A 144,179-nucleotide genomic window follows, 5' to 3' on the forward strand; every position below is an offset into this window, starting at 1 on the left:
CTACATTGAAGGCTGGACAATAAGCATGTAAACCTTTCAGCTGTGTAACATCCTAATGTGGACTGATGGGTTTGGCTTTTCCAGTCGTCTGTCAGCCTGTGTCATGTTTGAAGTTTTTTTTTTACAGATTCTCCGCACTGATTGTGTGATGACTCCTGCCCAGTTTATTTCTCCGATAGTATTATTATTTATTTATTTGATTGGTGTTTTACGCCGAACTCAAGAATATTTCACTTATACGACGGCGGCCAGCATTATGATGGGAGGAAACCGGGCAGAGCCCGGGGGAACCCACGACCATCCGAAGGTTGCTGGCAGACCTTCCCACGTACGGTCGGAGAGGAAGCCAGCATGAGCTGGATTTGAATTCACAGCGACCGCATTGGCGAGATGATCCTGGGTCATTATGCTACGCTAGCGCGCTAACCAACTAAGCCACGGAGGCCCCTATTTCTCTGCTGGACGCATGTTTTGGGTGCCTTTTTTTTCAGATGCACCATTCTACTCGATCATGTGCTGAATCTCAGACAACGACCTAGCAAAGAGCTGCTTTCCTCAACCATTAAACTGTACAGATCTTCCACATCCAACATTGTGGGAAATCCATTACTTTCCTTCCATAATTATTCTAATACTGAGACAAAAAGAAGGCTTGTGTACACATTGTGGTTCTGCACATGTTAGCAGAAATCGAGAGCCCATATTTACCATGCACTGTAGGAGGATACTTGACGATTAGGTTTAAAACCACACAATTTGATGGTTTGCTTGCGTTTATGTATAACATGACTGATATTAATATATTAATGCAGTATACAGTAATGTTGCATGTTCTCGTGTTGCCAAATAAGCGCTTTATACTTCAATTAATCATTTATTTCTTTATCTGATTGGTGTTTCACACCGTACTTAAGAATGTTTCACTTATACAACGGCGGGCGGACAGAATTATGATGGGAGGAAACCGGGCAGAGTGGGGGTGGGTGTGGGCGGGGGGGTTGGGAAACAGATGAGCATCCTCAGGTTGCTGGAAAACCTTCCCACGTACGGCCGGAGAGGAAGACAGTATGAGATGGACTTGGTCCTCACTTTATGTGAAAGAGAAAAGATATTTAAGCTCTAAATGAGCTGGTAATTAAAGATAATACGCTCTGATCACCTCTGTCTGAATGACCTTGGTTCCGTTTAAAAATGTTACTGCTGAGGTTCCGTTGCGCGTTTCTTACTCAGATTCACAATCGAGGAGGCGCCTTCTGACTTGTTCAGCGTTTCGTCTTGACTTCATGTGAAATGTGCCTTTGGCTGTTCCCATCAGTTTATATCTTAAATACTCAGGTAGCATGAGCCTGAGGGTTAGGTGGACAAAGCCAGTAACTATAGCCACAGTGTGGAGCATGTTGCACTTCAGGATTAGCGGCATAGCACTGTTGGTGCTGGTGGAAGGCAGAATTAAATTAGAGCTGTGTCAAGTCCCAGCGGAGCTGCAATCTATCAAAGCATCGAGTTTGTCAGGAGATCCTTGGTAAGGAATATTGGGTACGGGTCAGCTGGGTGTTTATTGTCAAATGAGACAAGATTAGGAGGCCAGACCTACCAAAGTAGGGGATGATCCAGTGAGGTGGGCAGCCGCCATCAATTACATTTCCTTGCTACTCTTGAGTTAATTATAGCCATGGTTTTGTCTAGAGAAGTGTCTAATGGGCCTAAAATGACCCCAGGAGCTAAACAGCTGAGAGACCCTCACTTGTCTACAGAGCATTATACTCTAATCTAGGAATCTTCAGTTCACATTTGCGAGTGTCCGGATTGCGATCGGTGGAGGGTAATTGATTTAAGGTTACAGTTACATTTACTACACGTGTCCGATGTTAAAATAGTAGTAGTTTTCAGCAGATAAAGAGTTTTTACTTTTTAACGTAACCGGTGACATTCAAATTTTGTTATCGGCTGTACAGTGAGCCAGTTAACTGTAGGTCAGCACTATTTTGATTTCATTCTCTCTTGTACTTATGATTAGTACGCGGTTTGTATTGCTTTACTGGTGACACGTCTGCTGTCGGGATGGTCCACACAGCAAGGTGGGCGGTATCTAGATCTACATAAATCATTGAATCCGAAGATCTTCACAGCCGCTGTGATAGATGTAAATTCGGCTTTATTCTGGACAACAGCTAATCTAAGTTCTATATGGTAATTTGTCATTGAACACGCAGATGAACATGGATCGGATGTTCTGGTTATTTAAGTAGCCCGAGATAATCATCCTTTTCTTGTCGCTTTTAGATTTTCAGACGAGATGATCTTATATTCCAATCTCAAGAAGGTATAGTCATTAACTAGAAGATTCTAGACAAAATGATGATAATGGATGTGAAGGCATGTTTTCCTCAGAGATGACTAACACTGTAAGCGCCCTTTGGACTATTTCTTTGCCACTGACGTCTAAAACAAACGACACGTGGGTCATAACCGAGATTGTAACTATATCTTCTTATAACTCCTGTCAACTGGAGGCGTTGTTTGATGTTAATTTCAAATGGTCCGGTCATTCACGGGCATGTGTCTGCATTGAATGGTCAAGTAAAAAAACCTTCACAAAGTGGAAATGACAAACTGCCAGATGTTAATGTTTCTGTGCAACGTTAATGATATCTTTATGCTAAGCAGAATCCAGAAGAGTTGGGCCGAGGTTAAAGTACGCTCGATGGATTCATTGAAAATCCTGTGAAGCATTAAGACGGTGGACCCGGGGAAAACTGGAAACGAACTCCGGAAATTCTTGCCTGCTGACCAAAGGTTGTGTACATGAAGGAATATGCATTGATTTATTTGACCTCCACCCTCATAGAATGAGACGACCTTTCCAAAACTAATTCAAGGATCAAGCCGCCTTCAAACTACAGGAAGCTGACTCTACTATGCATAATTTACATAGACTAATAGTTTGTCTCAGCATTGAGAGGTCCATGAGCCGGGAAAATAACCGTACACCGTGAAAACATCACACTTCTCAGCTTCTGAGAGGTTAACAGACTCATCTCCCGTGGGCAATGTTGTGTGTCTACACTTACGAAATGTTCACGTCTTCCTCTTTCTCCCCAACATAAAAAAATGTGACCTAAGCAGAAAACACTTCCTGACCTCCTACGCATGGATTTCATTAGGCAGCTGAATACCGACTTGATACTTCGAATCAAATTAAGGATATATTTTATCAGGAATTTACTTACACAATGTCAGGTGAGCTGCAGATACAGACGTCACACACTAGCCTTAGGCGGATATGTTCAAGTATCTTTCTTTACAGATGGACCTCACAACGTCTACAACCTTTTCTCCATTTGATTAAATCGATACATTTTGTACATGGCCCGTCTGGCCTATCCTATCCCTATACCAGGTGTAATTGAAATGAGCCGGGATAGGACGGATCACTATTGCAAGCTCCTCGGCTCATTCTTCTTGTCGTGGGAGAAGAATTTTTCTTGACATCTCAAAAAATAACATGACAGTAATGACAGATACTAGTTGGGTTTTATGACGACGTATCATTTCCTCACCAAAGATAAGAGAGTCTACTCCTGCTCTAATGCAAATCGATTTATATGAGTTCTGACATGAAAAGGTTCACATCCCATCAACACTTATTACAACTGCAATAATTACCGTTATATATTGAAATGAACTAAGTGGACAGAGTATTTCTCAATACCTCTTCTACACAGAAGTTGTATTATCGTTAATACGTTCAATTGTAAAGACCCATTCGATGGGTAAAATACATATTGATGTCTATGAAGGTTTAAGGTCTGACTTTAATCTCAACACATGAACAAAAGTTTCATACAAAAGTCGTCTATGAGATGTTTTGTGTGTGAATAATTCTTATTTACATTTTATTGTCATTTTGTTACCGTACTTAATATTTGTTTTTTTAAAGAGCAATTACATCTTTACCACACACACATACACTATAAAAGCCGCGCAGCGTACAACCTAGTGCTAGATGGCTGCTCATAATCTGAAATTTGTTTATGGACGACACACTGAAGCAAAAAATTCGAATTGTACAAACTTTCATTACGCTATCTCTGAAACACCAACCCAGGCTAATGCACCAGCGACAGATTTAAAAAGCTACCTGGGCTGTCAAAACAATATTTGCGAATCGACCGGAATTAGTAGAAGAGCAACTTATGAGCCAGTGTAACATGGAGTAACGACGTATTCCGAAACGCAACGGAAGAGGTGGATGGAGAATGGAAGAGCTACTAAATAAAACAAAATGGAAAGATTTGGAGCGACTCAGAAAGATGCAGCATCGAGACTAAACTAGAACCTTAGCTGAAAAAGGTAATCTTAAAGGAAAAGACTTCTCATAATCGAAGTAGGCATCACTAAAAAGACCACTTAAAATTTATGCATAAATATAATTTCCTGTTATTTTTTTTCATAGATTTTTTGTGAAAACAGTTAAAGGTGCACAAACATTTGAATTCTAAGGTGGGCTTTATGTACCATGCTATCAGAGGTTAACAGCTCTGACGTCACAGGAAGTTTATCCAATTCTAATTACGACACTGTGTGTTGGAATAACTCTTTTTACCTATGACTGAAAGATTGCTGAAATAATGTTCCCAAAAATTCCATCCTGCTGGTGAACATCATTAAAAAAGGTGGAGTTCCTAGATACCGTCACTATGGCTCATAAAGCCCACCATACTTTTCAAATATTTTAATGCCTTTCAACGCTCTAAAGAAATCTGAAAAAATAAATGAATTATTTTACACTTAGTTTTTAGTTGTCTGTATGATGAACCTTACTTTATATTTTAGCTTTCTTTTACTTTAACGAAGTTTTAACAGTTACGAAGAATTTCAAAGAATTGTGAAAAAGAATGAATGAATGATTATGGCTTAACGACACGTCAGCAATATTTCAGCCATATCGTGGCGTATCTCATTCGTGACACACGCCAGCGTTCAAGGCCTCATGTATGAGATATCCGTCCACGATTCTTGCCCCATGTTGAATCGATGGTAGGCCTACTTACGCAAAGTCTAGGCCTCATGCCTAAGATACATCCCCAGTTCTCGTCATATGTTTAGCAGGTAATGTATGCACCAGGTACCAGGCCTCCAGAATAGATCCATCTCCAATTCTCGTGATATGTTTAGCCGGTTATATATTCACCAGCTGCTGGGCCTCCCGAATGAGAGCCGTCTCCAGTTCTCGTCATATGTTTAACTGGTGGTATATACACCAGTTTTCAGACTTCATGCATGAGATCCGTCTCCGATTCTCGTCATATGTTTAGCCGGTGACATATACACCAGCTGACAGATCTCCTGAATGAGATCCGTCTCCGATTCTCGTCATATGTTTAGCCGGTGACATATACATCAGCTGACAGACCTCCTGAATGAGATCCATCTCCGATTCTCGTCATATGTTTAGCCGGTGACATATACACCAGCTGACAGATCTCCTGAATAAGATCCATCTCCGATTCTCGTCATATGTTTAGTCGGTTGTATATACACTAGTATCCAGACTTCACGCATGAGATCCTTCTCCAATTCTCGTTATATTTTTAGCCGGTTTTATATACATCAGTATCTAAACTCCATGTCTGAGGTCCATTTGGGATATATTTAGTTGGCGGTTTCAATCACCAGCTCATCTCAAAGCCAAGGTTTGTTATCTTGGACTTTCAATTATTGATGTCAAATCATAGCTTTGTTTTCCAGCAGGATTATGAAAGCATTACAGTTCGCTAGATGAAAAGAAAAACATGAAATCGATAAGTGGTGGGGCTTCTTTAAAGTTCCCCCGCCCCTCATCCCCACCGCTATATTTCAATTAAATATATTGCTATAACTAGTAAACTAAGAGACAGTATATTACATCTTAGCAGTGCACGTGGCTAGATAGTAGAGCAGCATGAGGAAACACAACTCACAGCGATATGGTACATGATAAGAGAGTGCACGCTACATGGCAACACAGCACGCAGACAGCACTCTGTTGTACAGCTATACAGCACACTTTTATACGTCAGATTGTGCAAATTATGTGTGGATTTATTTTAGTATAATCATTTTCTCACTTCTTCGTCCAGCTGGAAAGGAGAAATCAAATGCGACAGGGCCCATTAAAAGGATATTATCTCCAACACATGCATGCTGTCAAATAACACCGAAAGTAAAATCTGGTAGTCCATCACAGCTAGAAATGAAATCCATTGATTTTGTCACATGTGACAGTGGAAGTAGTACAATTTGTAGAACTGAACTAAGACACCTGCAAGGAATAAATCAGGTTGAATTATCAGCTAACTCTTAATTATAAATGAATATTGCCGAATCCTTCGATGCTTAGAATGATTTCTGTTAGAGCCTTGAATCCAGCTGGTCCAGAAATCATCCAAATGGTTATACCATCGAGGCGTCCCAGTTGAGATAACAGATGGAGTGTGTTCACTTTTTGCTTCCTGCCTGTGCTAGTCGGTGAGGTCGTTCATCAATACAGGAGGTGCTCAAAGCGAGTAGTTCATTCTCATAAGGCAGTGTATAACGGACGCTTTTGCTGCCTGCTTTAGCACAACAGATATCACTCCAGACCCGTTGAACTGGCCACGTCTTAGTGATTAAACGTAGGCGACTATTATTTTCTTGAGGTAGAGAACAGTACCGTTATTTTAACGTGTCCATTTGTTTCATTCTTGTTTTGCGCCGTGGAAACCTATGACCAGGTGGCTGGCAGACCTTGAATATGATTTGTCGACCAGTGTTACGGGTGGAAGAAATTTGTAGTGCTAGGGTTAAACAGCCGACCTTTGGCAACTTACTAACAAACTTTCCCACGCTTGAAGTACAGGCTTGCATGCCATAATGGTATCAGATAACGTGGTCTTTAACGTGCATAAGACTACATGCTGAAACAGCCACCGATCGTCCTCGCTAGCTTATTGTCACGAAGGCCCGAGGAACAGTGAGAGTGGGCTATTAGAGTAATCCGGTGCCTCATGTGTCCTTGTGAATTCATTTTGTCCTGAGATACACCATGTATTCATCATATTATAGCTCAGACTAAGTGCCATCTGAAAAAGAATTAATCAAATCTATCTGATAACGTGTCAGTGTGTCTCCATTCCATCTGTTGACATACCGTTCTATACCAGCGCACAAACCCATCATGAGGGTGATGTTAGCTTAGTAAATATATAGATTATCCTTCAATTATTTGCAGAAAATAGACGCTTGACAGACTACGTTACTGAACTAAAGACTTCAAAACATTCTGTGAAGCATTTCTACTGCAAAATGTGGATTATTATGTCTTTGAGTGATATGTGCTTTAAGGGTGGAAGTGCACTAAGCATGAGGCAATTAACACCGTCAACGTGATCGTATGTTGCACGTAGGCGACACAGGAATGTGTCAGCTTTCAGTTGACGCAGATGTTCAGTACAGAAATTGCTGCTACAAGTTTCTTTAGAGTCATCTGATATTGGGTGCTAGCAAAATGAGCCCTCAGTTTCTATTTATGGCTGGTCAGTTTAAATACCTTGCCCCACGCGATACATGTGCACACACCATATTCCCTTGACCACCACATATGGTTAACACGTCATATACCTTTGTCCACAGCCAAGGTACACACGTCATATACCTTTGCCCACACACAAGGTACACACGCCATATACTCAGGACAACACACAAGGTAGACACATCATATACCATCGTCCACACCCATGATACACACATAGGGTAAACGTCATATACTAGTCACCACACACAAGGTACACATGTTATATACCCTTACCAACACACAAGGTACACACATCATATACCCGTGACCACACACAAGATACACACGTCATATATCCGTGACCACACACAAGGTACACATGTTATATACCCTTACCAACACACAAGGTACACACGTCATATACCCGTGACCACACACAAGATACACACGTCATATACCCGTGACCACACACAAGGTACACACGTCATATATCTGTGACCACACACAAGGTACACTCGTCATATACCCTTGCCCACACACAAGGTACACATGTCATACATGAGTGACCACCCACACACAAGGTACACCAGTCATATATCCGTGATCAAACACAAGGTACACACGTCATATACCCTTGCCCACTCACAAGATACACACGTCATATACCCGTGACCACACACAAGGCACACACGTCATATACCCTGGCATCATATTCAACTGCAAATCGGGCTACATTGCAACTGCCGTTTACACCATTTTGTTCGCATCCCCTATGAGTACTCCATTGCGTAAAACTTGATGTTTGAGTTTTTCGGTCAGAATCCGTCCGCTTTGTTAATTTTTTTTTAATTTACTTTGAATATTTTTGAATCTTGAACCTTTCCAGAAACCGAATTTGTTTATGTTGTCATCATACTTCAAAGCCTTAAACGTTAACGCTATTTAAGATTCCAGACCAACACATTTATATGACGATGATGAACAGCTTTCTAAATCGACTTTTACACCTCCTAATAAAAGTTCCATTCCTGAATAATTTATACCAGGTTAGATTTTCTTCCGATATCAGTTATGACATTCCACTATACTCCGTAGTTTCTACATTGCAATACACTTGTAGTATCAGCAGGTATATCCGTAACAAAGCGACTGTTTTGTCCACAATTGATAAATATGGTTGTGACACCGGTCATACGAAGGGGGGCTTTTTTAAATGACCTCTCCATATAGGGTATTGGGTAATGGTTAATGCATACACATATTATTCCTCATATCCCAGGCTTATAAAGTAGCTTATAAAAAGGTTCCACACCATCGTTCAAAAAAAAATCGTACGACCTCGGCAAAAGTTAAACCATAGGTTTGCTTTCAATAATCTTGCAGCCTTTACATGAAAAAAACAGTTTAATGTATATTTTATTAATATCTGTCAGTGCACCTTACAAACGTCATTAAATGCTATTTTGCTATATTCCTGGGCAATTGCATTCAGATCAGTGATGTGTTGCAAGAAAAGACATATAATGATGTAGCCTGGAACCCATACTGTGGTGGAGAGCAACGGCCAATCAGCCAGCGAAGAGTATATACAAAGACAAAGGCTTGTACGGCCTCCTGTCTGACCGGCGTGATGAACCCTCGCCGATAAAGATTTGAAGCCTATCATACATATCTCCTGAATAGGCTGGTTCCGTTAATGTAGTAGAAGCCCTTAAACTGATACAGACAATCCAGATCAGTCGAAACGTTTGTCTCTCTCTAAAGATAATTGAATGCATGGAATTTAGTTAGACAGAACGTGCGAGCTTTTGTTGGTCCGCCGATAAGAGAGTTGCGATCTCTACGCTCTGCAGGAGAGATATGCCATTCTCAAGTCTAATTCTGGATAACATTGTTAATATCGTTGGATATAGTAAAAGGGTGTTGGATACAAACATTTATTCGAGTTTAATGCTAGACAACGAGCCCAAACGATCAGGAGATACACAGACTTTCCAGTCCAATTAAATCGTGCGCAGGAATCCTTTATTCACTGAATACATGTATATCTAAATGACATTTATTTATTTAATAGGTTTATTGACTCATATTGACTCATATTGACTCATATCATAGGTCGACTATGATATGAGGCAATATCAGTTGTCGAAATGATATATTTTTTCATTATAAAGTCGAAACCTATTAAATGCTGTCTCAATCGTAACGTGGACGTACTTCGCAGGAAGATAGCAAATCACGCCTATGTCAGTGTCATCTGTGTTGTAGGGGTAAGCCGAAATATTTTTCCTTCCAAGAGATAATTAACCCAGTACATGAATTCAAAAGTCCAGTGCACTTACACGTGGATAGTAGACTTTTCATGACGTTTATTGCTTGTTAAAACAATAATTAGCTTATTAATGCTGGGAGCGGCCATCGCAACATTAAACAAAAATCAAATGAATATAAATCCGAGAAGCCATCAGTTTGCGATGATTAAGCAGAGCCTTGTACACTCATAGTGGATACGCCCTAACATCACAACACCCAAAGCCTTTCCACATCGTAGTATATATATATGAGGTACGAATAAGTTTTTTATTTATCCCCACACATAATACAAAATGTTCCTTTTCGGTCGTACGCGGAAATGTCTGCTAGCAGACCCATCGGGCTTTGCCAGAATTCCTACTGCCATATAAGTGAAATATTATTGATTACGGCGTAAAACACCAATCAGATAAATAAATTAATAGCTCATGTCTTAATTATTCTTTTTGCCGGACATTTCCCTCAGCAGGGATGAACGTCGCAGTAGGATGTTCTTTCACACACGGGCCAAAAAATTGTTTCTTGGTTGAGCAGATCGTAGACCTGTCGAATTTAGAAGATTCATTTGGCAAGTTTCAGGAATTAACGGTATAGTTACAATCATCCGACAGCCCAAATGTATGAGATATGAAAGTGAGTACATTGTTACCAAACACTGAAGCAGAACATTGGGGCAGTTTTGGATGCGGTACCATATTAATGTATTTTTCCGCGTAAAGGGCCTCAACAAGCACTACATTTGATGGAATCAGCAATAAAAACGTGTGGAGAGCATGGCTTTCGCAACAAAAGCCGACCAGATGTTGAATGCCACATGTCAGTACAACATGATCGTAATGCCTCGTTTGCTGATCATTTCTCTTGTTGTCTCGAGCTGACAGTAAATAAGGAGCGGGCATGGCAGACGTCTCCCGAGGCCGTGTCACATGAACTCCTCTGACACAAGCCAACTTACTCTGACAACCATTTGCCAGTAGGCTCTCTTTCCCTACACACCAGCACAATCGCGAAAGGTAGAACCACGTATTACGCCATGGATACCAATGGACAGACAAATAGACATGCATTAATTGTCAATTAGCGCAAATTCAAGCACAGTTGGTATTGTGTAAGATATATTGAGTAATTTCAGTAAGGCATGAAGCTTTCTAGCTGATAATATGCCAAGAATCCCGCAGACACTGGTTGGCTAGAAAAAATGTTTCAAATTCAATGCATGACGGTTCTTTAGCAGTCCTGAGCGATATCTAACAGTGCCGAGAGTACCCTAATAGCCAAGGTCGCAAAAATACCCTCAATTTCCGCCTATTAAGTATTATCGTGAAATTTCCTTTCGCTGAACGCCAGAAAATTTTCGCTTGTTACACTTTCAACGACGCCACAATACATTTTTTTCTGATAGAAGCCAGTAAACTAAGCAGCTATCCAATTTTACTTCATATTACACTTTACAACTTTTGTTCGATTCCTAGAACTAACATTTTTTCATTGGATAAAAAGACTGCATTGTTATCAGATACCGATCTTCAGCTTGCTAACTCACAAAACATATAACCTCAAACAATTTGTGGAATATCTGACTGCTGCAATAAACTAATCATGTTGGTTGATTCAGAGAGGCACTAAAAAAACCCAGATGATAATTAAATATGCGAATGAACAAATGAAGATGAGGTTACATTTCACTAATAATGAGTGACCGATACAGCTGCATATTAACTCATCTTCACATAGCATGACTAACGGGTTATACCAGTTTATCCTGAAAGATGATAGCAGAGAGAGGACCAAAATGTTTCAAACTCATTCTGACATAAGTCCAGCATAGTTCTCTGATTTGTTGGGGGTTTTTGTCGTCATAATCATTATAAAGATTATATTCTTATTCGAACCCAGTTTCTCATATATGCATACTCACAATACACACGTCGTTTTACATTGGGAATAAGGTCAAATGCTAATCATAACCAATCATAACACAATGAGCATTTTCAATCTCAAATTTAGATTCAGAGTTCTTCACTTTTTCTTGATGATGTGAAAAATAACTAGAAACTGAGAGAATATCTTGAAGTATTTATCATTCAACAGTGAATATTGCCCTTATATTATGAAAGAATAAAAAAAAAGGTGTGGACATTAAAGGATTGCAAAACTGAGTAGCTCCATTGAACACGAGAGGGATTAGCAAAGATTGAAAAGTTTTGAGAAATAAGAATGTATGATGTACCTACGTACGATAGTTTAATCTCTAATGCACTACATTATGAAAATAACACAAAGTAAGTTGTTTTTATAAAAACAACGATCCTAATTCTCGGTTGATTGCATGCTATCATCAGAAAATTTAACTTCACAAATACATTGAGATAACATCATTAAATCCAAACTGCCTAGGGACAGCAATCCGTCCTGTAATCAGGGCAACGGTGAAACCTTTCAACATTATTATGTTTGCCAAAAATAACTAATTATTCACATTTTATATTCTACGAATGCATCAATTGGCAGCCACAGAATGTTTCTGGAAAGTCTATGCACTAAAATCACTTTTTATGTTAAAAACAAAACATCGCATACAGCGTAATGTGTGTTGCTGACATGCCACCAATCATTCCGTTGGACATGATATGTGAATTGCTAAGCGATTCGCAGCGTCTGCTGAGTGTTTTATGACAAAACACAAATTATGTATGATATACCTAGTCAATTATTTCTGCCACTGGCAAAATTATCACAGATGGATGACGTCACTGGAATAGTTTCTTCTGCTGATGTCACAGAGCATAATACATCTGAAAGCTGTTCGGAAGTCTCTGTTCATGTAGGCATAGATAAAGGGATTCATGCAACTGTTGGCATAGCCTAACCACGTGATCAATGAGACCTGGAGATGGGAGAGATGGCAAGATGGGCAGAAGGGTAAAACCACGTACATCAGGAAGAAAGGTAGCCAGGAAATGCTGAAAATACCCATGATAATACCCAGAGTTTGAATAGCCTTGGTGTCCCGGGAAGCTCTCTTAGGGGGCTTGTTCTTACTACTTAATATTCGATCTTCCCTTAAACAAGCCACCGATCCCTGCATCTTAATGGCGTCGGCTTGACGTTTAGCAATTCTTAAGATGTATGCATACGCAAAGATAAGAAATAAAAATGGCACAAAAAATGAAGTGGACGATGAGCATACGGCATAGATCCTGTTGACAGATAGGTCACAGCTGATGGTATCCCGGTAGAGTTCACTGGGGTTATCGGTAAACCAGCCCAGGTAGATGGGGATGAAGGAAATCGCCGAGCTGCAGCCCCATGCTAGACTGATCATTATTACCAGCCGACGTGTTGTCATTCGCTTTCTGTACGTCAGGGGATCTTTAATGGCCCAGAATCGGTCTAACGCAATACAGCATATGTGCAAAATGGATGCAGTACAACACATCACGTCACATGATCTCCAGAAATAACAAAATACCCACCCGAAAGGCCATTTAGCAAAAATATCATACACTAAAGAGAAGGGCATGACAAGTGAAGCGACGGTCAAATCAGCAACTGCCAGGCTCGTTACGATATAGTTCGTTCTTGTTCTCAGACGCCGGTATAATCCCACAGCAGCCACCACTAAAAAGTTACCTATGACCGTTAAGAGAATCATAAAACTGTACACAAACCCTAGGGCTAATCGCAAGGTAAAATCCATCATCGGCAAATCCATCGTGTTAGGGTCGGTGTTGTTTGAGGAAGAAGTACTTCTTTCCATTACTTGGGAAGTTTTTGAATGTCCAGAAAATTCTTGGATTTGTTTTATCACAGCTTTTTTGTCCTGTTGGCTCGAACGTCAAACCAATGTCGGAAGCACAACTTTAGTTTCGCAAAACAAACGTCAATGTTTACGTCCAAGGCAGGAGTTAGTACACTTATATCAGACAGTTAGCCACATTACGGAATCTTTCTGTGCATTTTTGTGTCCTGTTTTTGAACAATAATTAGTCAAGTCAGTTGTGACAAAAGGTTAGTAATAGAGTGTCCTGAATCGGATCAGACGTGTAATACCCAGCCTCACATGGATGTCTTCGAAACAAGCCAGATGACATATCACGAACATTGACACCGTATTGTTCAACACATATCCCATGAATACAGCATCGAAGAGGACCCACCTTGTTCTGAGTAAACTCCCCGCAAAATCAAAGTGTACCTAGTTTCCATGGTAATGGCTGACATACGATACTGTTCATGGCTATAAGGCAGCCGAGTCTAATGTTTCGGCAGGCTTCCCCTGGTCCCGTGTCTGCGAGGCGGACAGCGTGTCGCTCTACCTAGGCTGTATCGAGCTGAGTGAACATCTTTACCTCGTTTCCTCGACGTTGCTCACCAATCGATGGAAAGACTAGCCCTGTGTTAGTCACAATGCTTGCCAGTAAACTATTCGCCTGGCCACGATATACGTGAGGGTTCTCCCAGGCTGAGCATGCTGCAGGGATAAGCAAAACAAAACAAGGCATAATTTTATTGAAAGAACCGGTTTAAGAACACAGAGGTGTTTCTCACAAAGAAACTGGCTTTAAGACACAACGAGGACAGCGCATATATACAAGCTGATTCAGAGCTACCAGAACACCAGTTTTCTTTCCTTTTTCTTTATAACCGTTAGTAACAGATATAGCGTTGTTTGAGATGGTGCAGATCTTTGACCACTGTTTTTTTTTTCCTTTTCGTTGTCGAGAGCTGTTGTATAAACATAAAAAAAACATTGAGCATCATAATGAAATCTGATAGCAGAAAACCCATTGCTATCTATCATTATCTCAAAGACGCTGTCGTCGGGATCCAGATATTGGCTCACTTAAGAGGTTGGTCTTTCATCAGCAGTCCATTATTCCAATATTTCCTTTATTGGAAAGAATGTCGCGATTGCAAGGTTGACCAGGCTATAGCTTAAGTCAGATTTAAAGTCCCGTAGACATACTTATCGAACGCCTCAGTAGCGCAGTGAGGGCTTTGAGAGTATTCATGCTGGCAAGGATCTAGGATTTGTGTTCTGCTGGATTCAATTCTCCATACCTGAAATACGAATATAGGACATTCTTCCCCCCCACCCTCCATAGTCAAGGGTGGATCTTAATCATTAAAATATTTACAAACTGGAAAGTTTTGGCAAAAACTTGCAGCGGTGTTTTTTTTTTCATGTGTGGTGTTCAATTCAATTAAATCAACACTTTGTAAGACAATCAGTCGATACAACGTAGGTCGTATGAGAATTTGGCTCCTTTCACCATTGTGCCTGTTTCGTTGAATATTTCTCTTCATGCTATCAAATCGGCCAAGGTTCTGGGCTCTGGAACATCTTCAACTGCACTTGACAGGATGTGGGAAGTGCTCTCCCCGGTTGTCTTTGACTGTTCACGTATTTGTGTTTTCACCTTCTCTACACCATGACAAAGCCAGTTCCTATCATGTGAATGGGGAGTAGTTTCTCCTTTGTTATCTTTGTTTAAAGTGGTGGTGACAGCACCTCTACATGGAAAAGTCTTCCTGCCCGTGCATTCCCATCTTATTCTGTGGGACTTTTTAGATGTACTTGAAGCCTTCATGGCGCAGTTTGTCACCACATTGACTGGGTCTAGATGACCTCCATGATGTTATATAAAATTTGTGTTCAGTTTCTCTCCTTTTATAGAGCAATGCAGCCGATGTCAGATGGTAGTAGCTTGCAGGACACTTCCTGTCCAGGGGCCATAAAAAGCTCTGAATTCATGGCCAACATGTGTAATATTCTTAATTAAAGGGCAGGATACCTTTTTTTACACCCAGAAGTGATGGTATGACTTTATATGCTATACAAATGTGTAATACTCTTTGTTAAAAGACAGGACACCTTTTGTTTACACTCATAAAGTTTTACCATACGCATGCGTATCTTTCTTTCATATGATGACGCCCAGCATTATTATGGGAAGTTCCACTTTGATTATCAACATAATATCTTCACCATATGAAGACAACTACCTGAATTTTGTGAATATATAAAAATAGAAAATGACTGTTTTGACCCCCTGATAGGCTACAGAGGCCCTAAAATCTTCACCCCATGAAGACAAACACCTGAAGTTTGTGAACATGTATAAACAATTGCTTATTTTGACCCCCTGGGCTATTCATTACAAGACACCTCATTTAGAAGATCATATCTATATTTCCCACTGATCATATATACATGTAGACGTATGGGGAGGGGAAAATGTTCGGGAGGGGAAAATGTCCAGAGGGGGAAATGTCTGGGCGGAGGAATTGATCCGTGGAGTATCACAGTGATGACCTTTGGTACTAGATCACTGTAGTGTGTCAAACACATCAAATAAAGATACATAGAGATACATGTTTATCAGAGTGCCTGCATGCCCAATGCTGCACGCCCAGTGCTGCATGCTCCAGACCATCAACCTGGATTGCCGCTATCAAACAGCCTTTGTTACATACACATTGCGCGCTTGGTGTTGGTTGTAATTTTGGCTCCTGGAGGTTTAGCGTTGTGATTTAATTTTATTCACATTTATACCTTGGAACACTGGCATCTCTGAAGGTGTAGGCCAACTAATCACCAATCAACCCCCGCTGCTCCCCTGCCGCTCTCCTGCTGTTAATGTTACTGTTACAATTATAGTTCTCACAGGTCAAAAGATCGATATATGTTAAGAGCATTATCTGCGTCTAAGTATATATCCCAGTGGAACATCTAGTCTGTAGAGCAACCAGTGAGGCGGCCAATTAAGCTAAAGATCTTTTCGGATCGGCTGCTATTTAGTTCTTATGTTTTCTTCACTCGCCAAATCGAGGATGAAGTGGGTTGAGGAAATGGGGCATAGATAAAGTGTTTTAATCACTGCGCGACTTGCACATGGGAGGAGTTATAATCCAGGGTCTAATCTTATAAACATTAGCCGGTTTCAACAGCATGGTCTCTCAGCAAAATTTAACACGAAGGCATTTTATTTCAAAGTGGAAGCAGTGGACAGACAGAAACAGTGCATATGGATCAGTAGCTGTCATAAGCAGTTGACAGTAAAACTGCGTCGTGTCTGTAATTCAAAGTGCAAATAATGCTGCCCTGCAAATTCAGTACTGACGGATGGAATTGTTGATACAAACATAACCTTCGCCTAAAGTAATCGAATTTTTAAGTTAATGTATTGAAAGGTCAACATCGTTTGATTAAGCTCGATGCATGCAGCTCTCTGTGTTATAGCCAAAGTGGTTCAAGTATAGGCCTATTCCGTTACAGGTTTGAAAAGGGGCTGGGTGGACCGAAAATACTGAAATTCCAGAATAATATGCATATGAATAAATGCTAATTATCTTTATTATTGTCCATTATTTGAGAGAAGGGTTCAAATAGGAACGAATAATAAACAGTAGCTTCAGAATTACAACCGTTCGTTAATATGTCTACATATAACATAGACAGAACATTTGTGTAAATCACACAAAAACTCGATTCAGCTTGTGCATGCGGACTTCCTGGTTCACGTAAAACATAGAAGTTGCTCTGATGTTGTGTAATTCTGTAGCAAGTTTAATGGGTTTTCTATGGATTCTCTTCTGACGCTTTATCACCTATGGGACTCTCTCCTGGGGCCTGATCTCACGACCTAGGTTTGAGAATGTGAAATTAGGAAAACGGAATATGTATGGATGAGGGAATTCCTTGTTAACAAAGTGAGGCTTATCAAATTTGTGAGACGGCCCAGATTATTTTTTGTACATCTATCCACCAGTATTGATTCCACCTAAAAGTACTATCCCTCAGGATGGGGTCTACGATAGAATACACATTATAATATAGCATGCACATTGTATCACACAATATTATTCGTGTAGCGTATTTGTAAACCATTCGATAGGTCTGTGTTGACTGAGTACGTGCATCTCCATGGTTTTTAAACACTTCTTAAGTGTAACGGGATTAGTCTCTGTGGATAGTTATCCACGGGATTTCATGAATGACATCGAATTCTCAAAATATTTATTACAAGATGTTCCTGAAGGGTGACTTTTCCCGGCTAACCATGGAGAAAATGAAGTTGGAAAACAAGCACACGTTAAAAAGTGTATCTGTTTTGAGTGATGGTAGCATAGATTATGTGACTACAATATGCTGTTATGTTGTCGTTACACAGACAAAAGTACCCAGTTGAAATAACAGGTGTCATATATAACACTAAAGTCTGCAACAATAACGTACGTTTAATATAGGGTATAGAAGAATACATTGTTTTTTGCTATTCATATCCTATACTGAATAATCCGTCTGAATAATAGCAAAGTCACATTCCAAAACGAACAAAAACTGCCAAAACATTGTCCATAACGGACGAAACGGTCGTAAACTTGAGCTTATCCCGCGACAGCATGGAGAAGCCAAGTCTCAATTTAGAGGAACAAATCGGTATTCCTGTATATGTGTCTGATGGGTCTGTGTTATTTCGTATTTCAAATAGGTTTTCCTGGTCATGGGCATCTACGGGACTTTCCGAATTATCAATGAATGCTCTTGGTACGGCCTTCTTTTTTCTATCTGTATATGTTCGATATACATTCGCATAAATCAGTTCCTTTGGTTGACAATATTCGCAGTCATTTGTCAAAGTTTGTCAGTTCGCCATAGCAATATGCCCAACCCGGCAAAGCCGATGAGTTATTGCTTGCTGACCAATAGTCTATATCTCTTTCCCCTCATTTTTCTGGGGTTTATCTCTCTCTTTTCTTTTCTCTCACATTTCTATTTTTTTTCTTCAGAATTACAGAAAATCTGTTACCGAGAGCCGTATTAAACTGCTACTGATAAACTGGTCAATCCAGAACAAATTACAATCTGTCAAAATAAAAGCTGTGCGTAAGGTCTAATTGTGCTGCCATGTTGTTTTGCTTCGCCGAACGTCATCTTCTTCATCTGAACACCTGAACGGATGAAGTTGAAACTTAATATGCAGTTACAGGTGTCATCGGGGCTGGGGTCAGATGGAATGGCTTGTGAACTCCCACACATTGATGAATCTGACCAAAGCATCGAACAAATAAACACGAACACACTCAGATAAAATCGAATAAAAAATTAAAAATGTATTTGTACATGTTAAATGGAAACTTGACAAGTTAAAATTTCTAAGACTTACCAAGATTATTCTGCTTCAACCATGTTTGGTGTTATGTTTTAGGCCATTATCCCAGTAGTGCCAGGGGGCCGTCATCTGTTTGGTGAATAGCTGTAATAATAATAATAATAATAATAATAATAATAGCTGTAATAATAAAGTCAAATCGGTTACAACGGTGAACAAAATAACACCAAATAAAAATTTATCACTCACCACAGATTTCAATGAACTTTGGTTCATTTGAAACAAAATCTCATGTTTGTTTAATGAAGATTGTACAAGATTTAAAGATTCACAAATGCCCATCCATTGCTGTATTTGTACGGTAAGTATTAAATGGAAATTGGAGCGTTAAAGTTTAAAGGACTTTCCAAGGTTATCTACATTAGGGTGGGCATATTTCTGCCGTGACCCTATGGTAGACATACCGGTAAACTACATGCCATGTGAAAGGGACTTCTGCAAGTCTCGTGGGTTGTCTAACGAATATTCATCGTTCGTCTACTGCAAGAGTACCACGTTGGAGTTCCTTTTTGATGTAGTCGGTACTGTATGACTGAATAACAAATTACCTCAAAAACACGACAGTTAACACAAACTCAACGACATAATCCCTCGGTATCAGATTCTCATACCAAATGCTACACAGCTCAGCTTATCATAAGCATTTTCAGACCTATGTGTGACATTACATGTTCTGTGTGTATGACGCTACATGCTCTGTGTGTATGACACTACAAGCTCTGTGCGCATCAAACCATACCCTCTGTGTGTATAATGCCACACATACACACACATATATTACACTGCGTGTGCAAAAGCAATTTCAGATAAAATTATAGCCACACAACATAGTTTATGATACACGTTTTCAGTCGTAGAGGATTCTGTTTGTTCTTATAGTTTGACCAGGTACAGCATCCACGGAGACTCATACAACGTGACGATGTGTTTCTGAGGCCTTGAAAAATACACTACCGGTCATGTAATACATAAGAAAGCTTAAAGAATACATGAAATGCTTATGTTTTATTTCTTAATGTTCTGTGTGTATGACGCCACATGTTTTTGTGTGCATGACGCTACATGTTCTATGTGTATGACGCCACATGTTCTGTGTGTATGACCCCACAAGTTCTGTGTGTATGACGCTACATGTTCTGTGTGTGTCACAACATGTTCTGTGTGTATGACACTACATTTTTGTGTGTATGACACTACATGTTCTGTGTGTATGACACTACATGTTCTGTATATGTGATGCCACATGTTCTGTGTGTATGACACTAAATGTTCTGTATGTATGACTCTACATGTTCTGTGTGTATGATGCTACAAGCTCTGCTGTGCCCGGTTTCCACCCACCATAATGCTGACCGCCGCCGTATAAGTTAAATATTCTTGAGTACGGCGTAAAACACCAATCAAATAAATAAATAAATAAATACAAGCTCTGTGCGTATGGCCCTGCCCACACTGAAGCGACACGGTTCACGGGGCTCGGGGTACTTGGGGGTATTGACCAAGTTCCGAACAAGATCAACGATGACGTAATTTCTGAAAAAAATCCGATCGTCGAAAAAATTATGCAAAATATACAGGAGTAATTAACAGACACAAAAATACCCCCAAAATGATTGTTTTCAGCACAAATTCCGAGGCATAACTTTTTTCATTTGACCTAGAAACATAATCTTTGTTTTATAGTTCCTTTTCATGTATCCTTTAAAAATATACTGTCCCTACGGGCGTCACACAACGTATGTGACGACTGTGATATAGAGGTCCACATTCAAATCTCCATGGCCCTCGGATCACTCCAGTTTGAATATAATGAGGCCCTGAGGATTACCGTCAAAACTGGAAGCCAGGTGTGGACGGAATTTTGAATGTCGATTTTTTTTTTGTGGGGGCGGAGTGGTTGTGAGCTATATACTTCAGAGTGATAAGGACCTTGACTTCTCACTTTAGAATATGTGTCTACATTCATTTATATCCACGTTATGTGTAGTCAAGTTAACCTTTGCATGGTCAGATTGTATAACCATATTTTTATAGGTCAGCTTAATCTTAGACAGAGCCGTAAGCACTTGGCTTCTTGCGGCCGTACGTAGGAAGATCTTCAGCAAACTGCGGATGGTGGATGGTTTTCCCTTGGGTCTGTCTAGTTTCCTCCCACCTTAATGAAGGCTGCCGTCATATAAGTGAAATATTCTTGAGTGTGGAGAAAAACACCAAATAAATAAATAAATACTGACAAAATACTATATATTGGCCTAGCTTATGGTTGGTGCCATGTGCTGACCTGAGCCATTCTCTGCGGGGTTTACAGTCATTATTAACTGTTTCATGTTCGTGAGCTCATCTGGTGTTCGATGGAGACAAGCAATTATTGCGTATTTACTGACGGAAAAAGTCCAGATAATGAACATAATCCCGGCCATAAAATATGTTGTTGTTTCGAAAAACAGGCAAAACTTCGAAACAATGTTTACGGTAGAACGTGTATCAACAATCTATATAAACCCTGAGTGACAATATTATCCAATGAGTGCTCCTGCATGGACAGTTTATTTTTGCAAATCATTTCTCCTTTTCACTATTTAACTGTCGTACAATAGGTTATTTGGGCTGCTTTTCACGTATTTAGTTATGGAAATGAACCCACTTGAGCCTCCGGGAGTAATGGGGAGACAACTTCTCAACTGATTGGCTGATCTCTTCACCTTGAAAATGATGTTTTTTTTCTGTATTATCATTTGCGTTACTTTTGGATAAAAACATCAATACTTCCAATTTTCATTCAAAATAATGGTTTTGAATATTGTTGGGTTTTCCTTTAAGATTTCATATTTCTCGAATTCGGATCAATACTTGCATTTAATGCGTTCCAAACGTAATCCTTGAGATGAAAAATGTGTACAGACTTGATAAAGGGGGGCACTTGTCCTTCATCGTGTAGATTGATGATATCTATTTTCAGTTTTCATATGTCTGTAACAGTATGACTGTCCACACATATGTCAGCCATTAGACTTCAAGAAGAAACCTTTCCCAATGCTGCCTTCAACGACCAATAGGCTTTATCCGAAGTTTTGGTTACATTTCGTAGTCTTCTTAACAAGCTTAATATAATTAAAGACGTACAGCATAGACCGGTCAAATACGGCCTTTTTTCAATTCACCTTAGTCAGGACTTCATTCTAACTGTTCATTTAAATGCATAAATTATACGCTAAGCAATTTACTCTCTCCCTAGCACCATGGCTTAAGTAGAATTAGGTTAAAAAAATGTAGCGAATATTTATTAGACGTCACTGGTCTAGAATTCCCCACAATGCTGTGTTGTCATCACATTTAGCATACAATTAAGACATTTTAGTGCGGATATCAAATACATGTAGTCATTTTGTTGACTCTAACAATGCCGAATAGATATTTGTGTTACATGTAAGTAATAACACTTGCTTATTCAATATTTTGAAACAAGCTCTGTCAAAGGACTTAGGCATTAAAACAGAATGCAGAAAACGCCTGAGTAGCCTATCGTAACAGGCTCTGTCAAAGGACTTAGGCATGAAAACAGAATGAAGAAAACGCCTGAGTAGCCTATCGTAACAAGCTCTGTCAAAGGACGTAGGCATTAAAACAGAATGCAGAAAACGCCTGAGTAGCCTATCGTAACAAGCTCTGTCAAAGGACTTAGGCATTAAAATAGAATGCAGAAAACGCCTGTCGTAACATGAGTTAAACCAATTCGGAAACCATAATAGATAGAGAGTGGTCAGTTAGCCAGGTGCATGTATGAGATCAGTGAAATATATTTATTATTTATTTATTCGATTTGTGTTTTACGCCATGCTCAAGAATGTTTCATTAATACAACGGCGACCAGCATTAAGGTGGGAGGACAATGTGCGATTGAAATACATAGTAACTGTACATTTTTTGATGCGGTTTACAATCTTTTTACACGTGTAAAGCCAGGTCTGGCAAAACGTTAGCCAATGAAAGATCCTCCTGATAGTGTAGTATGTGTATTAGAGTAGACATAAAGGTAATAATCAAGGCTATAACACCTTCCATCACTAGATACATGAATAACACACGTGGATAATGACACTTTTCTCGGGGAAAATGCTCAATAGTTTGTGAGAAATGAAAATCTAAAATTAGCACCATCAATGTCACCATGGGGTATCCATGAAGTCCTCCGCAGAACTTTTCAATATCTTGAAAAAGATAACTTATACACTTCAGAGAAATACAAAAAATAGCACATTTCTGCGAAATATAATTACTGCCGGATTTCTTAACACGAAAAAATTGCTGTACAGTTCAAACCCATGTTTTCCGTTTATCACGTGTACTGATAACTGTACTATAAACTCTCAGTAATTACTATCCTCCTGAAATAATCATTTGATTAATTGGAGGAAATAGCTTAAATTGTAGATATTATAAGCTATATCACGTTAATACTATACTATCACTGTTGTAGATGCTGCTATAGTTACATATAACTGTCTGGGGTACCAGTATATATTTTCTAGAAACATGTGGTCAATCGTTTAGTAACATTCTCCTTGAGGGTGACGTTCTCATGAAAATGGCGCATATCATCTTCATATACACGAACGAATTTGTATGGCTGTATGTTCGTTTGTATAACTGCTAATATCGTTTTGTTCACTCCAGTATCGAGTCAACTTTCTAGGCTTTCGTTCGGATAAGGAGTATGGGCATTGGATCAGTTCAGATCAATGAAATTTTTCGTCAGATTGAAAGAGCAGTGCACACAGCATTCTTATAGGAATAACTGGGTTAACAGACTGTAAATGACTGTCGTTGATTAAGCTGGGACAAATATGGACGGAGAAAGATACCAAGTGACGCTTCTCACTGATAAGTCTAAACACATCTTGCTGTCCATTAAATACACATTATGCAAAACATAAAATTTTAAGAATGTGCCTTTGTCACATAACCCAAAGCCAGGGGGTTGCGCAGCATTGTTTATGCCAGAAAGTCCAACAGTCAGTCAAACTCTACACTATATTTGAAATATCAGTAATAATATCTCACCATAGAAAAGCAAACCCTTTAGAACTGATCCAGGTAAAATTATAGCCTGTATTTTCACTATCCACCATTCTCAGTGTGTATCTAATGCTCAACATACACACTTGTTCTCTTTATCTAGCGCACTATTCTTCATTTCCCTTTGTGTTGCTACCTCACTGCATATCACAACGCCGCAGTCATCTACTCGGACGCCCCACCCCATCACTGTCGGTTTACACTGGCTGAGAGCCAGTACCGGAAGTGCGAAGATTACCCATGTCAGTGAAGCGTGATTCGGCCACCACGCCTAATCTGCCGCCCTTGAAGCCTATTCTCACCAGTGAGTGTTTGTAGCCGTGCTTCTCTTGATGTGCGGTAAATGCTGCAAAACATCATTGACTTCAATACGACACAAATAGACCACCTCGAGCACTTTTTCAAACGATCACATGCATATACATGGGTATGAAGGAAATAATAGGAATTACAGATATGCACTGGTAATGGCTACACTCCACTGCATGCTGTCTCCAAGGGCTCCTAATGGCTCTTAACGAAGGATTTGGTTGCACATTGAAGGTTGCAATCGGAAGAATTTCTCAACTGTCCATATTAGTGGAGTTACTTCCAGGCTATACATGCCCATCGCCCAAAGGCAAGTCCAATACCACTGGGGAAGAAATGCTTCCCATGTTAATTTCCTCACCCTTGAGTACTTTAGTAAGTCCCCTTTGTTTATATATCCCAACTCATTATGTCTGAGTCTTTGACATCAAACCTGTCTTTCTTTTGCCTTTAAACCATCTTTACATTGTGTATTCTGTTACTTCGATTTGAACACCTCACCAAACTGTTTGCTCACGGATACCCCGAGTAATTCTTACCCTCGGTATAGCTTTGGCTTCTCTGTGAAGTTCCATTGCCGTCCTTTCGGACATTCCACATCCAGTTATTGTATTTTTTTTCTCGCTTTATTCAGGATTCTTGAGACTTTTGTACATATCCGGCAAAGTTTAGTTATAACGTGAATTGAATTGTCACAAAAATTGTCTGTTTTATTTACTCTTGTTCACCATAACATAGCGTATTAGTTTAAACTGAATGAAATGAAAATAAAACCTTATAGCAGTCTGTCTAGTAGATACAGGCATCAAACTGGACCTTGCAATACTGAATGTACGGCAGCTTAGCTATGTACATGTTGTCTCCATACGGGATTGTATGGACAACAGGGTGATCAATCAATATAGATATTATCCGCTTCGCTTTGGATAATATTTTCCTGACATAAAATACTGAGGTCGTGGGGTTCCCCCGGCAAAGATCCCGGTTTCCCTCGCCTGGACACTGTCGTATAAGGAACTATTGTTGAGTATAGCTTGATTTACCAGACAAATTCCCTTGTAAGTAAACATGGACAGAGTGTCTAGAATCTCTGGCTCTCTGCTTCAAAACTGTGTCTAATTCCTCTTAACCCGGCGAAAGGGCTGTATATTCATCGTGTTGAATTTGATCGCCACGTTTGATATATGAACAGTTGCAATCAAAGCACCATTTTGATTATCGATAACTTATAAATAAATATTTGGACACTGATTTCATTCATCGATTAGAAAAGGTATTGAAAACCGTTGATTGCTTCTCTCTGTGTGAATCCGTCTTAATTTGGCACAGTACATTCTTCGTTAGTTCTTTGGTAATTTATATTAAACGTTGTTTCTGATACTGGCCTGTCGATAATCGGCCTGGAAAGTCTCGACATCTAGATAAGACTCTATGTATGTAACAAGGTCCTTCTCATAGTTTTATCCATCAGGCCTTACGCTGACTTATGTTATTTGCTGTGATCGAACTTTTTTCATGAACTGACCGTCACTTAGGTAGAAAACAAAGTGTAGTTGAAACGTTTTTCTAGAAAACAAGGTAAGGTACTTGGGACGCATCATACGGCTTGTAAGAATGTTACTGGCACGGTTTTAAACATATCTACCATGGGGACGTGACTCGTAACCATGTATAGCTAAAAACAATCTATTTGTACATACTTGTTGTGCAGTGTCCTCTTCCATCTTCCATCTAAGCGTGATGGCGCTAAGTATAAGCGGTGTATTGTTCACCAGATGTATCAGGCTAAGACAGAGCAAACAATATTAAACATTATAAGATGACCTCCGTGTTAATATTTCAAAGTTCCTTTCAATTCTTGGGGTTTTGAGATTTTCTTGATTTATACTGTGTGCTTATGTATTACTTTCGGCATAAAAATAATGGCCACAGAGTTCATAGTCATGTTCCTCTGCATATCTAGGGTAAAATAGGATTCTGTGTAGACGTCCTTGGGGATGAAAATAGCTGAAGACGATGATTTATAAATGACATTCACCACATGACAGCGGAGATTATTTATCAAAGTGAAACCGAATAAATCACAGCTATAAGGAAATCCCTCCATTTTTATAAAATAGATTATTTAGCCATAACTGCAGTTTAGTAAGACAAATTGTTCATATCTGGAATAAAAAGTTCATTCCATTTCTTGGCGAAAAAAAAAGCTATAGTTCATCAGTTTGCTTAGCTGTCATATGCTTATAACTGGCTAGCTAAATTACCATTGCACTTATTGGACGGCAAAGCTCTAACAGACAGGGCTCATTCTGACGCCGAGGTTTATATTTTGTGTTATTTTGGAGTTTATACCGACTATGCTGATTTCGCCTAACTATTTACTCACAAGGCTGAAATGCACATCAATAATTGGCTCCATTAGCATTTTGTGTACAACATACATATATACGTTAGCCTACCCGATTGTGTGATTTTGGACAATTCCACTGAGGTACTGCTTTTCCTAACACTTTAGAGATGTCAAGCGAAACTCCTCGAGAAATAATTCTTTATATCCTTGGATCATCGGGAGGGCATTTAATTTAGTTAATGCGCTTGAACATGTTTGCCCTTTTTAAAACAGAAATTGCAGGAGCTCCATTAAACCCTTATAATTAGGAACTCAATGTCGCTTCCTTTTTCGAAAATAACATTTATTGATGATTGGACCGTTTGCACTTCAGGAATGTGAAAATGAGCTTTGTCAGTTGTATTGCATAATTGATTGTGAATGGCTTGCCTTCATCTTGTATGGCTTGTGCACGTACCACGCATTCTGGTAACACACATGCTGGTAACACACATGGTGATACCACACATGCTGTACAATTCACGTCGACACTTTTCCGCACGACATGTTGTTGCATTATGATTTTGGCGTGTCGTGATATGTCGTCACAGGTGGAATGTCGCCACTGACACCTGTTAACATCCTCAGTTTCCCGCTGGTTCATTTGTTCGCCCCTTGTAAGAAAAAAGCCAAATGCCAGCCATCATTTTTACATGATTTCGTAATTCAGACCCATCATCTTGCTATTATTTCCATTCTTCTGAATGACAGTTACAGAAAGCAAGTCCTATGAATCATGGTTTGAGTATGTGCACCGAACAGCTTCCACTCTCCTTCAGAGTCTTTCTGTTTTCGTTGCAGTTGTAAACAACGTGAGATCATTGCCATAGGGTGAACTTTCAGTATATGTGCAGTAGCATCTATATTTTCGGTCTGCACTGTTGTGGTCGCTCTTGAAGGCATGAACTATTACAAAGGCATAACACTATCAGAATTAAATCTAAACAGGGTAAAAATAAACCTGTATTCCAAACGTCAAGTCTCTTTAGCCACTAGAAAACATCTTCAATCTAGTTATTGAGGCTTCCCCCTATTTGGTATTATCATGTTGCCATGGTAACCAAGAATTTGATTTGATCCCGTTTATATGAAGAAATGCAGATTAGAGCAATGTAAACCAGTGCAGCAAACTTGAAGCGGCATGGATCCTCCTTTTTGCATCTTGTCTTCAGGGACTCTTTTTTATTACTGGTTTTTCTTACGGTTATCTTCAAATGCATATTTCATCTGAATGGTTCCGGTTGAAAAAGGTATGTGTTTAGGTCTCTTTTTTTCAACTAATGTTTATGTCGCCTTCAAGATGTCGCTCATTTCGCAAAGGAGGCTCTTTTTGGCATGTTGGTATATCTGCTTAAAGCGTTCTCTCACTAAAATCCTATGACACTACTACCCTTAAACATTGTCCGCTTTGGAAACTAAGCAGGCGATACGATGAGACTTACATGTAAATGTATTTGACCACTAACAGACTTGTAGTCTAGAACAGTAGAGACAGCTTTGCCAAGTAACAAGTTTGTAGTCTAGAACAGTATAGACAGTTTGACCAGTAACGGGCTTGTAGCGTAGAACAGTAGAGACAGCTTTCCCAAGTAACAAGCTTGTAGTCTAGAACAGTAGAGACATTTCTGACCAGTTACAGGCTTGTAGTTTAGAACAGTTTAGATAACTCTGTCAGTAACAGGCGTGTAGTCTAGACCAGAATAGACACTTCTGACAAGTATCAGGCTTGTATTATAGAACAGTATAGACACCTCTGGCCAGTAGCCTAGATCTGTATCTACATCTCTGACCAGTAACAGGCTTGAAGCCTAGAACAGTTTAGACACCTCTGATCAGTAACAGGCTTGTAGTCTTACAGTATAGACATCTCTGACCAGTAACATGTTTGTAGTCTACAGCAGTATAGTTAGTAACCAATAACAGGCTTGTAATATAGAACAGTATACACATCTCTGACCAGTAACGGGCTCGTAGTCTAGAACAGTTTACACATCTCTGACCAGTAACAGGTTTGTAATCTAGAACAGTATACATATCTCTGACCAGAAACATGCTTGTAGTATAGAATAGTATACACATCTCCACCCAGTAACAGGCATGTAGTCTAGAACAGTTTACACATCTCTGGCCAGTAACAGGTTTGTAATCTAGAACAGTATACACATCTCTGACCAGTAACAGGCGCGTATTCCAGTTTACAAATCTTCGACCAGTAACAGGCTTGTAGTATAGCACAGTTTAGACATCTCTGACCAGTAATATGCTTGTAGTCTAGAACAGTTTAGACATCTCTGACCAGTAACAGGCTTGTATTCTAGAACAGTATACACATCTCTGACCAGTAACATGCTTGTAGTATAGAACAGTATACAAATCTTCGACCAATAACAGGCTTGTAGTATAGTACAGTTTAGACATCTCTAACGAGTAACATGCTTGTATTTTAGAACAGTTTAGACATCTTTGACCAATAACAGGCTTGTATTCTAGAACAGTATACACATCATCTAGGTGTCTTTGACCTGTAAAAGACTTCTGGTCTGGCACAGTATGCCTTATAGACATATCTGACAAGTAACGGGTTTGTAGTCTTGTACAGTATAGACTTTGACAAGTACGGGGCTTTTAGTCTGGCACAGTATCTTTGACTAGTTAAGAGTTTGCAGTTTAGTACAGTATATATGTAGCCTAGCACAGCTGTAAACTGAATCCATAACGTACCGGTAACGAAATTAACGTACATAGAAAACAACATCTTTATTTCTTCAGACTCAAAAAGTTAACAGTAACCGAACTGTTTATGTAAAATGTTCGAACCGGCAGCTATTTATTTCAAGGTGAGGTATAGTTTTTAACCAATAGCACTCCTGAAGACCTGCCAGCGAAGATGCAGCGAAACCGGTTAGGATCATGATGTCAATCTGCATAAGCGCGGTTTCGATGACAATAACTCATTGCCTGATTGGGCCACGCCATAATTATTCACGTGCCACAGTATTTCACACTGTTCTTAGTCTGTATCTAAAATATTCACAGAAGATAACCGTTCTGACTCAGTTATACTTTTTCCTATACAAAGCGTTCCTTCTTATCTAGTTGTTTTTCATACAGTTAAAAACACAGCGTGTTCCCAACGTGGGGGATGACGTGCTGACCTTTTGTTTTGCGACTTGTGAATGACGTGTGGTAAATGGACAGCGCCTTCTGCGCCAGTATAAATGTCCATTCTCCGCCAAACAGTCTTAGTTCGCCACGACTTCGTCGAAAACCCGAGAGAATTTTGAGAACGGCAAACATTTAAATTAATGTCATATATATAAATTTATGTTGGCATTTGAGAGAAACTTGAAATACGAAAATATGCTGACTTGTTCAACCTCTGAGTTTATCATTTATCAGTCTATATGCACTTTATAAACATGCCCTTGTTGAAGTGTATTCATGTAGATTATGTACGAGATGACCAGCAGAAAGACATCCCCTCACTGGTATGAGCATGATGCTAATTATATTCCTTGAACCACTCCTAAAGATACAAAATAAGAGTTCATGCTCAAAATATTCATTTTGTGTACTGAGGTATTTTGAAATAACTCAAGTGATTATTATATATAAGGAGATAAAATGTATGACTTTATTCCTTTCTTGTTGTGTCAACCAGGAGGTTCGAGAAGACGCATGAATCTTTATTCATAGGAAGGATTTCCGCTTGGGACTGTGTTTAGTCAACAGTTTCGAAATGTAGCTAAACGAAAATGCTTCTCCGTTAGCTCACCCAGCTGACCATCACAGGCTTAAGCTCTGTTTTAGAGAACGGAGGCCGACGCAAATATTTATTTATTTATTTATTTAATTGGTGTTTTACGCCGTACTCAAGAATATTGCACTTATACGACGGCGGCCAGCATTACGGTGGGTGGAAACCGGGCAAAGCCCGGGGGAAACCCACGACCATCCGCAGGCTGCTTGAAGACCTTCCCATTTACGGCCGGAGAGGAAGCCAGCATGAGCTGGACTTGAACTCACAGCGACCGCATTGGTGAGAAACTCCTGGGTCATTGCCCTGCGCTAGCGCGCTAACCAACTGAGCCACGGAGGCCCCTCCCGACGCAAATAGAACCGAATAATAAAGGACAGTTCCGAAAACAATTGATTTATCATTAACCACATTACACCAAAGTCAAATAGATGTTTTAAAGTTAGGTCAGTATGTTAGCTCTAGAATCCAACCCAGATGATCTTGCGAAAGACGTCTGGGAATCCAGTCGAAAACCAAGATTTAGTGAATGTATACATAAACCTGAAAACAATGATACATCTGTTGAATCTGATAGTCCGTGGTGAGAAATACCAGGAACAAGTGATGATGACAACTAATTTAAATAATCTACCTCTTTGCAATATATCACCTGTTCAGAAACGTGCGATTACAAACAATCCGATTTTATTACTGAAGAAACCGACACGCACCTCCGCAGCTAAGCTAAGTATGATCTGGACAACGACATTTTAACAAACTTATGGAAATTAATTCTTAAACATGAACATATTCTACCAAAGAAGAAGAGATTATTTAAACAAACTGGAAAGAAATACCAGTACTTTTATGGTCAGCCAAAATTTCACATATCTCTGGAAAGTAAAACTGCTGTTAAAAAGAAAATGTTAGAATATGTAGTGCCCTCTAATTGTATGTACTCTAAATGTAGACCAATCATCGCTCGTCCCTTTTTGCCAACACGAAAACTTAGTAATCTTACCTACAGTTTACTTTGACCTTTCTTTAAGCAAGTTAAAAGCTTCGTTTAAGATGATTTAGACTTTCTGAATCAGTTACCTACAAATGCATAAATTCGACATGCTTAGTATTTACAGTTACATGCTACATGATTTAGGTTTAGAGGCAATCACGCACCACTCCAAGAAGTAATTTGTCTTGAAGTAACAGTCTTGAAGTTATCATAAACGACAACTCTTTCACTTTCAATGACAAATATTACATGCAAATTGTATGGACAACAATCGGAGCTATTAGACGGTCCCAGTTTACAGAACACTAGTTATGGGCTATGTGGATATTAAATGGAATGAAAACATATCGATGGCATTTTGAGATAATTGTGGTAAAATATTTAAGGACGAATGGCTCAGATATTTGGACGATGTTTTAATTTCTTGCCCTCTCAAGGTACACTGTGGGGTCGTTCCATGATGTCAGTGTGCAAGTTGTTTATCACCACCCTTTACACTGTCTCTCTTTTACAAGATAAAAGATGGAAATCAATGTCCCATGGATATTTTATATATTGAACAGTACAAGTCTTTTCTAAATAAACGTCTTGAACTCCAGGTATTGTCCATGGGAACAACATTTTAATTATCGTTACACAGCTGTAAGTAAGACTCATCAAAGTCATTATCAGATCAAACAATAGTCTTTGTATGTGCTTTTTTAATAGGACATGTTTGTATTGTCTTGCCACTATACTGTAAATGAGATCTACGTGAAGCTCTGTTTATCAGGCCAATCACCTGTAAGCAATCACCTTATTGCCGTAAGCTAGTTCTCCTCGCAACCGGTTTTCTGTTGTTATGCGACCATTGTTTTAGGGTAAATACTGACCATTCTACAGTATAACCATGATTTTATACACTACTGTAACACTCATTATCCCGGATGAGAACGAAAGTTCGACCCTGCAGTTGGAATGTAATGATGCAGACATTGTGAAGGCTTTTATTTGTTCGTTTGTTGTTTTTTTACCTATATCTCTTCTCTACACTAGTAAAAATAATTCTTTAAACTATATATGTAGGGCCTATATCTATCTGGGTATCGATCCATTGATATCTGAAAGTTGTGATACTCATCAATTTTGATACCGTTTGAGATTTACTGCCAACAGTTGATGGAAGGGAGACAAATCTTACTGTGAATAAAACAGTAGCGTTCCCTTTGTCTAGACTTTCCTTCGTGCTCTTCTTAGCCATTAGAAGGAATTAAACAAAATGGCAAAGACCCGACGTGTTTGTGTGGTCCTAATTAACTATGCTTTCAATTAATATTAAAGGTAAATTAATTGTTCTCTTAAATTTAGGAGAAAGAAAATTGTACTCCTCTGCCTCAGATGGCTGTGACGGGGTGATCACCCAGACGGAGGACCTCAACCTCAGACTGTGTGGATCATCCAGCTTGTAGGCTACAGTCCGACCTCAGACGAGCGAGGCTGGGTGATTGTACGACGTGTGCACTTCAACCTCAAGAGATCGAGAGTGAATTGGTCATCCATCTTGAACACCCAACACCACACGACTATGGCTAGGTGATCATACCTCTCATTAACCTCTCCATCTGTGCACTTCAACCTCAGATGATCGAGAGTGTATTGGTCATCCATCTTGAACACCCAACACCACACGACCATGGCTAGGTGATCATACGGCGTGTGCACTTCAACCTCAGATGATCGAGAGTGTATTGGTCATCCATCTTGAACACCCAACACCACACGACTGTGGCTAGGTGATCATACGGCGTATGCACTTCAACCTCAGATGATCGAGAGTGTATTGGTCATCCATCTTGAACACCCAACACCACACGACTATGGCTAGGTGATCATACCTCTCATTAACCTCTCCATCTGTGCACTTCAACCTCAGATGATCGAGAGTGTATTGGTCATCCATCTTGAACACCCAACACCACACGACCATGGCTAGGTGATCATACGGCGTATGCACTTCAACCTCAGATGATCGAGAGTGTATTGGTCATCCATCTTGAACACCCAACCTCACACGACTGTGGCTGGGTGATCATACGGCGTGTGCAGGATTGGTCATCCAGCTTGAACATTCGGGATGTCCAACCTGACTGATTCAGAGGTTTATAGCTGACAGGTAGTGTGTGTAACCAACACAACACTTATGTTTGTATATTAAATGAGATAAAACCAACATTCTGAGTAATTCCAAACGGGTAAGGTCTAATATATCGCAATTAACATTACTACATATTTTTTGCACCTAATTCTGCCTAAGCTATGGTGCTAGGGGGCCTGTCATTTGTTACTATTTACGCAGTTACAATAAAACCCAAACTGAGGTAAGTAGACAAAAGGCCTTATTTGACACGTTACGTGTGACCATTTACCAACGATCACTCTGTCGTCCCTGCTCTGGTTTTACTCTGCTTGCTGTGCGTCTATCACACCGTCGTCCCTGCCCTGGTTTTCTTCTGCTTGCTGTAGTCTTTTATAGGGTATTGAATTCACAGTCCATGAGATAACTCGCTCTTGTAGCCTGTGGTGGTTTTATTGTAGGAAGTTAAGAAAATGTGGGAAGTGTTGATGCGCTGTTGTTTAGGTCAGCTGAACTGGTTCTGAGTGTGGGGATTGGGTTGCCCGTTAGTTTGCTTGACTGATGAGGTCGTAGGTTCGAATCCCGGCAGTTCTGATGCAGTTCTGTCCGCGGGTTTGTCAGAGATTACTTTGTAGTCTGTTCACGCGTTCCTCAAGTCTTTGGTCGTGTGGCTCAAGTGAGACATCTTTAGCCCATTCTGTCAAATTAGAGTGTAGAGGTCCACTAGTTACTGGCGGAAGATCTTACGTTGGGATGCTGTTCTACCGCTAGTTCCTTTATCGACTTCTTGTCAGACTGGCAGTTACCAGACACTAGGCTCAGTGATGTGCTTTATTTGGTGTGTGTACGGCTTCATCGACTCATCTGAATTTGATCGGCGTTTTATAAGACGAATAAAATCGAATCTGGCGTGAAACATTAATTAAATATGTAATAGTAATACCGAATACAGATTTCCAAAGTTGAAGAAAACCATTTGCCCTTTGATGTACACCTTGTACTTTCATGTTCAGTTTATCTTCTGTCTTTACAGTAGCTTAAAAGTGAAACATCGATCTTAACTGCTTTTGACTGGATTCATGAGATTGTCTCTGATCAAAGTGCATGGACAATGAAGTCGACGCTTCATACCGAATATAATCCACCCTCACACGCTAGTCTAACAATGGAACTGTTTTTTTATTTGGTGTTTATTTTTTTACTACGGTTCACTCCAGACAAGGTATTACTAATAAACACACAGTACATAGTTTTCAGCCATACGCTTGAGCTGTAGAGTATAGAATAACAATATCCACAGAATGAAAATGACAGTCGTGTGTAGTGCCCCTCGTTCTCCACGACTCGGACAACTCATAAATATCACCGGCTGAGTATAGCTGAATTGCTAACAGAAGCTAAAATGGTACGTGTACATGTACACCAGAAGACACGATCCCCAAATACAATCGCTGCTCTTCTCAGGAATTCGAACTTACACTGCACTGAACTGTCCAGTCAGCCACATTCTAGGCTTTATAATGGCACAGTGACATGTGTATATTCTACATCAATAGAATTCAGTTCACCAAACTGATGACCGTGTCGGTTAACAGCAAAAGAAGTTTCCTGTCTCTGAAAAGGAGGAAATTTTATACCGAATACTGCCCGCTCTGTGGGGAATATTTGAAATGAAATATGTCGATGAAATGACAGACTGACTCATTATACTATGAAATCAAACACCACCCTTAACTGACCATGTATTTGTTCATGTTATATGAAAGGTTACGAATACTCGCTAATTCTGTGCATCAGAACATGCTGTTCAAGTCAACGAAGAAAGAATAGAGATGGGAAATAAGGGACAATAAAGCTTTTGTCTTCTTGGAACTAGCAAGATTTTTTCAGCGTATTCTAACATATGTAAGGGGACTAGATGTATTCAAATTAAGAATCAAACGTTATGGTATATTCATTGAAAAAAATCTACAATCTGAATATAATTATGTAAAACAGTGAGCGAAGTATCCAAATTACAGTTCAGGCCGTCAACCGGTAAACAATATCCAAAGTCATTTTCCAAAAGAAAAGTTTTATCAATTAAACTAGCATCACAATCTCACAACATAGCATCACAATCTCACAACATAACATCACAATCTCACAACATAACATCACAATCTCTCAACATAACATCACAATCTCACATAGCATCACAGTCTCACAACATAGCATCACAATCTCACAACATAGCATCACAATCTCGCAACATAGCATCACAACCTCGCAACATAACATCACAATCTCGCAACATAGCATCACAATCTCACAACATAGCATCACAATCTCACAACATAGCATCACAATCTCACAACATAGCATCACAATCTCGCAACACAGCATCACAACCTCGCAACATAACATCACAATCTCGCAACATAGCATCACAATCTCACAATATAGCATCACAATCTCACAACATAGCATCACAATACATACTTTTTTGACGGAAGATAGTTAACTGGAAGTAGAAAGTGGGAAAGTGGTCAACAGTTTCTAGCCAGAAGGTTTTCTGTCTGTTTTTATATTTTGTTTCTCCACACGTATATTTTTAATTTATTTTGATTGGTGATTAATGCAGCGTTCAAGAGCTTTCCAATTACAAGTATATTACGGCCGTCAGGTTTTTGGGTGGAGGAAGCCGGAGTGTTCGGAGGAAATCACTCTTATTTGAAGCCACAGTCGAATCAAAGACAGTTGGATTCGAAAACGTGCCCCTCTTAGTCAAAGCTTTGATACAAGTCGTCTATCGACATTTTTTCTGAGCCACTGCATATAGCTGACGGGTTAATACTGCCAAATTACCATCTGTACCATCTCCACGTTTAACGGAGGAAGATGGCACTTTATTCCAGAATTTCATGTATGCCATGTAAATCACTAGATTATTTAACCTGGACATATCTGGTGATCTGACCCAGTTTTGTGACTGTACTAGTGCTTGTTATTCAGCTCAACTCAACAGAACGCCAGTTTTTGCTAACAAGCCACGTTTATGGCCACGGACAAACGAGAGTACTGCAGGCGAATGTTTCTCGTTCCAAATTCAATGCAATTATGCCGCGAAATTTGAGTGGACTGTTTGAGACATTGGCACTGGTCAAGGCTGTGTGTAATTTGGGTATGACTTATTAAATTGACCATTTCTATGCTGTTGGAAAGAGAACATGAATAGTTTATGAATAGTTTGCTCAGCTTATCAGCAGTACGACGTGCATACAGCGCCCGCCTGCCCACTGTTCTCAGCAAATGAACCAAACCGATTGCAGCAGTCTAGAGAAGATAATGGCAAAGGGTTAAGTAGTGGCTTAGGCCGCCATTACCAGCGTTCCTTTTAAATAAGTAATGGCCTCGTCGGTTAATTCCCAACGGCCAGCATCTTTCTCCTCTCTACAGTGTACTACAACTGCTTACTGCTCTTTGATAACTGCTCAGGCCTAGAGCACGATTGCGTCATTCTTGTTTAACCTGCAGCTGATGATCCGTAACCTTTAAATCTGACAGCCATGGTGCACTAGAGATGTTTTTAGGGCAGCGTATTATTTACCTAAAAACAATAAATAGATAAATAACAAATAAACAAAATAAAAAAAAAAACAAAGAAATAAATGAATAAATAAAATCGCGGGTCACTATAAAAGCTATTTGCTTTTGTTCCGTTAACGCGGACCAGCTTTAAAGCCGTTTGCCTTTTCGTCATTCTTCGGGGAAGGAAGTTTATTAATAAGCTGAACATCTCTATTCACCGTAAACCTATTTATTACAGAAATGACAGATTATTCCAGGCTGACGTATTACTCGAGGAAATTGACCCTTTCCGCTGTAGCTGGTTTTCACAATGCCAGCGTCACATCTAATGCCTGTGTCATACTTAAAACCAAATTAAAGGGTTACACTGATTTGAACGGACGCATTCTAGTAGCGAAAGTCAATATCTATGGTAACGAAAGATAAGCACGCTTCTGTGTAAACGTGTCTTCACACAGTTCGTTTGTCTTAAGGTTACAAGAGTGCACTGACTTTCCTGACTATTTATATACTAAATTTGTTAGCTTTAACCTCAAAAATACATTTCCCCTAACCTGTGCGTGGTACCATGCCATACCGCCACATGCAGCTTGCACTTTTCTCTACAACATAAAAAAATATCAGTCTATATGAGGGGGTGGGTAGTAACATGGCCAAAAAGTTTTCATTTCTATCCAAAACAGACAAAATTCTGATGTATTTTAACGATGTGTGAAATAGCTGAGCAGACATTTATGGTGTATCGACAATATTCAGTCAGTGCTCCTTCACTATTTAGTTCCGAGGCAACGATTTTGGACCTAATTTCACGAACTGCGCATGTGTGGGCTTAAAATCTCATGCATGTCTGACATCCTATAAATGTGGGAGGGGCCTCTGTGGCGTTAGAGGTTAGTGGGATGATGCAGCACAATGACCCAGAAGCCTGACCCTTGTGAGTTCGTACTGACTTCCTCTCAGGTCGTTCTTGAGAACGACTGACAGCAACCAGCGGATGGGCGTGGGTTTCCGTCAGGCTCTACCCAATTTCCTCCCACCATAATGTTGTAAAATGTTGTACATTTAATTGGTAAACGTGGCTACCTCCAGTAAATGTGGTGACCTCCAGTAAATGTAGGACGTCCCGTGACATCTGACCATGATGAATGGGACTGCAAACATCATTGTAACAACTAAGGCTGAGGTGTAGATTAACAAATTTTCTGAATTTGAATCAATCCATCGAGATTAATCTCATAACTTTCATAGCCAAAAACATGTCCAACGTTTCCATTGTGAGACTGTGTTTCTCTGTGTCACCTTATGATGCTATGAGAACCGTCGTGATACAGTGAAATAAGTCAACAAATTCGACATGGATTATATAGAGAGAAAAGAAATAAAGAAACCAGAAAACTTTCGAGACTTTTTCCGTAATTATATTCCGACTGTAGATTTTCTTCGGTTTTTTTTTCAACTAATGTATTACTCCAAGCTTGAAGCTGTACATACACGTACATATGGCACCACGGAACACCGATGGTATCTATAGACAACAATGGTGAGTTATAACAAACTCATAAAATTGATAAACACAAATGTACTCAAAAAATATCACAGAGGACGATAAACTTACAGCTAAACAGTAGGGGGGAAATGTAAATGGATTTCTGTATACGTATGGTTCAGATTTTAAAAATCGATTCATAGACTATGATCTCAGCTAATCGATAGGTTTTAATTTTTCGTTAAATAGTGTCAATAGCAATAGCTTGAACCTCTGCAAAGGGGATACTTTAAAGAAATGTGATAATTGTACTTTCTTTAATATGTCGGCTACCGCGGACGATACTGTGATACTCATTGGCGATGTACGTTGAAGGGAGCAATTAATAATAACTGTTTTATTGTTACCCCTATCAAGACTGTTGGTTAGGTTTATTGGTTATTCTTATTGCGTAACTGTTGTTTAACGCCATACTCAGAATTTCTGCTAGAAAATCTCTCAATTTAATGCCCAGAAAATGTCACCATATGCCACAGTACGGTGTCCACCCCACTACTGTATCTGTCGTTTCCAGTGAATATGAACTTTGTCTTGAACGCGGCTCAAAAGAAATGCAGATTTTCACTGACACGTAATTCCATACTCTGAAAAAACCAATGTTTAACATTTAAACATCTCTTTGCAACAGATAATAAACGTGCCTAATGTTTAATTGTAACATGTTTAATACTTAAACACTTAAAAATGTTTACCCAACAACTGATAATAAGGCCGCTTTATAATGTTGATCATATACACTGAAAACTTTAAATCACTCCGTTTAAGCAATAAACCCAGTCAATTTATTACATAAATTATTGCATTTATACTATAAAAACGAGCATGTATTTATAAAATAAATTAATATATTTATGAAACATACGCGCGTATCTAAAAAATAAACACACCTTGAACTTGTTAAAATTAAGAATTCATAATAGTGTGTGCGCGTGTTATCGTTCAAAATAGTTTATGGATTTCCTAAAAAAACGGATCAAATTATAGCTTTGTGAAAAGAATCATTTTAACGCTCTAAATAGTATAGGTACGAGTCCGATATTTACTGAAAGGCGTTAATTTGTTAAGCAAGTTCATTATCTGTTGCAGAGATATGTTTAAATGATAAACATTTGTTTTTTCAGTGTACTGTAATATGAAAACCTCACACTGAAAATAGCGTGGGATCTCTGCAATAAAGTGCACTGCTAGCCCATAAACATCTCGTCTGATTTCTCCCACAGGAAATTGCCTCTGATCCATTTCCTTCTCTCATCTTCAGACTACAGATTTTTACTCTTTTTCTATTTTAAGAATAATGCATACATTTCTCACCGTTCTTCCCATGTAGCATAATCCTGGGGTAGCTCCTTAAATCATTTCATCACATAACGGTTAAATATGCTATGTGCGCCAAAACGTACCAATATTACGCACACGATTAAAACAATACAATACACCTATCAGCTTTTTTCTTGGAAATTAACAATTTTACTCGATTACTTAAAATTAGAGACATCTCCTTTAAAATCTTCTTTGAGTATTACACTGCCTGGATTTAACAGTCTTATCAGTCGTACAATGAATATTTCACTCTAATTTGAGACTAATTTTATTTTGTAAACGTCCTGATAGAGATGAAGAATATCAATTTATGCGTGTGTGTGCTAATAACATGGACTGTAGTTGAGGATGTTCACAGCAGGAGGCTGCCATTGCGAAGAGGAACGCGTATGCTAAAATTGGTGACTGAATGGTTCCCTTGCATGTAGAGGTTGACACAACTTCCAGTGAATACTCATTAACTTCCTGTTACCCCGTTATCCCGTTGACTTACTCTTAACAGAGGACACAACCAATAAGCGGGCGGCGGCCCGGATTATAAGTGATGCATTTAGTCCGTGCCGTAAAACGGCGCATATGCTTCCTACAACGTTCTGCGTGAACAAGTAAACAGCAATTGGTATACAAAGGATATATTTTAGCAAATACATTTATCTTTGGGAAGGGACAGTAAATGTTGTTTAAAAGTCGACGACAGTTAAGAAAAAAATGAGCAGACCTCATCTACTTGATTATAGCAAGATATAGTTTAGATGACAAACAGTACAGAAATATCGATAATATTTGATTTTCGATTTCAACATTTAAAGGAGGGCTCCAGAATAAAATGTTGCTGTATAAATTGTTGAAAGTGACTACAAAAACGATTCCTTTGAGGCCATATAACTGTATGTGCAAAGCCCCTGTATATCACAGGAAAAGTATTGAAATGGATCCTACCCTTCTACTCACTCATACAGATTGTCATCATGGCCGAAGTGATGACGTCATGCCGTCACTGCCTGAATTTTCTTGCGCAAGCAATGGTGTGATGATAACTGTTTTTTTTTTTTTAATTTTACCAGTCGTGACGACATGGCGTCTTAAAGGCAGCCATCAGCCAATAATTTTGATCAGTTGTATCTTGTTTTCTTTTTTAAATCGAATTTTTTCTTTGTGTTTTTCAATAAAGCTTTCCAATCATGATTTCTGGAACTCCCCTTTCAAAAACTTGTAACACCCCGACACAAACTCCTCTGTCAAAAACTTGCAACACCCCATCAAATGGACAATTCTCTGTCAGTTTTCTGGCCGGTTCACATCAAAGGCTCGTGTTGCTGTCTTGATAGCTACGGTGCTTGCCTGAAACGTCACAAAATATAAGCTTCTTAAAAGCTGCCCGAAAATCGCGATTCATGTAAGCGTATATAAAGGGGTTCATACAGCTATTAGCATACCCTAACCACGTGATCAAGGAGACCTGTAACAACGACAGCTGGCAGCTCGGACAGAATGGCATAATGATGTACATGAGGAAAAAGGGTAACCAAGACACGCTAAATATGCCCATTATAATTCCCAGTGTCTGAATGGCCTTGTTGTCACGGGTGTGGCGTCGGTTAAACTGCTGCTTCATCTTAATGGTGCCGTCTTGCCGGACATACACGGCCGACTCCTGTAGTTTTAAGGCGTGGGCTTGCCGCTTGGCGATCCGGAGAATGTAGGCGTATGCCACGGTGAGAAAAGTGAAGGGGATAAAGAAGGAAGTACAGGAGGAGAGAATGGCATACACGATGTTGACAGTGAGATCACAATTATCCATGTCTTTGTACAGAGTACTGAGGTCGTCGGTGAACCAACCCAGATATATGGGCACAAAGGAAATAGCGATACTGCAGCCCCAAGAAGATGATATCATCACACACAATCTACGATTGGTCATTTTGTTCCTGTAATTCAGGGGGTTGATGATAGCCCAAAATCTATCCAGAGCAATACAGCAGATATGAAGAATGGACGCCGTACAGCACATTACATCACATGACCTCCAAAAGTAACAGAAAGTCCATCCAAATGGCCATTTACCGAATATATCGTACATAAGCGAGAACGGCATGACGAGGAAAGCGACGGTGAGGTCGGCCACTGCTAAGCTCATCACGATGTAGTTTGTGCAGTTTCTCATACGCCGGTAAAATCCAACAGCAGCTACTACAAGAAAATTACCAACAACTGTCAGCAGAATCATGAAACTATAAAGAAATCCCAGCGTCATGCGTATGGTAAAATCAAATTCTGCCGAACCCCGTGTGGACGTATCGTTGTCATACAACTCCTTGTTCTCCATCTCTGTTTCTGTGTGAGTTGTGGTGAAGGCTTGATGTCAAAAACCACATATAACACCAGGTGAGCTGTTGCATAAGGTAAAGGCAGAATTCAGGAAAAAAACACAACAAACCGTGCTTACGTGGGGAACCCTGCTTGTAAGTTGCACACTTCTCACTGTTTGTGAAGAATGTAGAGAAAGTGGCGAATGAAATAATGCGCTTACAGACAAGATAACCACCACAGGAAGAAGCTACTCGTTTAGTGAATCATCCTAATCTGGCATTGAACAGCATAGTCTGTTGACATTCTGCTCTAACTGCGGGATATCCTGACAATAGTCTCATAGCCTCAGCCAACTGATTTGTCACTGCGCGCGTATTTCTTGCTGCTATGCGGCGCTCTTCCTCGAGGCGCTGCTAGGACGCCACGAAATCATCGGACAGAGCGAACTGGGCAGATCTAAACGAGCAGCCTGTCTCTTCTCTGTCTCCACCATCGATCAACGCCCAGTGTGAGGGGCGCATTGCTGAGGATTACCGAGGCGCGCTGATTGGTCAATAGATTGAGACCTACCATTATGTATTATGACAACAAGAAAAAAGACAATCGAAATAAAATGCACGTGTTTATTGATCAGTTACGTAATGTTCTATATGATATATAATATCGTTGAAAAACAAAAACAGCTGAATTATGTGGTGTATTTCTGGAAGGAAAACACAGTGATACAAACGCGAACAAACGTTTATCAATAGTATAAAATGTCCATGTAATCCTTTCGACATATAAGACTTCACGGCGGTCAATTCTGTGGCTGTAGCCCAGAAGGTCGTCAGGACCATCTAGATGGTGGAAACTATTGTCTTTTCTGGCTAATGTCCATTTTCGTCCATACACAGGCATGTCCGCACTCGAATAGGCGAAACATCCTTGAGTGTCAAATTAAACTCCACTCAAATAGATAGATAAATAGATTAGAGAGACATTGCACATTCCCGCTGGCAAATTCATGGGGCTTATCTTAAGGGTTTGGTTAAGCATCATCAGCCGCAAGGCCGCGAGAGGCTGGACATCTACCTTTAAGCAAAAAAGAAAAAAAAAGAGAACAGTGAAAGTGCACCAGAAGGTTTCAGACATTACATACTGATTTCATCGTGAAGCGAGTCGTTATGTCACACTTATATAAGTAAAGTGTGTCAGGTGAAACTGCAGTAATAAAACTGTCAAGTGAAGGCCACCGACAGGACAATAAAGACAAATAGCTCCTGTATCTCTGTGTTTATTGCCATATCGCATGATACATACACAGCCTATATAACATGTGGATGTTGTGTGTGCCTTTCTTTATACAGTCGGGATTTTTTGTGTGGACCTTTGAGAAGAGTAGAGTATACCCGTGAGTAGAGGTGAGGCAGAAATTAAATCTACGTTTCACATTTCAAAGGTTATGTAGGTAGGTGCTTAAACAGAAATACATCGTATCCCGGGGCACATTGGCAGTATTTCTTGACTGTGAAGTACTAAAGCTTTGTTGCATGATAATACATATTTTAAGTAACTACTTTGGGGCAAGTGTTATCAAGATATTCGCCGGAACAGAACAAGTGTATCTTTCCCTTGACCTGGAACCGAAAGCTACATAGTGTTAAAATTGAATGAGGGACGTTAGGATTGCGTGAGAGGCATTATAAGATTGGCAATCACCACTGGAAACCATGCAGGCCTACTACATACACAGGGTATCACAGCGCTGACAGACTGGTTTTCACCGTGCACTCCATAGTGGCGACTCGGTGTCATGGCCATTTTTTTCAATGTGCTTGGTAGCTCAATCTTTTACCCTGACACTTATACAAGAGAAACCGGAAGTGCGCCGTCGTGTCACTCCATATGCCAAAAAAAAAAAGAATGGAAACGTGGTTAAAGAAATTCCTCCTGCCCGGCTGGTTAAAATTTGAGAGTTCAGTTCACAATTAGGCTAAAGGTCTCAGTTCTGGGATCAGTTCAAATGACGCGTACTTTAAAGATGGTCAGTTGGCCTAATTTAAAGGGAACATATTTCCAACTTGAACACATCAGTTTTACGTGTCCTAGATAGACAAGTGTGTTACACATAATTAAAAAGTACTGTAGTATCCGGGACGCGGTGAGTGAGATCGTTCATGCAAACGGCGTCAGGGTAAAGCGGAATAACGTCAGCTGTAACTTGTCCACAGACTGTCAACAAAAGATGAGGACACGAACTCTTGAAATTCAGTCATCCCTTTTTACTGACAAAAGATTTTCTGGCCATGTTTCACTTGAAGCTTTAAATGCGTTTCTGATAAGTTTAAATTACAATTGCCAAGATATTTTCATTTGACAGCGCAGTTGCGGTTTCCTGAGAGGAATCTGTTTTCAAATGTCTGGCAATATATCATGTAGTAAGACATTTGCGCAGAGAATAACGTCATTCTCATCAGGTCAACACCTGCCGTTGTTCGCCTTGGATTTCACCCTGCAACTCGTGATTTCGCCTTGTAATGCGGGGTTTTGTCCCGCAACTCGGGATTCCGCCTGGTAATGCGGGAGTTTGCCCTGTAACTCGGGAGGTCACATGGCGGTGCGGGATTTCGCCCTGCAACTCGGGATTTCGTCTTGTAATGCTGGATTTTGTCCTGTATCTCGGGATTTCTCAAGCCTATCCTGGTTCTGCCTGGCAGGATACTGCCAATGGCTTGGCCGTTAATTAAACTTCACATGTGGAGTTTAATACACCGTACTCATCAGCTGTTTCAGAAATGAATATATGTCTATAGCCGATTTATATTATTTATTTATTGCATTAAAAATTAAGGTGTATCATCGCATTAGTCATTGGTGTGTTATACACAGCCTGTCGCAATTGGGTTTCACCGAAGAATGATTGAGGATCAGAATGTATAAAATACATTTACTTCAGCACCCGTTCTGCTGAACTTGGAAATACGTTAAATACCTTATTCGCACACTGTCACAAGTGTATTTAAATTCTGAGACGCAGTGAAGTTTGCACGATGATTGACGTCCTTGGGACAAGCCTCTCTGCTCGGAGATAAGCTGCTCTTTTCACAGACAGCTAAGTTCCTGTTGGTTTGACAAAGAAGCCAGTAATGAGGCTCGGGCTAGACGTTTCTTTGGGATTGTTTCCGGCCATGGCTGTAGACCCTTACACACTTCGCCGTTTTCCTAGGAAGAATGCTACTGTAGTGAATACCAGTCACTCAATACCATGCGTTCCTCTTATATTTCGAACGTAGTAGCAGTTATGGTTTTCAGAAGAGAGCGACACTGTGCGTACTTCACACGATGCGGTGATCATATCTGATGGTCTTTGTTGGAGACTTGAACGCCATCTGTTTCACGATGGACATAAAACAAACTGTTAAGGAAACAGTAATGGAAATAAGCTTTTAGGCCGACTGTGCCGGGGTCACAATTCGCTGGAGAAACTGTTATGATGGATTAGGAACTTCTCGGCAAAGGTGGCACGGTCACCGGTCTAGCACCAACAGAAACACAACAGTCGCTCCAGTGAATTATGCCTTTGTACTCATGCAAACTCGTGACTATCTCACATCATATCTCAGTACGTAACCTAACTGAGGTAGTCCTTTTCCAGAGATGACAACTCGGGTGAAGAATTGGAAGAACGCGGCTAACTGAACTGCTGTAGTCTGTGGCCTGGGTTGATTTCTGCATGTAGCTTTGTGTAGCTGGTATAACGATCACGAGAAAATGACCTTTGTCTAAAACGATCAGCTGATAAGTAATTCTGAGCTACCTTTAATGCTAGGTTTTCATCAGAGTTAACTGGAAAATGACAAAACGACAAATTAAGTCATGTTTTTTGTGGTACTGATAAGCTGGAATATGTTCCCGTGTATCTCTGCTGCCTGATCCCGTGTGCTCGTGCTCCTGCTCCTCTGCTGCCTGATCCCTTGCGCTCCTGCTCCTCTGCTGCCTGATCCCGTGCGCTCCTGCTCCTCTGCTGCCTGATCCCCAGAACCCGCGCTAATCCGCTGCCTAATCCCCAGCACCCATGCTCCTGTGCGGTTTAACCCCCAGCACTCGTGCACATCTGGTGTCACCCCAGCACCCGTGGCCTAACTCTGTCCAATCCCCAGCACACATACCAGAGCTTTTTCGCTGCCTAGAATATCCAGCACCCGTTTTCTCTCCCACAACCTGATATCCAGCACCGTTGCTCCTTCACACAATAATCCTAAGCAGCCGTCCTCCTCTGCAAAGCCTGATACCCGTGCTTTCCCGCTGCATAATGACCAGGAATCCTCTACTGCCTGACCCACAGCACCCATCTTCCGTTGCCTTCGGGTCACAAATTCTTCTACTCTGCCTGATTACCATCACCCATTCTTCACCGCTGTCTAATCCCAAGCACTTGTGCTCCTCCACAGCCTGACTCTCAGCATCCAACAAAAACCTGATTCCCTGCACCCATTCTCCTCCACAGCCTAATTCCCAGCATCCATCCTCCTCCACAGCCTGATTGCCAGCATCCATCCTCCTCCACAGCCTAATTCCCAGCATCCATCCTCCTCCACAGCCTAATTCCCAGCATCCATCCTCCTCCACAGCCTGATTCTCAGCATCCATCCTCCTCCACAGCCTGATTCCCAGCACCCAACCTCCTCCACAGCCTGATTCCCAACAACCAACTTCCCCCACAGCCTGATTCCCAGCACCCATCCTCGCCCACAGCCTGATTCCCAGCATCAATTCTCCCCCACAGCCTGATTCCCAGCATCCATTCTCCTCCACAGTCTGATTCCCAGCATCCATTCTCCCCCACAGCCTGATTTCCAGCATCCATTCTCCCCCACAGCCTGATTCCCAGCATCCATTCTCCCCCACAGCCTGATTCCCAGCATCCATTCTCCCCCACAGCCTGATTCCCAACATCCATTCCGCTCCACAGTCTGATTCCCAGCACCCATCCTCTTTAACAGCCTAGTCCCCAGAACCTATTCTCCCCCACAGTCTGATTCCCGGCACCCATTCTCCCCCACAGCCCGATTCCCAGCATCTATCCTCTTAAATAGCCTGATTCCTAGCATCCATTCTCCCCCACAGCCTGATTCCCAACACCCATCTTCCCCCACAGCCTGATTCCCAGCATCAATCCTCATATATAGCCTGATTCTCAGCATCCATTTTTCTCCACAGCCTGATTCCCAGCATCCATTCTCCTCCACAGCCTAATCCCCAGAACCTATTCTCCCCAACAGCCTGATTTCCAGAACCCATCCTCCTCCACAGCCTGATTCCCAGCATTTATCCTCCTAAATAGCCTGATTCCCAGCCTTAATTTTCCTCCACAGCCTGATTCTCAGCATCCATTCTCCTCCAAAACCTGATTCCCTGCATCCATTCCGCTCCTCAGTCTGATTTCCAGCACCCATCCTCTTTAACAGCCTAGTCCCCAGAACCTATTCTCCCCCACAGTCTGATTCCCGGCACCCATTCTCCCCCACAGCCCGATTCCCAGCATCTATCCTCTTAAATTGCCTGATTCCTAGCATCCATTCTCCCCCACAGCCTGATTCCCAACACCCATCTTCCCCCACAGCCTGATTCCCAGCATCTATCCTCATATATAGCCTGATTCTCAGCATCCATTTTTCTCCACAGCCTGATCCCCAGCTCCTATTCAACACAGCCTGATTCCCAGCATCCATTATCCTCTATATCCTGATTCCCAGCACCCATCCTTCCTCACAGCCTGATTCCAAGCACCCATTCTCCCCCACAGCCTGATTCCCAGCATTTATTCTCCCCCACAGCCTGATTCCCAGCACCCATTCTCCCCCACAGCCTGATTCCCAGCACCCATCCTCCCCCACAGACTGATCCCCAGAACCCCCAGAGCCTGATTCCCAGCTCCTATTCCTCACAGCCTGTTCCCAGCACCCATCCTCTTCAACAGCCTAGTCCCCAGAACCTATTCTCCCCCACAGCCTGATTCCCAGCACCCATCCTCTTCAACAGCCTATTCCCCAGAACCTATTCTCCCCCACAGCCTGATTCCCAACACCCATCTTCCCCCACAGCCTGATTCCCAGCATTTGTTCTCCTCCACAGCCTGATCCCCAGCTCCTATTCCCCACAGCCTGATTCCCAAGCATCCATTCTCCCCCCACAGCCTGATTCCCAGCACCCATCCTCCCCCACAGCCTGATTCCCAGCATCCATTCTCCTCTACAGCCTGATTCCCAGCACCCATCCTTCCCCACAGCCTGATTCCCAGCACCCATCCTCCCCCACAGCCTGATTCCCAAGCACCCATTCACCCCCACAGCCTGATTCCCAGCACCCATCCTCCCCCACAGCCTGATTCCCAGCATCCATTCTCCTCTACAGCCTGATTCCCAGCACCCATCCTCCCCCACAGCCTGATTCCCAGCACCCATCCTTCTCCACAGCCTGATCCCCAGCACCCATTCTCCTCCACAGCCTGATTCCCAGCACCCATCCTCCTCCACAGCCTGATTTTCAGCAACCATTCTCCTCCACAGCCTGATTCCCAGCATCCATTCTCCTCCACAACCTGATTACCAGCACCCATCCGCCCCCCCCCCCCCCCCCCACCACAGCCTGATTTTCAGCAACCATTCTCCTCCACAGCCTGATTCCCAGCATCCATTCTCCTCCACAGCCTGATTCCCAGCATCCATTCTCCTCCACAGCCTGATTCCCAGCATTCATTCTCCTCCACAGCCTGATTCCCAGCATCCATTCTCCTCTATATTTTGATTCCCAGCATGTATTCTCCCCCACAACCTGATTCCCAGAATTCATGCTCACAGTGTATGAGCTCACGCCAATGTGTAATTTCTCTTTTCAGGCACACTATATTTATGTATATTTGTATGTATGTATTTATAAACATGGGATGGTGTTTGTATTCGAAGTGTTGATGTGATCACTTTTAAAATAATGTTTTGTTTTAATTTATTTAAAGTCTGAGATAACACCAGTCTAGTTTCGGGATCTGCTCCCCTAATGAGGTCACAGTCATTTAGGTCAGTCGATCGATCCTCTGTAAACTTATGTAGTGATCTATGCCTGGAGATGCTCTTGGTTAAATAATGGAGAATAGATGGCCCAAAGGACAAGTAACAGTGTGACTTGGGGGAGCCGTAAGCCACCAACATTCGATATAAATGGCCTAGTAACTTAATTGGTCGAGGGGTTCCAACACAATCCTACGCAGATCGATAAAAAACCCTTTTTTCCATGTATCCAGTGGAAGTCTGATGAATGTATGGATATGTATTGCCGGATTTCTGATATATGTTTTCAAAAAATAATATAGTCCTGGATTTTGGGTCTACTTGTTCATACAGTGCAAGATTTCTGATTTACATGTAAGTGTTAATATAGTGCACGATTTCTAATGCGTGCCGGATTTCTGGTGTATGTGTGTTAATATAGTGTCGGATTTCTGGTATATGTGTTAATATAATAGCAGATTTCTGATGTATGTGTCAATATAGTGCCAGGTTTCTGATGTATGTGTTAATATAGTACCGGATGTCTGATGTATGTGTTAATATTTTACCAGAATTCTGATGTATGTGTTAGTATAATGCCGGGTTTCTGATGTATGTGTTAATATAGTACCGGATGTCTGATGTATGTGTTAATGTTGTACCGGAATTCTGATGTATGTGTTAGTATAATGCCGGGTTTCTGATGTATGTGTTAATATAGTACCGGATGTCTGATGTATGTGTTAATATTGTACCAGAATTCTGATGTATGTGTTAGTATAATGCCGGGTTTCTGATGTATGTGTTAATATAGTGCAGGATTTCTGATGCCAAATCTATTTATACTGAACAACATCGATTAAAAGCAAAACTACTTGTACACGGCTATTATTTGCTTTGTTATATTACAGATGACGCTGTTTGTCTGTCACTGGTCTTCGTCTAAATTATTTGCCACAATACATGTGCTACATGTTTAGCACTCGACAACAGCACTTTCAAAAAAAAAAGTCAAAACGACCGAGCGTTACACTGTTTTTGGGTCGCAATCCATGTACCGTATTTAAAATTTCACATATGATTTGTACAATATTTAGGAACTGTAAAAAATAAATCCGTCGCAAACTTTGCATTTTGAACTGCATCCTGTTTGTCATTACTGTTCCCAGTTGGTAAGTATAACATAAGAATATACAATGACAATTTGATGTATATAGATAATTTTAATTGCATGCAATGACCACACAAAATTATGGTCGCCTTTAAGAGAACATAAAAAGAGATATGCTAGAAAATACACATCTTTAGATTTTTGCCTCGGAATGAATGCAATGGCATTATCAATGGGTTGGGTTTTCTGGGCAGTATTGATGGAGGGGCCCTTTGACCCACATGCCTCTAACACCAGCTAATTAATATTATTTCAACAGTGTTTTAATCTTTAAATCGCTACCGTTAACTAGTCTATGCCTGCCTACACTGCGTGAAAATGTACACATTCATTCACTTTATATAGAGTACTCTGATCAACCCTGAGGCAGGCATGATCTCTGCTTAATACGACACGAATGATGTGAGAGGCTGTGGCACACCACTTACACACATCGCTTCCAGTATTGACATATATGATAGATTACTACGTAGAAGCAGGCATTTTCAATCGATCTCAGGTCGTTTAAAGACGATGCATTTAGTTTATTGCTGAAAGCAACATGAAGCTTTTCCCATCGACAGACAAATTCGTACATACAGCTTCTTCATGATTCAGAATTGTTCTGATTGGTTGAAAACTCTAATGCGTAATACCATAATACTATTTGGTCTGTAACCGTTTATTGCCTACCACTGAATGTTAGCTTCTACCACCTACAGTATCTCGTGCGTAACATTAAATAGCGCAATTGTAGCACACTATTATAGGGTTTGATATTGACATTGTCTTCCGGTGCAAATAACGGCATTTATTCTAAAAGTTATTTGCAGTCTTTAAGTAATTCACACGGGCTAAATCTCTATAGATACCACCCAACAACCAACAGCCAAACAATTTCCAACACAAATAAACAGTAAAGACATTGTGTTTTAATTTATTCATTTGATTGGTGTTTTACGCCGTACTCAAGGACTTCACTTATACGACGGCGACCAGCATAATGGTGGGAAGAAACCGGGTAGAGCCAGGGGAAATCCATAACCATCCGCTGGCGTTTGCTGGCAGACTTTCCCACTTACGTGTGTTTTAATGGGAAGTCTTCTCTTGTATGATGAGTATACTATTCACAGGACACGAAGTTTAAACTGAATCAGTTTCCCAGAAGCACAGGGACACTTAACTTAATCAAGGGCTAGTGTAGATAATACGCCACCTACATGTACACATGTAGAACACAAATGGGGAATTCCCATTATGCCACTAGAAGATAAACTGGCCTGACCCTATCTCTTACTTTCAAGGTAACAAATGCTATAAATAAAATATTCTGGAGTACGGCATAAAACACCAGTCAAATTAATAGAAAAAAAAATTGCCGCTGGCATGTGTTTTCCACCATATAGAACTGACGACGGATCTCTGTACAAAATGGAGAGGCAGATAGAAGTCAGAAGTCACCCTGATGGATTACACTACCCACGAGACAAAGAATACATGATTAAAGATGCCCTTCCAAACCGCTCCTTATTCCCACACTCACACCCACGTAACGAAGTACATGTAAACTCACTTCCGTCCACGCATAGATAACAGTTGTCTGGTCACACTGGATATAGTCACCTGATATAATTATACGACGTAGCAGATAGTAGATGATTAAGATGACATTCTCCTGTTGCGCGACACAGAAGTACGTGTATGTGAAGTAAAATGTCGCTGATAATTTTCTAAAAACAGACCTATAAAATAGACAGTTTAGCAAAAGTGTTGGTAAAATGAACGAATGATAGAGTTAACCGAGATAAACACAATGGGAACCAAACGTACATTCACAATATGCACAGGATATGTTATCAGCAATGTATTCATACATTAAAGTTCGTGATTCACAAATATCAGGTATGATCAATACATGAATTCCGCCATATTGCCATTTTAGGTTTTAATTTTCACAATAGATTAGATGTCATTGTCGATATCAGAGGTAATCTCTGAAATAAGTTAGTTCGTTTCTGTATTGAGTGAATGACACTGAGTTACGAGCTCGTTCATCTTACCGGTTCCGGTTCCATATTTGCTATAGCCATCAATGGCCTTCAATTTTGCGATTGTGGCCATATTTGACGATCTGATCGATATAGTTGACGATCTGACAGTCGCTGGCCATGTGTACGTGGCCATGAACAATCACATTGTCAAATATCGCCAGAGTTGACGTTTCATCAAATTGAACTAAGTTATCGTCCGCATGATAAGGCTTTAGACTGAAAAGATGTTTAGATTGGCTTTTGTTCAGTCTAGTGCTTGATTAATGCACTGTCGCTTATAGTCGTTTGGCGTCTGTAGGCGAGCAATGTTGCGTTTTCGAAGTAAAGCATCACTTACCATTTCGCTTCCAAGTGATTTTGCGGGGCTTATTTTCCCATTTAATGATTGTGGACGATCTAGAGCGTGGTTCACATCCAAATGATAGACGGTACGGAGTAAAACTAACAGTACTCATAGATCTTCTCAGGTACGTGGGAAGTCTGCAGCAACCTGCGGATGGTGGTGCACTTGCCCCGGGCTCTGTTTAGTTTCCTCCCACCAAAATGCTGGCTACAGTACAAGTGAAATGCTCTAAAGTACGGTGTAAAACACCAATGAAATATATGAAAAAATAAACATTGATGAGGTAGAGTGCTATAACATGTGGACGGATATAAATGTACATTAGATGCTTCCAGCCTTTCTTTCCACTTATGTACTCATGGCTTTCAAAGACTCGTCGAAATACAACGATATCGCTTGTAAGGTACGAGGCCACAAATTAAGATCCACTTGCTTTTGATCGAATCCGGCCAGTTTTGCATATTGTGCAAATCCGTGGAAAATAAACGGACTCCCATTGTCTCTTCTAATCACACCTGGAAAGCGACATCGGGATATGAAATATAAATTTCACAATCTCTATGAATGGATATTGACCCAACATAGAGAGAGGATCTACAAAATCATCACTGATATTATGCCACAGTTGTTCTGACGTTGTTGACAGGCAGAGATTGTCGAGATTGTCATTTGTCGAGTATTAGCATACGTTCGCTTGTTAATTGACATGCAGTGTAACTGTTCAACGGTTGGTTAGCGCGCTAGCGCAGGGCAATGACCCAGGAGTCTCTCACCAATGCGGTCGCTGTGAGTTCATGTCCAGTTCATGCTGGCTTCCTCTCCGGCCGTAAGTGGGAAGGTCTTCTAGCAGCCTGCGGATGGTCGTGGGTTTCCCCCGGGCTTTGCCTGGTTTCCACCAACCATAATGCTGGCCGCCGTCGTATAAGTGAAATATTCTTGAGTACGGCGTAAAACATCAATCAAATAAATAAATAAATAACTTCAACGCTTTTTCCAATTTTTCATTACTGCTTGGAAACTCTTGATCCGATGAATTCCTTCGTTCAGTTATTGTGTTGACGTCCTTTCTGCACGTCTTACCGCGACTGGTTAATTTAACGCAGGTTTTAGTAAGAACAACATTCAGAAATTTAACTAGCATTTTCAGACATTGGAACTGTGAATCATTCAACCTAGGCTGTCCAATTAACAGGAATCTGTTTCAATCAAGCATCGCTGAGCGAAGTTCTTCTAGCGTAGCCTGATCACTGATAACTCGAGTAAATAGGATTGTTATGTTCAAGATATCAGACATATAGGTGAGATGCGCTTTCTCCATGGCTTCAGTTTTCCTCGTATTTTGCGATGGGGTAACTCTTCTTGAAATAAATTACCCTTAATAGTGAAATAATTATCTTAATGAGATATCTTAATAGATGATAATGAAAAGCATAAAACTTCTTAAAATGTGCTATAATTCTGTGAACGTAATTTATTGGTGATCATCAAGATAACATTGCATGGCGGTTTTGTAGATAACGTCTTGTTATCATTGCGCAATACAAAACTGCATTGTATGGCGGTTTTGTAGATAACGTCTTGTTATCATTGCGCAATACAAAACTGAATTAGATAATAATGTTTCAAAGTTAAAAGCCGCGTGGTCAGAGGTTTTAAATTGAATCGATGCGATCACATTACAGCATTTTCAGTAATTCTAGACCAGTGATGTCTAATGAATTGCTTTAAACATCACTGTATGTTTTATTTACCTAATTCTACTTAGGTCATATGGTGTTAGGGGATTGCAAGTAGCTAATTTTTAAACATTTACATTAACAATTAAAATAAATTCCTTACCTGACAAGAGACTGTATTTAACCGATTACGTGTGACTCTCTGCCAACTGTCATACTGTCGTCGCAGCAACACAGACCCACATGTATATAGTGCTTTACTCTACATGTAGTGTGGTCTTCTGTATCAAACTGTCCAACTTTTAGGAGTACTTTGATGTGAGCTTTTGTCAGTTTTTATGCGTTACGCCCATGCAGTACTTTATTCGCATTAAAGCAAACATGTACACATTCATAGGCATACAGACAAATTTTGACTCAGAGATTCAAGAAAAGATCTGTTTCTGCTAGGAGTCTTAGACTCTCCATATTCCTCATGTACAAGTGAAGATTTAGCACTGGTCTTTTCTTTCAATTTTGTGTCATAACGGTAAGTCCATTAAGCATAATTTACCTTGATTTTAGCGAGTGCAAGGAGGTTAACGTCGTACTTAACAATTTTTCAGTCATATGACAACGAAGGGGAGTGCATGTGTACTGTGCGTCCTTGTTGCAGGACGGATTTCCACTGCTTTTTTATCTAGTGCTGCTTCGCTGAGAATTCCCTATTTCAGGTTTTACGTGTGACCCGACCCAGGATTTACCCTGGATCTACCGCTCACCAAGCGGACGTTCTACCAACTGAGCTATCCTCGATTTTATGATGACGTTTTTAACCCTATAACGGTTAGATATGAACCGAATTCTCCATGTATTCCAATCTAACCAGTTTTGAAGGATCGACCTTTGAAGCTTGTCAAAATGTTGGCTTCATGATGCCCATGGTGTAGCTTTTCTAGTGACCATGGGTTTCACTACGGACTAATAGACGCCTTTCTGGATGTATACCAGTGTTGGACTAAGCTAATGAATTGTTATAAACCATACCTGTCCAAACATTTGTAGGCTTCCATTTCCACTTAGCCATAGATTTGACCTGATCCGATTTCAGCTGTTGTCTTACGTCGTATACTTTAGAATATCCACACAACCATATAAATGCGAGAGTAAAAAATATTACCATTTAAAGAAGGTCAAATGAGTCTTGAATACTTATTTCATTACGGAAAACTCTGACCACAAAAATTTTGAATACTCATTTCATTACGGAAAACTCTGACCACAAAATTTTTTATTTTGACCACAAATATTTTAGGTCTACTGCTAATTAACCCCCCCCCCCCCCCAAAAGAAAAAAAAAAAAAAAAAGATGGCTCTAAATGTATTCTCCCTCACGGCTCATAAAAGTTTATCCTGCACCCATAGGCCTGGAATTTGGCTTTATTTAAGTTTTGCAGATAATCGGTGTTCCAACAACAAAGCTGTTCAGAGTGACAGAATTATAACATTCAGTCCCAACAGCACTTCTGTATTATCGCAACATCATGCCTGTCAATCAAACAATTAATATCAACATCATTTAAGTGTAGGCCTATGGTTACTCCGAATGTACACTGTATGACATACGGTACGAGATTTATAAATGTATACGTAGCCTACACCCTGAATGAATGATATTCGTAACATGTCAACATCGACAGCTAGAGCTGCCAACTAACTGCAACCTGAATTCGGAGTGTTAATCCTCCACCTGGAAACTCCTCAGTCAATAAGAATAGGTTTGATGCAGGTAACGTTGTTGTTGTTGTTCACTGCATGGTACACAGCCTGGACCGGCATCACAAACTAGACTGGAGTGAGAAGTGGAGTGAGAATCTCGTGTTTGGTACCTCATTAGTCTGGGTTGTCTTTTTTTCTTTTGTTTTGTTTTTATTCCATATTGTTCCATGTGATGTTGTGGTAACAAAAGAGAGAAAGAGTACCGATAACCTACAGGTACCCCGCACTACATCATTTATGGACTTGCACATCTATTTCTTTACTGTCAACAGTCACGATTGATTTTCAAACACTCCAAAACTTTTCGTTCACTGTAAGCACTGGGTTTCCTAAGATGAGGAAACCAGAATAACCTGAGGCACCACCGACCCTCGGACAAGCATTTGACGAAATTTAGTAGGATGTAACGCAGATTTTCGACCACACAGCGAGTCCAGTGTACACTCAAGCATAACTCGAGTAAACCGTGGATATAAAAATTCCGGACATGCAAAGGCTATCAATATATCTGGTATTCAAACTCCAGTCTGAATCGCCGTCATGCAAAAATCCAATTAACTTTTCAGCAACATCCTATAAATAGTACACATTGAGGTTTGAAAAGCATACATATTGACACTCACATACCACGATGATTTGGCCTACATTGTGACCAGCCAGCATTCACATCTGTGAGCGTATCATTACGTAGGTCATGTCCCAGGTTTGCTTGTTGATGCAGGTTGAAAAAAGAAGAAATGACAAGTGATGACCATGTCTTGGTAAATTCCATTATTCATGCAAAATGGAAGTGGCAAATAAAATTTTTACCAAATTGAATGAATTCGTTTCAGTGAATGTGAAAGTATTTGTTCATTTATATATTTTTTTGCGTTTACTTTTTTCATTTTTGTTTAATTATATACTTAAGAATTCTTCACTTATACGATCACTATCAGTTTTGTTGATGGAGGAAAATGGAATGCCCGGCAAAAACCCCTGACCTTTGGCAAGTTACTGACATACATTCCCACAAGTGAAACACAAATAAGTACATCACATTGGTGGCTGACAAGTGAGTTCCAATGAATGTTATAATGGGCAAATGGTTATACAAACATCATCAACTGATTGTCGCCGAGGTCACAGTGACACGAACAAAGGGAGTGAATGAATATACAAATTTCCTGTCTAAAGGCGTGAGTAAAGCCCTTCATGTGCTGATAAAACTGAAACGTACATTCATTATTAAGATATTTTTGAACATGTACCAAAAACTGAAGGACATATGTATATGTTTATTTGAACATTCAACAAATGACAATATTAATCATCTGTCCACAATTTGTTGACGTATTTGATCCCTCAATGAAAAGGAGATACATGTAATATGAGGATCTGTATATGTACATTGTATTTGGTAGCCATTAAATATCACCAGCTGGGGTGTACATCACATGTCTATTTACAGCATGTCCAATGTATAAAACACAACTTTCCAGCTCACTTTTTCCACACATATAAAGTCAAATATACCTGTGTTAATAACAAGTAACAGAACTTAATATGTAGGCAATGGAAAAGCTTAACACTGACATTTGATATCACACAGTATATGACATAGCACTTATGTATCTACATTTGTACCTGAAAACATGCACCGCACCTGAAATATTCTGTAATTAAAACTTAAACAAATATTTCTGAATATGTGTATATGTATCGAATACACAGATTACCACAGAAACCACTAAAAAGAAATAAAAACTGTTACCCCATTAAATACGATGATCCAATTATGATAAAAAAAAGAACACACAATACAAAACACAGGCTCCAAATGTCAAATGTACACTCAGCACAATGACTATCATGTAAATAGATGTTTAAAAAATCACTCCCGTCTAAAACCATTTGCCCAAATGTAGCTTGTTCCATGCCTCTAATCAGACATGTAACAGCCATACCAATAACAGTATATAAAAACAATATCAAAGAACAACTTTATTGTGTCCCTATTAAATTTGATATAAAACTGTGATTGGATGTTTTCCAGTCCTATTCCAGATGTCCTGAAGTAGTATGCATAAATGTATATAAGTCCCTGATTATTCAAAGTTTATCTCCTCACCATATACTGCCATAAGGAGTAACAGACAATAGCCAATCAAAATACCAGAATTCTGCAGAAAAAATACACGCCAGTTACATAGGTTGGCAGTCTTTCGATCCTCATCTTTCGCTGCACTGTTCATTTCCGGAAGCTAAAAAACAAGATGACAGAAACAACTCAATGGCTACACTATGCTTTACAATGTTCAGCTATATCTGTACATGTATCTTAATCTTAAAACAGTAATTTAGTGAACACCTTTCATCTTAATGATTCAGTGGTTTGACTTTGTAATGAACTGTGACTTAGAACTCTAAAATATTGTCTTTGATTTTGGGAGTTATTTGGATTGGTCATCAATGTTGTAAATGTAATATAAGCATTCTTCATACCCCTGGCTTCGAAGCCCACAAAACACCTTCCAAGGGAGATAACACAAATATTATCTTCCTTTGAAAATTTAATCTTGCCAAACACATGTATATGCCCGTTGCTGGTTATCTATGCATTACATATTTATTCATTGATTTGACTGTGATTATGGTACATAATATGCAGGAATACTTCATGTATATAACTGTAAATCAGGTTTATGGGAGAAGGCAACTGAGAATAGCCTACAGAAACTTAAGACTGGTAGCACAGCCATCAAAGTGCTCACCTGTAAAAGACGCATGAAGGCAGAATTTCAGCTCAAGACATAAGGAACTGAGGTCGTGTATTTGGTAAGTGTGTATGTGTGTGTATGTGTATGTATGGATGTATACATGGGATCTTACATCATACTTAACAATTGTTAAGTCATATGACTTAGGAGTTAGGTGTATATGACTTAGCACTAAGGTGTATATGCCGTGTCTTTGGTAAGCGTGTATGTGCGTGTATATGTATGTATGGATGTATACATGGGATCTTACATCATACTTAACAATTGTTAAGTCATATGACTTAGGAGTTAGCTGTATATGACTTAGGACTTAGGTGTATATGCCGTGTCTTCTTGTGGCAAGGTAGATTCTGCACTGCTGTCACTAAAGTAACATGCCGAAGGCAGAAAACATGACACCCTACCCTGTCACATCATACAGACACCGAGCCCAACAAGTCAAACACCACGTCCTTGCTGAGAAACTCTGAGGTCTGATCCCAGATTTCCCGATTTTTCATGAATTTGGTCATTTACAGTAATTTATATGAAAAATGAAACATCCCTCTCATGCCATTGTCTTCTACATCATGAATTTTATAATGTACAGTAATTAATATGCACACAGCAAATCAATGATGGAACATCCCCCTTGTGTTCACGTGCTCTATATGTCTGCAACACTTGAGCTCATCACATCCAGTACTATTTAAGATACCACCTCTAATATTTTGTTTAATATGGCTTTCCCTGTCATTAGAAGTTGATGCAAACGCTCAGGATATGACACCTGTACTTTGTACAGGCAAGCTAAAAACCAGCCCTGACATACCACATGTCTGAATGCTGAAGCAGAAGCAGTGACAGGTACCTGATATATCACCTGCCTGAAAGCTGAAGCAGAAGCAGTGCCAGGTACCTGACATATCACCTGTCTGAAAGCTGAGGGAGAAGCAGTGGCAGGTACCCGACATATCACCTGCCGGAAAGCTGAAGCAGAAGCAGTGCCAGGTACCTGACATATCACCTGCCTGAAAGCTGAAGGAGAAGTAGACATATCACCTGCCGGAAAGCTGAAGCAGAAGCAGTGCCAAGTACCTGACATATCACCTGTCTGAATGCTGAAGCAGCAGCAGTGCCAGGTACCTGACATATCACCTGTCTGAATGCTGAAGCAGAAGCAGTGCCAAGTACCTGACATATCACCTGTCTGAAAGCTGAAGCAGAAGCAGTGCCAAGTACCTGACATATCACCTGTCTGAATGTTGAAGCAGAAGCAGTGCCAGGTACCTGACATATCACCTGTCTGAATGCTGAAGCAGAAGCAGTGCCAAGTACCTGACATATCACCTGTCTGAAAGCTGAAGCAGAAGCAGTGCCAAGTACCTGATATATCACCTGTCTGAATGCTGAAGCAGAAGCAGTGCCAGGTACCTGACATATCACCTGTCTGAATGCTGAAGCAGAAGCAGTGCCAAGTACCTGACATATCACCTGTCTGAAAGCTGAAGCAGAAGCAGTGGCAGGTACCTGACATATCACCTGCCTGAATGCTGAAGCAGAAGCAGTGGCAGTTGGATTTAAGCAGCTACCTCCTACACGTGCACATGTGCAAGCTACATTTTAACAGCAGCTTCGACAAAAGCTACAAAGCATTAAATATCTTCACATTTTTTTTCTCTGGTATTATGTCAACACGTCGAAAAATTTCGAGAATGTTGACATTTTGCTTGGGGTTAAAAGTTGCTTTCAGCCTCATTTGAGTTGTACCATGTTAGTGAGTTCTTGTGGTAACTGACTTACAGCCATGTTTCTCGCTTGTGAAAATAATGAAGTGGATGTACTAACCCCAGAGAGGGTTAATGTTTGTATTCCAACTTACCATGTCAACCAGTGAAATATAAAGGAACATGCCCCCTGCGATGGCAAATATCCAGTCATGAGCCAGGGTGTTCTGGCCTAACACGATACCGCCAACAAGGCCGACGTAACACATGCAGGCTGACAGAAAGTTGTACATCAGAGCCTTCTTCAGGGACATACCAGAGTTCAACAGGATGGCAAAATCGCCTGAAAAAAAAACACCCAAAAGAACATGCATTAGTACAATAAGTTTTCAAATTCTTCTATTATAAAATTTTCTCTGCCAACATTTCTCAGGAGTATAATAATGATTTATGAACTTGGTTTATAGGGGCCTTCGTGGCTCAGTTGGTTAGCACGCTAGCACAGCATAATAACCCAGGAGTCTCTCATCAATGCGGTCCCTGTGAGTTCAAGTCCAGCTCATGTTGACTTCCTCTTCGGCCGTAAGTGGGAAGGTCGGTCAGCAACCTGCGGATGGTTGTGGGTTTCCCCGCACACTGCCTGGTTTCCTCCCACCATAATGCTGGCCGCCGACGTATAAGTGAAATATTCTTGAGACGGCGTAAAACACCAATCAAATAAATAAATAAATAACTTGGTTTATAATTCTCTAGGGTGCCTGTACAGACATGAAAAGGGTTAGTGGTAAACCTGTTAGCACAGCACAATAAATCTACAGCCTCTCACCAATGTGAGATGCTGTGAGTTCGAGTCCAGCTGGCTGGTCGTATGTGACAACATCTGTCAGAAACCTGCAGATGGTTATCTCCACATTACACCACAGCTTACAGGCTTCTTTCAATGGCATTTAGAAGTTGAGTTGGATAACATAACAAATATATGTCAGACACCACAAGAAAGCTGATGGAAGCCACGGAAATGCTGCGATCAAAGCCACTCATTAATCGAGAAAACAGATTCCCAATCCCCCCTGCCTACAGTGAGCTCATCTCACCAACAGACCTTAGACTAACAACCATCCTCACTCACACCTGTGCCCACCAGTTGTTAATGTATCTTGTTAATTTATTTGCTTAATCAGCAATGTGCTCTCTCTTGTCAATCTGCTGTATGTCTCTTCTATTGTTCATATGTTTAAATCAATAACTTAGCCCTCTTTCAAATATCCATTGTAGCCACCAATACATTATGCTTGATCAATGCATTAGTACCTATACCCAAGCACTGCACGTTGAATAAAAAAAAGCTATGATCCATATATTTGATATGTTAGATTACAGGATCTCAAAGATTTTTGATTGTGCAGCAAAATTTAAAGTTAAAAAAACAATGGTGCTGGCACCATATTGTTTCCTTGAGCTCTTACCTGCTTCTCTAAGATTTATATAGATAGAGAAAGGTAAGGATGGGCCAAGAAGGTCAACATCACTCTGGTTGGTGAGAACCTATCCAACTTCATCAGTCATTAGCCATCAAGAGCTGAACACCAGATCACAGAACCTAAACTAGTTACCAAACTGATCTGGGGCAATTCTGCACATACAACAGCCATGGAGACACTGACTCCTGACAAAATGCTCTCTGTAAAGGCTTTACCAACTGACCTCGCTCATGGGGCACTTCTTCACATATAACAGCCATGGAGACACTGACTCCTGACAAAATGCTTTCTGTAAAGGCTTTACCAACTGACCTAGCTCATGGGGCACTTCTTCACATATAACAGCCAAGGAGACACTGACTCCTGACAAGATGCTCTCTGTAAAGGCCGCACCAATTGACAAGCCATCAATAAAATTATGTAAGCCATCCCCAAATATAATCATCCAGGCCACGGTGGCCACTTCACTTTTTTGTCTCGATTCCATCCCAGATTTACATCCATGACAACCATCCGTCTCTTCATTAGCCCTCTGAAACAGAAAGTACAAAAATACTGATCACTTAAGGACGCTGATGTACATCTGTAAATCTGTGGTTACAAGAGAGTTGTTTAATTACGATTGTTACGAAGACGCTGATGATCAACGATCGGATTACTGTTACAACATCACTTCCCTTTACTTGAGTGAACGCCAGTCTAGGCCTACCTACTCACTCGTCTTTACTTGAGTGAACGCCAGTCTAGGCCTACCTACTCACTCGTCTTTACTTGAGTGAACGCCAGACTAGGCCTACCTACTCACTCGTCTTTACTTGAGTGAACACCAGACTAGGCCTACCTACTCACTCGGCTTTACTTGAGTAAATGTCAGTCCAGGCCTACCTATTCACTCGTCTTTACTTGAGCGAACGCCAGACTAGGCCTACCTACTCACTTCACTTTACTTGAGTGAGCGCCAGACTAGGCCTACCTACTCACTTCACTTTACTTGAGTAAACGCCAGTCCAGGCCTACCTACTCACTCGTCTTTACTTGAGTGAACGCCAGACTAGGCCTACCTACTCACTTCACTTTACTTGAGTGAACGCCAGACTAGGCCTACCTATTCACTTCACTTTACTTGAGTGAACGCCAGACTAGGCCCACCTACTCGCTCGTCTTTACTTGAGTGAACGCCAAACTAGGCCTACCTACTCACTTCACTTTACTTGAGTAAATGCCAGTCCAGGCCTACCTACTCACTCGCCCAGCCTATGCATACCTACTCGGCTTTACTTGAGTGAACCCCAGTCTAGGCCTATCTACTCACTCGGCTTTACTTGAGTGAACCCCAGACTAGGCCTACCTACTCGCTCGTCTTTACTTGAGTGAATGCCAGACTAGGCCTACCTACTCACTCGGCTTTACTTGAGTGAACGCCAGACTAGGCCTACCTACTCGCTCGTCTTTACTTGAGTGAACGCCAAACTAGGCCTACCTATTCACTTCACTTTACTTGAGTGAACGCCAGACTAGGCCTACCTACTCACTTCACTTTACTTGAGTGAAAGCCAGACTAGGCCTACCTACTCACTCGTCTTTACTTGAGTGAACGCCAGTCTAGGCCTACCTACTCGCTCGTCTTTACTTGAGTGAACGCCAAACTAGGCCTACCTACTCGCTCGTCTTTACTTGAGTGAACGCCAAACTAGGCCTACCTACTCACTTCACTTTACTTGAGTGAACGCCAGACTAGGCCTACCTACTCACTTCACTTTACTTGAGTGAACGCCAGACTAGGCCTACCTACTCACTCGTTTTTACTTGAGTGAACGCCAGACTAGGCCTACCTACTCACTCGTCTTTACTTGAGTGAACGCCAGACTAGGCCTACCTACTCACTTCACTTTACATGAGTGAACGCCAAACTAGGCCTACCTACTCACTTCACTTTACTTGAGTGAATGCCAGACTAGGCCTACCTAATCACTTCACTTTACTTGAGGTGAACGCCAGTCTAGGCCTACCTACTCACTCGTCTTTACTTGAGTGAACGCCAGAATAGGCCTACCTACTCGCTCGTCTTTACTTGAGTGAACACCAGACTAGGCCTACCTACTCACTCGGCTTTACTTGAGTAAATGCCAGTCCAGGCCTACCTACTCACTCGCCCAGCCTACGCCTTCTCACTCGGCTTTACTTGAGTGAACACCAGTCTAGGTCTACCTACCCACTCGGCTTTACTTGAGTGAACGCCAGACTAGGCCTACCTACTCACTCGTCTTTACTTGAGTGAACGCCAGTCTATGCATACCTACTCACTCGTCTTTATTTGAGTGAACGCCAGTCCAGGCCTACCTACTCACTCGTCTTTACTTGAGTGAACGCCAGTCTATGCCTACCTACTCACTCGTCTTTACTTGAGTAAACGCCAGTCTAGGCGTCTCTTATCTGTCATTGATGGCTTGTGCATGTTCTACATGCAGAATAACTGTTTATTATAATACTCCGCACAACCATCTTGTCTCCTGCTAGTCATATATATGACAAGATTTAGTGCACTGTTTTCTGATAGTGACAATATTTTTTCTACCAAACTACTTTTTTTTTACATATCACACGACAACAGGTAATAATCAATTTATGAACTTGGTTTATATTTCTCGAGGATGCCCAAATCAACAATTACCACAATTCTTGTGAGTTCTTGTTGGTTTTGACTCTCGCAAACTAGCAGGACTGACGTGATTTTACGGTATAGTTGGTAGATCAAAGATATACATCTTGCATAAGCTTGTCTGCGGGCTAAAAAGTGCAGTTAGCACCTACTGTAAAATCATATGTTTCAGCCGCATTAGTCTGTCAGAGACCTCACCTTATCTTGACCTTATCCTCACCTTAAACTTTCATGAACTGGTATGACTCCTGAAATGCTGATTTGGTTTATTCTTTTGCATTATCTCCCTTTGCTTTTTGACACCTGCTTGTTAGTAAAGTAAATGTTAAACAATGGCTTGCTGTGATTGTGACCTACAAGCTCACAACTTAAAGTGCTAACAGAGGAGGGTAAAACATACAGTGCACTCAAGGAATCGGAATATCAGGGATTGTCAGCTCTCAACAAGTGATGCTAAGCTCGGCATTTAGGTGGAAAACTCGTGCTCAGCACTTGTGTGTTCAAATGGTGCTCAGCACTTGGGTATTCAACTCGTGTTCAGTCCTTAGGTGTTCAAACCTGTGATCAGTACATAGGTGTTCCAATTCGTACTAAGCGCTTGGGTGTTCAACTCATGCTCGGTACTGTATTAGGTGTTCAACTCATGCTCAGTATTGTATTAGGTGTTCAACTCATGCTCAGTGCTGTATTAGGTGTTTAACTCATGCTCAGTGCTGTATAAGGTGTTCAACTCATGTTCACTGCTGTATTAGGTGTGTTCAACCCATGCTCACGGCTGTATTAGGTGTTGAACTCCTGCTCAGTACTGTATTAGGTGTTCAACTCCTGCTCAGTACTGTAATAGGTGTTCAACTCATGCTCAGCACTGTATTAGGTGTTCAACTCATGCTCAGTACTGTATTACATGTTCAACTCATGCTCAGTACTGTATTACATGTTCAACTCATGCTCAGTACTGTATTAGGTGTTCAACTCATGCTCAGTACTGTATTAGGTGTTCAACTCATGCTCAGTACTGTATTAAGTGTTCAATTCATGCTCAGTGCTGTATCAGGTGTTCAACTCATGCTCAGTGCTGTATTAGGTGTTCAACTCACCCTCAGTGCTGTATTACGTGTTCAACTCATGCTCAGTGCTGTATTACGTGTTCAACGCATGCTAAGTGCTGTATTAAATGTTCAACTCATGCTCAGTGCTGTATCAGATGTTCAACTCATGCTCAGCGCTTGCTGATCATTACTTGTCTCCTGCTGGCAATTCCAGATATTCAGCTCTACTACAGGCACTATATGTATAGTAGATTTGAACATTAAACCTAACCAAGAGTAATAGTAGTCCTTACTGTAACTTCTCCATTAACACCATATCCATTGGAATGAAGTTCCTCTGTAACTGTGCTTTTTTCTCTTGACAATGAGGGACTGTGGTCTGATGAGCACACCCCCTTGCCCTCTACTTGAACGTTGATGTCCAAATCCTTCATCTGGCATTTTTCAACGACCGATGTGGGGGTCCTTACTGGTATTGAACAGATGCCGTAGTCCGGGTCAGTCGCCACTGTGTCAGGGTAGGACTTGTCTGGTAGATTGGCTTGCCTAACTTCTGACGCTGAAAGTAACACAACATGATGAACAGCTGCAAAACAGACAAATGTCTTCCCTTTACAAGTTTACTAGTGTATATATACACTATGACATTTTTTAAAAGACAAAGTCAATCTGGTAGCCCTAATGAATTATGGGGAATGGGGCAATGGTTGATAACAAAGTTCCACCTTACAGTACTTATATCTACACTGTTTATAGAGGATTTATTTATTGAATTGCGATTTCACATTTTCCCACATATTCATAATGGCAGAAAATTATCAAGAGATTAAAGAGAGTAAAGCATGTGTAAATGATGATACGAGATGTATACATTTTCACCAAGTACAAAGTCTTCTCTTCCTGAGTAGGTCACATGGTGAGTTTAATAGTAATTCACAGGTAAGCAGCTTAATCGCACGGCCATCATCCACTCCCCGCTCCTCATGAGTACATGACCCATGTCACAGGTGAGTTAGTAATTCACAGGTAAGCAGCTTAATTGCACTGCCATCACCCACTCCCCGCTCCTCATGAGTACATGACCCATGTCACAGGTGAGTTAGTGATTCACAGGTAAGCAGCTTAATCGCACGGCCATCACCCACTCCCTGCTCCTCATGAGTACATGACCCATGTCACAGGTGAGTTAGTGATTCACAGGTAAGCAGCTTAATCACATGGCCATCACCCACTCCCCGCTCTTCATGAGTACAATGACCCATGTCACAGGTGAGTTAGTAATTCACAGGTAGGCGGCTTGACCATACAGACAGGTTTCTGACATATACATGTCCCTATGATTTCTGAAGACAGAAGCTAATGCAATGAGATAAAAATTTCATGAGAACAGCTAGCAACATATGCACAGAAATACTTCAGATTTATACTATATACTGGCAATAATTAAGGCACAAAATAATAAATTCTGTAAGGCCTACATTTGGATTTAGCATACACAGTTACGGCTTATAGCCTTTTTCAGCAAAGGCATATATTATGTCAACAACTGTTAAATCAATGTTTTGACACCAAGACAGCAGTTGTTAACAAGTTTCTACAGGCCACGACATGCTCAGACAGGTAACAGAAATTTACCTGTCCACAGAAAAAATAATACATGTAACGGCTCCTATCAAAGTTTATTCAAATTCATTTCTCCTGAGGAAGAGCTGAAATAATTTCTTTACTCTAGAAATTTACTCTAAATTTTTGACAATTTACATGTAGGCTAGATAACTACAAAAGAAAGGATCTCTGTACATGTCGGCCTACGTATGCACACGTGTCTTTTCTCCGCCCCCTTTCACTCGACCAACTTCACACTTTCCAGGTGTATTACTCGGGACACACACATCTATTGAAAGATCATTATAGTTAATACTCCTCGGGGTAATTCACCAGTTGTGAGTCTCTTTAATTTTCTCTTCACCAGTGATTAGTACCCGTAAATAAGTCAAATCCAGACTTCGTTTTGATCTGCTTTTGTTGATTGAAATCTTTGTTTATTTTGACCAGTAAACAACGCACTATTTTTAGCACACATGTAAGGTGTTGCAAGACTTTTGATTTACTCAAATGTCTTTTTTTTTTTTTCTTTAGATCAGTTTGAACATGTCCTGCCATATACTGAGAGTGACAACCACATCTGCCATAAGCCATAAATGCATAACTATTCTGTCTTGATTCATAACTAATCAACATTTTTCTATAAGTGATGTCAAGACCAATTGCTCATGCTGCGAGTTTCAGTCAATCTGGACTGATGCTCTCAGCTGTAAGCTTTCTGGGCAGGTCCTGATGTACATGTGACTGCAAAAAATATCCAATTTGAGTATCTCAAATGGTCAGTCAAAAAACTAATAAAAATCAATTTCATTTCAAAGAAAAACTCTATTTCTGATCTTTCACTTTTGATTTTTCATGATTTTGTCTTTTCCTTCTTGCGATGTGCCATCATTGTGTCTTAACTGCTGTGTCTACAATAGCCTACAGTTCATCCAAGTCCATGTGACTGCAAGATGCTGCAAAGACGACAAATACAAAGCCGATACTACAATAGTGAATGCAGGAGCATATATCAGTTGAAATGTAACCCTAGTTATTGTGCATAAGCATGCAGCACACCTCAAGTACAAATACATGCACATGTACCAGACAATACAAACACATACATGTACCAATTGTAAGAACCTGTACAAATATGGTTACCCTACATCCATTCTGTAAGATCCAATTCACACACCCTTAAACATGTCACAAAAGCTATGAGATACAATCAAAGTGCATGTTTGCCTTGAGCAAAGACTGCACAACTGTAGAATGTGACATACATGTGTATGTAGTTCTAAATGCAGCTATCTAACTGGGTAGAGATTCACGTCCAATTTTCAAAATATATGGCAATATATGCAAAGATCAGAATGACATGTATATACATTGTAATCTAACAATTTTTTTTTCTGTCATCTGGGTAAATACTGATCTACAAATCTGAAAATAGATGTCCATATGGTCAAACTCAACCTCAGAACCTAGTACATATTTGTTTAGCCTGACCAGGCAACCTCAGAATCTGTATACACTTGTTCAGTCTGACCAGGCAACCTCAGAATCTGTATACACTCGTTCAGTCTGACCAGGCAACCTCAGAATCTGTATACACTTGTTCAGTCTGACCAAGCAAACCTCAGAATCTGTATACACTCGTTCAGTCTGACCAGGCAACCTCAGAATCTGTATACACTTGTTCAGTCTGACCAGGCAACCTCAGAATCTGTATACACTTGTTCAGTCTGACCAGGCAACCTCAGAATCTGTATACACTCGTTCAGTCTGACCAAGCAACCTCAGAATCTGTATACACTTGTTCAGTCTGACCAAGCAACCTCAGAATCTGTATACACTTGTTCAGTCTGACCAGGCAACCTCAGAATCTGTATACACTTGTTCAGTCTGACCAGGCAACCTCAGAATCTGTATACATTTGTTCAGTCCGATCAAGCAACCTCAGAATCTGTACACACTTGTTCAGTCTGACCAAGCAACCTCAGAATCTGTATACACTCGTTCAGTCTGACCAGGCAACCTCAGAATCTGTATACACTTGTTTAGCCTGACCAGGCAACCTCAGAATCTGTATACACTTGTTCAGTCTGACCAGGCAACCTCAGAATCTGTATACACTCGTTCAGTCTGACCAAGCAACCTCAGAATCTGTATACACTTGTTCAGTCTGACCAAGCAACCTCAGAATCTGTATACACTTGTTCAGTCTGACCAAGCAACCTCAGAATCTGTATACACTCGTTCAGTCTGACCAGGCAACCTCAGAATCTGTATACACTTGTTTAGCCTGACCAGGCAACCTCAGAATCTGTATACACTTGTTCAGTCTGACCAAGCAACCTCAGAATCTGTATACACTTTTTCAGTCTGACCAAGCAACCTCAGAATCTGTATACACTTGTTCAGTCTGACCAGGCAACCTCAGAATCTGTATACACTTGTTCAGTCTGACCAAGCAACCTCAGAATCTGTATACACTTGTTCAGCCTGACTAAGAAACCTCAGAATCTGTATACACTTGTTCAGTCTGACCAAGCAACCTCAGAATCTGTATACACTTGTTCAGCCTGACTAAGAAACCTCAGAATCTGTATACACTTGTTCAGTCTGACCAGGCAACCTCAGAATCTGTATACACTTGTTCAGTCTGACCAAGCAACCTCAGAATCTGTATACACTTTTTCAGTCTGACCAAGCAACCTCAGAATCTGTATACACTTTTTCAGTCTGACCAAGCAACCTCAGAATCTGTATACACTTGTTCAGTCTGACCAGGCAACCTCAGAATCTGTACACACTTGTTCAGTCTGACCAAGCAACCTCAGAATCTGTATACACTTGTTCAGTCTGACCAAGCAACCTCAGAATCTGTATACACTTGTTCAGCCTGACTAAGAAACCTCAGAATCTGTATACACTTGTTCAGTCTGACCAAGCAACCTCAGAATCTGTATTCCAGAGTTTTTGCTCAATAATCCAGAATTCCAGAGGTGTTGTAACCACCCTCTCTGTTAGGTAGACCCACACATTGTCCCATTGTTAAGGTAGCTCCATATTTCTCATAAACTGTACGTCTGCACTTGTGTAAAAAGACACACAAAAAAAATATAGCCTTGTGGTTTGGGCAACTTGACTATATGTTACTTTCCACCTATTTTTCTGTTTGATGGTGACATTTAGGCCTATGCTATTAGAACAAATTCACCCTTGGGTTAATTTAAAAGAATGGTAATGTATCAGTCTTCAACAATGAGCATGGTACTCAATTCAAAAGCTACTTACAACGTTATTAAGATAATATCTGAAATTTCACCACATTATGGAAAGCCTCTGGTGTGTCTCACCTACAGATTCATCATGTCCACGGTAAGAGGTTCATTACCTAAAAAATCAGCCTTTCAACACTTTTATGAGGCATAATAATTAAGAGATAAAAAAGTAACATCTATTTTGCAACAAACCTTTTTGAATTCCATGAGAAGCTGAAGGAATTTTTCTATCAGAAAGAAAAGATATATTCCTCCCATGACAGTAGTTGCCTTCCATACATAGTCTGAATGGTTTTCATCTCCCACAAGGTGAAAAGCCTAAAAAATGAAAACTGAAATTTAGCCAAACTTCCATGATTTTAATCACTTTTCTGATGTCACTGGTCACTTTGGCTTTTGTAAACACTCATACAACATACCAAGAGGAAAGTATTGCTTGCAGAGCCATTGTGAGAAAGGCTTCATAGATTACAAGCAATCATCATGTATGACAAGAAAATACCTTCAAGCTATATTGGTATGATGAAAATTTAAAGTTAAGAAAGTATAAAATCCCAAATGAAGTATACTGTAGTAGATTAAGATACAGCCAATGATGAAATGCTCTTCCCCCCAATACATCATTTGTGTTGCTGTACATTATTCTGTATGACAATAAATTGAAATTTACCTTATTTCTTCTAATTCTGGGGTCACCTGGTCTGCTCATTTTTGCCAAGATATATGTAACAATAGCAAGAATATTGAGCTTCTTTTCTCTTACATGGAAAGGCTATCTAATCACCAACATACTCATATCTTTACTTTTCCAAAAGCCTGGGAAAGATTTATTTGATTGGTGTTTTACGCTGTACTCAAGAATATTTCACTTATACGGCAGCGGCCAGCATTATGGTGGGAGGAAACCGGGCACAGCCCGGGGGAAACCCACGACCATCTGCATGTTTCTTCCTGACCTTCCCACTTACGGCCAGAGAGGAAGCCAGCATGAGCTGGACTTGAACTCACAGCGACCGCATTGGTGAGAGGTTTCTGGGTCATTACGCTGCGCTAGCGCGCTAACCGACTGAGCCACGGAGGCCCCGCCTGGGAAAGAAATGCAGGCCTCCAAAATTCAAAAATTTACTAATTTTCCCAAAAAAAAAAGGTTACTTAAAAAAAAAAACCCATAGTTCATTTTAGTAAATATTATTTGCTTAACCCATAGGTTACGCAAAAAGGTTACCTCACATGTTATGGTAATTGTTTTGCGCAAACGAAAAAAAGTTCACGCAATTTTAATCTTGCGTAACCTTTGCGCGAACGAAACGATCATTCGCGCGAAATTTCGAGGACTGGAAATCTATTATTCTACTTTCAACTCTACTAATATCTGTCCCAAAATTAGAATAATTAGGGTATTACATACTGAATAATAATCAAATAGTTAACAATAATTTTCCTCAACTGTTAAATTTGATATTAACCCTTTAACAGGTAAAAAGTGTAACTTTCAGAATTAACTGTGTACAATGAACAGATTTTGAACTAATAGATTTACAAAATGTACCTCTGGAATAAGAAACAAAAGTCCACTGCCTGCCAAACTTCCCACGGCCAGTCCCAGCATGAACATCAAGATCTGTTTGTAGTAGCTGGACTTCATAAACGGTAGAACAATGGCTCCTCCCAGTGAACAGACGTTGATGATTGAGACAAAGATGAATCCATAGCCCCAGGCTGAAACACACAAAGACAAAAAAAATTACTGTCTCAACACTATCACCGGAGAAATTCTATAAATATCCTACACATTTAACATAGAGAAGCTTTTAATGAGTTAAATAGCGCATGTCCATGTAGCTGTGATATAACGGAAAATAATAAGGTACTTTATGCCTCTGCCTCTATGTGGTGTACTGTGAAAGTACAGTAGAAAAGCCACATTACATGTACATGTAGCTACGTCAGCACATATAAAGTCTTTAATTCTAAGCTTGCCATGATGTAGTAAGCTGAACTAGTACAGATGTGGTGTTAAATGCCTACTATTCATTCCCATTTACATGTACATGTAACTACCAACTTCATTATTGTAAGTCTGATAAATTGCATTCCACACCATTTTGTATTACAATCAATGCCTGTTATACAACATGTATTTAAAACAAGCCCGTCTGCCCTCTCTCCCTTGTTTTTTTTCTTCACAGTAGTAAGTCAGGGTTGTCACCTTTGAGTCTGAGAATTTCTCCATGTTGATAGCCAGCAGATTTGCAAAGGTACCAGTATCATACTAAACTTACATATGCAGTACTTGTATGTAAAATTTGTGAAAGAAAAACACTGACTGGAAAGACTTGATGGTCTTTCATGAAGACTGGGTTCCTCCAGCAATGTTCGAGTGCTACGACACTTGTAAGAATGATACAGTAGGGCTGGAGATAGTCTCTGCAAGTCTTTCCCATACACCCCTCGCTCCACTGGTATAGAGAAGAGATCTAACAGGCCAGACGCATTCAGACACTGAAAGTCAATTAGTATGTGTAATAAGTGAACGCCTACAAATGGAGAATATATAAAATATATGTACATAAAACTTTATTTAAATATATAACACATTCAATTGCAGTCAACCTTTCATTTTTGTGTTCACAAATGTTCCTCTTACTTATTAATTAATTTATTTATGACTAATAATTAATTATTTCATTAAGGTAACCTTAAAGGAGTACAGAATCACCACTGCTTGGCTTGTGTAAGAGATGGTCACATCCAGAATAAGCTACTCTAAGCTGTATTTCAGCAGAAGTGCATTTATTTAAGCACAACAATGGTATAGGCATTAACCCTGGAAAACCACATGTACCTCCATTATCATCCACTAACCACTGATTTGAATTCTGTATCCTTTTAGATGCCCATTTTAAGTTTTTTTAAACCTGACATGTAAACGAACAGATCATTCAAACATTGTATTGGTGGTACGCATACATAGGACATGCTGTTTTATGAGATATTGAGAAGTGAAGACGCTATTTTATCAGAATTGTTGGGGGGGGAGGATGGGGGAGAGGGGGGATAGATGAGGGAGGATTGATAGATGAGCAGGATGTGAGACCAGACTTCGAGAGAGGGAGTGTGGGTTGAGAAGTGGTATCTGATTTTGTCAGAGATGTTAGGGGTGGGGGAGAAGTGGTATACTTCATCAAAGTTGCTGGAGGTGGGTGGGTTTGGGGGGTGCATAAGGGGTTAGAAGTGGGATGTGATGAAGTAATTTAAAAGTATTGTGAAGTTAACCCTGCAGTCAGCAATATTTTGTCTTCTTTAAAATGCAATCTACGATGACCGTTGGAATAGGCTAATAAAATGGTTACATTTTCCTTTTAAATACATAAAGGCAGAAACTTACCAGTTGGTCTATACAGTCTGTTGCATTTGGTCCTCCTTGATTTAACTGATCACATCCAATCACAGAGGTAGTGGAACTAATTTTGTCAAGTTGTGCACCTCCATGTGCATCATGATTCAGACAAGTTTGCTCTGCCTTAATGGCTACTAGAGCTTCCTCAAGCTGATTCACTGTTATTGTTTCATTATTACCGAACTCATATAACAGACTCTGAACATATACTCTGTCAGGATAAGACAATGCCAGCTCTGCTGAGGCTAGGGGGGTATTTAAAAATGTAAGAACACTTAAAATAAGCATTATTAAAAGAAGATGCCGGAATGAAAACATTTTGTGAACTATTCTCCACAACCGATCGCAGGTACTGTTTTGCATCACTGTACTATTCCCGAGAAGCCTTTCACTGTTGCAGTAGGAACTGTCACTATAATACCTGCCCGTGCCAGACCTACATGTACTTCTGCCACTGACTAGTACACTGGCCGCCCGCACTCTTAGTCTCGCGTAATCTCTCCTATAGCAGCAAAAGTCGGCCAGCTGATGACAGGTCGAGTGAATCGCCATCTCAGAACCCTGTTCACCGCTGTACCGGGACGTGATGTTATTCATGATCAGCCGTGAGATTCGAGTACTAAAATGCTATTTGGGTCACCACAACAGTCCTTGTGTGACACGCAAGGCTGGAGGACAGCAGGAATGGGGAGTCGGTGGTGTGACGTGACCTGGTCCTGCTCGAAATAACTGTTTCCAAATCGCTGGTTCATCTGGGTACAGTTGATCGGCGGTGTTTGTGTCGTTTTTTCACTCAATAAAATACGTAAATATTAATCTCGCTGAAATAAACGCGGTTTTGATACGCATTCACAAACTCCACATGGACATGTTGCATCGCGACTTGGCGGAGTGATATGCGTTTCTCCGTTCCAGTTGCAACGGACATTGGGTAAAATTTCACTTCTTAAAAGGAAACATTCAAAGTCTAAAACTGGCAGTATAATGCCTGAAAATATTTTTCGTCTAATCTGTGATAGTTTTAAACACGGCATTAAATCTATTTATAGACGCCACAGTTTAAAGAACATCCGCTGTGGGGAGTATGAAGAGCATGACACACTCCTTACAGCGCATGTGCCACTCTCTACGCTCGCTCAACATCACTGCCACCACTACACTACAACCTTTGGAGCCTGAGAGACGCATGTAGGCTTGATAGCTTAACCTCACCATTTGTGTCCTCGCGCCGAACTATTTAATCAGTATTCGTTAAAGTTTTGGTTAGATTGAACCAGAGAGCGAACCTGCGCTGTAAGGAGTATGGGACGCAAATCATATCTCACAAACATGGCTTGGCTTTTTCGTCCAATCACGATATGTCTTACTTAGGCTCTCGGGGGATTTCTCAATCTTACTGATGTCAAATGGCACGCTTCAGGCTAAATACAGCGACCCATGTACATAATTTCATTTATTTCTGCGTTTTCTTAATGAATATAAAATAGGCAAAGCCAAAGACCGAACGTAGTGTATATTCCTACATATACATTGTACATCTATCAGGGAAATAATATAAATGACTGACCATTAGCAGTGTCATCTGGGGGAGGGGGCTTTGGTGCGTTGTGTGCAGGGCTAAACACACAACTTTGGCTACTTTTAGAAAATTTAGAGCAAGAGTCTCTTCTTTGTTTTTTGTTTTTCATTTTTGTTTTTTTACAAATGATGCAAAGTTAGAAAGTATTCAAAATTATTTCGCCAGAGATGCTCATCTGTGTGTGACATGTATATTTATTTGACTTATTTCATCAATTGGTGTTTTACGCCGTACTCAAGAATATTTCACTTCTACGACGGCAGCCAGCTTTATGGTGGGTGGAAATCAGGCAGAGCCCTGGGGAAACCCATGGCCATCTGCAGGATGCTGACAGACCTTCCCACATACGGCCGGAGAGGAAGCCAAATTGAGCAGGACTTGAACTCACAGCAACCGCATTGTTGAGGGGCTCCTGGGTCATTACGCTGCACTAGGGTGCTAACCAAATGAGCCAATGAGGCCCGCAGACATATAAAGGTTGGGACACCTGGACATATAAATGTTGGGACCCCAATATTACACTTGTTTACAATGATTCCTGAAGTTGGTATTTCTAATCTTTTCCATTTTTTTAAACTTTCAACTCACTACTCTTCTGGGTCCCACATCTCAGAGCACCAGTTAACTTTGAATGGCTGAAACTTGCGTATACGAAAATTTAGAGTTGCGAAGCTTGCCAGGCTGCCCCTGGACCCTTTCCCAATTTACTTGAATAGACTTTTACCCCACCCCCCACATACCAGTATATATATTTGTGTTGTATTTCTCCATTCTTTACATGTACTACACCGGTACTTTAAAAGAACATGACACCAAATGTATATACATATGTTTTGATAAAGTCCCACCTAGATGTCTGTTCAGCATACACAGCATAACAGCACACACTACTACCCCCCCCCCCCCCCAATACACAGTATACAGCATGATAACAGCATGATAACACAGACTACCCCCCCCCCACCCTACACAGTATACACAACACAGCATGATAGCACATACTACGCCCCATGCACAACACTACATGATACCACTCACTACTACCCCTCATACACAGTATACACAACACAGTATTATAGCACAAACTGCTACCCCCTACACAGTATACAAAACACAGCATGATAGCACACACTGCTACCCCCCATACACAGCATACACAACACAGTATTATAGCACACACTACTACCCCCTACACAGTATACACAACACAGCATGATAGCACACACTGCTACCCCCCCCCCCATACACAGCATACACAACACAGTATGATACCACACTGCTACCCCCTACACAGTATACAAAACACAGCATGATAGCACACACTGCTACCCCCCATACACAGCATACACAACACAGTATTATAGCACACACTACTACCCCCTACACAGTATACACAACACAGCATGATAGCACACACTGCTACCCCCCCCCATACACAGCATACACAACACAGTATGATACCACACACTGCTACCCCCTACACAGTATACAAAACACAGCATGATAGCACACACTGCTACCCCCCATACACAGCATACACAACACAGTATTATAGCACACACTAATACCTACACAGTATACACAACACAGCATGATAGCACACACTAATACCCCTCCCCCCCCCCCCCCCCACACACACACACACACATACACATTATACATACCACAGCATGATAGCACACACACCCCAAATCACATGCTACAGTCCACTTCATGCAGCTCACACAGGCCTCGGTACAAATCACATACTACAGCCCACTTCACGCAGCTCACCCAGGCCTCAGTACAAATCACATACTACAGCCCACTTCACGCAGTTCAACCAGGCCTCAGTACAAATCACATACTACAGCCCACTTCACGCAGTTCACCCAGGCCTCAGTACAAATCACATACTACAGCCCATTTCATGCAGCTCACCCAGGCCTCACTACAAATCCTATACTACAGTCTACTTCACGCAGCTCACCCAGGCCTCACTACAAATCCTATACTACAGCCGACTTCACACAGCTCACCCAGGCCTCAGTACAAATCCTATACTACAGCCCACTTCATGCAGCTCACCCAGGCCTCAGTACAAATCCTATACTACAGCCCACTTCACACAGCTCACCCAGGCCTCCGTACAAATCGCATACTACAACCCACTTTACACAGCCACTCATGCCTCCCTACAATACACACACTACAACTCACTTTACACAGCCACCCAGGTCTCCTTACAGTACACATGCTACAGCTGACTTCATATGCCCACCCAGGTCTCCCTGCAATACACATACTACGGTCCACTTCACACACCCACTAAGGTCTCCCTAGAATCCACATACTACAGCCGACTTCACACAGCCACTCAGGTCTCCCTACAATACACATCCTATAACACACTTTACACAGCCATTCAGGTCTCCCTACAATACATGTACTACAGCCCACTTCACACAGCCACTCAGGTCTCCCTACAATACACATACTACAACCCACTTCACACAGCCACTCAGGTCTCCCTACAATACACATACTACAACCCACTTTGCACAGCCACCCAGGTCTCCCTACAATTCACATACTACAACCCACTTTACACAGCCATTCAGGTCTCCCTACAATACACATACTACTGCCCACTTCACACACCCACTAAGGTCTCCCTACAATACACGTACTACAGCCCACTTCACACAGCCACTAAGGTCTCCCTACAATGCACATGCTACAGCCCACTTCACACACCCACTAAGGTCTCCCTACAATACACACACTACAACCCACTTTACACAGCCATTCAGGTCTCTACAATACACATACTACAGCCCACTTCACACACCCGCTAAGGTCTCCCTACAATACACGTACTACAGCCCACTTCACACATCCACTAAGATCTCCCTACAATACACATGCTACAGCCCACTTCACACACCCACTAAGGTCTCCCTACAATACACACACTACAACCCACTTTACACAGCCATTCAGGTCTCTCTACAATACACATGCTACAGCCCACTTCACACACCCACTAAGGTCTCCCTATAATACACATACTACAACTAACTTTGCACAGCCACCCAGGTCTGTCTACAATACACATGCTACAGCCCACTTCACACACCCACTAAGGTCTCCCTACAATACACATACTACAACCCACTTTACACAGCCACCCAGGTCTCCCAACAATACACATGCTACAGCTGACTTCATACGCCCACCCATGTCTCCCTACAATACACATACTACGGTCCACTTCACACACCCACTAAGGTCTCCCTAAAATCCACATACTACAGCCCACTTCACACACCCACTAAGGTCTCCCTACAATACATATGCTACAACCGACTTTGCACAGTCACCCAGGTCTCCCTACAATACACATGCTACAGCCCACTTCACACACCCACTAAGGTCTCTCAACAATACACATGCTACAGCCCATTTCGCACACCCACTAAGGTCTCCCTACAATACACACACTACAACCCACTTCACACAGCCATTCAGGTCTCCCCACAATACACATGCTACAACCAACTATGCGCAGCCCCCCAGGCCTCCCTACAATACACATGCTACAGCCCACTTCACACACCCACTAAGGTCTCCCTACAATACACATGCTACAGCCCACTTTACACACCCACTAAGGCCTCCCTACAATACACATACTACAACCCACTTCACACAGCCACTCAGGTCTCCCTACACTACACATACTACAACTAACTTTGCACAGCCACCCAGGTCTCCCTACAATACACATACTACAACCCACTTCACACAGCCACTCAGGTCTCCCTACAATACACATACTACAGCTTACTTTGCACAGCCACCCAGGTCTCCCTACAATACACATACTACAGCCCACTTCACACAGCCACTAAGGTCTCCCTACAATACACATGCTACAGCCCACTTTACACATGCACTAAGGTCTCCCTACAATACACATACTACAACCCACTTCACACAGCCATTCAGGTCTCCCTACAATACACATACTACAACTTACTTTGCACAGCCACCCATGTCTCCCTACAATACACATACTACAGCCCACTTCACACAGCCACTAAGGTCTCCCTACAATACACATACTACAGCCCACTTCACACAGCCACTCAGGTCTGCCTTCAATATCCATACTACAGTCCACATTAAAGAATGTTGTAAAAATCAGAAACTGAACTTTGATCAATGCCATGCTGCTAGAAGTCTGGACTGAAAACAGAAGCTGAGGTATGGATTACAGATAGAAAGGACTATGATGTGATATTGTATCACAACAGCGTAGAAACCGATTTTACGATGTTAACAACTTTAATGGTTCTTTCCACATTAACTGTTTTCATCCACATAAACTCACCACAAGGAAGAAATACCAGGATCGCAAATCTCCACCTGTGTCTGATAGTCCACCAACCCAACCTGTCATAGTAACAACCGATCGTAATGACCCAAGAGCCCCTCAACTATGCGGTTGCTGTGAGCTCAAGTCCTGCTCAATTTGGCTTCCTCTCCGGCCGTATGTGGGAGGGGTCTGTCAGCATCCTGCGGATGGCCATGGATTTCCCTGGGGCTCTGCCTGATTTCCACCCACCATAAAGCTGGCCGCCCTCGTATGAGTCAAATATTCTTGAGTACGGCGTAAAACATTAATCCAATCTGGCCGAAGTGTTTATGTCAGAACATTTCAGCTGACTGATAAATGAGGACATTGGTTAACATTTTCTGTCACTGACAAAAAGTGTCGTCTTACGGTGCTTTATTCTGTTCATTCATCTTGATAGAAACACCTAAATCAAGGAGTTTGATCAACTGTTGGTTAACTTAGAAAAGCTTTCCAAATAACTTTATAATAATATGTTTTAATTATACCTCCAGTTTCATTTAGAGTTGCCACAATATGGCTGAGATATTGCCGAAGTGGCATTAAGCCAAAATCATTCATTCATTCATTCAGAGATAGATATCATGGACACTTGAATATTATGAACTGTCAATTTCAAAGGTATGTGTCCTCTTTAAATTTCAGTAACTGAAACATTCTTCTCTTTTGAAGTCAGTAGTTCTCCCAATTCATTTGTATGTTTCAGTGAGGTCTAAAAAGGGGAGATGTAATGGTATACATGCATATGTAACAGTATGTACTGAGTCAAGGGGAATAACTCTTGCAAGCTTGTACCAAGTAGTAATCAGTATCAAACTTTCCCCCACCTACATGTACACATAGGTCGATCTTTGATGTGCTCAGGTCACATAACAGAGCATACATCAGAAGAACATTGGTCTTTGTTGGTAATTCCAATCCCAATATTCAGTGGACTGCGAAACCATGTCAAATTCTCCACTGGTAAAACATGTACCATCATTCATGGAATATCCCATTCGTGTTTGACAAAGCACACGGGAATGTATTTGTCTCATCGATGGTGGCCGGTATTGTGAATGAAAACAGATCATCTTATCGCCTAGTCTCTACGCACTTTTCAAGGACCTAATGCAATATAATAACAAGACAGTGTGATAGTTGGCATATGGTAACATGTAACCAATGAAATATGGCCTCTTGTCAATTTACCTCAGTTAAGGTTTAATCCTAGCCATACCTGTAAATGCATAAAGAGTAGCAAATTACATGCCCCCGAGCACCATGGTTTAAGCAGAATTAGGTTAAGAAAAACTGCAGTGATGTTAACTACAATTTATTAAATGTCAGCTGTCTAGAGTTTCTCACAATGTGGGAAATGTTGTCGTCACATTTAACATACAATAACTTTAAAACAATGCAATGGGACCAGGCCTTGGGTATATCTTTCAGAATATTTGTTGCAAAACTGATTTACTGAAATAATCTTCATAATTACGTATGGGTAATTATAAATTAACTCATGCCATGGTATTTGGAAAAGCCCACAGTGGTTACTGCACGAAATTGCAGGACTTCTCAATACATGATCCCTGCAGGTCTTCCTGGCAGGACGTCATCCAGGCAGGCTTCCTCGGCCAATAAAATAGGTTGACAGTCCAAATTAAAATCATTTTTTTTTTTAACTTTTTAATATAATATTTTTTTAAATGCAGTTCACAGACTAACTTAGCAGAAATTTTGTGTCTAGGTAACATTTAGGGTGAAAATAAAAGTCATTGGGGATCTCCTTTAAACGTCATACTTATTTATTATGTACACTGATTCAACAATTCTTCTGCACACCACAGCATACGTCATTTAGGCACACTTACTTGGTAATCATCTCTCATACTGTTTATTTGTCTATATTAAACTTAAATCTTAAGTACAGTAAAAAGTACTTCGCATTAGTATTAATATGTCAGGACTTGTCTACTGGCAGAGTCTGGTGTGTACAATGGAGTCTTCCCTCAGAGAAGGTAATACTAATGTGTGTGGCACAGCACTGAAAGGATTTGTGTACTGGCAGAGTCTGGTGTGCACACTGGAGTCTCCCCTCAGAGAAGGTAATACTAATCTTTGTGGTGAGTGATGTCAGGATTTGTCTCATGGCAGAGTATGGTGTGCACACTGGAGTCTCCCCTCAGAGAAGAGAGCATTAATCTGCGTGGCACAGCGTTGTCAGGACTTGTCTACTGGCATAGTCTGGTGTGCACACTGGAGTCTTCCTCAGAGAGGGCAACACTAATCTTTGTGGTGAGCGTTGTCAGGATTTGTCTACTGGCAGAGTCTGGTGTGCATACTGGAGTCTCCCTTCAGAGAAGTCAGCCACGGTTTGGCCTGACCCCTGAAGAATCCACTTGGTGGTTAACAGTCCCTCCACACCCACTGGGCCTCGGGCATGGATGCGGGATGTGCTGATGCCTACCTCAGCTCCTACAATAGAACCACAGATTTGTCAGACTATCAAACAACACTTCAAATCTACCATCAACATAATCCCAACATAGTTTTGGGCTGTACATAAGAAATAATAGTTACGGAAATCAAATTTTTTTTTTGTTTCTACAACAACTGTGTGTTCAATCCTGCCACAAGTAAAAGCTATCATGCTGTTTTGGAGACAATACAAAAGTAGACGTGTCTTATTCAACTGACTGACCGGAGGGCAGTAACACACTTTTGTGGAAATCTTACAAAAGCCATGGGATTGTGGATAAGCCTGTCACTTCACCCACAATTTACATGGACGATAGTTGACGCTTTTCTTAAAAAGCATTCCAATGAAAAAATTCATCAAGTACTTTCAAGACAGATGATTTAGGGTCCTATATCTGCACGTAACTAGTGAGAACATTTGCTTTAAATTGAGAAATACAAAGTAAAGACACAGGCCTTCCCACAATCTGTTATGCCTAATTCATCTACATGTAGTCGTAAAGTCCTGCGACTCTTGTGAAATTTCTGTGGAAGAGAATTAGCTTATTCAAGTAATGAACAGTTGTGATTTGTATCTGGGTATGGCCCACTTACCAAGACCAAACCTGTAGCCATCTGAAAACCTGGTGCTTGCGTTATGAAACACACATGCGCTGTCCACAATCCTCATGAAGGTTTGCGCTGTGACAACTGTGGGGAAGAAAATGAGACACTCATTCCACATACCCTTTAACTGTAAAATTTACAAATGTATGGCTTACACCTTCTTGCTGCTTTTCTGCTTCATAACTCTGAGATTAAACAAGATTTTTTCATATTTTTCTTAATTGGTGTCTTAAGTTGTACTCAGGTGACAGGTTTCAGGGGGAATGAGTCCCCATGCATACCTGACCAGCATATTGGCCATATCCAACCCAGCTAGAGATGCACTCAAAGACATAACCTCAGCTGTCATGGGCTAGCTGTCTTTTTATACAGCACCTTAAACATCATGGACAAAGAGGGCCCGTTACAAAAGAGGTAAAGGTTTGGAGAGCACAAAATCAGATAACTACAGAACGATCCCTTTTCCAATCCGACAGAACAGCATTCCTTGCCAATGTTCCCTTCGACTAAAATAACTGCTTTACTTATAACATGTTAAATTTTGTTAGCCTTTATTCCACACACAATGCATTCAAGTATGAGTTAAGTGCGCATATGAGGTGAGGCGATGTGTATATTTATTTATTTATTTGATGGCCATCATTATGGTGAGAGAAAACTGGGCAGAGCCCAGAGGAAACCCACAACCATCCGCAGGTTGACGATGTGTACAAGGAATGTACGTATTTGTGTGTACAGTACCGTTGTCTGTGACGATGGCGTCTGTGTGGGAACTTCCGTGGAAGTTGATGTGGTCAATGGCCTCCTCCACACTCTCCACCACCTCCATGGTACACTCCAGACCCCCGTACTCACGCCTCATGCTAGTGGCCGGGGGTGGCCCAAACTTAAGGTGCTGGGTAAGGCGAGGGCCAGCGTGGATCTGAACCTACAGACAGATCAGTATGGTTACAGTTTAGACAGGGCCGTCCTAAATTTACTCTCATGTTAACAGGTGTGTCTTTAGGAGTAAGATGTGGTTCGGTGGGATTTGCTAATAGCATGTTTCTTATGGTCTTTTTATTTAAATCTATTCCAAGATAATTTACAAATCCTGGCAACAGACAGTATAAATTCTACCTGAACTTTTATCATGTGCTTTACACTGACTTGCCTAAAAAATATTTACCACCACCATGAAATAATCTACATACTGCTTGCTCCAATAGGTGAGGTCCCACTTCACACAACGTTTGCAAAGATGATAGTTGCCCCTTGTGATCTTAAACTTATTCTGACACCTATTTAAAATGCACCCCATTGTAAAAAAAATCACTTTGTAAATAAGTAGGAGGTGACAGTAGTTGTCATGGAAAAAGGGAGGTAATTCAGAGCAGGCCTATTTTTTTCTCTCTTGCAAAGACCAATAAATCCATCTCATCAAAATCAATCTACATTTTGTCCACTGATAAAATATTTACTTCACTCTTGGTAAACGCTGCAGTAAAAAGTTTACATTATAATTATTGTGGTTAGTTCATTAGGTTTAGGAAACTTATGAGCCTGGGGGAAAAAAACGGCCAATCTTTGGCAAGTTACAGTAAGACTTTTCCACGTGTGACATACAGATAAGTGCACCATATTGGCGGAAGGCAAGTGATCTTCAACAAATGTTAGATTAGGCAATCTGTCACAAAACTGTCAATCACTTATTGTCACCAGATACCATTAGTAGTGGTATGGGAGAATCTATACAAATTCCAAGGCAGGATTTGAACCTGCACCTTGTGTGTCAGAGCAATTGTAAATTGTAATTTATCAAATGTAGCAAGAATCAAATATATAACAGGCAAGTGGAAAAATCGTATTAATTGGAGGAAAACACGGCAGGCAGACTAAATCTCCAGACCACCGTCCTCTTCAATTCTTACATAGCTTCAGCAATCCTCTACACTCTGCCTAAACTGTTCATGTGAAGACTTACATTTTGATCTCTCAGCGTATCACATATGTCATCAAATGCTGCTGTCCCCAGCAGAGATTTATGAATCAGGAGGGTTTCCATCGCATTACAAGCAGCTGGATAATCGCACTTGGAGTCACGCACTGAAATAAACCCCAATTTAACTGTACAACAATTTTTTCAACATTTTCAGTCTATCAAACCAAATAGTACTGACTCTCCATGAATTGTTGCAATATATAGATAATAAACATAGTTACTGAATTATGAATCATAATAACGTTACAGATACATAACGAGTAAGGATATTACCGTCGAGAAATCATGACAAAGCACGGGGGATATTCCGTGACACTTCTGGCTGAAATCTAGATGGCACTATACACCTTAAATTTATTTATTTTATTTCTTTGATTGTTGTTTTTACGCCATACTTAAGAATATTTTATTTATACAACAGCAGCCAGCATTATGGTGGGAGCAAACTAGGCAGACCAGGGGAGAAACCAACGACCATCCGCACAGGCAGATTGGTGACGGACCTTCCCACACACAAACCTACACAGTTAGGGCTACAGACCTATTCTGACAGCCATGTCTGGGTCAGCATCCTCGTCCACGTATACGTGACAAATCCCCTCACTGTGACCCAGCACGGGGATACCCTTACTCTCCTGCTGAATCTTCTTCACCAGCTGGCTGGAGCCACGAGGGATGACCAGATCTATGTAACCCTCTAGCTGTAACAAGTCTTCAATGTCTTCTCTCTTATTTATCTACAAATAACATGTATCACTAGTTAGATGATGATGTAAAATACTTACAGTTTTAAAGGGATAACACATTGTCACTAACTGGACGGTGGGAGAGATACGGAAGTCCAGTCTATGCATAGCCTAAGCTTAAGTTCAAGTATTGTGCATTTATTCAAGTGTGACCAAGACCGTAGGTTTTAAATCCTATTTCCAATGTCAGCAAGGATAGAATCGCTGTACGTGTATACGTGTCTGCGCATGAATGTCTTTCGGGGGGCCTCCGTGGCTCAGTTGGTTAGCGCGTTAGGGCAGCGTAATGAGCCAGGAGCCTCTCACCAATGCGGTTCTGTGACTTCAAATCCAGCTCATTTTGGCCTCCTCACCGGCTGTACATGGGAAGGTTTGCCAGCAACCTGCAGATGGCTGTGGGTTTCCCCCGGGCGCTGCCTCGTTTCCACCCACCATAATGCTAGCCACCGTCGTATGAGTGAAATATTCTTGAGTACGGCGTAAAACACCAATCAAATAAATAAATGAATAAATGTATTTCTCGATTTTCTGCACACTCTTTCACTTGATCAACTTCACACTGTATTGCAGGGAACTCAATATAGTGCACTGTTGAGTATTTGAAAATATGTGTACTGTTGTACCCAGCACTCCCTCTCTTGGATAGGAGGGAATACCGTGCTCCCTCTGAAAATATAATTATCTGCAGCACTGTTCATGTACGAAAAATTACATGAAATTATATTTTATGTATAGGTAATAATTTATATGAAATGCTATTGAAAGAAAGTAATGGTCTGAGATAGGTGTGTGTAATACTAATAAAATCATACCAGTCCAATAGTAGTTCTGGGAACGTAGATTTCCAGCGCATCCTGCACCAGGGTGGCCAGCATCTTGTTGCTATGTGACGCCTCTTTCCCACCCTTCAGGAGGAGACCATTACCCGTGGCAATTGCCAGGGCTGCCACCTGGATGAGTCACAATAAAAACTACATTTGACACAATGTGGCTGGTGTATTCTCAGAGAATCATAAACTAACATAGATAACATTGAAGAAAAACATGTAAGAGATAAACTCTTGAAAAATGTACACCAAGACTTCTTAGAAATCGAAGCAAATTATTCTTGAACACGAGTGGATGTATTCTCTGCTCCCATTACAGGACAACTGTCATATAAAGTTAAAAATTCTTCAGTCTAAAAACACTAAATTATTTGGCTATTTAACTGGTGTTTAGCCGTAATCATGATCGTCAGATAAACACTTTGGTGGCCATTTTAGCTGAGTGAAAGAAGCCAGTACCTAGAGGAAACCGGAGTGCCTAGAGGAAACCAGACTGCCCAGAGGAAACCAGAGTGCCTAATGGAAACCAACAGCCTTTACCAGATACCTGGCAACCCATTTACCTACAGCTGCTGCTGAACCAGAAACGGCTAAGGGGCAGATAGCCTGTGGCAAGTCTTCTGTAATCACATTTGATAACCTCTATACACCACTATACAAAGCTAGTAGATAGAGGGATTGGCCATGTTTCCAGCTTAGCTTCCACAGTGATTGCTTCCAGTCATTACACCACTATACAAAGTCAAACAACATAGCATATGCTAGTAGATAGAGGGATTGGCCATGTTTCCAGCTTAGCTTCCACAGTGATTGCTTCCAGTCATTACACCACTATACAAAGTCAAACAACATAGCATATGCTAGTAGATAGAGGGATTGGCCATGTTTCCAGCTTAGCTTCCACAGTGATTGCTTCCAGTCATTACAATCATTAACCTGGAACTCAATCCTGTTACCAGTGCAGTCCTCAAAGTGTCAAAGCTGTACATGACAACAAAATGTTTCTCACGTTTTTAAGCAATTCTGAATTCATGCTCATTTCATTCTGTGGGAATAATATACACCATAATGCCGCAATTAACTTAAACAAAACCGATGTTAAAACCCAATAAGACAGCATCTGAACTTTGCAAACCGCCATTTTCAAATCCTTTGCCTCCTAATGCTTGGGCAGACTCGGCTACTCTTTAAGATTATGTTCATTTTTTTTTACAATAGTTGCTAACAGTTCCTTCTGCTCATTATTAAAACAAATGTTAAGACTTCCAAGCAAGGCCAATTTCAGGGCTTCACAAAAAGTAGAATTTTATCAGTCTACAGGTTTACAAGTCAAAAGGTTGAAGAAATAGGGTAGTGGACAATAGTCCTTTTATACTTGCTTTGTTTACACCCCTAATTGAGAGCATTGACTTTGTTCTCGGGGACAGAACCATTAATCTGTGTAATATCAGCACCCCTGATCCACTCAAACATGACACTGCTTCTTGCTTTGGCGGCAAAAGATACAGCTGTATCATTTTCTTTAACAACAGGAGACTCCTTTCACTATAGTCATTAAGACATTAACAATTTCTTGATGTGGTGCCTGTAGGTACACCCGTACATCACACAAAAAGGGTCCACTATTTCAGCACCAGGCCACAGGCCCTGTTGAAATGAATCAAGTATTTTCAAGCCTGATTTCAACTTTTCACATCATTATGACATGTCAGCCTTCTAAAGGTGAGAACGCTTTCTATTTACATTGTACTATCTTACTTACTACCTACCTATAATAAAATAAGGAATACATGGAAAATCAATAAAGATTAAATCATGGATTAGTGTACTCCTGCTTTTTTCTTTATATCCTTACTGTCGAACACCATCATGCGTAAGGAAACTCTCTTATAACACCTACAGAACAGTATACAGAGGTTGAAAAAACCACTGCCACCCTAACCAGGAAGAGTGAAATTGAGTTGGCGGGTGTTGGGATAAGAAAGTCCAGAGGGCCAGCTTAAATTTAACATCAAACAAATGAAGAATTAGGTATTAAATATCTACACAAACTCCCCGGTAACCGCCCACCTTAATGATGGCCACTGTCATATAAGTGAAATATTCTTGTGTACGGCGTAAAACACCAATCAAATAAATAAATCTACACAAACTCAGGTGATTTAGGGTATGGCGGGTGAACAAAGCAGGAGTTCAGTGGCCTTTAGCTTATTCAATGTTCAATATGCCAGTCAAAGTGAAAACGAAAGGAGAGAAGATACATATACATGTACCAACAGGTGTTGGCTTCCAAAAGAATGTCTCTAAGAAACATACTATCCCATTGGCTGTGTTGCCTGTATCCTATAGGGGCTGATAAAACCCGACACAATTCAACAATTCAACCGATACTAATGAGAAGATGGCAACACAGTGCTATGAACACAGTGCTATGTACTGTAGATCAAAGCAACATGCAATATTAACTTTTATCCACATGGTGCTTATTTCTATATGGAAGGGCCTGTAATATTCAGGAAGGGCCTATAATTCAGGAAGAGCCTGTAATTCAGGAAGAGCCTGTAATTCAAGAAGGGCCTGTAATATTCATGGAAGGGCCTGTAACATTCGGGAAGGGCCTGTAATATTCTGGAATAGCCTGTAACATTCAGAAAGTGTCATTTGATTTTCAAGTCAACTGGAACTGGAACTTTGATTTGTGGGTGAGGCTTATTTTTAGCCCTGAGCATAAACAGAAATCAGCAAAATAAGAATGAATGATTGCTTGGGTTTTAACATCGCACTTAATAATTTTTCAGTCATACATCTTGCCCAATATTAAAAATTCACAGCTGATGTCTTGGCTACAATCCTCTAGTACATGTGCTCATATTCATGTCATCAGTAACCAGTCATATTTGAACAAAACACTGTATATCAAAGCAACATGCAATATTAACTTTTATCCACATGGTGCTTATTTCTATATGGAAGGGCCTGTAATATTCAGGAAGGGCCTATAATTCAGGAAGAGCCTGTAATTCAGGAAGAGCCTGTAATTCAAGAAGGGCCTGTAATATTCAGGAAGGGCCTGTAACATTCGGGAAGGGCCTGTAATATTCTGGAATAGCCTGTAACATTCAGAAAGTGTCATTTGATTTTCAAGTCAACTGGAACTGGAACTTTGATTTGTGGGTGAGGCTTATTTTTAGCCCTGAGCATAAACAGAAATCAGCAAAATAAGAATGAATGATTGCTTGGGTTTTAACATCGCACTTAATAATTTTTCAGTCATGTGACGCCGAGGAGTCATTAGTTGTGTGTACATATTATTGTGCCTTTTTGTGGCAGGGCGAGTTCATGACCTGACCCAGTTTTGATCCCATGTCACAAAATGTCAGCAAAATAAATCAATCTGCCAATAAGAACATTTATTCTATCTTCCTCTGACCTACACATACCTGTGGTAGACAATCCGGCCTGGATTCAAAGATGACCAACAGCATGCCAATTGGAACAGTCACCTGACAGAGTTCCATACCCGAGGCCAGCTTAGTGCGCTGCAAAACACGGCCTACGTTCTGGTGAGAACTGACAGCTATCTGCTTCAAACCCTCGGCCAGCGTCTCCAGTTTGGCCTCCGTCAGCTTCAGGCGTGATAGCAAGTTCATATCCAAACCTGACAAATACATTTCATACAAGTCATACAGTCACCTCTTGATCAGAACTGCTACAGGTGAATAACGCAGACCAGCACTTAACAGTGGTCATCTTTTTGTGATTTTAATCTCAGCACCCTAATTCCTCAACCTTTTCACGTAAGAAAGAGCAAGTATCAATACAATTTATGCACCTACTGTAATCCTTTGATCATTTCACAAGGTTGCAAGGTGTTTTATTCAAGTAAATTCTGAGGGCATTATTCTATGTTTGTTTATTTATTTGATAGGTATTTTACACCGTACTCAAGAATATTTCACTTATACGACGGCAGCCAGGATTATGGTGGGTGGAAACCGAGCAGAGCCCGGGGAAAACCCACGATCATCCGCAGGTTGCTGGGATGCAACCTTCCCACGTACGGCCGGAGAGGAAGTCAGCATGAGCTGGACTTGAACTCACAGCGACAACATTGGTGAGGGACTCCTGGGTCATTATGCTGCGCTAGCGCGCTAACCAACTGAGCCACGGAGGCCCCATTTTTCTATGTAGATAGAGGCTTTGAGGTATCTAGCCACACCTCATGAAGTATTTGACAAACTTCCCACCCCTTTGCAGTACACACAGTTATTTCATCCAGACACAGTCATTCAACACAAACATGTCAACCAACCTCTTCCCTAGCCGTTGAACCTCAGCAATACAACAGACTGCTTCCTTAATTGTCTAAGGACCAGCTTCTGCTAATACACAACGCCTGTCTTTTTGGATGGTCTTTTAATCAATGCCATAATCTCAGGACCATTTGCAAGATATAACAAGTAGCACTGTGAAGCATATGGATCAATTCTACAAATCCATTGAGTCAAAGTCAAAATTTAAAATATGATTTTGAAGACACTATAAATTACCCGTGTCTTCTTTAAAACCCCTGACACTCTCCAATAAGGTTATCCAGAGGGAGGCCGGGAGATCACAGACTGACAGTTCATAGAAAAGGTAAAATACAACAAGCACTGCGGTGTTTTAATTTCAGTCAGAAATGGCTATGTGGAGTTAAGGATACCTTGTACATAGGCATTCTCCAAATCCTTGGTATTGGCTGCTAGGATCTCATCTTTTCTCTGTAGCAGGCTGTTAGCCAGTCTGTCAATAATCTCTGCTCTTTGGGCAGGGTCTAGGGCCTGCAAGTCACGACCACCATCACGGGCTGCGGTCAGCAATAAGACAAAAAAACACATAAACAGAGACGTAAATGTAAGTACTGTGCAAAAAAGGAACTGCCATAAAGACATCATCTTGCCATATTATCCATGTCACATAACAAAACTTTCATCAAAACATATATTTGTTTCTACATGTATATATTAAACTTTATAACCAGAAACAATCTGAAAGAACATCAGAAAGCTGAAGAAAATCAAAACACTTTTCACTCCATAAAAAATCTTGAAAATCTTCACCCAGCATGGCTTGATCCTCAACTGATGCTGTAGTTGTTTTGACATCGGTGAAGAATGTGCCCACTTTGCGACCATGATGGATGTTAAGGATAGCGTTGTCCTCCATCCCGTTACAGATCACCACAGACGTCCCGTGCTTCATGGCCCACTCAGCAGCTCGTACCTAAAACAACAATGTACTGTTAGCAGCGATATCTGCCTCCTTAATTTTGCTCATGTAAACAAAGCAAGATGATATCTCATGTAACTCAAATACGTTCTGTAAACTCTGATTAAGGAAAAAAATCAATGTACATTTGTAAAGTTTAAGTCTCCGTCCGTATGTGGGAAGGTTTGCTAGCAGGCTGCGGATGGTCATGGGTTTCCCCCAGGCTCTGCTCGGTTTCCTTCCACCATAATGCTGGCCGCCATCGCATAGGTAAAATATCCTTTAGTGCGGCGTAAAACACCGATCAAATAAATAAATAAATAAATGTAAAGTTTAAGTACTCTGACGAAAGCTCATAAAGTCTTCAACACTGTCCTTGTCCGACCAATTGTCGGTATGGGACATAGAGAAGTCAGTACTGGCCCAGTCACCTCATACCATAGAGATGTCAGTATGGGACTTAGGGAAGTCAGTACTGGCCCAGTCACCTCATACCGTAGAGATGTTGGTATGGGACTTAGGGAAGTCAGTACTGGCCCAGTCACCTCATACTGTAGAGATATTGGTATGGGACTTAGGGAAGTCAGTACTGGCCCTGTCACCTATTACTGAAGAGATGTCGGTAGTTGACTTAGGGAAGTCAGTACTGGCCCAGTTACCGCATACTGTAGAGATGTCGGTATGGGACTTAGGGAAGTCAGGACTGCCCAGCCACCTCATGCTGTAGAGATGTCGGTAAGGAACAGGGAAGTCAGGACTGGCCCAGTCACCTCATGCTGTAGAGATGTCGATATGGGACTTAGGGAAGTCAGGACTGGCCCAGTCACCTGATGCTGTAGAGATGTTGGTATGGGACTTAGGGAAGTCAGGACTGGCTCAGTCACCTCATACCGTAGAGATGTCGGTGTGGGACTTAGGGAAGTCAGGACTGGCCCAGTCACCTCATGCTGTAGAGATGTTAGTATGGGACTTAGGGAAGTCAGGACTGGTACAGTCACCTCATACCGTAGAGATGTCGGTATGGGACTTACGGAAGTCAGTCCTGGCCCTGTCACTTCATACCGTAGAGATGTCGGTGTGGGACTTAGGGAAGTCAGTACTGTCCCAGTCACCTCATACCTCAATCAGCTTACCCATCACTAAAAATGTACCTTTGACTCCATGCCTCCGGTGCCTACCCGCGACTTGTCACCAAACACTACCCCGTTAGTGACTGGAGAGTAGGTGTGCATGAGGCGTGAGCCATCCATTCCGGGTGGCTTGGTGTATAGGCCATTCACGTCAGACATGATGATCAGAAGATCAGCCTCCATTTCCACGGCAATGCGAGCAGCCAAACTGTCATTGTCCTTCAGACTGATTACCTGCAAAAGAGGAGAGATTTGTTTTTTCTGTTTTGATGATATGATTTATTGATATTAAATCTTGCACACATTTCATTTCACTACTATTAATAGATTTCTACTGTATATGCATCAACAGATATATCCATGTAATTTGTACTGACGTTTTTTACGACAAAATAAGTATGTTTGTCGAATAAAAATACGGGTATTTTGGGGGGAGAAACACAACGGCAGACAAAAAAGAAAAACTCACTCATTTTAATAAAATATCATTAATGTACGTTATGAACAATTTAATACACATAAACAATGTTCTCGCAGTCCCTATGACAATTTCATGGACATAAACGATGTTCTGGCAGTCCCTATGACAATTTCATACACATAAACAATGTTCTGGCAGTCCCTACGACAATTTCATACACATAAACAACGTTCTGGCAGTCCCAATGACAATTTCATAGATATAAACCTAGTTTTGGCAGTCCCTATGACAATTTCATACACATAAACAATGTTCTGGCAGTCCCTATGACAATTTCATACACATAAACCTAGTTCTGGCAGTCCCTATGACAATTTCATACACATAAACAATGTTCTGGCAGTCCCTACGACAATTCCATACACATAAACCTAGTTCTGGCAGTCCCTATGACAATTTCACATACATAAAATCAACATACAATCAAAAACAAGATTAGCATTTCAGAGATTATATTGGAGTCAAAATTAGCCTGAAGCTAAAACATTTAACAATCCAAATTGCTTATTCTCTACAGGCCTGAAAGAGGTTTTTTCAGCTAAGCAGCGTAAGTAGAAAATTTACACATGCCAGTGGAATAATAAATTTAAATCCATAAAATTCAGTTCCTCTCAAAGACAGCAGGACTTAGGACGGTGTTCTAAACAAGCCCACTTCTCACCAAAAATTTGTACAGAACCCAAAACCTGTCGGCAATGGTTTGAAATCATGGCTTAGCATTTTTCCTTTATTTATTTATATTTTTTAATGAAATATCATCTCTGTTTACAGGTTACAATATTTTGGTTGAACAGTTGATTCTTAAGATAAAATGATAGGTATAGGCAAAGATGGAAAACATACCCCTTGTAAATCTTTATCAACCTCTGGTGGAGGGGCAACAACATCGTTAGCGTTAACGATGGGTACAATTTTAAGTTTCAGCAGCTCTGACAATGTACCTCGCAGGTTTTCTCTGCACATGTCGTTGTAAAAATCAGGCTTGGTGACTAGGACCTGGAATTTTGAAACCAAGTATATACATTGAAATGAAAGTTCTTTTCAGCATATAGAAATTATAGCATCAAATAGCAACAGGCTATACAACTGGACATACACATGTACCACAATTTATCCTGCTCCAGACAAAATAGTCCACCTTCCATTGGAAAACAACGGTCAAGTGGGGTAAAGACATTCTCGAAGCCTGTCGATGACATCAAATGTGTCTTGTGAGTAGGCTATCTCCCTTTGTTGGGTTATGTTATGGTAACATTGCTGAAGCTGTTCACCCATACATCTGTCTTCTGCACTGAATTTATGGGTCTTTGCAGGATAAATTCTGAACACGGTTACTCAGTGATAGGATATGCAAATATATATCCTATCACTGAGTAACCATGTAACTAAAATTATATTATATTTATACATGTATGCCAGATAACTACAAACTTTAAGGATGCAGCAACCTGTTGAGATGAGACATTATCACCTGTAAACAGTAACATCGTTAGCATTAAAAAAGGTGTTAAATCCTGTGTAGTATTTATTCAACATTATGTTGATTTAAGACAATATCATTGATGTCCGCCCTCTGGAATTACATATAGTCTCATTGCAACATTTTAACAGCCTGTTGCTTCTAGTTTTGAGACATGTATATGACAATGTGTACTTCCAGCCATTCAGGTAACAAACTACATATAACGAGTTACACGTATGTTATATATGTAGTGTAGCACTGTAAAGTCAATACTGAAAACTTCACCTGAGCTGTCCGGACTCCATACTGTGTAAACATAGCATCATAAAGGGACATCAATCCGCTCTGCCCTGCTGCTGCACAGGCCCGAGGCTCTATCGCCGGGGGTCCCTGATAACATACATGTAGTAAACATTAGGTAATATGCATCACGAACATAACTCCTGCTTTAACTGGAAAACACAAAAGTCTGATTTATATATGCAACAATTTCATTGAATCTTCATAGTTCTTTTAATGAAAATAAGACTGTAGCATGTACACTGTAGTAAAGGCATAGATGGCACACCTTGAAAACCCCCGGGAGTAAGGGCACAGATGGCATACCTTCAGAACACCCTGTAGTAAAGGCACAGATGACATACCTTGAGACCCCTCCCCCCTCCTAGTAGTAAAGGCACAGATGGCATACCTTGATAACCCCCTGGAGTAAAGGCACAGATGGCATACCTTCACACCCCCTTACCCCCAGTAGTAAAGGCATAGATGGCACACCTTGATGACCCCTTGTAGTAAAGGCACAGATGGCATACCTTCAGAGCCCCTGTAGTAAAGGCACAGATGGCATAACTTCAGAGCCCCTGTAGTAAAGGCACAGATGGCATACCTTGAGACCCCCCTCCCAGTAGTAAAGGCACAGATGGCATAATCTGAGACCTTCCCTCCCAACGTCTCTCCCAATTAGTAAAGGCACAGATTGCATACCTTGAGAACCCCTCTGTAGTGAAGGCACAGATGGCATACCTTCAAACCCTCCCTCCCCTCCCTCTAGTAAAGTCACAAATGGCACACTACGTTTAACTCCCATACTGACTGCTTCTAAATATTAAAATATTTAGATTGCATTTTGATCAGACTATGATGCTGTTGGTCAAAAAATTTTGGTTGATTGGTATATCACAAGCATCGAAAATCATTAGCGTCAAACATTCTTGTTCCAAAAAAAAAAAAAACAATCAAAAACAACAAGCATATTCAGGAATAGAATATACCTGGTCATTCATGCTATAAGGAGGCATTAGTTCTAAAACGAAAGCACAAGAAGCTTTTGGTCACTGATTTCCTTCACGACTCATAACTTTGGTCGGCAGTAGAAAAATATGAAGCAGATCCAACATGGAAACCCTTCCAGAAATTTCATCTGGCGATAAGCTTGCACTAGCTTGTGATAAGCTAATATTTCCTTTCTTGAGGTTGCAAGCTAACATTTCTGGCCAGGAAGCTTGCAGATTGAGGCGCAAGGTAACAACATCTCGCAGTAGGTATCATGCGCAAGCATGCATGCATGAGATGTTAGTTTGCAGGGAAATTTTGCAAACCTGCAAAAACAGTGGCAACCTTGCAATATGAACCTTAAGTTTCCAGGTAGGTTTGCAAGCTTGCGGTTAGATGGTGCAAGTTTGCAAAGTATAATGCTAGGGGTCAAAGATAGCTTGGGGTCTGAACCGCAAACTTGCGAGAACTTGTTAATAGGTTGCTAGAAGTTGTTACCTTGCAGAAAAAATGGTACAATGAAAAGAAACAAACTATCGGCTAGATACATTTTTATGCAGATAAAATAGCCTCAAATTCTAACACCCAAGTTTACAAATTTACTTTATGTGTTTAGAATTTCACATCTTTCTAATGAAAGTCAGAATTGTGGATATATATTTTATAGGGATCACAGCTTTTATTTATTCAGTGAGAAACATTTCGGTGTAGGTACTAATACTGTGACCAAGCACAATGATCAACTGGTGAGAACAATTGCTATTATAAGACAGGCCTATTAAGTTGTTGATTTCAACATATGAACAACGAAAGAAACATACAACAGAATGACAATATTGACAAAAGAAGGTTACATTGTTGATTAAGCAAGTGAACAATAGATGAAACACAACAGATGAATCATACATCAGATAAACAATGGGCATTATCAACTATAGATAAAGGTGTGTGAGTGGATGGCTGCTAGTCTAGGGTCTGTCTACTGAGATGCGATCACTGTAGAGAAGGGGAATTAGAAAATCAAATGTCTTGTTTAATGTGTGGCTTTGATCGGAGTATTTCAATGGCTACCGTTAGCTTTCTTGTAGTAATGTGGTTATATTGGTTTCAAGGGTCTGACACTTGACCAGTCAATCATATGGTGGAGATTTAACTTCATATGGTCTCAGAAGGAAAACCAATAATACCAACACCACTACAAGAAAACTGATAAAAGCCACTGAAATATGCCAGTCAAAACCACACACTGGATTTCTAATCCCTCCCTGCCTACAGTGACTACCAGTCATCCTGACTCACACCTTTGCCCATAGTTGTCAATGTCTATTCTTTATCAGATGTATGTTTCACACATTGTTCATCTGAATAATCTTCAATGTACCTTCTCTTGCCAATCTAGTGTATGTTTCACCTATTGATTATTTGCTTAGTCAACAATGTACCCTCTCTTGTCAATCTGTTGTATGTTTCTTCTATTGTTCACCTCTTGAAATCAACAACTTAGCCCTCTCCCATTAAGGTGACCCATTAGTGTCACCCACTGAAGACTCTCATGGGAGCAGAAAATATTGTCTGAGACTGTCAAGTGCCTCTGAAGTTTCTCATGGCAGCAGAAAAATTGTCTAAGATTGTCAAGTGAGTTTGAAGTTTCTCATGGCAGCAGAAAAATTGTCTAAGATTGTCAAGTGAGTTTGGAGTTTCTCATGGCAGCAGAAAAATTGTCTAAGATTGTCAAGTGCCTCTGAAGCTTCTCATGGCAGCAGAAAAATTGTCTAAGATTGTCAAGTGAGTTTGAAGCTTCTCATGGCAGCAGAAAAATTGTCTAAGATTGTCAAGTGAGTTTGAAGCTTCTCATGGCAGCAGAAAATTGTCTAAGATTGTCAAGTGCCTTTGATCCTTCTCATGGCAGCAGAAAAATTGTCTGAGATTGTCAAGTGAGTTTGAAGTTTCTCATGGCAGCAGAAAAATTGTCTAAGATTGTCAAGTGAGTTTGAAGTTTCTCATGGCAGCAGAAAAATTGTCTAAGATTGTCAAGTGAGTTTGAAGCTTCTCATGGCAGCAGAAAAATTGTCTAAGATTGTCAAGTGAGTTTGAAGCTTCTCATGGCAGCAGAAAAATTGTCTAAGATTGTCAAGTGCCTTTGATCCTTCTCATGGCAGCAGAAAAATTGTCTGAGATTGTCAAGTGAGTTTGAAGTTTCTCATGGCAGCAGAAAAATTGTCTGAGATTGTCAAGTGAGTTTGAAGTTTCTCATGGCAGCAGAAAAATTGTCTAAGATTGTCAAGTGCCTCTGAAGCTTCTCATGGCAGCAGAAAAATTGTCTAAGATTGTCAAGTGAGTTTGAAGTTTCTCATGGCAGCAGAAAAATTGTCTAAGATTGTCAAGTGCCTCTGAAGATTCTCATGGCAGCAGAAAAATTGTCTGAGATTGTCAAGTGAGTTTGAAGTTTCTCATGGCAGCAGAAAAAGCGTCTAAGATTGTGAAGTGCCTCTGAAGCTTCTCGTGGCAGCAGAAAAATCGTTCAAGATTGTGAAGGGTCTCTGCAGCTTTTCATGGCAGCAGAAACATTGAAAAAAGCAGAAAACATATATTCTTTCTTCTTTCCAATGAATGTTATAATGGTACTGAATTGCGCTGGAGTCTCAGACTGAGGCAAGGTCATGTTATATAGCCTGTATGTAAAGGTGATAAACTAAGATGGTGTAAATACATGTCACTTTTTTTCGTTATCAAGTCTCCACTCCTGGTGTTGAAACTTACAATATACAGTTTTCCTGTCTGATATCATTCTAACTTTCAAACAAAAAAAAAACCAAAACACTTTTGAGATTATTAAAACTCAAATCCGCAAAAATAAGCAACTTTGACAAAATTTGGGGGGGTTTACTATAGTCTGCTTCATGTCAGTGACCCAGTAATCATTCTGCCATTGAAGGTATATACTCTTAATTTATAAAGAGGGTAGGTGTTTACCCGGAGGCTGCTTTCCCGGGGGGACAGGGTCTGTCTCATACTCATGGACATCATGATCTCATGTTGAAGTTTCTGTTTGCCAAACGCCACAGCCCCACTGGTCACCATCAGTGTGTCTTTCCCCTGGTTCTGCAGCTCAGACACCTGTAACCACAGACATCAACATAACCATTAGAAATCTGTAATAAATGACACTAAGCAGAAATTGCACACCAATACATCATTACAAACAAGGTTTCTGTTGAAATATGTATTGTTTTTTTTTAATTAATCTGATCTTGACAAGAGTCATGTTTACTGAACACAGTTGAAGCTTATCATTGAGTAATCATACATGTAAGTACCACAGGTTATCAAAATATGGTACTATTAGGTCACATATTGTGATATAAAACTATTCAACATCAATTTGGCATCTACATATCAGTCAGATAAGTTGATTTATTGTTACCAACCATTTCTTTAATCGTTACTGGTACTTCAGCCAAGACACTCGGCATTATCACAGACAGTTTTTACCGAAACCCACATCATGCTGGGCTAACTTGAGGACAAGAAGTCCACAGTGCCTGGCTTGAGACCTTGGTTGAGCTGAGAGAGAATACTTGCCTTATATGAACTGCTAATTAGTCATTTTCAATTTAATTGTAAGGGTGTGCAACTTAATTGTCTCAGAAAGACATTACAAACTGTTGATGTTGTTGTTGTCGTTAGCTACTGACTCCTTAGAACTCTTTTGAAAATGAAGGCAAGAAAAGTTATTGACAAGAACATTGTCCGGCACGTGTGTCCATGACTCTGTTGTTACACAGAAAAAGGATCCAATGCACGAGCCTATAAACTTCTCCTGTTTAGCTAATGCGGTAGTTTATCCAAGGCACATTCACCAATCAGAAGCCTAGAATTCTCTCTGAATTGTGATAAGTAATGTCTTGTCAAGGTTATCTGACATTGACCCACCTGCTCCACTATGGAAGCCAGTCTGCCCAAAGCTAAGCCACATTCATCTTCCCTAGTGATCACAGCACTTCCCAGTTTGACGACAATCCTCTTTGCTTTGGACAAATCACTCCTGGACGTGAATGGACCCTTTTTGGTTGATGAGGTAAAGAACTGCCTGTCAGGTTGATAGTGGCCCAGTGTAGGTGACATGTGCACATGTCTGACATGATCTGTGCTCACTGTTGGTCTGTGTGGACCATAATTTGATGTTGATTTTGTTCTTCTGGTGCAGCCAAGGCTTGTGACTGGATGAGTTGTCCCAGAACAGACCAATCGTAGCCTGGGAGTCAGACTCATCTTTAAAGTTCACTCCTACAAAAAAGAATGTGTTTAGCTACAATAAACCACCAATGATGAATATCAAGAGACCAGTCTGACTTGGAGTTCATTTATTGTTTGATTGATGTTTTTTTGGCTGTAATGGGGAATACCTAGATACTTCCTTTAAAATGACTTCAGGTTTTATAAGGGTGGAGAAAACAGGGAGAAGCCAGTGCCCTGATCTTGTCAGCTGCCAACAAACTTTCTGAATTAGTCATGAACAAATCAGAAGGAGCTGTGAGCTTGAGGTGAAGGTCGAGTTGACTTCCCGCAGAACCCTTTATACCACTCTGCCCTGAATTTTTGATGCCAATGTCATATAACCACAAAATCGTACTGGACCATTTTACCATCCCATCAAAATGTGATGATTCAGGTCAAATAAACGTGTAGCCAAGAGCTAACTGAGATTTGACAGCTACAAAAAGCTTTTAATAAATGGTCGGGCAGAGGTAGTCTACCTGACTACAGAAACTCTTGTCTTAAGTGCAGCCAATGGTGGGTTCATGGGGTTATGGCGCTCTCTCTGATGACCACCAAATTCAGGTGTATTTGACCTAGAGCCTGTAAAGGTGATGCCAATGCTACATTGTAGGGAAAGTCATACTATAATTATACATCTGCAATTTTAACGGCATTATGATGGAAAGTAGATCACACAATTCCATCCACTAGCCTATTGAATCCTCTTCATCCCATATTTCTACAGTCATATGTAAAGGATATACCACCACTTCAGTTTTGATGACGTCATTTTCACTCTTTATTGCCTTGAGGAATCCACTGATGATGCTCACACATCTCTATGATTATTGCTAATGAAAACTGTGTCACTTCCTTTTATGAGGATATCAATTCCAGTCAGTTAAAATGGCAATTCATCATTTTATATGTTGTTTTATTAATACCCAATAGTGTCTGTAAATTATTTTCGTTCCAGCCTTTTACTTCATTCACCTATAGCCAGGGCTACATTTGGGCACTTTTTCAGAATATTTTCAATCCAATTAAAATCGCTATGCAAATTAAGTCATCCATTAGACTGAACACACTTGTTTGTCACACCATGCTTGGTACAAATTTTTTTTTTATTAATTTTTGCTTTTCTTGCGAATTTTAATGCTTTTACTTCTTCATTATACTGCCCCCTTTCTACTTTCTAATCACCACCTATGGTTAAAAAAAAAAAAATTAACGACCAGTGGATTAGAACTTGTACATATTAAAAAAAGAAATGAAAAATAAATATCAGGAAATTTAAGTTATGGTAAACAGTACGTTTCTAATATCGTCCAGATCTCAGTGAGGCAATATCTTTGTAAACCTCAGTCCAATGTTAATATCCCTACCAGCAATTCTCAGCACCCACACCTTGGACATATGGGTTGTGTTGTATGTTGTTTAGTATCAACGTTATACAGATTCCTATATAGTAAAGGCCTAAAGGTAACATGAAAACCCGCATTTGAGGTTCGACGGGTGCAACTCTATGTCCCGGTGGATATTCCATGCATTGTGTGTCGACTCCATTTTCTTATTCCTTGACTGTGCACCAGATCAAATTGTCATTTGCAACCAAACTAAGCATCACAGGGATACAAAGAAGATCAAAGTTGCAATAAGCAGCAAAACTGCATCAGGAAGCATATGTAATATAGTCTATACTGCACTGTAATTATTAAATTTTATCTTAATTCTTTTATCGGTTTGACTGGTGAATATCGAAAAAAAATGAAAAACTTATAACAAAGAATTCATCATAGGAACAAAATAATACCACTTTCGTGGTCACAAGGTTAAACTACATCAGGTAGTATACTTAAATTCAAAAAACTTTGTAATGTAACAACATAAATGGAAAGTGTGCATTTTCCTAGTGACCGATACGCTGTATGCCAGTACACAATTTAGCGTGTGCAAATGTAGTAGATTTGTCTTGAACAATTTTTGAAGGCCTGCAAGTCCTGTGTTTCTAACATGGTTCCTCAAGTTTCAGCATATACACATACTGTACAAATATAGCCCTTTTACATTCGCCATTCATGACAATACTAAGCATCACAGAAAAACTAAGAAGAGCAATTTCGTGATCAGGACAACAAACAAAGGCGAGATATTCAGAATTTTCAAATTCAAAATTTTTGTTTCACCTGTCATCACTCCTGCCGTATCTTCTAAAACCTAATTTGCTACATGTGCTAAATTTGAAGCCAATCGAGGCTACAGGTTCTGGAAAAAATGTTTGAAGTCTCAAATGTTGGACACATGCCTCAAAGAAACTTGCTGGATACAACATTTCTGGGGTTAGACTCTGTAGGTCCTTTATTCATTGTACTGGTAACAGTGATAAAAAACATGAAGAAAGTGAGAAAAAATGCAATAAAACAGAAAGAGAATATGTTGTATTTGACCCTCGACTTCCAGGTATTGGTCCCAGATAATAGGTCTAGAACTAAGACCTGCATAAATGTGTCTTTGATCTTCTGCTTAGAGCCAAACACAAAAGACAGAAAGAATACACTGTTGCACGGTTGAATGCGTTCCCATAGTATAAAACTCCAGTAATTAGTTTCATCAAGGTTAAGTAGCTGAGAAACTTTCGAACAGTTTTGAAAACTTTTGGTGCTAATTTAATGAAAATTACATAGCACAGGTAAAAACTAAGTGAAGAATGGAAATCAGCAGCCTGAAATACATCAGAGTAGGTCAAGCTTATGCTAAATTCAAAAATTTTTATGACATCATAGTTTTGACCAACGGTGACCTTCAAAAGTAATTTTAACACCTTTTGCAATTTAAATGTACCTAGGGTGAGCCTACAAGAACGTAACATTTTAAAACAATTGGTTCATTAGTTCTTGAGATGAAGACGTTCACAAAACCAAAAATGGCATCAAACAGGTTGGATGAAAACCGGATAAAATGTCTATGACTATTAGCAACACCAAAGTTTGCATAAAATGCAAAAAAAAAAAGAGTCCAGAAAAATAACATAATAATCAGACTGTCATTATTATTAAGCATGTAGATGCTCAAATGATATAAAAGATTGTCGCAATACTTCAGTTAACAGGAGTTGCATGGACAAAATCTTTGTAAATGAAAATCCATCATTGCAGTACCTGAATGGGAGTAATTATGAAAAATATGGGCAATAATAATTATAAAAATAATTACCCGATTATAATTAGTGGTAATTGTATTAGGTTTCATAGAAATAGGTTCAGTACTTGAGGAGAAGTTGCATGGACAAAATCTGAATACATGGACAAAATCTGAATACATGAATACATGGACAAAATCTGAATACATGGACAAAATCTGAATACATTGAAAAGCACTACTACCTAAAGTCCTACATGAAGGTAATTATGAAAATAATTATCTGATAGCCATTAAACTTAAGCATCCAGAAGTTCAAGATGTACGGAAAGTTTCATCAACATCAGCCCAGTAGAGATACATGGACAAAACCAGGTTTGACGGACAGACAGGGTGATTCCAGTATACCCCTCCTCTCGCCAGCTTCATTGAGGGGCATATAAATAATGCAGTCGTATTATAATGTAGTTTTTAGAAAGTCAACATTCCTTGTCACATACGTTTTTTTCCAAATGCCCTGTAATCATTTAGCTATGTACAAAATCTTCCACTGAATCTGCATACAGAGTGCACAATCTAAATATAGATGGACCATGGTAGATGTGCATCCACTCGAACAAATCTTTAAAACAATCTGATTTAAATTAAGATATGCAACTGTAGGCCTACCCCTTAATGGTCATGCACCACATAAACGTTTGCCCTATAATCAGTTGGAGGTACATGTATATAACAACAACAAAATGACCCAACAAAAATGCCCGGAAAGGTAAAGGCTTTATCAACTGTGAGCCTATTGAGGAAATGAGGAAGGCCACTGACTTGGACTGTTAACAATTTCAACAACAACTCACTACATGAAAGGTGGAGTCAGCAGAATGGGATACGTGTGCTAACAGAAAACATATGCATACATGAACAAGATAGCAAATACATACATATGCACTGAAAATAAAAAGTGACTGTGTTCAAGACTTTTTTTTTCATAGCTGCAATCTATTAGCTTAACACTGACCATTCACAATTACCAGAGATGTTTCATGAATCCTTTGAGTGCATATTGACAATTAATAGATGTTAAGGTGAAATGCACAGCCTTAACAATCCAAAACCATTTTGTTATTACACAAGACAATCAAAGGCTATAATTCTCATGTTAGACCCCCTTTAATGAGAGTGCAAAACTCTTGTTCTGTGACAAAAATATCAAATGAAATGTTGACAGATATCACTTGCCAGCTGTAACAGAACAACTTATCATGACAAGGTTAATTTCACTCCATCATTCCATCCAGCGATTGTGAAGTCATGATGTCAAGGAAAGGTTAAACATACATTAAACATGCATTTTTGCCATCAGTTTTGATACTCATTTGAACTAAAGAACAAAATACAAAAAGAATACACTGCTCATTACCATTCCCACAGCACACTGCAGTGACATATTTCATGCAGTCTTACGCAAAGACTACATGTTAAATTTTGTTAAGTTTTTGGACGACTATGTGAAAACCACACCTTAAACAGGAAAAATTCTTTGAAATTCATAATCATAAAGCCAAGGAAGTGTGAGAATTTTTTTCGTTCAATCCAATTATGCAGTTTTTACAGCTGATCTACTTTTCCGCTATTTTCATTGGCCAGCCCAAACCTAATTTACATACTGAAAGCATTCATATTAAGAAGTTTTAACTGACACCCAACTATGGTCATGTGTGCCAAATTTGAAGAAAATCGGTTGGGTGGTTCTAGAGAAGAAGATTCGTAAAGGGTTTTCATACAAATCCAATATGTCTGGCATGCGACTTAGGGTGACACATGTTGGACATGAACTACCATATGATATATAGGTAAGTATGCAGATTTGGTCTAGCGGTTTTCTCTGTAACTGGCGCATCATTGTGTTAATAATTCTGACGATTTCAAGGGGTTATGGCCAAAAAGTTCAGCTGCTAATAAGCATTTAATCAAACAGTACATACACATACACTGAAGAGTTTTATTTATACATGTTACCAGTTCCTAGCATCCACACATTCGGTAATTCCTATCCAGCATTATGATACAAGCCTTGGTAACATGCAGGCATGGCTTCTTAAAAAAAAAAAGCTGCTTCATTGCCTTGTTGAAAATAGGGCCAATACAGCATTGAATTTTGCTGGTGAAATAAGGCCAATACAGCATTGAGTCTTGCTGGTGAAATAGGGTCAATACAGCATTAAGTTTTGCTGGTGGATGACTTTTGATGTACATAAATGCCACATTGATCATCTGACTAATTAATATGCATGCTTTTCAATACCTGTAAATGTTGAGTTACACTGCCTGATTTTGCAAATTACAAAATTTCAGATACCAATCTCTTATCTCAAGATTAAAATATCTAGCTGATAAACTTACATAGCGCTATTTATTTATATATTCGACTGGAATTTTACACAGTACCCGACACATAGGCTGAAAGTGTGGGAGTACCAGCCAGCAACAACCAACACCACCCATCCCACACCTGTCCACCCCCGGCTTTCTGTACCACTGCTCAGTCACTAAGCTGCAGTGTGGGTTGAGCATATTTTTAATATATGCCTTGCATAATGCAAACCAACCAGCGATCCATCATTTTATTTTTCAGTCACATGGTGCCCATACCATATCAATTATTTATTTATTTATTTGAGTGGTGTTTTATGCTGTACTTAAGGATATTTCACTTAAACAACAGCGGCCACCATTATGGTGGGAGGAAACTGGACATGGGTGGGAGGAAACTGGGCATGGCTTGCCGGAAACCCACGACCATCCACAGGCTGCTGGCAGACCTTCCCTATCAATTAAAATGTAGCAGAATTAACCTTCTGAAAGTTAGAAATAAGGCTTTTTAGAAGATATTTCACGTCGTGACACGGCTTGGAGTATAGGTATTTACAAAATAGTCAGGGTAAACACACGCACGGCACAGACAGCATATGTTAGAGGCTATGCATAAGGAACAAGATATGATGCAACCAAAACTGTATTTTAGAATTTAAATGTTTTCTACTGAAATATACTAATCTGCATCTCTCAACTGCGAAAGACGAAATTCTGTTGCAGAAAGTTCATATAATTTTACGTGAAAAGAAAGAGATTTACCAACGTCGCCGCCGATTAGATGTATACTAGAGTCAACTTGAACTTCCCTCCTTCCGCTGTAGTTTTACTTGTTATGCCTCAGTTAGTTTGACTTACAGCAGTCTATGACCTGCCACGCTGTCACATCGATCCCGTTATGACCGACTCAGCTGTTTACAGATATGTAGGTCTACCCTACATGAGGTCTTTCCAGATGATGCAAGGCTATCATTTCAATCATACCGTCGTCACCCGCCACGGAAACAAGCCGTTCCGCTCAGCGCATGTCACCTCTTTCGCGGCCACACACAGTTTAGGTCTGACACGTGTCTGCTGTTTACCTTCCGCGCAGCATACTTTATGCTACTATTATTGATACTGATACGGTATTAAAAAATCGTATCTCAAATCTGCTACTTCTGTTTAAATTACTGCCTGTTCCACTTTATCCATGCATTTATCCAAAACCTGATTATATCGAAATACATGTGAAATATTCAAGCACATCTGGGCCCACAGTTTCTATGTTTTGCTGTAGCAGTTAGTTCAAATTTTGTTCACTTATTCTTTAGCGCAGAACAATGTAGGCCTACCGTAGTGACCACGATTTGAGTTATTTCCAGTTTTGCGTTGGCGTTTTAAGCACGTGCAATGTATGATTTATGTATTAAATTGCTTTAAAAATACTGATTAAAATCAGATCGTATGTATATGGTTTCTCCAAAAACGTGGTTAGCGAAGCTATAGGCCTATATGTGCATACGATCTGCTCCACGCTGAGCACGTTTGTCGCCTACATCGAACCAAAATGCCCTCAAATCGCGCTGTCATTAATTATTTTTTTATAAGTTTTTGTATTGTAAAGTGTGCTATGCAGTGTTTGGTGTATTTGACGCTCATTTTATTTTATTTCATGAATGCTAAGGATCGGCCGAACGAGAAAATCGAAATTTTGGTGGGTTTCGTCTGGGCTCTGCCCGGTTTCCTACCGTCATAATGCTGGGCACCGTCGTATAAGTGAAATATTTTTAAGTACGGCGTAAAACACCATTCAAATTAATGCATAAACACATCCGACTCTCTGTTTTCCTCCGCCTCCTTGCTTGGCTTTGCTCTAGGAAAACGTCAAAACGAACGCTTGGCGCTCAGCACAGATAGCAAAGCAAGGAAACAGGACTAGTTGACCCGATGCCGGTATAATGTGACTGGGTGGGTGTCATGTCTGGTGTCTTCAGCGTGATACGTCAGTGGCGGAAGCACTTTAGTGGCATGAACTCGCCATGCCACATGAAGACATGTGATATGTATACATACACCTTATTACTCCTCGTCGTCATATGGTTGAAAGCACTACATTCACATTGACCCTGGAGCCTGTCTTCCCTAAGGCCTTCTAAATACATGTCACAATAATAATTCATCATAACACATACTAATAAGAATGACAAACTTATTAATACATGGAAACAAATGTAAATATAATGTAGGTACATGTGGTTAAAATGTGTAAAGAACTAAATAAATAGTTTAACAGTGAAACATTATTTACAGGATAGAGTATTGGGCGACAGGAAAGATACAGACATTAGTCAGAAGTCAATGTATCTGTGTAGTGTTTAAGATAACGAGATTGAAAACTGGAAAATGTGGGAGCTTCTTTTATACCCAAAGGTAGTGAATTCCATAACAAAATGCCCGAAAAGATGTAACTGTGTCTGAGATGATTAGTTCTTGGTTTGGGAGGGAGATACTTAAGACTTGATTTTCGTACATTAATATTGTGGATGTCTCTATTGGGAATTAGTTGCTACAGATAACTGGGAGTATGGTTCTTTAATGTTTTGTAGATAAATGAAACAGTTCTGAAGTTTATCCTTGCATTAAATGCCAACCATTTCAACCTTTGAAAAACAATACTACTGTTATTTTTTTATACAAGTCTTGCAGCTCGTTTCTGTAAATTCACCATTTTTTCACAATTGGCATTTGTACTTTTCCCCTGTACTGTAGGTCAGTAATTAAGGTAAGGTAAGATATAAAATTTGACAAAAATTTTACCACAGTAGATGGTTAACAGTTTTCGTATTCCTCTGAGAATCCCCAAGAAGTTTTAATACATTTTTGCCACATTTTGTAGTCCATGTTAGGTTTTCATCAATGTGGATACCCAAAAGTTTAGTAGACCTGGCTTTTACTAGTCTGTTTCCATCAATTGATATAGAGAAGGAATTGTGGTTGCCTGCATTTAAGCGCTGTCTGGATCCAAGCAACATACATTTGGATTTATTGGCATTTATAAATATAGAATTTGCTCCACACCTTCCCTTAACATCATCCATACTCTTTGCAGCTCAATTTTTGATAAATTGAACAATAAGAGTGGTGTCATCTGCAAAGTTGTCGAGCCAAGTTTCTGTATGACTGATACACAATGCTAGAACATTTAAATACGTAATAAAAAGTACAGGTCCTAATATGGAGCCCTGTGGAACTCCTCCCTGAACAAGCAAGGGATGCAGCATTTCACCACAGAAAGCAGCCATGTGCTTTCTGTTGGACAAGTGGGATTTAAAGGAATTAACAGCAGTTTTCTGGAACTTGTAGATTTCAAGTTTTTGAAGTAAAATATCATGACTAACAGTGTTAAATGCTTTTTTAACGGTACAAGTACTGTTCCAATAAGTTCCCCTTCATCAATTGCTAAACGCAAGCTTTCTACCATTTTGAAGAGAGCAGTTTCACAAGAGTGTAATGATCGTAAGCCTGACTGAGAATGCTGTAGTGAGATATTCATAAACTCTATTGTGCACATGCCGATCAATGATTTTAGAAAACATGGGTAAGATGTAGATAGGACGATAATTTGCAGTTTTTTTTTTTTGTTTTTTTTTTTGGGACACCCTTATGGAGAATTATGACTTTTGCCGTCTTCCGTAAGGGAGGATGTGTTATTTATCAGGTCAGTTGAGAATTTTTGCTTCCTAGCCAGTCACCTTGTTTCTCCAGCGCCTGTAATTTATTGCGCCATCTTTGCGTATGTAAATGCCCTGCTTATGCATAGAGTGAAGTATATCCTTAGTAACCCAGGGTGGTTATATCCTTAGTAACCCAGGGTGGTTATATCCTTAGTAACCCAGGGTGGTTCAGACAGGTGTTTGACTCGTCTAGTTTTCAGGGAAGTATGCTTATCAAAGACATCTTTAAAGATATCCTAGTAATACAGACTGGGAAATGGTCACTATATGGACATGAGCAGGATATTGTCAGTACAGTAACAAAGATATGATCATTTAAAGTTAATGTTGATCTTGTCATTCGGGTTGGGAATTAACTAATTGTGTTCAAGACTAAATGAATCAGTAATGCTGCTCCATTTATGATGTGCAATGCATGGTGTGCATACTATTTTGCATACATGTAGATCAATATTTATTTATTTATTTGATTGGTGTTTTACGCCGTACTCAAAAATATTTCACTTATACGACGGCGGCCAGCATTATGGTGGGAGGAAACCGGGCAGAGCCCCGGGGAAACCCACAACCATCCACAGGTTGCTGCAGACCTTCCCACGTAGGGCCGGAGAGGAAGCCAGCATGAGCTGGACTTGAACTCACAGCGACCGCATTGGTGAGAGACACATGGGTCATTACGCTGCGCTAGCGCGCTACCTAACTGAGCCACGGAGGCCCCGATCAATATTGAAATCACCGAGAAGAATGAGTTCTTTGTGCTCATTATCGACCATTTCCAGGTTTGATTCAAATTTATGCATCCATGTTGAAGGTAAATTTGGAGGTCTATATATAAAACATGTTAAAAATGATTTTCACTTGGCAGGCTTAATTTCAAGCCAGATCATCTCAAGATTGTTGTTTTCAAGATCTGTTCGTCTGTCATAAGGCAAACCATTTGCTATATACACAGCTATACTGCCTCCACCATTGCTGAACCTGTATTTACGTTCATAGGTAAACCCATCAATAAGTATTTCAGAATCGGATACATTACTATTCTAAAAGGTTTCAGTGAATCGTATAACTTCAACCTCTCACTTTTTGGAAAGCAAAATTTTTTAGTTGCTCAAGTTTTGGCAATAAAGGGCAGCCATTAAGCAGAGCAAGGCAGATTCCTTTACTAGGTGAATTAACTAATGGTGGAGTTATATTGCCGCAGAGAGGTAAAGTTTTGCTTGGATTTTAAGGAATGTCATTGTGAAATTGAGTTTCAGGAAGGAGACATGTCATGTTTTAATGCATTTAAGCCATCCTTAATATGTACATAAAGAACTTAATTAAGCACCCTCACGTTTTCACTGTTACAATTTTTGTACACGTGCTACTAATCTTCTTCTTTATCAGAAGAGTGTAAAATGTTATTGCTTGTGAACCATCACTGTTTTTTATGTGAAACAATGGCTTTTTCAGTGTTGAAGCAGTGATTGAAATTACTCACTGAAAACGTAATTTTGCATCTTATAAATGGCAGCGACTTCCCCTTCAGAGTATCAGGAGGTTGGCAGATGATATGGATGAGAAGGTTTCAGACTGTCATCCAGGCACACGGCGGATACACCCGCTATTGGTGTAAAACGCTTTAAGAGATACAAAAATGACGTTTTTATTGAGTTCTTTGTTAATTTAATATGATAAAACATTAATACAATTGATGAAGTTAACAGTCATGTAGCTGTTGTAGCAGTTTAGGAAGCTGGTATATGGGCATATATATATATATATATATATATATATATATATATATATATATATTTTGTTTGCATTTTAACCAGATGAGAACAAAATAACATTTTTAAAAACCTTGTTGTCCAGTCAATAGTCACAGATGTTTCGGACCTATTGTTAGAGGACATAAATCAGTGTGGCTCAGTACTGCTTGGCAAATCAATGCATCCAAAGATGAACTGACAAGCCACAAGGTGTGATACTGTCCCGTCACTTCAAACAGGTAATAAGTTGTGTCCTTAGAAATGAATGTATATGATAGGTGGTTTTGTCACCGACAGGTTTCCAACCATTCGCTGTATATAGAATTTAGTACTCTTAACTATACACAGAGTATGTGTACTTTATTTCTCTCACTTATAACTTTAAGATGGTCAATAGTTAGGGCCATGACTCCCAGAGTAACCTTCCCGTCAGCTAAACATGTACTTCAGCAATTCAACCTGTTCATAACTGGCCATCACTCATTCTCTCCAGGGCCCACTTAACAACTGTTTTGTCTACATTGAGCTATAAAGGTCATCGCTCAGTCTCAACAGGGTCCACTTAACAACTGCTTTGTCTACAGTGAGCTATAAAGGTTCACCACTCAGTCTCAACAGGTTCCACTAAGCAACTGCTTTGTCTACAATGAGCTATAAAGGTTCACCACTCAGTCTCAACAGGGTCCACTTAACAACTGCTTTGTCTACGATGAGCTATAAAGGGTCACCACTCAGTCTCAACAGGGTCCACTTAACAACTGCTTTGTCTACAATGAGCTATAAAGGTTCACCACTCAGTCTCAACAGGGTCCACTAAACAACTGCTTTGTCTACAATGAGCTATAAAGGGTCACCACTCAGTCTCAACAGGGTCCACTTAACAACTGCTTTGTCTACAATGAGCTATAAAGGTTCACCACTCAGTCTCAACAGGGTCCACTAAACAACTGCTTTGTCTACAATGAGCTATAAAGGTTCACCACTCAGTCTCAGCAGGGTCCACTTAACAACTGCTTTGTCTATAGTGAGCTATAAAGGTTCACCACTCAATCCCAACGGGGATTCCCAAGATTATTCAATGTTTAGTAGAGATCGGTTGTCAGCTCTACTGTTCAGGCTCAGATCTTGACTCCTTATGACCATGATCTACCATCTACTCCAGTTCTCCTCTATACATGTAGATGAGAATCTCTGAATGATTTATTTATTTGCTTGATGTTTTACGCCTTACTTACACCCTAAGAATAGTTCACTTATACAAGGGCGGCCAGCATTATGGTGGGAGGAAACCGGGCAGAACCCGGGGCAACACAGAACCATCCGCAGGTTGCTGCAAGGCCTTACCATGTACACCCTCTATGAATGATGTAAATATACAATGTGACAACAAGCAGATTTGTCTTTTGACTTCCTTCATGTTATTGTACAAATCAATAACATTAACAGGCGATGCTGGCTCTTCCCCAACACATAGCACCTCAGCGCACTGCTCTAGCTGTCACACCTTTGGTGACAGTTTCAAGGGATTTCTGAATTGTCTGAATTTAGAGAGGCATCCATCTCCATCTTCCATCTCTAGAAAGCTACCTCATTACATGATTTATTTATTTGTTGGTAATATACGCCGTACTCAAGTATATTTCACTTATATGACTTCAGTCAGTATCATGGTGGGAGGAAACCGGGCAGAGGCTGGGGGAAGCCCATAATTATCCACAGGTTGCTGAAAGACCTTTCTACGCATGGCTGGAGACAAAGCCAGCATGAGCTGGACTTTACAGTGACCACAGTGAAAAGGCTCCTGGGTCATTACGCCGCGCTGGTGTGCTATCTCCCCATTACTACATGGTGTGCATACTATTTTTGTTTATTAGCAGGGTGTGCATCGACCTGCTGAACTCTTATGAGCATCACCTAAGGCTAGGAAATATATATTTTGGAAAATTATTAGGAAAATGGGTTTCAATGGGACAAGTAACGCACAAGCCAACAAGTGCTCAGTAATTTTGTATGAAATGTTTATTTTGTCTTCAAAAATATGTTAGCAAATATACTACACAACATAAAGAAGGTACTGAACGCCCTTGCACAATTACTGACAGGTATGCACAAACTAAAAATAACACTGACATCATGTAACAAAGAAAAAAGTAATAAGCTATATGTATATATATATACATGTTATAAACTTTCCTAGAACATAGGCTTGTAAACCAAAGCAATGGCAGAACTACAACACTGTAAAATAGTAAATAAACAAGAATGGCATTAAGCCACTATGCAAAAACATGTTCTATGTGTACAAAATACACCAAAATATTCATATTCGAAATGTTCACCTCTAATTACCACTATTTATAGAACACAGATAAACTGATTAATCACTCACAATCACTTTCCAATCACAACCAAAGGATACAACAGCAGCTGTGTACAAATAGTTGAACCAAAAGCTAACCAAATGATGTCTGAATTGCATTATTTGCCAAAACTGTCTACCAAAAATGTTCTTCATTGCTCTGTACATATAGTTAACGCAACAACAGAACGAAAACTCTTAGAAAAAATTTGGTAGCTATGCTAAAATAATAATGTTGCTAACTATGAGGCCATTTAGGAAAGATTCGACCAGAAACAAGCTTCACCTAAATGCAGCTAGCCAAATGAATTGTTTTAAGAGTTCATCTGCCATCCCTTTTGACACCATTACATTTTACCGTAAAGAATTTGTTAAGTTTTAAATTGTCTTTCAATATTTAGATAGAAATATTGCAAACATGTTTGGAAAATGGGAATGAGAGCCACTTCTTGGCTTTGTTTATTTGGAAAGTAAGTGGCACTTTCCTTTCCCATATAAATGCCAATAAGCATAAAATTTCACATATTTTTTTTTTTATAAACTCGATTCTGCAGCAATAAATAACATGGTAATATATATAGAACATAAACCATCACAGTATCTTGCACAAATAACCAAGTGACAAAATAATTCACAACTTGGTTTTAAACAGAGCATGGTTTGATAACACTGAACCAAACAACATTCCACACTGGTATGAACACTGAGTGGCTTTACATACGTACATATACATGCTACAGAAAGTCAGTTTGACCGGACTTGAAAAGGTGAGGATTAGCCAAGGTGTGTCACATGCTATATTTGTCTCAACAGCCTGTACATTATCCTATAGGAAAGCAGACTCTTGTCCTCATTACTCCTCCCCTATAATCCCCTGCTGTTTATTGTTAGTTGTAATATACTCTTAAGAATTTGCTTTCACATGGAGGTAAAATGAAATGTAATTTACCAAAACACAAGGAGTAATTTTAAAAAAAAAAGCACACAAAAAAAAAAACGAAGTGACAGCAAAGTAAAGAACTAAGAATGCCACAAACATTTCTTTCTAAGCCACATTTTCTACAAAGTACATGTAATTGATCACAAATGTCCTCTTAATAGAGCGTTACAACAACGTAACAGACAGAGGTATGAAGAAAAGCTTACACAAATCATTTCATTTTGAAAATTGGAAAATATCTTCCTATATGATTCAAGTACAGATACATGAGAAAAATTTTCTGACATTATTAGTGAAGACATCGCGATTTGATTTCTGGAAATCAGAGGCGTTAGTCTCAGCTAGACTATGTTAACATGTCGACTATCACCACTTGCAGAATACACTTGCCATTTTTCTAGGCGCAAGCTCTTCCTAAACTTTGAAGAAAGAATTAAGATTAAAATGTACGTCATCGAAATTTAATTTTTAATTTTGCAACATAACAGGGACTTAATAGTTTCATCTTCATCTTACATGCACCATTAATATTCAACACTTACAACAATTTGAAAAGGATTATTCTCACAAGCTGAACAACATTTTTTCTTCTTCTCCTCACAAATCATTTTCCTCTCTTAAAGACAATGGGCAAAGACAGATGTACCGCAAATTACAATATGATGCCATCACCCATAACATGTACAGGTTATTTCAGCAGCCTGTAGAAGCTCTATCATAATGGCTATGCTATCAAGTACCACTTAAATATTTAAATAAACTATCTACCTATACCATATATCCAACAATTTTGGAACGTCCGCACTAAAAAAAAACACTTAAGTTATTAATACACAAAAACTTTTACCCATCTTATTTCAAGAAGATAAAAGTTAACAAAAATACCAAACAAAAACTTCTAGTAAACCTAACTCACAAAGAAAACTGCCATCATTCAAATGTAAGTTTATCAACAATAATGACTGTAAACATAGTAAAATCAATCCGGATTTTATTTGTTATAAATATGCTTGAATACAGTAATATCTGGTGAGGGACATGACTAATTTTGTCTTGCAAGTGCTCTGTGTTAATCTTGACATTTCACTTCAACTGTAGTGCAAAAATACTGACCAACATAAGTGTGCTGTTAACAGTTTTATCCTTGTCTTTCAGATATTTAAATGTGACAAGGAAAGCAATCTGGAGTCATTACACAATGTGTGTGTTTTCAACAGATGTGTGTTTTTATAAAGAGGATCCCCCTAATATTACACTGAAGATTCAGCAAAACACGCATAAGCTGATATCAACATGTACAAAACAGTTTTCAACTTGAATTCCATTCCAAATGGCTGCAATCAATACCCTGGTTAACACCTTCACTTCTTTAATTCGCTATACATTCACAAATGCCATGGTTGGAAGTACAGAAAATATACAAGCAGTTATCACACGATGAACCTGCTGATGGTCGTGGGTTTCCCCCGGGCTCTGCCCGGTTTCCACCCACCATAATGCAGGCCGCTGTTGTATAAGTGAAAATAAATAAATCACACAATGGTTGTTACAAATGCCCTATATGCATGTATTGTAAGTATTTCTTACACAGACCTACAAACATTGCTGCATACCAAATACAGTACATGCACTTACATAAACACTACTTTTAATTGTAAGAAATTTGTATTCATGAGTTTTGTTTGTTCTCTTGCCATATTAACAATAATAGCCATACATAATCATTTTTCGTCCTTGGGTGTCTACCATGTTACTGTCTCCCAACAGAACAGAGTACAAGCATTTAGTTCAGTGTCTAACGCACACTCAGCGTTCACTAAGGATGATAATGTGAAATGTGTATGCATGGAGGGTGGCAGTATTATTGTCCTTAACTGTCACAGAGAGGGGCAAGCAGAGAGAGGAGAAAAGTCTGAGAAACTCAAACCTGTGATAATATTACACCGCTTGTTCTGAATGAAACGTGCATGAAACTAGATGAATGGGACCAAAATTCATGTATTTTCAAACATTGAGAAAAAATCCATAGCTAGTGTACATCTGCAGGCACAAAGCAGAGTCACACACACTGATTCATTTTAATATGATAGAATTCTTGTTAAATGTAAGTTGGCATCAACAAACTTTTTCAACATCCTTTGGGAGTCCACAAGGAAGCCTACACATGCATCAAGAGACAAAAATCTATACTTTTGCATGATAATGATGTATACTGAAGAACCTAATATTTATGTTATGTTTTCTTTGCATTTTGACAGCACCATTAATTCTTTGGATATTCTTTTCCGCTTTTCTGTCCAGTTTCAGTTTTTATGTGTACCAGGGCCTGCGTCGCACCCATCTCATCTGGTAGCCGGTCTCCACGCGAATCTTGATGGATGCTGCCTCCGCTGCCCGCACTGTCTCCTTGACAGACTGCATGAGGTTCTGTGCATTGCCAACAAGCATCTCTGTAGCTTCCTGATCTTCCTCAGAACCTACAACAACACGCACAATTCTTAACACAAGACAACCAAAAAAAAATCATTTAAAAGGAACAACACATAATTACAAGTACAGATACAAGAGCGACTGAACAGCTTTAATTTCATGTTCACCGGTTATATAACTAACACTGGGAAGACGATCACATTTTCTTTGTATATGCACGAGCCTACAATTCTGCCACTAAAACTGTTAAATTCAAATTATTGAGCTTTCACCATTTTAGGGCAATACACTCTGCAATGTACAGGTTCAACAATGTTCAAAGTCTTCATTTCAAGGAAAAAATGCAATTCTGATAAACAGAATATAGAAATTATTTTCAACACAAATTAAACATTGCAATGAAATAAAGTAATGTACATACACTTCACTTTAAATATGAAAAAAAATCATGAACTGAAAACAGATGACACAAAACTTGGCCATTTTAGAAACAAATTGACTAAAAGATGTCACCATATTTTGTGATTACATTATTAAAGGAGACTTTCAGGTAACTTTGTTACAGTTTGCATGCAAACAAAGACAACAACAATAATGTACAGCATTGCAAAGATCTACAAACCCAGCAGTCACAAAGAGAAAAACACAGAGTATAATAAAATTTAACGTGAACTTCTGGCACCAAATATATAGTTCATAAACTTCAAAACTACTGAAAAATGAAACATCAAAAAACATCTTTTAAAGATTTTTAAAATGTTCTGTAAAAAACAGTTAAATGTATAATAAATGTATCATACTTGATATCTAGACAGACTGATGTACCTGATTGGTTTCAGAGCATGAAATGATGGATGTTTTGGGCATACTAATTTACAAACAGCTCACATTCCCTTAAGGGACTGGACTTTAATGGGATTCATTTTGTAACTAATTATGATGCCAGCCTTGGAAAGCCATATCTACCTTGAGTATAAGTTGACTATTTTGGCAATGTTCATTGTTTAATATTAAATTTCCAAACCAAATCCTTCAAACTACCATGTCATAAATGTAGACATGTAAATCTCAAAGATATATGTGGAAAGTGGACACTGAAAACAAGCCACAAATAACGAAGTTACTTTCAGGAGTTTTATACCTCCTGACAGTTTCATAGAAAACTCATCAATGATTTAAGTAATTTCATTTATTTCTACTCAAAAGCTTGTAAAGCCCAATCATTGCAAGGAACATACATGTATGAAAAGCAGTGGGAAGACGGAAAATCTCAGATGTGCCAAGGGGAGGCAACCAGTGACTTTGAAGAAAAGAACCCATACTTACTAGATTCTGGTCAATACAGAGCAGCAATGAAAATGTAAAAAACTCATAATCAGTACTAAGCCCCCATGCATCTTTCATCGAGGCATGAACCCGTAATAATAAAAGCCCTAAGTGCTAAAATGAAAGCAGTAGAATAAATGATGTTTTTGATTAATGATTTTTTGGCAACATAAGGTATTCTTGTGCCATTCACTTGCCTACATTTATTGTTTAGAAATGGCGACTTTGTGAAAGAATATTTCAGCCGCTATGGCATATACATATGCACAACAACTACACAGCAAACTTTGTTGGAACTGACAGGTCACACTGACATAGCTCATGCTTTAGTTAAAATTAATACAAATGATCATATCAAACTGTTATCACCTATTCTCAACCGTAAAACAAGAACAATTTATCAACTTTATTTCACCATCAACACACATCCCCCATTCCAACCTAAAAATACAAGCAATTTTATCAACCAGTCTGCACCCCACCCCCAAAAAAACAATTCCCACGACAAACGAATTTATCCAACATTCATCATTCAATGCTCATCCCCTACCCCCTACTTTGAAACATCACAACCATACCTTTTATCCATGTGTGCCACTTATTTACAAGTAGTTACATTAGAAGTGTAAATTCTGAACAACATATTGATATATATATATATATATATATATATATATATATATCACTAACAGATCCCATCTGCCACTTCTTCATCTCATGTCACTCAAACAATGCTTCTTGCACACAGACACTGATGAACACTCCAAGCAATTTGTCACTTAACACATTAGAAACATTTTCAGGAAAAAGAGTTCTTCAAGCCTTGAACTGCATTTATCCTCTTAAACTGCTCTCTCTGAAATCAATTCACTTTCACCATGCAAAATTTGAATGACATGCTTCATAAACAAATCAAATTTTGGCTAAAGATTTACCACAAGCTATTTCACTCCCATCTGGACTTGGAATAGGTTCTACAGAAAAAAGCAGTTTTATAAAAGAAAAGGCCTTTCTAACAAGACACAATTAGGAAAGCAGGTAACATGGTACTTGTTCATTGAGACATTTGAATTTAATCACATTTCACTTTTATTTATGTATATAAATCTAAACCCCATCCCACTTTACTAGTACCCAATCAATGTGCCTGAGACATCAAAGAAACAATACAGAATTCTCACTGAGCCTCTGTTTTTGCAGCCAAAGTACATGAGTATGTACATTTTACTTATTTAAACACAGCCCTCTGGAAAATGGATTTGGGGTATGGCATTTAACAACTATCAAACCAAATAATGTCTTAATCTGGCAGTAATTTTAAATGTCACACTTTCCTGCTGCAGCGATTCAAGAAAAAAAGCCCTCATTCTCAACACGTCTCGGCACAATACAACTGAAATATTGCCGACATGGCGTTAAGCCATAATCATTCATTCTGGAAACGTCCAACTTATCATGTTGCTTTAATGGGGATATATTTACTGACCTTGTGCTCCCAACATTGTAGCTTTGACGGTAGATAAGATCTTCAGCTGTGTCCCAATGGTGGGGATTCTTTCACAGACTTGTAACAGATTCTGTAATACACAATGTAGATAAACATACAAACGTATCTGAGTGAGTGAGGTGTGACTTGACCCAGGATTGATCCTGGATCTACCACTCCCGAAGCGGACGTTCTACCAACTGAGCTATCCGGGCCGATACAAACGTACCTGTGTAATCAGTAGACGCAACACTTGGAAAAGATCAGCACCGTCTTAATGCCCCCAAATGTTTAATATCCCAAAAAGATATCCACCAACCACCAGTGTCCAACCCAATCAATGTAACCTGTGGCTTTCATGATTTTTAATTTATGAGCAAATTATAAAAAAAAAAACCTGTCACTTTCATGATTTTTAATTTATGCGCAAATTATAAAAAAAGAAACACCTGCAAAAGCTGCAGATTCAGGTTTTCTGCATCAACAGTATCCGATTTGAGGGGGATTATATGTGTAATTAGTTTCATGAACAGTCGCACATCTCAGGAAAGTGTGGCCTGTTTCCTAACAATTGGTAAGAGGAAATACTCTCAAGGAAACCCAGTTAATATAACTGGTGCGCCACAGTGAGAAACGTTCAGTTTCCCAGGAATGGCCAGCCCCTAAAAAGTCTTAATCTGAGCCCTAGTATAAGTCATATACGAGCGGTCAATCCGGTCAATGGATCAGGTTTTGGTCAGCACACGTCTTTTTCAAACGGCCTGATGTAAAGCACAGGACAGTATTACATTTCTAAAAATATATTTTTCTGAAAACCAATTCTTTAATGTACTGGAATATCAGAGATTTTATGGTATTATTTGTCATATAAGGCGAGTTATGCCGTGCCAAAATCTACAGGTTTCACTATTTGCTCCATTTTACTGGGTGAAGAGCTGTAGACTCAGCTGAGCTGCTCAGCTGTCTACTTGTGATCCATATCACACTCTGCAGATGACTTCAGCTACAATCCAGCCAAGAGCAAAAACATACATAAAAATGCCTTAAGCGCTGCCCAAACAGCTCATATTCACATAATTATTAAATTCCTGGTATGAATATGTGTAGTTACATGGACATCTGTTATTAGTGAATATGTCATTAATGGCCTTTTCACTGATGCGGCATTTTAATTTGAAAGTGCACATCCTTCCCAGTCATCAAATACACTAAATAGCATGTACATGTAAATGTGTCAAATGTAGTAGTTGACAAGTTTTGGGCAAATGCATGTTGTGTTTTTTTTTTAAACACAGTTCAACAATTTTCAGCATGCATACAAAACATATGTAGTATGATTTTCAGCTTTACAAATGTGGAAGTTTTCTGTCACTTGATCTTCCAATATGGTGGAAACTGAGCTTCTGAAACACAATTTGCCACAAAAGTACAGATCACACTAAACATATGACCAGATTCGTGATCAGGATGCCAAAGTGACACTACATCGCGTAACATGTTTAGAAACTTATAATTCAATCTATCTGTTTTCATCTGACGTCACTTTCGCTGTATCAGCTAAAATTTAACTTGCCCACATATTGCGCTCATTTACTTCCCAAATAGACCCCAGGGAATGCATGCTAAATTTCAAGTCAATCAGACATGAGGTTCTAAATATAATGGCTCATTTCATTTCGACCCAAAATGGCCACCTAAGTCACATGAAAAAAAGTGTGTGTTTACATATCACTACTTCTGGGTGGATGGTTTTGTAGCATTTGCATTGGATAATGTTAGGCAATACAATGTCTTTAGCTTCATTTCATAATGAGAAATACCCACTTTTGGTCTGTCATTAATGTCATTTTCAATGACGTAACATTTTAACATTGACTTTGAGTGTTATCTTAACTGTGCACACAAACTTTCTTCACAATTAGACAATGTTTCGAACAGTTATATTGTATGAAAGGTACTTGTAAAGACCAGCTGGAATCAGTAAATGGTAAAACGTGCGAAACTTGTGCACGAATCTGGCTCAGATTGGTTTTCAGTCGAGATACCCAATGAAAACTGCGGTATTATGCTGATCAAGTTTACACTGGCACTAACATTCCAGAGAATAACTACATATAACCTGTGTTTGATGGGCAAACTATTTCAGATTACCACCTGCTTTCAAGGACATTGCAAGAAGACATAAAGGTAGTGGTGTTGTGGTATAAATAGCCAGCCTGTTTGAAAATGAAATCCCTGGGCCCAGTTGTTCGAAAGTGTATCAGCTAGTACTGGTATTAAGTCATATTTTATACTTAAATTTTTAGCCAAACTTAGCCGCCAATGCAGTTCTCCAAAGTCAAAGTGTAACAGGAGCAGTTTTAGTTCATATTTAATATTATGTTAAACATGTTTATACACAAAGTACAAAACTGAAAACTTGGCTTAAAACTGAATCTGGTACTGGGTCTTAAACCAGTTTGAACAACCGGGTGTGATTTATGCTAGAAAGTTTTAGCTTTGCACTGACCGTCCTCATTCTCTTGTCCGTACAGTCAGCTGCAAGCTTCTTGGCCAGACGGGTCACCTCCTCCGAGGCCTGAGCTATAGCCTTGGCTGTGGCAATCAGGTCCTTCTTGGAGCCACCTTCACCCCTGTAGTGGGGAACCAGAGAATTCATCAGAAAACATCACATATACTGATTCGATTTTTCATGTTAAAACTACAAAGCTACCACAGAAATTCAGTTTGATTTTAATTATTGTAAGGAAAAACGAGTGAAGTAGCTAACGTTAAGTACATCTGTGTACATCTGCATGTAGCCACATCCCTCAAATTCCAGACCAGCACAGCCCCAAGTTTTGTTTTGATGTTTACAAGCAAGTTTACAACAAGTGTGAACACACTGGTACATCCATACGTATAACACAAAAAAAAAAAAACACATTTTCTGGTAATTTTAAACTGTTGTCATCTTGAGACATATGAAACAACATTTTAAGGGAAACATTTGTTGCATGGTTTGCATTAAATGTAATTTAACAGCCCCATCTGATGGTACTTCTTCCATATTGCACTTACCTGACAAGCTGACTGAGTTTAGCCATAAGAAGTGCCATTCTCTTGGCTGCAGCAATTATCTCATTGTCTTTACTTGACCACTGTTTGGCCTCCATGTGTAAAGCATGAGCAGCCATCTGGCAATGTAGCAAGACAAAGTTATAATGAAATAGAAAAAAAGGCTTTGTACACATCTGCTTTATGATACAAACAGAAATACCTCTGCTAATATCACATCAAATTAGACCTTTTGCAAGGAATAATTTAATGGAAGGAAATGTAAATTCTAAAACAAGGTAAAACCTTTAATATGGTCATGTGCATTAGCACATACTTAAAAGCAGACATATGTATAAGCTTTAACAATCAGTACTATACACCAAGAAAACTGCAAATGGTCGTGGGTTTCCCCTCCAAGGGCAAGTGTTAATAAGTACACGTCTTAATTGCTCACCATGATGGGTTGATTTGCCTGAGGGATGGGAAAGGCCATCTCATCCTCATCATCTGTTTCTGGAGGTGGTGGGCGGGGTGGGGCCATCTCATGGGGAGGAGGGGGTCTGGGAGGAGCACCTAAATACAACATAACCATACAAGTGTCACACAACTATTACATGCTGGTAATGATATGTTCACAATTACAATGGCTTTGAATACTCTGGTGTCCTGCAGAGAAAATAAAACAATATAGCTATAAGAACATTTAATACATATCAAGAGTGGCCGTGGATGTCCGCCCACCATACTGCCGCCACTGTATAGGTAAAATAGTCTTGAGACTCGCATAAAACATCAATCAAATAAATAAATAAATAAATAAATACATATGCAGAGCTTCCCGAGCATCCTTCATGCAACCTGACAATATGGTAAGGATTTATTCATCTGATACGTTGCCAATAATCACCAAACATTATGATCTGAATAAAAAATGTGTAGAAAATATATTGTTCTTTTTTTTTTTTAGCATAATTGATGTTGGTAACATAAATTTATGGTCTTAAGTACATGACAACTATTCCACGGGAAATGAATAAACAGCAAAATCAGAAGTTTGTTTTTCTTATTAATAATGTGGTTTTCCTTTGGAAACATGTTCAGTGTATCCAACAGCAAAATGCAGATATCTGTTCATTCCAGTATATGTACAATACCTCAAGCCTCCAATCAAATAAAATGCACAAAAAGAAAGAAAAAAAAAAAGAACTGATAAATCAAAAATTCAAATATTAGGAACAGATGCAAAGAATTGCAAAAGAAATCTGAGAAAAGTTACTATCATATCATATTTGATTGTGAAGATTTCTTGCAATGTTTGAAGAACTGGTTTTCCAGGAATGGATAGGTTATGCACAAAGACTTCTAGATGCGCCAGAATATCACCAGATGCATGAACATCAATACCAAAGTTTAGTTACTTTTGATGAAGATTTGTAATTCCAAGATGGTAGTGTTTCACATTTCATGAATAACCTATTTTTAAATGAAACCCACAAGGTGATTAAGAAGTAAATATTATCGACTGATGTTTAGATGAAGATAAGATTTTAAAAAACCTGAATTAATATTTTGCCCATAAAGGTAATTGGTTAGTGATTTACGTGATAACGAAAACAATGTTGTACACAAAAACGGTGTTCATATATTGGGAAGGAGAGAATAACAAACTGATTGAAATAAAAATAAGGCATGTTAATAATGAAAACAAAAGAGGTATACAAATCGGCAGTTCACTGTGTGCTGTTAGTATCACAAAATACAAACGACATAATGTCTTGTATCACAACAGTGATTATGTCTTTGTGATAAAACACTTCCTTCAAAAAATGACAATTGCATATATTAACAATTCCGAAAGCCCACAGTTTTCACATCTCACATTTGTTTAAATTGTTACAGTCAAGGTCGAGTTATTGACAGAGGGAAAGGGGTAGAACTCCAGCCAGAGGAGAGCAGATTCATGAATTTGAATGTACGCTGAATGCTGGCAATCCAAATGGTCCTCATGCATAGAACAGCAAGGTCATTCATCCATCCTAAAATATCGGACAAAAACGGCAAACTAGATAAAAGAGAGGCCTCCGAACCATAGTAACTGGCGTACTCCGAGGGGTGGATAGGCACTGGGGGTGGGGGGACTGGAGGGGGAGGGGCCGTACTCCGCAAAGGTGGCTGTTTCTGCTGCTGCATCATGTCTGCAATGGGAAGTTTTGTTGATCTACCTTAATGAAACATCACAGTCAGATCAGCCTTTGTTAAGCACCGGACACTGGTCTCACCCAAATTCTACACTAAGTTGCCAAAATAACACCTTCCATTTTCACAACTATAAACTATTACAGCATTATACAATTACTTTTCAGATGAAGCAAAAATGACTATGGGCTAACTTCTTTCTATCGTTGACAGATTGTTAACAATACAGTTATGCATACTCATATACTTCTGCACCCTGGAAAAGTAAGAATTACATAAACATCTAAATAATATAAATGACACATTACAAAACTTCTGCAAGTACAAATACATACTGTCATTTAAAATATGTGTAACATTACGATGTAATTCAAAGAAAATTGGGTCTACATTCTATCTAAAGCTAATGTCAATGCGTTAATAAATACAAGCACAAAAAGAAATATGGTAAATAAAAAAAAACATAAATATTTAATGAGCAAATAATCATATGCCTGCAATAATGCACATTGAAATGAGTGTGGGGGAGGGAGGGCTTCGGGGTGGGGATGTAAATAGCATTGGTTGTCTAGAATATTGGCCAAATATTTAGCACAATTCCAAATATGTATTTTGGAAATTTTGCACGTAACTTGTAATATTTAGCAAACAGATACTCTCAGTAAAAGTTTTAGCACAATTTAGCACAACGTATTCTTTTGCATTTAAATCAGGACAAGTTAACGTGGGATTTCCGCTGGTGGAATTTGGGTGGACAGGTAAATGTAAAGAGGTTCTTTGTTTAATATTTATTCATTCTTCAGTTAAATTACATTTAATGCAAACCATGCAAAAAATGTTTCCCTTAAAATGATGTTTCATATGTCCCAAGATGACAACAGTTTAAAATTACCAGAAAATGTGTTTTCGAGACAAGATCTTAGGGAGCAGTGATATTGTCTGGCATGGACTCACAAAATGAAAATGGTACAAATCTGTCAAAATAGAAGACAGCAGTAAGGTAGGTGAATACCATGTACTGCGTGGGTTTGGTTACGCTGTAGACTATTGGCAGCAGAGCCTAGCTAATATGGTTATACCTTCCTGGTGTCCGTTGTAGCCGTCAGACTCCTCACAGTGATCAGGGACTGTAGATAGCAAGCCACAGAGAAAGAGACACAATGAAATTCCCTACATGAAGCTACTATTAGCACAGGTGAGAGTGATTACGAATATACAAGGGACTACTCACACCTGAACTGTATCGTGTCAAACTACCACGAAATATGCTGACACAGCAATCAAATCCATCATGATACGCTCACGAAATGTGCTGACACAGCAATCATGATATGCTCTCATCCATAGTTCAGTACCAGAACACACCTATTGTTAATCCTCAGAAGCAGTATATCATGAGATGGAATCATTGGTTCCTGTGTGAATAGTCCCTTACACAACACTAATGATTGAATGTGAACAATCTGTACGCAAAGCAGGTCAAGTATTTGACAAAAATATTATAATGCAAAGGTATTTAAAAGTCACCGAATAAAACAGTGCTACATGTATGTGAAACATATCAAACTAAACACATTAGGGTACGTTCTCTTGTGAATAGTTTGGGAATAAACATCAAACTGAAGACACAAACAATAGTGTTAAGCAGATAGAACTGTGACAAAACACGAGACTAAAACCACAGCCATGGAGAATATGGGAAATTACAGTCATCATGTGGGTGAATTTAATACACAGTCAGGTTTGTCCTAAATACAATGCACATGACAGCATAACAAGGCAGAGTATGTAGTACAGATACTGTACATATTCCATCTGACACTGATATCAAGGGTTCTTTCTCTAGAAAAGATAAAAAAAAAAAACAAATGAAAGTAGCCAATTATTTCATCAAATTAATAACTGATTTCAGTGTCAAAAACAGATATGCACATTAGAAGAGATTGCTTGTAGATGCAAAGTACATCTACTTTGATGCATGTTTGTACCAGCAGCATACAACTTTTCCACAGGCATCATAAAGCAAGCATGCATGCATATATGCATGGGTGCTAAGAACAAGAAAGCATTTGCTTAAAGTCAAGACAAGCATGCTGCATACATCCACTACACGATTTTTGTTTTCTTTCTATTTTATAATACCTAATCATTTAGGGATAAGAAATGGATCAGCATTTGAAGTACATACATATATTGTAGGTTCACATGTAGGTAGCAGCTACTGTAGGTGTATGCAGCAACGACTGTAGGTGTAAGTTCATGTAGCAGCAGCTGTAGGTGTATGTACATGTAGGAGGGACTGTAGGTGTATGCAGGAGCTACTGTAGGTGTATGCAGAAACAACTGTAGGTGTAAGTTCATGTAGCAGCAGCTGTAGGTGTATGCAGCAGCTACTGTAGGTGTATGTAGCAGCAATTGTAGGTGTATGTATATGTAGCAGGGACTAGGTGTATGTACATGAAGCAGTGATTGCAGGTGTATGTACACGTAGCAACGCCTGTAGATGTATGTACATGTAGTAGCGCCTGTAGGTGTATGTACATGTAGCAGCGCTCTTAACCTACCATGGTGTTCATACATATATCATGCAGTAGATAAAGTAGGTGTATGTGCATGTAGCAGCGACTGTAGCCCTTAACAGCTCTGAGTGTTCTGCTGCTCACTTGTACACATCAGCTACATATACATCCAACTAACCCTCCACCATCAACGAGGCTATTCTTATAAAGTACATGTATCTGCAACTCCTTCTGCATCCAAAACTGCACTGAAGACAGTGACAGATGCGTGTATGTGACACTGCAGCCTGTTTAAATAATACATAAATACGCATATATTTATGGTGCTGTGTATTTTCTATTGTTGACGGGTTCGATCAATGCTATACAACTGTGCGACTGTTGACAACTTTTTAACCCAGAATGTACATGGAAAAAAAAGACGTGTGTGAACAAAGCTTTCTGGTAGTATTTTGGAAGCAATATACATCGCTAACCAGAATGAGCCATCAGAAAAATGGCTATGTGTATCTTGATAGCAGAACAAATTACCTTTCCTCTATAACCTGTATGCACAAAGATGATACATGTGGTATGAATTCTTAACAGTTCATGGTATTGTTACATGTACGTGGGAAACAGAGGTCCACTACCTATGCCAAGTATACCCTTCTCTAGTAATCAGCATTTTCAAATACACATATGTGCACGTAATAGGTTGTATCACCTCAGGTTGTGTGTAAATACAGAAAAAAAATTGCAATCAACAACTGAATCAGAGCTTTGGGACACAAGGTTGAGCAAAACTGCTACATGTACAGAGCAGTGAAAATAATGCATTGTGCCATGCAGACTAGCTACCTTGCCTATTTGCAAAGCTTCTAGTGGGCTCCTTTCGAGGTGGTGCTTTTTGAGGATACGGATCATAATCAAAGGAATCTAAAAACTTCAAGAAATCTGGGTCGGGGAAATTCCCACGATGCCGTAGCGGTGGGGCTACAAAAGATAAATTATCACTTACAAAACTCCTAAGAGTTACTGTTCTATCATATATACTAAATTATAAAATACTTTAACTAAATATTTTTTCACCACCACAGGCTTTACATTTAATATGTAAGTTCGTAAAATTATTTGAAAAACAAAAAAAACTGATGGTAGAAGGAATAAATCTTCTTCAGATGTGTTCAGATAAAAACTATATTGGAGGGATGATAAAAATGGGTCCAGTCAACCTACAAGCAGATCTAAATACATATGTGGTCAAAAGATCTACATATAGATATATATATAAATATATATAGATAGATAGATAGATATGATATGTGGTTATTTACAATGTTAATTCAGGTGTTTAATGTACAGCTACAGTATACTGGTTCATACATATATCATGCAGTAGATAAAGTTAGAATGACTGCAAACCCAATGATCTAGGACTACATTAACACACTCTGCAGCTACTGTAATACATTCTGACAGAAAATGGAGGCAGCGCGACGACAACACACTGAAACACATCGGTATACAGTGGAGGTACAAATACGAGTGGACAAGAGATACATGTACACACTGCCATGAGTACATGCAGACAGAAGGTGCGCACTGCCACGAGTAAGGACAGGAGGTACACACTGCCACGAGTAAGTACAGGAGGTACACATTGCCATGAGTACAGGCACTGCCATAAGTACAGACAGGAGGTACGCACTGACATGAGTACAGACAGGAGGTACGCACTGCCATGAGTACAGACAGGAGGTACGCACTGCCATGAGTACAGACAGGAGGTACGCACTGCCATGAGTACAGAAAGGAGGTATGCACTTCCATGAGTAAGGACAGAGGGTATGCACTGCCATGAGTACAGAAAGGAGGTACACACTGTCATGAGTATGGACAGAAGGTACGCACTGCCTTGAGTATGGACAGAAGGTACACACTGCCTTGAGGAAGGACAGAAGGTACGCACTGCCATGAGTAAAGACAAGAGGTACGCACTGCCACGAGTACAGACGGGAGGTATGCACTCTCTTGAGTACAGACAGAAGGTACACACTGCCATGAGTACAGACAGGAGGTACGCACTGCCATGAGTACAGACGGGAGGTACACACTGCCATGAGTACAGGCAGGAGGTACGCACTTCCATGAGTACAGACAGGAGGTACGCACTGCTAGGAGTACAGGCAGGAGGTACGAACTGCCATAAGTACAGACTGGAAGTATGCACTGCCATGAGTAAAGATAGGAGTACTGACAAGAGGTACATACTGCCATGAATACTGACAAAAGATGCATACTGCTATGACAAAAGATACACATTATGTGCAGCAGTTCCTCTGCTACATGGTAGAGTTTACATCAAGTGGTATAGAATTAAAACAGTGTAGTGACACCTGCAGAGACAGAATCCACACATACATATACAAGAGCACGCATGATGCCGCTAGCTGCAAAAATACTGACACACCACAACAGTTTGAACCATGATGAACATGTCAACCTGATGGACCATTACACACACATATGAAACCAAAAGTACATGATGACACCATGCACTATGCTATCACAAACTAGATGCTGTATTGAAGTAATGACACAATAATACAATGACACCATGTACGATGACATCACAAACTAGATGCTGTATTGAAGTAATGACACAATAATACAATGACACCATGTACGATGACATCACAAACTAGATGCTGTATTGAAGTAATGACAATAATACAATGACACCATGTACGATGACATCCCAAACTAGATGCTGTATTGAAGTAATTACACAATAATACAATGACACCATGTACGATGACATCACAAACTAGATGCTGTATTGAAGTAATGACAATAATACAATGACACCATGTACGATGACATCACAAACTAGATGCTGTATTGAAGTAATTACACAATAATACAATGACACCATGTACGATGACATCACAAACTAGATGCTGTATTGAAGTAATGACACAATAATACAATGACACCATGTATGATGACATCACAAACTAGATGCTGTATTGAAGTAATGACACAATAATACAATGACACCATGTATGATGACATCACAAACTAGATGCTGTATTGAAGTAATGACACAATAATACAATGACACCATGTATGATGACATCACAAACTAGATGCTGTATTGAAGTAATGACACAATAATACAATGACACCATGTACGATGATATCACAAACTAGATGCTGTATTGAAGTAATGACACAATAATACACCATGTACTATGCCTTCACAATCTAGATGCTGTATTGAAGTAATGACACCATGTACTATGAGACGAAAAAATCCATTTTACCACTACAGATGAAATGGTGACATTGCCACCTATTATATGAACACTGAATAGAGCTGTAGAGAAGAGTACCTGAGATATGAAGCTGTGACATGTCCAGGGGTGGGGGAATCAGAGCCTGCTCTAAGTCATAGTCATTGGGGTACACCATCACTGCCTTCCTCACATCACCCACACTGGAAACCAACTGAGGGCAAAATGGTCAGAAAATAGCCAAAATATTGATTATGAAACCTTATCAAAATCATGTGACTTAATCTTGCAGTCAATTATTAAAAATCTTCCATCATGAGTTTCAAATGAGACGGTATAAAACAACTGTTTACAATTTTCTTTTTTGCATGGACGCAACAACACTTAATACAATTTTGTGTTTTTCTGTTTTTAGAGTGGAGGAAACTGTAGTACCCGGCATGAAACAAGTCGCCTCTGGCATTTTGCTGGCTGCCGGGATTTTCCCTCATCTGGTACACCACATTAATGGAAGACAAGTTCAAGAAACTGTATTTGCAAACACGGCAATCGTTTATTGTCCCCAAGGCCCCGCAAGCAGTGACAGCTTGGGGTCTACAATTATCTGCCAACTAGACCCCCATGTTACATGTACCTGGCAGTAAGAATGTAATTACAGTATGCTTACATTTCTACAGAATGGCAAATTAGAAAATTTAATGTTTCTCTACATGTAGCTATTTACCTGTATCTGCTTGAAGGATGTGATTGATTTTTTTTATTGATTTGTTTATTCACTAATCAAAATTATACAAATGATATGAATATACATGAAAAATGTGGACATTAGTGGGATTAAAACTCACAAGCATGATCTATCCCTATAGTCACGAAAGAAAATAGAAATAAGCCAAGGAAAACACCACGTTAATGCAATTACATTTATCAATAATAATTCCTGTGAGAGAGACTGAACCCTGTGATACTTCATTGTGATGAACAGTAAATTATATTTAACCTTACAATTTGTCACCATCTAATTACCCTTCTGCACTACAGTTTATACAAAATGTCACCCTTACAGCATTGTTAGCTTTCCTCCAGTTTCCTACGGCCAGCTGATCACGTGGATTCATAGACATGGTCTTGGCATGGGTCACCATTGGGGCGATGGCTGAAAAACAAAACCCAAGATCAGAGATACAAATTAGTCCATCTAACAGAAAGCTGTTACATCACGATTCAAATGTATGCAAAACTACTTGTATTTGAAACAGAGACATTCTTTCTGACCTCTACATACTCTCATAAATATCAGATATGCAAGATGTTGTAAAACAGTCCAGTTACAAAATGGCAAAAGATACAGAATTCCGGTTACAAAAAGGCAAAAGATGCAGAATTCCAGTTATAAAATGGCAAAAGATGCAGAATTCCAGTTATAAAATGGCAAAAGATGCAAAATGGCAAAAGATGCAGAATTCCAGTTACAAAATGACAAAAGATGCAGAATTCCCACATTTGGGGAATAAAACATTTCCCATATTTCATTCTGAAGTAGTTTGTCAGGTCGTACAACTTGCAACATAAACAATGCCTTCCACTTTGTATCAATTGGTAACAGGCAATGAAAAAACCAAAAATGTGAAAAATGTATCCCATAATGTAAACATAAAGCATCCATCAACAATTTCACAAACGCAGGCTTCGGAGGAATTCAACCTGCCTAACCCATAAGCAGTAGGATTAGCGTTGTTCCATAATGGCTACTCACATGACTTCAATCCGTCAGATGCCTGGTTGACTCTCTGCACAAACGATGGGTCTTCGCTGTTCTCAGCCTCTTGCTGAGCCACTTGCAGAACACGGTTTGCCCGTCTGGCAATACTAGAAGCATTGGTAACGATCTTTGGGGAGTTGTTTGTGCGGATGCCATCTTCAACACGCTCAGTGTCCCGTAAGATGCCTTCCTCTGATAACACAACATCACAGACTTAATGAAGGATTTCTGAATGTCATTCAGGAAAATATATACATGTCCATGTACTACATACAAGAAAACTAGCTGACAAAGCTAAAAATTCAAATCCTGAATATGTTCAACACAAGAGTGATGTAAGATACGTCACAGTCATCAACAAATTCAACCAGTAAAGCATAATTTAAAATGTAGTTTGAAAACATTATGTCCATTGTTGAATCTCTACTCTCCTTGCAGAGGCCTCCGGCCTTCCGTCTACTACCTCCATGACCTCTGCTGAAAGAGCTTACAAATCTGATATAGATGGCTGATTGACATGCTGTAATTCTTCTATTATTTCGGACAGGATTTGTGCCAATTTTATCTCATTAATGAGTGTACGAGTGGTAATTGCATTACTAGGAGTAGCCAAGTACAATTTGACGATCGGGTGCCCCTGTCATCATGGTGTGATTACATTTATTATTAATATTTGGTTGTTTCAGACACATCAATTTCAGTTTTTGTCTAAGTTAAATTCACAGACAGCCTTGAGATCCCAGTTGTATATAAAATATTACGGAGAACTAGATTATATAAACTGTAGATTTTTGGGTTGCTGACACCTGCAAACAGAATAAATATTGAACGAAAGGATTAAGTTTGTTTCTTCATTTAACTTTTCAGTAGAGTTTTGTGGTAAACTGTAACCATAGGTCATAGGTTTGGTAAGGTAAGGCAGCCACCCTCTTCGGCGGTTTTCTCAGAAGTTTAAATACCTTGGTGTTGGGGTTGTTGAGACTGGGTTTGCTGTATTTACACTATTTAAGGTCCACTTGCGGGCTGTCTGTGAGGCTATGTATTGTTGAAGTAGTTATGATTTTAATGGAAGTGTGAGATTCCGTATACGTTAAGTGAATATTAATGAAGACACACCTCCACTTCGACCAAAGAAAATTTGTCATTTTGCTTTTTCATTGGCTAACTCAAATTATGTCACACCTTCACTCATCAGAAAACCAGGCGTCTTTCCAGTCGACAGATTTAAACGGCCTGTATGAAATTTCTTGAGAATCTAGGGTAACAAATCATTTACTCTTCACCTCAAGTGAACATGTTTGAAGCATGGATGGCTTGATCCACTGTAACTGTCACAGGATGAGCTAAATTTCGATCAGGAAAATCTACAGATAATTCTGTTTATGATGTATATTTAAAGTTACAGAACATCATACAGTGAACCATTATACAACCATTAATTTAAGTATAAAGTACGACATGTTTTTTTTTGGTTATAATTTCCAGACATTTCACTCTGGTGCTTTCCGTGGTCTTCATTGGTTGCTTTATGTGTTTGCGGAGGCTAATGAGGGAGTTTGTTTACCAGCAGCCTTGATGAAGGCAGCAGTGTCCGTGGCCTCGTCCACCAGACCCCTAAGCCTCTCTATGTTGTCCATCCACTGCTTTTTCAGCAGCTCAAAGTGCTCCATGGTGGCCTGATTGTTAGGGTTCATCAGAACAATCTTAGCAGCATTTACTACCTGGGGAGTCAGGTCATTCACCTACAAACAGAGATAACAACTTCAGTAGTTATACTACAACCAGCCTGTAGGTCAAACATGTACATGTACGGACAACTTCAGTAGTTATACTGCAACCAGCCTGTAGGGCAAACATGTACATGTACGAACAACTTCAGTAGTTATACTACAACCAGCCTGCAGGGCAAACATGTACGGACAACTTCAGTAGTTATACTACAACCAGCCTGTAGGTCAAACATGTACATGTACGAACAACTTCAGTAGTTATACTTCAACCAGCCTGTAGGGCAAACATGTACATGTACGGACAACTTCAGTAGTTATACTGCAACCAGCCTGTAGGGCAAACATGTACATGTACGAACAACTTCAGTAGTTATACTACAACCAGCCTGCAGGGCAAACATGTACATGTACGAACAACTTCAGTAGTTATACTACAACCAGCCTGTAGGGCAAACATGTACATGTACGAACAACTTCACCAGTTATACTACAACCAGCCTGCAGGGCAAACATGTACATGTACGAACAACTTCAGTAGTTATACTACAACCAGCCTGTAGAGGAAACATGCATGTACAGCCAGTCACAGCTTGTAAAACAAAACTATACAACACACTGTCGATAATATGACTAAATACTTCATAAATGAAGGACATCATCTTCCAGGTGAGAGCATTTGTATTAAATATGATAAACATAACATGGACAATATAAGGCATGAATGTGCTGTATCTCTAGAATTTTAGAAGTTCTCACATTTACAAACTTGTATAAAATTAAATTTGGTCTCTTTGATATGTTCTTTTTAAGTAACTTCCCTTCTCTGCTAACCTGTTTGGTAGAGTTGAAGATGGCCTCTACTGTTTTCTTATTCCTGCAGCCTCCCGACGTAGCCACCATGTGAGAGGTGTCCGCTAGCTTACCAGCATGGGCCTGGAAGTTACGTGCCTTCTCCTGGAAATTACCCTCACGATTCGGAGCTCCTGAAACACAAAGACATAAATGTTAAATGGTGAAAATCTGAGAGCTACATCATCTACACGTATACCCAGTAATCATCTGGAAATATTTTGAATCCGATATGGATATAAAACCAGAAAAAACAATCATATCCCTATCAAACCAATCTACCTAGACCACACATTGAAAAATTTCCATTACATATACTGTAGTGCAAATGAGCACAATTTTCATTTACAGATTTCTATTACATACATGTACATGTGAGCAAGGTTTTACATGATATACGAATCCAAACAGTGTGTGGTAACACTGATTGACCTTTATAATGCTGTACTCAAAAATTTTTCACTAAAAGGAGACAAAAACATAAAAATGATGCCAAAATCGGATGAAAATGCATGACAACTTAAATGTATTTGCAAATAAGATTTTTAATATTTATTTTCATTTCCTCTTCAAAGGTATTGGAAAATATTTCTGTATGGTGGGTATTCGACAGCATCTCTTGGTATATATCGTCTTTGCATAATAATGTTCTAAATACGGATGTGATGGATATCTAATGAATTTATTTGGATGTAGATTTGTTGTTTATTTCGAAACACGAACATTTAATTTGAATTATGAGAACATTTATAAATATTCACCTTAAGCCTTAACATGATACTTTTGATGTCAATACTTAAATCTGTCATTACAGAAAGTCATTAAACTTCATAAAAAAAGTTTTAAGTGGTCCTGGAAGGTGGAGGAATTATTCAGAATCAAGCAATAGGTGTCACTTAAATAAAAATATATTAAAAATATAAATACAGCGTAGCCTGGCTGTAAGGCGCCTCAATATAGCATGCATTCGGAAATAACGCGAGTTAAATCGTCTCCCAAATATATGTGGTGCGTTTCCATGTGAGAAGGATGAGATTTCCAATGACAACAGCTAAAACTGCAGAAGAATAAAGATTTCTCACCAAAAAATATGTGTAAATAATGCAACATCATTTCCTACTGCTGGTGTGTCAGCCAGGTGTTATTTGATATTTTAGGTATAAGCTTTTGAATATTGCATGGGTAAAAGGATTTGTCCAGGAATAATGGAAAAGGTTGTAGCTGGTTACATTTCCTTGTGAGAGAGTTTGATTTGAAACACACGTGTGACGTTGGAGTTGCAGCATTACTTCAGCATGTGAGTGTCTTCTTAATTTTTTCCTCTCCTTCAGTTAATACACTGATTTAGCAGGACATATGATAAAATAGTGAACGTTATTTATTAATTATTTTTTTAGTCAGTAGCTGTAACGAGCTAACATAATTGAGTTGACAGTCATCTGTGGTCCGCCATTTTGAATCTGATTTGTATTTATTCCCTTGAGTTACTTCGGACATGAGCGGACATGGATAAAGCCAATACTACACTGATAGAATTCAACTTGTGGAAATGTTTAACATGCACCGAGTTCAGTAGATGAGGTTGTAATTACACGATGCCAGGCTAGCTTCGTGGAACAGAACTCCTAGGACGTTGCCAGATGCTCGTGTTCCGTACATGACTTGTGTACCATACAACACTTCCTGAATCCTCTGATAACATTAATCTCATGCAGTTATAGTAAACTAACAACAAGAAAGCTTTTGACAAAACACGTTTTGCGTCGATAAAACTTAGTTTGATGTCAAAATCATGAGCTGTAAGATAGACTGTGGGCTATATTCTGTATCCCAACGTCATTTCTTTATAGCACGAAGTAGCCTATAAGGCGCTCAGGAGCCTGTCCTAAAAGTGGTGCGCTATAGCCAGGCTACACTGTATAATCAAACCACAGGCTGAACTCATCTGATAGCTGGACAGACCAAATTCTAGTACAAACATATTTATTAAACAAGTGTTACTTCCTCATGTGTAACGTTATTACGCAAAGACTATATATACCAGGAAGTAGTCCCAAGTACTCACCATCAAAAAAACAGATTGAAGCCCACATTTACAACTACCTTTTTACACTCTTTTTCATGTTTTATCCACTTTTAAAGGACGGTGATAAAGTTTATGGTTGGAGGAAACCAGAGTGGAGGATCGTGTGACTATGTAGTCACCAATAAAAAACAGGAATCACTCTGTGAAGTAGAATAATAATAATCGTTATGACTGAGGACTTTTGCGTTCCAACGTCGTTCCAACACACGCCGCAAAAAGCTATCCATTGAAAATAGCTTCAAGTCTGTACAGTACTGAATTGAAGAGACTGGCAATCTTGCTAGCACATGCAAAATTCTTCTGAAACTGCCATAAAATGTATACTTTGCTAGGTACTGTAAAACATGGATAGTCCATGTAAACAGGTACATGCATACCTAATGGCGCCATGGCAGCTTCACTCATCTGCTTCAAAGGAGTGGACACATCAATGAAATCTTCCTCCACCTGTCCAAAGAGAAGTCAGAGATATTTGAAATGGCACCATGCTGTGATAAAACAAAAGCATTATCCACCACTAAAGATATCAGGTTTCATGAAGTTTTTTATTATCCCACTTGGGGGACACCACGGCCTCTGTACGTGGGAAGGTTTTGCAGCAGCCTGCGGATGATTGTGAGTTTTCTCCCACCATACTGCTCGTCCCCGATGTATAAGTGAAATATTTTTGACTACAGTGTAAAACATCATTCAAAACAGAATCCGAAATTTCCAAAATGAAAGGAAAGAAAACTTAAGAAAATCTTAAAAGAAATGACAGGATGTCATGTTGCTCATTTTTTTCTTCTTTATACCATTTAGATTTTATTTCAATATTTACATATTACTACAAGAACCACAAGTGTGAGTGACCATTGAAAAAATAAAACATTTTTTGGTTTTACTTCCCACTGACGGAGTGAAGCGACTGAGCGACAACACGAAGGATATCGATGTGATGTTTGTTTTTTCTTCACTTCACATGGTCTTTGATTGTCACACAGCCACGACTGGAGTAACTGATTCCTTCACTGCAGAACTTGGAATTTGCCATTCCCGGATGATTGGAAATCTTCTGAGTCACAAGACTAAGAGTGGTTTCATCGACTTTCTCCTCCAGCCATGACCATAGCCTAATGTCTTTGTCAACTTTTGTCACATGGCTTGCTCTCATATATCTTTATCATAACACTGCACCACAATGCTTACCCGCGTCGTATGAGTGAAACACCAATCAGATAAATCAAATAAATTATCATAACACTGTGCTTATTGAGATCCATATTTTCCAAGTTACTCCTTAGCAGCTGATAGGGGACTAGGCATTGCACAGTGATACCCTCAAAACGCTCGTTCAATTACCGACCGTGCTTGTATTTTTCTCATCCCATTGTTCTTCCACTAAAACACCGGATGTCATGCTATATACAAATAGTGACATACTATAAATACTGACCTGATCAATGAGAACATCCCTGATTTTCTTCTTCAGCCCCTGTAACTTTTGAGAGAGGTTCTGGGCAATAGCTCGGGCTTGTGGCGAGTTACCCTAGGAATGACAGGAGAATGATACATAAGAGCGTATGAACAAGCACAATGCCCGCCATCATGGCAGACTACTGTATAAAATATGAGGTTAACATTCCACATATCAACAATTTATTTTTTTTCTTCTTAATTATTGTTTATAATGTAATACTCAAAAATTTTTCCCTTATGCAATGCCAGTCAGTTTATGGGTGGAGTAAAGCAGAGTGCCCAGTGAAAACCACTGACCTCTGGCAAGTTAACATGCTGTACAATTTTGCAATATGTGACGTACAGATATGCACATGATATTGGTGAAACAAAAGTCAACAAATGCTAGACTGAGCAAACAGCCATCAGCATCACTAACGCCTGTCCACAAAGCCCCACAAGCAATGATAAACAATTTGAACAAATCTCCACCACAATAATCAAACGATCTGGCCCTTGAAGATGTCATATGTACCTCATATATTTACGCCATATGTCATATCATATATTTACGCCAGATCAAGCTCAATCTTATATTACACTTAAACTGTGATAAATTTGTTAGTCTAGCATGTGATATAAGGTGTAGACCTATACACACGTGTACCTTTACAATATCCACAAAATCGAACATAATATTCCACAATGGTTTAGACGCTCAACCACAACTTGTGTGGTCCTATTTACCTGACCCTTCCTAATGAGATCCGACAGTTGATTGGTCAATATTTCAACTTCATCACAGTTACGGAGTAGGTCTGCTCTCTGAGGACCACTGCATGTCTGTGCCAGCCTGCGCCCCTCAGCTACCACCATCCGGGTGGCCTCCTCTCCTGAAAGATGTGAAAACACACACTGCTCACCAAGACGCAACATTTACAACATAGTTTAAACTTTATTCAACTCCTCACCAAACATTATCTGAACACTCATGTATACATATACACATAGCTTTGCCTGCTTACTGCTTAGTGTTTTTTTTGGTGTAACATGAAGGTGAGTAGTACCTTCATGTTGGTATGTCTTACGCCAGTTTGCCAGGTGTACTTTACTGATGTACACCTACCACACACCAGTGAGACTGGCTAGCCCGAGCACTTGAAGAGAGACTTGGCCTAAATTTAACCATGTAGATGTACAAGAATTACATGTCCGAAATTAAATTTCACACCAATACATTGTCAGAACCAGTATTAATCACTCCAACAAGACAAAAGATCGGCTGTTTTCAAATTTGTCCAAACCCTTTCGATTGGCTCCATAATCAATACCTGACCAAAACAACCTGAAACTTTACATAGCACTATAAATACTATAGACATAAACAAATTAAGGAAAATAATCTAACTTACCTTTGGCAAACAGATACTGGCCTGATCTGTTCATCTGGCGACAAATTTGGGTCAGTATACAGTGGAGATGTGCACAACTATACGTGTACATATACACAACTATATGTGTACATATACACAATTATATGTGGATGGACCATAAATTCTCTCAGTCCACACATTCATACTTAGATAAGCAGTAGTTTAAGCCTGGTTTACAGAGATGAGGGTTTGCAATCTATTTTGATTGCTACTCTCAAAACGGGGCAGAGGGTGACCCACTTACAAATACTATAAAAACTAACACTGAAATATGCACCATGTTTTGCCAGTTCTACAATAAGCAAGCGGACAATAAATCAAAAATATAGCTGCAGCAATACCGGGCTCAAGCTGATATTTCTGGTTTGAGCTATTGGTATATTTGGAACCAGTACCCAAAACTGCAACAGGCAGGTCTTTTGATATGCGAAAATATCTAAATGAATGGCCAAAAATGAAATTTTGGGTCACAAGCCTTTTTTAACCAACAGAGCGAGCTTCCACAATTTCAACACAGGACGATCATATGTGCAAATTCAGTGTGCCTAGGCTTTGTGCAAATGCAATTTAAATTTCAGCTCAATCCATTTTGGGAGGAGAAGATTCTTAAAAGGTTTTCAAATAAATTTAATATGGCCACCAAACCACAAGGCCAATGAAACCCAAAAGTTTACTTGCCCAAGTCCACATCTTGGTCTATAACAACAACAAGTTTCATGAATTTCTGTTAGGTTGTTATGCTGGAGATATGATACAAATTTTCCTCCCAAGTCTATGTTAAATGAATAGCCTTTACCTTCTACTTCTGAATTAGGGTAATGTTATTAAAAGAATTAAAATGAGAAAACAATTCTTCACAGCTGAAACTCGTCAATGAAGTTATAAATCAGCATGCCCTAATTTATGATTTCTTGCACATTTCAAGTTTTGTACGTTCATAGTTTTTGATTTACATGAATAATACATAGGAAAGTCCTTATTTTCTGCACATCTCAAAAAGTTATGAACAGACACAAATAACAAGAGCAGAATCAAAATCAGCAGCCTGAAATACATCAGGACACATCGGGGTTATATTGAAATTCAAAACATTTTGTGACCTCATATTTTCGACCAATGGCAAACTTTCGAAGCTGTGAACAATTTTCGATGCCTTTCCCAAATGTGATGTACATCCGGTTTGTCTACATAAAATTTCAGAGCAAACGGTTCATTAATGTGAGGAAACATGCAGTCCATTAAGCCCAGTAATTTTCAGCTTAAAAGCTGTAACAGTTTTCTGTCACATGACCTGAAAATATGGGCGAAACTCTTTTCATTTCGAAATCTGCAACAAAAGTGTAAATCATACTGACTATGCACATTTTCAGGATTTGACTTGATACAAAACCAGGTTCAGCGATATGGGGTTATGCAACAAACACCTCTACACTGTTGTGAAACCCTTAACCAAACCACCAGGTTGTCAGATCGGTTCTCACAAAAATCGCAGAAACAAAGTTGGAGTCAGCCCAATTTTTGTGGGTTGTTTGGATTACCCACAACGAACAACTTTTTAATGATCGCCCTACTAGCCAACAACTGACTTATTTCCAACCTTTTCCAATGTGAATAGGCAACAGTGAATAAAATTTGTGCATTTAAATATGAACAAAAAAAGCTTTTGGTCAGGTTCCTGGCTAGCATAGCAACGGATGAATGCATGAGATTTATTTCAATAATATAAGTAATTGTCTGAACACGGTACACAACTTTCATGCTTTCTGGCTATCATGAAGGACTCTCACCTAGCCCCTTGTCATCCAGCCCTGGATTAGCCAGCCACTTAAGGGCTTGCTCCACTTTGCCCTGTACTGTTGGTGCAGGCCGTCTGATGCCGCTACGCTCTGTGTTCATTATGCCATTCATTGTTTTGTTCTGTAGCTCACGAAGAGGTCCCTGAATTTCACGAGCCAATGACAAAGCCTGAGGACTGTTACCCTGTTCAAGAAGCATTGCAGAAACAAAAATAAATAAATCAATCTTACTGCATTATTACTTAAATATGTAAGTACATGTATGTACCATTCTTCATACATATTACATATGTGGATTTACACACCATACCTTAGACTGGGCAGCTAAAAGAAAGCCTAACCTATAATTCATGTACGAGACCCCAACATCCAGGAACCAAAACACGAAGTCTGCCCCCGTCCAGGCGACTTCTATGAACCCAAGAACATGTCAGGTGACCGTCAATATGATGAAGGTTTGTGGGGAACTTACCAAGATGTATGTGTATGCTATATTGTACACATGCAGCTACCACTGGTTACAACATTTTGTACTTTCCTAGATTAACCGTGCTGCTTCTTTCATTTACTTTGTAAAGATATGCATGTATTGCCATTCTGGCAACTGAAAGACATATACAATTACTTCCAAGGAAGAGCTTACTTAATACCTAGTGCGCGTCACATTTTTTGAAACTGTGTTGTGTCAGCGCTAAATGTATAAAACTGTCAAGACTAGATTGTGATATTTGTATCAAACAACTGACCTTCCCTTGCTGTCGGAGTTCAGATAATGCATTCGCCATAGACTCTAGGTCTCCCACAGTTTTCAGAATCGATTCTCTATCCTTTGGGTTGGTGCACCTTTCTGCAATCCGGCGAGCATCCTCTAGGATTTGGCGAAGAGCTTTTTCTCCTGAAACCAATCACGTGGGAAAAGTTTCAGAACAAATATTGCACAGCAGATGGTAAATTATATGTGCATGTATAAAGGTTAACAACAATGTTTTTTCTACAGTTCAATAAGTAAAAAATAATTGTTTTTATAAGGTAACAACATTTATAGTCAACTCCAGGTCATTACCTGAACTTCCCACTAGAGCGTTAGGATCCGCCAACCAGTTCTGGGCCATCTGCATCTTTCCTTCAATGGCACTCTGAAAGGAGCAAAGACAGACATTGTCAAAGCTCACAGGTTTGTGTATAAACAACAGGAGAAAGACTTGACCATTTGCAATGCATACACATAATGCATAAGACACTAGAACAAGCTGCAGAAAGAAATTCCTCGTTCCCACAGAACTTCACAACAGACTCCCCTGACTCGAACTAAAGAGTTTACAGATTGCTGTATCCTTACTGACAACATTTGCCCATTTGGTAATATTTATTTATTTATTTATTTGATTGGTGTTTTACGCCGTACTCAAACTCAATAATATTTCACTTATACGATGGCGGCCAGCATTATGGTGGGTGGAAACCGGGCAGAGCCCGGGGGAAACCCACAACCATCCGCAGGCTGCTGGTGGATCCGTTTAGTAATATGTAGCCTGGATCATTTATGTGTACTCAATGTTATACAGGTCGACAAATATGTTGCCTATCAACAGAATGTCACTGTACACAGTTGAATATTTCATGACAGAGAATTTTTGTATTCGCTGTCTGCCACAAATGCACATCTGTAATGCTAATTGATACACATTTCTTTACACTTCTCTAGATGGATGTCACTTTGCAAACAAGTTTTTCAGAATGCAAG

General features: G+C 39.7%; 5 protein-coding genes across 10 annotated transcripts in view; all 5 read right to left on the bottom strand.

The window, feature by feature from the left end:
- Positions 1-12,581: 12,581 nt before the first annotated feature.
- LOC135467190 (tyramine receptor 1-like) lies at positions 12,582-13,562 on the bottom strand. Its single transcript, XM_064744955.1, has one exon. It carries the CDS (start codon positions 13,560-13,562, stop codon positions 12,582-12,584), a length of 981 nt encoding a protein of 326 aa, XP_064601025.1.
- Positions 13,563-41,400: 27,838 nt separating this feature from the next.
- Positions 41,401-42,426, bottom strand: LOC135467191 (octopamine receptor-like). The gene has a single exon (XM_064744956.1). The coding sequence runs from the start codon at positions 42,424-42,426 to the stop codon at positions 41,401-41,403; it is 1,026 nt and encodes a 341-aa protein (XP_064601026.1).
- A 15,199-nt stretch (positions 42,427-57,625) lies between these two features.
- LOC135467192 (metal cation symporter ZIP14-like) lies at positions 57,626-75,222 on the bottom strand. Its single transcript, XM_064744957.1, has 9 exons — positions 74,333-75,222; positions 73,272-73,446; positions 72,494-72,663; positions 71,137-71,262; positions 68,824-68,830; positions 66,364-66,680; positions 62,675-62,894; positions 61,037-61,224; positions 57,626-58,659 (listed from the first exon to the last, which is right to left on the bottom strand). Exons 1-9 carry the CDS (start codon positions 74,939-74,941, stop codon positions 58,504-58,506), a joined length of 1,968 nt encoding a protein of 655 aa, XP_064601027.1. The 5' UTR covers positions 74,942-75,222; the 3' UTR covers positions 57,626-58,503.
- A 7,387-nt stretch (positions 75,223-82,609) lies between these two features.
- LOC135466278 (delta-1-pyrroline-5-carboxylate synthase-like) lies at positions 82,610-107,288 on the bottom strand. Its single transcript, XM_064743691.1, has 15 exons — positions 107,068-107,288; positions 100,471-100,824; positions 99,511-99,654; positions 95,551-95,655; positions 94,647-94,799; positions 93,344-93,556; positions 92,045-92,207; positions 91,648-91,791; positions 90,383-90,600; positions 86,928-87,065; positions 85,911-86,106; positions 85,352-85,473; positions 84,130-84,316; positions 83,377-83,472; positions 82,610-82,779 (listed from the first exon to the last, which is right to left on the bottom strand). Exons 2-15 carry the CDS (start codon positions 100,807-100,809, stop codon positions 82,610-82,612), a joined length of 2,388 nt encoding a protein of 795 aa, XP_064599761.1. The 5' UTR covers positions 100,810-100,824; positions 107,068-107,288.
- Positions 107,289-113,773: 6,485 nt separating this feature from the next.
- The window catches only part of LOC135469064 (vinculin-like), a 68,248-nt gene continuing 37,842 nt past the window's right edge, over positions 113,774-144,179 (bottom strand). For 2 of the 6 annotated variants that reach the window (XM_064747587.1, XM_064747584.1), the window contains exons 7-25: positions 143,499-143,571; positions 143,182-143,330; positions 142,427-142,619; positions 139,954-140,099; positions 139,205-139,297; positions 138,147-138,216; positions 135,666-135,817; positions 134,669-134,846; positions 133,099-133,296; positions 132,407-132,498; positions 131,445-131,559; positions 126,628-126,675; positions 125,440-125,547; positions 123,807-123,925; positions 123,374-123,489; positions 122,823-122,946; positions 120,314-120,404; positions 119,763-119,801; positions 113,774-117,548 (exon numbers count right to left, since the gene is read on the bottom strand). In XM_064747587.1, the coding sequence (XP_064603657.1) occupies positions 117,382-117,548; positions 119,763-119,801; positions 120,314-120,404; positions 122,823-122,946; positions 123,374-123,489; positions 123,807-123,925; positions 125,440-125,547; positions 126,628-126,675; positions 131,445-131,559; positions 132,407-132,498; positions 133,099-133,296; positions 134,669-134,846; positions 135,666-135,817; positions 138,147-138,216; positions 139,205-139,297; positions 139,954-140,099; positions 142,427-142,619; positions 143,182-143,330; positions 143,499-143,571 (2,271 nt within the window). In that variant the 3' untranslated portion in view covers positions 113,774-117,381. The remainder of the gene's footprint in view (positions 117,549-119,762; positions 119,802-120,313; positions 120,405-122,822; positions 122,947-123,373; positions 123,490-123,806; positions 123,926-125,439; positions 125,548-126,627; positions 126,676-131,444; positions 131,560-132,406; positions 132,499-133,098; positions 133,297-134,668; positions 134,847-135,665; positions 135,818-138,146; positions 138,217-139,204; positions 139,298-139,953; positions 140,100-142,426; positions 142,620-143,181; positions 143,331-143,498; positions 143,572-144,179) is intronic. The other 4 variants (XM_064747586.1, XM_064747588.1, XM_064747585.1 and 1 more) reach the window with 4 other exon arrangements.

The sequence above is a fragment of the Liolophura sinensis genome, chromosome 6 (assembly GCF_032854445.1).
Source record: "Liolophura sinensis isolate JHLJ2023 chromosome 6, CUHK_Ljap_v2, whole genome shotgun sequence".
Lineage (NCBI taxonomy): Eukaryota > Metazoa > Mollusca > Polyplacophora > Chitonida > Chitonidae > Liolophura > Liolophura sinensis.

Excerpts from the sequence above, each read along its gene's own strand:
- LOC135467190 (XM_064744955.1), bottom strand. The coding sequence starts at position 13,562 with ATGGATTTGCCGATGATGGATTTTACCTTGCGATTAGCCCTAGGGTTT.
- LOC135467191 (XM_064744956.1), bottom strand. The coding sequence starts at position 42,426 with ATGGAGAACAAGGAGTTGTATGACAACGATACGTCCACACGGGGTTCG.
- LOC135467192 (XM_064744957.1), bottom strand. The coding sequence starts at position 74,941 with ATGAATAACATCACGTCCCGGTACAGCGGTGAACAGGGTTCTGAGATG. Across the intron at positions 71,263-72,493 it reads TTTTGTTTCTTATTCCAGAG|GCTTTTCACCTTGTGGGAGA; the intron begins GTACATTTTGTA and ends TTCATTTTTTAG. Across the intron at positions 58,660-61,036 it reads ATATTTCACTGGTTGACATG|CTTCCGGAAATGAACAGTGC; the intron begins GTAAGTTGGAAT and ends CTTGTTTTTTAG.
- LOC135466278 (XM_064743691.1), bottom strand. The coding sequence starts at position 100,809 with ATGAGTCTGACTCCCAGGCTACGATTGGTCTGTTCTGGGACAACTCAT. Across the intron at positions 90,601-91,647 it reads GGAGAATGCCTATGTACAAG|GTTTGGATATGAACTTGCTA; the intron begins GTATCCTTAACT and ends TGTATTTGTCAG. Across the intron at positions 87,066-90,382 it reads GGCCGGATTGTCTACCACAG|GTGGCAGCCCTGGCAATTGC; the intron begins GTATGTGTAGGT and ends TGACTCATCCAG.